The sequence below is a fragment of the Manis javanica genome, chromosome 11 (genome assembly GCF_040802235.1).
Source record: "Manis javanica isolate MJ-LG chromosome 11, MJ_LKY, whole genome shotgun sequence".
In the NCBI taxonomy this organism is placed as follows: Eukaryota; Metazoa; Chordata; class Mammalia; order Pholidota; family Manidae; genus Manis; species Manis javanica.
In genome coordinates, this window is record NC_133166.1 from 102,005,956 (window position 1) to 102,117,779 (window position 111,824).

The 111,824-nt window shown below is 49.5% G+C and overlaps 4 protein-coding genes and 1 long non-coding RNA gene across 9 annotated transcripts; 4 read left to right on the forward strand and 1 right to left on the reverse strand.

Moving 5' to 3' along the window:
• Positions 1-3,194: 3,194 nt before the first annotated feature.
• Positions 3,195-30,783, forward strand: SLC26A9 (solute carrier family 26 member 9). The gene is made up of 21 exons (XM_073217040.1): positions 3,195-3,301; positions 10,298-10,440; positions 13,113-13,252; positions 13,376-13,486; positions 14,132-14,307; positions 15,766-15,930; positions 16,496-16,648; positions 16,961-17,043; positions 17,745-17,892; positions 18,163-18,276; positions 18,476-18,553; positions 19,073-19,168; positions 20,921-21,027; positions 21,780-21,849; positions 21,974-22,066; positions 22,203-22,316; positions 22,951-23,232; positions 24,286-24,340; positions 25,530-25,675; positions 27,161-27,232; positions 28,513-30,783. The coding sequence occupies exons 2-21, from the start codon at positions 10,316-10,318 to the stop codon at positions 28,558-28,560; spliced, it is 2,376 nt and encodes a 791-aa protein (XP_073073141.1). The 5' UTR covers positions 3,195-3,301; positions 10,298-10,315; the 3' UTR covers positions 28,561-30,783.
• Positions 7,161-11,148, reverse strand: LOC140844495 (uncharacterized). The gene is made up of 3 exons (XR_012122918.1): positions 10,974-11,148; positions 10,369-10,553; positions 7,161-8,965 (listed from the first exon to the last, which is right to left on the reverse strand). It is a non-coding gene; the product is annotated as an uncharacterized lncRNA (long non-coding RNA).
• A 7,907-nt stretch (positions 30,784-38,690) lies between the features above and the next one.
• PM20D1 (peptidase M20 domain containing 1) lies at positions 38,691-59,481 on the forward strand. Its single transcript, XM_017643570.3, has 13 exons — positions 38,691-38,945; positions 42,758-42,844; positions 44,336-44,568; positions 45,003-45,089; positions 46,161-46,294; positions 46,589-46,708; positions 47,501-47,576; positions 47,909-47,970; positions 48,215-48,293; positions 49,797-49,868; positions 55,153-55,321; positions 57,458-57,557; positions 58,770-59,481. Exons 1-13 carry the CDS (start codon positions 38,777-38,779, stop codon positions 58,891-58,893), a joined length of 1,512 nt encoding a protein of 503 aa, XP_017499059.3. The 5' UTR covers positions 38,691-38,776; the 3' UTR covers positions 58,894-59,481.
• An 11,584-nt stretch (positions 59,482-71,065) lies between these two features.
• On the forward strand, positions 71,066-92,460 carry SLC41A1 (solute carrier family 41 member 1). Of its 4 annotated transcripts, XM_037015222.2 has the most exons (12): positions 71,746-72,138; positions 73,089-73,209; positions 73,841-74,854; positions 80,269-80,376; positions 81,483-81,554; positions 82,198-82,342; positions 82,475-82,621; positions 83,216-83,363; positions 84,208-84,287; positions 85,146-85,280; positions 85,586-85,734; positions 88,667-92,460. In XM_037015222.2, exons 3-12 carry the CDS (start codon positions 74,492-74,494, stop codon positions 88,850-88,852), a joined length of 1,533 nt encoding a protein of 510 aa, XP_036871117.1. In that variant the 5' UTR covers positions 71,746-72,138; positions 73,089-73,209; positions 73,841-74,491; the 3' UTR covers positions 88,853-92,460. The 4 variants fall into 4 exon arrangements, with proteins under 4 accessions (XP_036871119.1, XP_036871117.1, XP_036871116.1 ...); XM_037015224.2 differs by lacking the exons at positions 71,746-72,138; positions 73,089-73,209 and adding an exon at positions 71,066-71,281; XM_037015221.2 differs by lacking the exon at positions 73,089-73,209.
• An 8,099-nt stretch (positions 92,461-100,559) lies between these two features.
• RAB29 (RAB29, member RAS oncogene family) lies at positions 100,560-106,573 on the forward strand. 2 transcript variants are annotated; one of them, XM_073217046.1, is made up of 7 exons: positions 100,560-100,684; positions 100,972-101,219; positions 101,590-101,727; positions 103,123-103,194; positions 103,856-104,037; positions 104,326-104,447; positions 104,733-106,573. In XM_073217046.1, the coding sequence occupies exons 2-7, from the start codon at positions 101,096-101,098 to the stop codon at positions 104,842-104,844; spliced, it is 750 nt and encodes a 249-aa protein (XP_073073147.1). In that variant the 5' UTR covers positions 100,560-100,684; positions 100,972-101,095; the 3' UTR covers positions 104,845-106,573. The 2 variants fall into 2 exon arrangements, with proteins under 2 accessions (XP_073073147.1, XP_017532268.1); XM_017676779.3 differs by lacking the exon at positions 101,590-101,727 and having other exon boundaries at positions 100,977-101,219.
• Positions 106,574-111,824: the final 5,251 nt, after the last annotated feature.

Here is a 111,824-nt window from a genome sequence, read left to right on the forward strand (position 1 = left end):
CTAAGGTTTAGAGCTCTGGCCTCCAGGCCCTGGCCATGCGGGCCCTGGGTGTCCCCTCCTGGGGGAGGTCTTCCCTGACCTCCCCTCTCCTCCCCTCAAGGCCTGAGCTGGGTGCCTCTTCTCTGCCCTCCCCTAGAACTCTGTGTTTCCATGTAACAATGGTCTCTTCACCTGCCTGTCTTCTCCACCAGGGTGAGGTCTTTTCAGGGAAGAGATTGTGTCTTATGTATCTCAGTATCCCTAGGATAGGATCCTGGCATGCCATAAGGGTTTTTAAGTAAATGAATGAATGAATGAACGAATAGGGCTTTCAGCCCTAGGATGAGGATGAAGTAGGTTGCTGCCAAGGAGAATCTACATTGCTCCAGAGAGAGCTACAGGGTCGTTGCTGACCAGCTTTCATCATGGAGAACAGACAGTGATTTCACAAATCTCGAGACTGCACTGCTGTTCGTGTTAATGTGGCCTTTGCTCCTCTCTCTTGGTTTCTGGGTCTCTTTCTCTCTGTATTTCTATCTCTGCCTCTCCATGTCTCTGTCTCTCCCCCTAACAGCCCTAACTCTGTCCCACAGTTTAAATCTATCCACCATACCCCTAAGGTGCCCTTTTAAGCCATCAGAGCCTGTCTCCCTCTGGTCCTCTGTTTCTCTAACCTCTGGTCTGGCTTCCTCCTGCATGGGTCTCCCATCCATGACTTGTCTCCAAATTCTGAGGATCCTGTACATTTCTCAGTGATTTCAAAGAAATCTCTGAGCTTATCTATCTTCCTGTCTTTATCATACAAGATTTACTTACCCAGAATTTTGCTAACACAGTCGGAAAAAATGGTTAAGCCAACAAATTCCCAACCCTGGAATGTGTTCTGGAGACCCTAGCCATCTTCATCCAGGTTACTTTGGGAGATAAGCCTGAAAGTGTCTAAAAAGTGGGGACTTGTATAGGCTCTTAGCCTTAGCTTTGCAGGTTCAAAGATTAAAGTGATTTAAAGGACTAAGCATAGGATTTGAAGCCATAATATCCAAGCTAGATTCCTTCTCTTCAATCCAGATCTTTGTGACCCATGGCAAGTTATTTCACTTCAGTCAACCTCAGTTTTCTCATCTGAAAATGGAGAACAACAAGCCTATGTCACATGGCTGTAGGAGAATTAAGCCAGGTAATCTGTGCGAAAGCCAGGTGTTACTATGAAAAGCCAATCACACTCTGAGGAGAACAACTCACATTAACAAAACTCACACTAGACCCATTGATAGACCCATTGATAGCCCATGGGTCATTTAAAATTGAGAACGTTATCTGCAGGCAGCCCCAGATGCTCCAGTCAGTCGAGCAATGCATTCTCTTCTCTGAAGGCACCAAATTACAATCATAAGTGTCCCTGGCAGGCATGGTTTCCCAGCAGGGGGACTTAGTTGTTTGACCTTGATGACCACTGTCACCCAGACAATAAGGAGAACCTGATAACTTGTCTACTTTCTAGGCATTGCCTGCCCAAAGTTTAGAACAGGCCCAGCTATCCATGCCACTGGACAATGGTAAAGATGCATAGACAAATCCTTGCTCTCTGGCTCTGCTCTGTTTAAAGACTCCATCATATAGTCATTCACCCATTCCACAAATCTATATTGAGCTCCCAGTAGGTGCCAGGCACTGGGCTAAGTAGTAGGGATACAAAAGTGAACAAAATAGGCATTGGCCCACCCTCCTCACAGAGATCCAAGTCTTGGAGACACAGTGACAGCTGAACGCGTAATTAGCATCCGTGTGATCACTGTGTCATCACCATGGTGAAGCGGAATGAGCTGTGGGGGCATGGCCGCTGAGCCAGAGCGGGGGGCCTGCAGGAAGTGTCCGTGCACACATCCTTCCTGCAGCAGGTGGCAGGGCATGCTTGGCTGGCTTACATTCTAGCTTTCTTCAAGCCATTCAGGCCCCTGGCTACACCCTGACAACTCTGAGTGACCTCAGCCATATCCTGAGTCACCACAAGCAACACATCTCTAAACTCTCCCTTGGGTTGGGCTCACAGACAATTCATTCATTCATTCAAAAAATATTTCTTGAGTCCCTGTAATGTGCTGACATTAGCTCATTTCACCTTCCCAGGGGGCTTTTCACCTAACCTCCAAAGGCACCCTACTGACGCCCCCTGTACTGATGCCAGCCCACATCAGAGCGCCTGTTTTCTTCCGGAGAGATGGACAGTGTTGCCCCAGATGTCAAAGGAAAGGGCTCCTGGCATCAGGTGGGGACTCTTCCTCCCAGGAAATATGTCAAGAAACTCCCACAACCCACCCACCCACCGTTTCTGAGGTTCTCCCATAGTGCTCTGTGGGCACGGATGGCAGGCAGCTCTAACCCACGAGGCAGGAGGTGGCCTGAGCAGAGCCATGACCCACATGGACATGAATTCCTGAAAGTGACAGAGGCCTGTGAGTTAGCGTTACTGGCCTTCAGGTCACCTTACATGTAATAGCTTTAAATCTAGTTTCTTGAGTTGTTCACCATATCCCAAACCACCAGGCTCCCCCTGCACCCTATCTGGGCGTCAGGAGGGCCAGGCAAGTTTTCCCCCACACACGGGCGGCTAGACCAAGGCACAGGGCCTACAGATGATTTAGGATTGGGGGCGGAACTGGGATTAGGTAGCCACTCTAGCCCCAGATCTCCCAAAGGCCCTCAGGACCTCCCAGATGTGGCTCATCCCCTTCCCTAGGGGTGTTCAGAGGTCTACTGTCCCCCCACACACCTCCAGAGCTCCAGCCTTCAAAGCAAGCAGCCCCAGGACCCCACCCCTCTGGGGGGCCTCAATGGGTCCCATTGTCCAAGAGGCTATTTGGCTTGACCCCAGCCCCATAAGCAGCAGGACAGCGAGCTCAGAGAGGGGTCTGCCTTGACCCCTCCTCAGCCTCGGCTAGCCGCCCTGGGGGAGCCTGTGGGGCAGGGGCCCCGCTGAATGTGACCTATTGTCTTCCGAGTGGATTTAGGAAGTGCCAAGCTCCCATCAAGCAGCCCTGCTCCTCGGGTGAAACAAAAAAAGGGCTGTTCATTTGGGAACTTTTCCCCCTTATCTCCTTTTCCTATCTCTTCAGGCTTAGCTATGGTGTAGTGTTCAAAACCACTTCCCCTCGGAGCCAATCAGAAGCCGGGGCTCACCCCGTGGCCCTGAGGTAAAGTTATTTATAAACGCCTCCCTGGATTATTTGAGCAGAGCCCTTTAGCACACCTCTGGAACACCTTTCGGCTCCCCGCTCCCCAGACACACCTGCGGCCCTGCCCAGCTGGCTTTGCTCACCCACGGGTAAGCCCCACCCAGCCCACCCCACTGGGCCCGGGGTCATCCCTTGAAGAGGGCGGCACTGGGGGAGAGATGACAGGAACCGACTGGTCACTGGGGTGGGCTGTTTGCCAGCCCGAGCACAGGTGGGAAGGACACTCTGGCCCCTGGTCTGAGAGCAGCCCCCAGCCCTTGGTCTCTGAGGAGCCCGGGGGGTCCTCCCTGCCATGTAAGGATCTCGGCTACATGGCAGGAACCCGAAGAGAACTTGGAGGACAGGCGCTCTGGTGGAGGGGGTCTGCCAGACCCCACCACAGAGTGAAGCTCCTTTGCGAGGGCTTCTTTCCTTTGCAAAGGAAAGAACAAAAATACTGAACCTTCCTCGGGGTGCCAGCCTTTGAGGCCACTAGCTGTACCTCTCGCCTTTCTTTTCCAGTCTTGGAAGCAGAAAGCTCTTGACGCTTGGCTCACCAGCCTGCTCTACGTGGCTGCCTCCCCCTCCCCGTCTCCCCAGACGTCCTCTTTTCCCCATTCACTTCTTCACCAGCTTGGGGCACCCACATGAGCTGCATGGAATCCCATCTGTCCCCATTAATCCTGAGAGGTTGGAAGGAGCAGAAGGAGGGGAGACCAAGGATTCTGAGAGGGAGCAAGGGATCTGGAAGGAACAGGAGCCCGAGGACTCCATTCCCCCGTGAAGGCTTCAGCACAGGGAGGTTTGGGCAAAGACGGTGGCCTGGGCCAGCTGCCTTGTCTCTCGGCCTCCTAACTCTCACCCTGCATCTCTGCGGGGGTCCCAGGTCACCCTCAGGCAGTAGGCCCATTCCTCAGAATCAGTCCGCAGGGTTCCCAGCCCAGGTCAAGCAAATCTTCTATCTTTCTAGCATAAACTCCCCATTTCTACTTGGCCCCATTGGGTCCGAACACCAGGAGAAGCCCGGCTTTAAGGGTGTGCGCCTCAGAGTGGGAGGACAGCCCAAGAGAGGGCCACCCCCTGGGTGGCTTCCCTCACACAGACAGCCGCCTCCCACAGCCCCCAGGGCCTCCCCACCCACTCCCCCAGGACCTCAGAATCCAGAAGGACCCTCCCCGAGCGGCCTGGGGCGGCACACTTGCCTCCTCCACCTTCCCAGGCACTTCCCAGGGCCTGGCAGCCTGTTCTGAAGGCGCATCAGTATGAAACCCTGAGGCAGAGGCGGATTCTTTTTTATCTCTTAATGCCTAGAGTCTTCCTAGGGATTACTAGCACACAGTAGGTAGGCAGTGAGGGTGTGCTGAATGAACCAAGCCAGAGTCTGCTCCCTGAGGGAATGAGGCACAAGGCTCAGCTTGGACCAGGGCAGGGCCCCTTCCCTGGTCTGGAATGTTCCAAGGGAGCCTAACCCCAGTCTGCTTACAGACCTCCACAGTCTGACCTGGAGTGTCCATTTCAGGGATCCCATGACCTTGGTCAGGCCTCACTGTTGGAAAGTGCTTTTCAAAGTCTAGCCTCCACTCCTCTACCTGGAGCTTATCTCCTCCGCCCAGCACCCACCCCCAGCCCAGGGAGGGATGGGAGAACAGGCTTAGAGGTAAGAAGTGGGATTTGGGGGTGGGAGCAGGGAGTCCCTCCCCTACAGGGGGTTCTAGTCTCCAGGACAGCCAGAGAGTAGGAAGGTGCCTCGGGGACAGCTCGGCACCCCCCTACCCACCACAGTAATGATGAGGGATGGAGAGGGGTGTAGAGTGTGCCCATGAGGCCTGGGAAGGGTGGAAAGAAAAGGAGGATCGAGGAGATGCCCTGGAGACCCCCCAGGCCTCTGTACCGACTCCTGCCAGGGGCAGGCTCCCCAGTAGAGATCCCAGCCCTCCTATCCTGTCCCTGGCTCCCACCTCCACCCCCGGCCACTCAGAGGCCCTTTCCCTGCGGCTCCCACCTGGCATGAGGTGGGAGAAACGAGCAGTTAGGGCAAAGGGGGAACCTCAGAGTGACTTTCCTTTCCCCAGAGCACAGCGACCGCCGGGCTGAGCCGGTGATAACGCCAGGCTGAGCCGGCCAGGCTGGGGCTGCTCGCGTGCCTGGCACATGTGCACAGTAAAGAACCCCCACCACCACCACATGCACAGCCCAGCAGGGCTGGGGAGGAAGTCAGCCTGAGCCCCAGTGACAGGGTCACCCCCAGACCTGACAAACCTGCAGATTCCCCCCTTCCTTGCTGCTCCCCAGATGTCCTGCCCTCTTACAAAGAGTTCCTGCTTTTCTTCTCACCAGTCCTGGGAGATTTTGGTGGGACACGGAGGGGTAGGGTGGGGGGGTGTATGGGGGCAGATGGGAGAAGGAAGTCCCCGAAAGGTAGAGCAACCCGTGTGGGGTTGTAGAATAAAAAGGACTACCCCCGGGGGTAATCATAGTAATAACAGCAGTCAGAATTGCTTGCATGCTTACCACAGTTTGGCACCATTCCAAGCCTTTCCACGCAGTAACCGGGGTGCTGTGCCCAAGCCCATCTCTGCCCACAGTGTTCTGTGATGCAGACAGACCTAGTCAGAAGGACAGAGATACCTGCGGACTTTCTCCTGTGAGCTCGCCGCAGGGGGACAGGTGGGGACTAGGGTTCTGATGAGGAGACCACGGGAGGTCTGCTCTGGCCCCAGTGCCCTCCCCACAGACTCTATTCCCCCTTTGTTCCCCCTACTCTGCATCCCACTAGTTCCTTAGCTCAGAAAAACCCCTGCCTCCCCCTCGCCCCATATGTGACCCCATTCCCCTAAGCCTTGAGAACTGTCCCTACAACTGCCTCTCTTACCCTCTACTCCCCCGCTTGCCTTCTACTTCCCTCAGGCCCCAAAGCCCCCCACCTCGGTGTCTCCAGCAATTTGGGACCTGACCCTCCTTTCCTCCACAGTGGGGGAGGGGGCAGCGGCACCCTTTTGTTGTCACATGGCAGCTGCTATTTATGCCTGATCCGGTGGGGATGGGAGGCTGTAGAGGAGCTGACACTGTTGATGGGAGGCAGGGCGTGGGCAGGAGAGCCCTCGACCTTCTCCAGAGATGCTAACAACATTCGGTAGGGCTGCTGTTTGTTCAACTAGGAGTTAAGTCGCCAGGTCCCCTATACCTCCCTCCCCTCCTTGCTCTGCCTTTCACCATCCCAGCCTAGCCTGGCATTACAGGAGCCCGCTCTGAGGGTCCCTGGGTGCCCCTTAACTCCCCGAGAGCCCCAGCAGCCTGTCTGGCAGAGGCGGTGCCTCCCTGACAGGCTGGCTCACCCTGTAGGGCCTCTCCCATTCCCCTTTCCTCTGCGGCCTGCAGGACTGGCTGAGGATGAAGTAACCCCCTCCTAAGCCCCACCCCACTTCAACCCCTGTTCTGGGAATTAGGAAGTGTGACCCGGCTGCCTCCTCACCAGGAGCCCGGGAAGCTCCTGTGGCTGCAGATTTGCCACTATCTGTCATCGTTCTGGGAAAGCCGGGGATGGGACAGGAATCAGAATCCACAGCAGAAGGTTCTCGGAACAGAACTCAGAAGTTCTGATTCGCCAGCTGGAGTGAAAGGTCATCAGGACAGTCTTAAAGGGGGTCTCTGTGTTCCACACAGGAGAAAACCCCCAGTGAGAAGGGTCAGGGTCGTCCCTGGAAGGTCTGGGGCCCTTCCAACAGGAGCACTTGAATTAGATTCAAAGGCCTGAAATTCCCATACCTTGTCTCTTGAAGACTCCATTTCTTCATCCACAAAATGGGAGGACTGGGCCAGTCTGGTCCCCAAGTCCCTTTCTAGACTAATTGTCCTGATTCTGGCTAGCTGCTGGATTCCCCTTTTGTGTGTATGGTACAAACCTAGGATTGGGAGAACTCCCGGAGTCTTCTCACCTTCAACACTCCATGTCTGGAATGAAATGGGCAGAGCATACGGGAAAAGGGATAGATTTTGCATCAAGGTAAAGCAAGGGGCCTTTCCTCCTCTGTCAGCCTGTGTGAGCTGGAACTTCCCCAGCACCTGCTCCCGTCTGCAGGACACCTGCCCACAGGGGCAGAAACAGTCGTGAGTCATCCTCCCATGCTCTCAGAGGGCACCACCAGCACCAGCCTTCTTCCTGGGCATCCCTGGAAGTGACCTCCACGAGTGGCCAAAGCACCACTGTTGTACAGGGCGGAGGTCCAAGTACAGGAGATGTGAGGAGAAAGAGGAATCTCCGGCCAGGGTGGTCAGGAAAGGCTTCACGAAGAGGCGGAGGGCAGGGACGAGGAAGAAAGGGCGGGGCGGGGAAGTGGAGGAACCTGAGCAGGTCTTTAGGGTGGGCAGGTCTAGAAAGGCAGAATGAGTCAGGGCAACTCAGGTAAGCAGGGACGTGTGGACGCAGCCTGAGAGGGAAAACGGAGCCAAGTTCATCTGGCAGTGCTGGGGGCCCCAGCCAACAGTCTAGCCAGCCCACCAAAATGGAGCCAGACAGTGAAAGAAAAGTACATGCCGGAATAAGGAGCGTGGGGTTGAGCCTCCTGGCAATGAGGAGGCTGAGGGTTTCTGAGCAGGGGTGTAGGCTGGATCGGGGCAAGTCGGTTAGAGGCTAACGCAATAAATAGTCCAGGTGTGAGATGAGACCTGGAGGGTAGGAGACAGAGACATTGGAAGGGAATAGCAACGACGAGATTCGGCGGAGAATGGAAGGTAGAAGTCGGAGTGGGGAAAGGGTGACGAGGAGAAGGTACCACTGGGGTCTGGGGACGTGGGGAGCTGGTTCAGTAGGGCCAGATGTTAACAAACACCTTCCCACAAATGACTGCTAGAACTGAGAGCCTTTGAATGCAGCCTGGAAAGGGGTCTGGGGAATCACAGCCTACCAGGTGACACAGAAGCAGTACCTCCCGTGGGCCCTCTCCCAAGGGGCTCCTTCTTCTCCCAAGGGGGTCCCTGAACATTTTGGCTATTCCTTTGCAAATGGTCTGTTTGATGGCCTGGGAGAGACCCCCACCTCCACCCCCACCACAACTCCAAAACCATGAGCCTCTCTCAGAAGCCAGGCTGAAGCTCTGGGTTCCTCGGAAGGGCCACACATTCCCGAGATTGCTCCCAAAGTGCCCGGCGGGCAAACCCCTTGGAAAGCTAGACCCTTCCAGGCCCTGGAGGGCTGGGAAGGGAGAGGAGCAGTGAGGCCACCCTGCCTCTCCAGAGGGTGAAGGGCTGGAGGACTCTGAATAGTCTCTCCTAAGAGGAAGGAAGCTCCCTCCCCTTTAATAATAGTAATCACCGCCGTTACCATTTACTGGAGGCCCTGGGAAGGCCAGCCACCTCACACATATGATCTCATTCAATCCCCATGCGACTACCAGAGACTGTTATTATCCCCATTTACAAATGAAGAAACTGAATCTTTGAACCCAGGTCATTCTGGCCCTGAAACTTATGCTGTTTTCCTCCTGCCACTCTATCTCTCACTTCTCCCACTGAAATGTCTCACATACCATGGCTCTTACGCATTTCTACCCATGTCATCTCCAAAACATCATTTATTGATTCACTCAACAAGCATTTGTTGAGCACATACTAAGCGCCCGGCAAGGGGCTGGGCACAGGTGCGTGGGCAGGCTCTTTCCCCTACGTCCCTCCGGTTGGGTATCCGCCTCAGGCTTTGACAGGCCTCCGGCCCTTGCTTCTATGTCCTCATAGCACTCAGGGTCCCGCGACCAGATGCACAGGAGGCAGCAGCCCACCTGAATCAACGTGGGTACAATCTTAATAATAACAACTCCCATTTGGATTGTTTTTTACATTTTTACGTGACCTTTTCTTGTCCGTTAACTCATTGGATCTTCACAACAGCTCTGGGAGATGGATGTGTTTCCTCCACTTACTGATGGGGAATCTGGGGGTCACAGAGGAACAGCACGTGCTGGGCCTCAGCAGTAGAGCCAGGACCAGCACCCAGGTGTCTGGACGCATAGCTGATGTGCTTTCCATCTCTCCCCATATTCTCGTCCACAAGAGGCAGCAGCCAGCCTGCTCGGCTCCCCTTTGATACCCTCCCCTGCACCCAGGTTGTCCCCTAGGAAGTCAGGAGACATCTCCAGCCCCTTGAGTGGTTTCTCACTTTCAACCGCATCTCCAATCTTTTGCCAGACTGGCCAAAGCCAGCCCGTGCTCCCCACCTCCCAGACGTAAGTCTCCCTCTAAGCTGCTCCAGCTCTTTCCCCTCCCTCCTTTCTCCTCTAAGGGCCTCTGAGTAGGCATCTCCCAGCCCTGGGGGGGCAGGGGACAGGGACCAGTAGTTGCCGGAGGGAGGGAGAAAGGTTCTCACAGGGAGCTCCTCTGGGGCCTGGCACTTAGCTCTGGCCATCTCAAGCTCCTGGAACACCAGCAAGGTTGTGCAAAAAGCAAGGAGGAGAGAAACACCAGTACACAAGGGTGGGGGAAAGGATAGGCACAGGACCCGTAGCTGTCTAGCACAGACCATCCTGATTTCCCCCAAACACCCCGCCATTCCCTCCCTGACGCCAGGAACCTGTTGGTGAAGCCCTAGGCGTCTCCTTCAAGAAGGGTCCTCCTGAGGTCCCCTCGGCCGTCCACCTGCCCCCACGCAGGCTGTTTTCTCTATTTCTTCCAAGGTGACTACCTAAATGGTATAGGCTTTCTGCCAGGGAAACTAAGGGCTGGGGAGGGAGAAGGGCTGTCAGGGGCACCAGGGACAAGGGATGGGCCCATCGTGCTAAGTCCCAGCTGCAACTCCTACCCTTGTACTCCCACCTTCATTTTGCTTGGTGTTCGGTGGGGGTGATAGTGATGTCATGGGTGTGGAGTGCCAGCCACGTGCTAGGCACCAAGCAAAACAGCCAGGGCGAGTACCATCATCAGTGCCTGGAAAGGAAGGCCACCGAAAGGAGTGAGTCTGGTAGAAAGGCTGGGAAGAGGGAAGGGAGGCACCTTGCTGGATGAGGGCGGGGAAGCCCAGAATAAAACCGTGCTGCAGCGAGCGTTAGCGAGAGAAGCCCCAGGCCAGCCCCGGAGAGGGATGCCCCTCATCTGCCCCTACTCTGCTTTTCCCAAAGCTTGTAAATGCCCCAGACATGAGCCAGCCCAGGCCCCGCTACGTGGTAGACAGAGCCGCATACTCTCTCACCCTCTTTGATGATGAGTTTGAGAAGAAGGACCGGACGTTCCCACTGGGAGAGAAGCTTCGCCATACCTTCAGGTAACGTGGCTCAGAGCCCAAACATCTCCTTGCCTCTGCTCCCCACCAAGATCCTTCCTGTGCCAGGGCATGGCGCCTCCGCCAATGTGCCTAAGACAGCGCCTAGGGAAGCCCTGGGGAGGAGAGGTTCAGAACCTTGACTTTAAGATCCTATAACTTCATCCGAACCAAGACCGCCAGGGAGGATGGGGACTAGGAGCAAGGACCATCCACAGTTCAGGAGGGATGTAGAGCAGCCTCAATCCCTTGTATGAGGTCTTGCCATATTCTCAGTCCATTCAAGTCTCTCTTGGGTTCTTAAGGGAGCTGTAGGTGGGCATGTTATAGCATGAGGGGGGCATGCATATAGCATCAGAGCCCTTATTTCAATGTCCTGTCCCCTCCTTCTCAAGAAAAATCTGTAGCTACCACCCTATGCCCTGTGTTCTCTTTTCTGCCTAGAGGCTCCTTCCTTCTGGAACCAGAGAATGCCCAAAAGCAGCCCATAAATTCCTGGGCTCTCCTAAGGGGTACCCGCCAGGATGTGGTCCTACCAGTTCTGGGGCTCTTTCCGCTCTCGGGTCCCTGGAGCTGTTCGGGTGGGTAACGAGACCTCGCCCCCAAGGAGGGACTGCAGGAGGCGATCCGTACCCACGCTCCCGGAGCCTAAGGCCAGGCAGGAGCTTCACCTTCCCCCTTCCCAGACTCCTGGCAGACCTCACTCAGACCGTGCTCACTGTGGCTGGCTTGCTCTTCGTCACTCCCCTGGGGAAACAGCTGATTCAGTTACCAGGATTGAGGTCACTGGCAATGGCTGAAGTGGAGATGCAAGTGGAACTGGTTCAGGCCGGGGGAATCACCCACTTGAGTCTTTACTAAAAGCCCTGGCCCAGCCCTACTTCTGGGAGGTTCCATCTCTGCCCGGGTGCAGCCAAGGCCTTGGGTGCCAGGGTCTGGGCACTGCACCCACAGCTGTCCTCTCGGACAGGTGGGCTCAGCCAGCCTTGGTGCCCAAAGAGTATGAGTTTGGATTCTTTCTGTGCTGGAGGGATGAGGGTACCTCCTGTTGTCCTAAAAGATTAAACAACTATAAAGCAATGTAGGGAACTAACAAGTCCCAGGAGGCTGGCATGGGAGCCTTAAACAGTGCCTGGCACACAGAAGGTACTCTGATAAATATTTGTTTAAGGACTGAATGAATGTCTAGAAAGCTAATCCCTCTGTCCCCTTCCCATGTGGCCTCTGGAGCCTCTGCATAGGTGTTTGTATCTCTTTCCAGCTCTTCCCTCAGGCTCCTGACTGCTTTGCTCAACATACGGCAGGCTTGAAAGTCAGGCTGGGCATGTATGAGCCCTCGAGTGGGTTGTTTTTCTTCTCCTAGCTGACTCTCTATTCACGAGCCAGTTCTCCCTGCCACAGACAGACCTGGGAAGGTTCCTGCAGGGCTGGTTCTCTGTTAGGACAAGGCTTTGGAGATGCGTTAAGGTGTTCACCACCTGGCCCACCTCTTGTCTACCATCCAGAGGAGACCAGGCAGTCAGATACTGATGGTGATGCTGTTCCACAAAGTGTTGGTTGGGACAGAAAATCTGCCCCAACTTCACAGGGCACAAAGCATTGACTGTGTTGATTTCAGTCTTGGGTGACATCCAGCAGACCCAGTGTCAGAGAAACTATTGTTGAGCAACAGCAAACAGCAGGCATTGGTGCTGAGCAGGAAAGGAGACCGAATCAGAGCAGGCCAGTGAGTCACCAGATGGGCTGCGAGTATTTGAGTTCCCTCAGCTGGGAGAAGAAAAGCAAATGCCTCCCACCCGCTTCCAGTCATCAATCCACCAGCTGTCACCTTTGAGCTTGCGGGCCCTTGTTCCTACCGCCCCTGCGTTTCTATGAAAGGACTTCGAGGCGTTCAACAAACAGGGCAGGAATCAACTCTCCCCACCTTGCAGTGACCACTGCTCAGCTCCCCCACTCCTCCCACCCCTGATGAATCAGCAGTGGAAAGAACTCCAGGACTGGAGTCATCCCACAAAGGATGGTGGGGCAGCAGGGGCACACTGTGCGGGGACAGTGGAGCCTTCCCTTTGGAGGGAAGTTCTAAGAAAGATGGCAGCATCCCCCACTCAGACTGTTTCAATACTGGCCCATTCTTTCACTTATTCATTCATTCATTCATTCATTCAACAAATATTTACTAAGCAACTCAGTGTAATGCACGAGGTATATAAAGATAACAAGAGTGCCAGGCTTGTCTCCATGGTGGGACTTAGTGTCTGGTGGGAGTGAGATATGACAACACAGGTGCTCACAAAGCTGTAGGAGCCCAGGCTTATGTTCAGTTAAACTGGAGAAAGGCATCTAGGATGGGGGCTAGATGCACCTCGGAAGGCTAAGCCACTAGAAAATCCAGGCCTTTAAGCCAAGTCTCGTAGACTTCGCAGATGAGCTGCCGGCAGTCAGAAGAACTCCAGTTAATGCCCAGAGCATGTTGATGCTCCCAATAGAAAGCCCCCACCTTTTCTTCTCAGTCTCCCTGGCATTCTGCACAGTGCGGGCGCTCACTGAATTTTGAGTGAATTTTATAGACAAATGAATGGGTGGATGACCAGGAACAGAATATTATAACCCCTCCCCAGTTCGGTGTGTCCAAGCCATGCAGCGCTGACCGAACACCTGCTATTCCCCCTCCCCAGGTGTTCCTCAGCCAAGACCAAAGCCGTGGTGTTTGGGCTGCTCCCCGTGCTCTCCTGGCTCCCTAAGTACAAGATCAGAGACTACATCATCCCCGACCTGCTTGGCGGACTCAGCGGAGGGTCCATCCAGGTCCCACAAGGTGAGGGGTCGCCCCCCGCCAGGCCTGGCCTGCTGCTCCCCCCAGTTCTCTTGCTGCCCCTGCCCTCTGTGACCTCCGTGACCCGCCATGCCCCTGAGCCTCCCATCTCCCTGTCCTCTGCAGGCATGGCATTTGCTCTGCTGGCCAACCTCCCTGCAGTCAACGGTCTCTACTCCTCCTTCTTCCCCCTCCTGACCTACTTCTTCCTGGGCGGCATACACCAGATGGTGCCAGGTAAGGCCTCTCCCCTCCCAGCAGGCAGGGTGCCCCGGACCACACGGATGGGCAGTGAGGCGAAGGGGGTTCCGGCATTTTCCATCCGTATTCTCCCGGAGTCGGTGCTGGTCAGCCCTGGAGGGGCTGTCCCTAGGAGTGTCGGTCCCAGGCCCTCTGTGGCCTTGGAGAAACCACTTAGTTTCTTTGAGCTCATTTAGTTTTACCTATTCTGTCTCCCTCCCTGGAATATGGAGATTTGGTGGAGCAAGATACACCCTATGCCAAAAAGTGTTATACAGATGTGAGAAATTCCTGTCAGACTCCCAGTCTGGCCCAACAGGCCATGGCAGGGACATTGGGATCCTCTGGTGCTAACTGAGATGGAGACAAAGGGCCTGGTCACAAGATCTGCTTCTACGTCAGGCTCTGCCTGTTTCCCAGCTCATTTCCTCCTGTGTTTGATGAAATCATATTAAACTTTCAGGTGAAAGCACCTTGAACGGTCGTAGATCACAGTTAGATGTGAGTGGTCACCATGCTGGCCGGGCAGCCCAGGAGGTGTGGGAATCCAGCCCCCGGGGGTCGGGGAGCATTCCAGCCCCTTGCTGGTTTCCGTGGGTGTGGTCCAGTCCTCTGACTTTTGCCGGTTGGGTGGGCCCACAGGTACCTTTGCTGTTATCAGCATCCTGGTGGGTAACATCTGTCTGCAGCTAGCCCCAGAGTCCAAATTCCGGGTCTTCAACAATGCCACCAACGAGACCTACGTGGATACAGCAGCCATGGAGGCTGAAAGGCTGCATGTGTCAGCAACACTAGCCTGCTTGACTGCCGTCATCCAGGTGAGGGGGACAGCCACACACCTGCCAGGGCCAGCTTCTGTACAGCATCAGACCGCCCCAGCCCCACCTCAGAGCCCGGTTTTGACGCTAAAGCTGACATAGAGCCCTCCCTCCTCTCTCTTCCCCGTTCCTAGGGGCTCAAAAGAGCTTGAAAAGGCAGAATATCTCTTCATCTGCCTCCAGCAGATCCGTAGAACCAACTTCTGCACCTCATAAAACTGTCTTGAGTTAAAGACCGTCTAAAAGACTCACAGCCTCTCCCCACTAACCTTTGCAGGGCCCCACTCCCTGCCAGCACAGTCCTCCTGTTCCTCCGATGCCCATGACACCCCTCCAGGCTTCTCTGCTGCAAGCCAGACCACCACCTGCGTGGTAGAAATTGTGTGTCCCCAGTGGTGCAAAGGACTCGGATAGGTTTGTGAAAGGACTGCTGCATGACAGAATGTAGGGCAGGAAGCAACCTCAGAGGCACCTTTCATGCATTGATTCGTTCAGTTAATGTTTTGGGCTGTTGTGCTGTGCCAGGAATTGGGCTACGCCCCGGGGACAAACGATAAGGAAAAGAGGCCCAGTTCTCAAGGAGCTCCGAGCCCAGCAGAGGAAGTAGACATGTCAACAGATAAATTTGTAGGCAGAGAGATAAGCAGCATAATAGGGCTATGGACCAATAGCTGTGGGCACACTGAAGAGACCATCACGGAAGGCCTTGCCTCAAAGAAGGAAGGTGGCATCTGAGTCTTAAGGGATGAGTAGAAGTTGACCAATAACCCATGAACAAGGCACAGAAGGACGGTCCAGGCAGAGGGAATGCTCTCAAAGCATGGAGGCCTAGGAGAGTGTGAACTGACCCGGAGATGGCTCAGGAAGGAGTCTGGGGTGGCTGGAGGACAGGCTAGGGAAGAGGCTGAAGAGGTCAGCAGGGGCCAATGAAGTCTGCGGTCTGCCCCTAAGTAGCAGCTTTGGGTACAATGGGCAGTTTTTAAGGATCATTTGGGTCATGGAAAAGATGATGCGTGGGAGATGGATTCAAATCAAAGCAATGGACCTGTTGGGAGACTATGCAGAGGGAGAGATGGGGGTGGACTTAGGGAACATTTGCCAGGAGCATTAACAGGGCCTGGTGATAGACTGAATGTGGGAGGTGAGGGAGGATGACTCCCAAGTTTTTGGTTAGCCAACTGGGCAGAGAGTGGTATCATCTTTAGAGAAAGGAAACACCAGGGAGGACCAGGTTCCTTTTGCAGATAAGAAAACTGAAGCCAGAGAGGCGACGTGGCAAAGAAGCCCATGCCCTAAAGGGACTGAAGGTCTGCGGCACAGTAGAGAGGGCAAGACACCATCACAAAGGGTTCATTTCCCTAGAGGGCTGCCTGGAGGTCCAGCCCTGAGTTGGAGTCAGGCAGGTGTGGGAGCCACTGACCCTCCCTGGTCTTCCCCACCCCTACCCCCTCCTCTCAGATCAGCCTGGGCTTCGTGCAGTTCGGCTTCGTGGCCATCTACCTCTCTGAGTCCTTCATACGGGGCTTCATGACAGCCGCCGGCCTGCAGATCCTGATCTCGGTGCTCAAGTACATCTTCGGGCTGACCATCCCCTCCTATGCTGGCCCAGGGTCCATCGTCTTTGTGAGTCTAGGAACACACCCCTGCAAATGGGGAGGGGAACAAGCAGCCACCTAAGGAGACTTTACTCTTTTAACAAACTATAAGTTTGTCACTACACGGTGTTCCCAAGCAAGGGCTGGCCGGCCCATTGTTTAGAAGGGATTGTCAGGGGGTTACCACTTTGCGGGGGAGGGTTGAGCACATGACCTTGAGGGCTCGCCTAGGTTCTCCGTGGTTAATCCCTGCAGAAAAGATGAACGCTTCATAGCTTCATCGGTTACCCAATCCAGTTCCTCAACCCCTCCCTGCCTGGGAAGTCCTTCTTTGTGTCTAATATCCATCCCTCCTCCTTCAGCTTGAATTCTTTCTAAAGAAAAAGAGAATCAGCGTTCCCATCCCAAAATGAGCTCCCAACATGCCCTTTGGGAGAGGGTGGTGGAGGATGGGATGGTGCTCGTGACCAGGATTCTGCTTTGGTGTGCTCCATTAGCACTGGTGACATCCCTTCATAGGCTGGACACCCAGGGATGGGGATCCTATGGGAAGAGGAGGTGGGAGCCCATGAGCATGACGCTCTCTCCCCCAGACCTTCATTGACATTTGCAAAAACCTCCCCCACACCAACATCGCCTCGCTCATCTTCGCCCTCATCAGCGGTGCTTTCCTGGTGCTGGTGAAGGAGCTCAATGCCCGATACATGCACAGGATCCGCTTCCCCATTCCTACGGAGATGATTGTGGTAAGGGCCTTGCCCCGGGCAGGGGTGTGGGGGCAGGCCACGGGCATGAGAAAGGGAATCCAGCCCCAGTCAGGGCCAAGGGAGCCCCTCCCCCTCCCCCCTCCCCTGGCTGCCCGGAGAACAGGATGGCAGGGTTGAATCCATCCCATCCCCCTCTACATGGCTCCCATTCTGCCCGCTTCCCAAGTTGTTTCCCCCTCAAGGAGGCAGGGGAGTGGGTTTGGGGTCCCCAGAGAAAAGGGAGGTTGGGAGAGAACCCTGCTCGGGCCCCAATTTACAGCCAATCCCCATTCTCCACTTTGGGGTTTGCAGGTGGTGGTGGCGACAGCTATTTCCGGGGGCTGTAAGATGCCCAAAAAGTATCAGATGCAGATCGTGGGGGAGATCCAGCATGGGTGAGCCCGGGGGGCGGGAAGTCCAGCCCACCTCCACCACACTCCCCACATGGCTGGGCTCAGAGACCAAGCTGAGATGTTAGAAGGTCTATGACACTCACCAAATGTGATTTAGTCCTATTACTTGTTACGGAAGAGCCACTCGGCGAGCCAATGCCAGCAGCTTTATGAACAGTGAGTCCTAACCGCCGCCCCCTCCAGAAGCCTTATTCGGAGAGGCTGTTACACAGCGAGCCCTCCCTGGTCAGCCCTTTCCGGCTCCCCCCTTGCTCTTTTTCATCCATTGGAAAGGACTCTATTAGGACCAACTGGCCTCGGGGGCGGGGGCGGGGGCTGACGCTTTTGGTGCAGAGGGGGAGCAGGGGGGGGAGGGGGACCTCCCAGCGCTGGGGGCTGAGGCTCTGTAGCCCAGTGAGCATCAGGGCTCCAGGATCAAGGTGTGAACAGAGGAGCCCTAGCACTTACTAGCTCTGTGACCTCGGGACAGGTTAGGGTCTCTAAGCCTCGGCGTCCTACTTTGCCTAGGGAGTGACGGAAGGTGCCCTACAGCGTTGTCCTAAGGATTCAGACAGGAAGGCTAGTTTGTGCAAAGACCCTGGCACCCAGTGGCGCCCAGCTGGTGCCTGTGGGTTGATAAAGGACACGGTGCCCTCTCTCTCCTCACACACTTGGGCCCTGCCTCCTTTCTGGCTCCTTGGCAGGTTCCCCACTCCCGTGTTGCCTGTGGTTTCGCAGTGGAGGGACATGATTGGCACAGCCTTCTCCCTGGCCATCGTGGGCTACGTCATCAACCTGGCTATGGGCCGGACGCTGGCCAGCAAGCACGGCTATGACGTGGACTCTAACCAGGTAGGTCCGGCCACCCCCAGCAGGACTGAGCGAGACAGGCCCGGTCCCATAGAGGCCTGACAAGAGATATCTTAGGGCAGTGAGGTGAGGAAGGCTGCCTGCCAGTGGAGGCGGGGGGACCCTGATCCCTGACGCTGACTTCCGCTCAATTGGGCGTGTACAGCAGCAGGGCCACTCTGAAGGCCTAGGCCCAGGTGCAGCTCGCATGGAAGAGCATGTTTGGTCTGCACCCCACTGCCCCAGCTCTCAATCCCATCCCTGTCCCCACAGGAGATGCTCGCCCTGGGCTGCAGCAACTTCTTCGGCTCCTTCTTTAAAATCCATGTCATCTGCTGTGCGCTCTCCGTCACTCTGGCAGTGGACGGAGCTGGAGGAAAATCCCAGGTAAGCACTGTGCCAGTGGAGCAGGGCGGGGCTGGGAGGCTAACCAGACAGTTGCCCACGGAAGCCCAGGCGTATGCAAGCCCAGCCAGCTGCTTCTCCAGCCTTCCTCTCCCCTCCTTCGTCTCCACTCCAAAGGTAACCTTTGACAATAAATCAAGGGCAAGATTGTCACCTATCCCCCAACTCCTTCTCTGAATAGGTGGCAAGCCTGTGCGTGTCCCTAGTGGTGATGGTCACCATGCTGGTCCTGGGGTCCTACCTGTTCCCTCTCCCCAAGGTAAGAGTACAGCAGGAGCACAGAGGCCAGGAAGAACCCCCACTGAGAATGCGCACTGCTTTACAAAGTGCCGTCATTGTCACATTTGTCCTCGTCACAACTGCAAAGTAGACAACACAGGTTTTATGCCCCACTTTACAGGTGAGGGAAACTGAGGCTGAGAGCATCTCGGTGGTCTGTGTGAGAAAGCTCACAAGTACAGGGCTGGTCTCCCCCTAGGCCTCTGACCTCAGAATTGATTCCCCAGTGTTCACAAGGGCCTGTGAGTGCCTGGCCAGGAGGGCTCCAGGCATGGGCCAGCTGGGGGTGAGGGAGGGCAAAGACGGGGCCAGGACAGGCCCCCTTGCTCTAGCACTTCCCTCTAACCCAAAGATTGATTCCAGGGATTTGGGGGCTCCCCCTGCAGAGATGTCCCAGAACCTCAGCTCCACCCTGCCAGGTCCAGGGCCATGTGTCTGTAAGAACAGCAGAAGCAAGGGGACAGTCTGGGTGACAAGGAACAATGTTCTTCTCCCCCAGTCTGTGCTAGGAGCCCTGATCGCTGTCAACCTCAAGAACTCCCTCAAACAACTCGCTGACCCCTACTACCTGTGGAGGAGGAGCAAGCTGGACTGTGTAGGTACTGGGTGGCCTCCCGGCACCCATCCGTGCCCCTGCCTCTCTCCCAGTCCCACGGCCTGCCAGTTCTTCTTGGGGGGTGGGGGGGGGGCCTGCTGCTCAGCTGCTCCCTAGTAAGCACAGCTGAATGTGAAAAGCCCAAGTAGTGAAGTTAGACATCCTATGTTCAAATCTTACTAACTCAACCATTCACTGGCTCTGTAGCCAATAGCCAATCCCTTACCCTCTCTGAGTCTTGGCCTCCTCATCTGTGAAATGGGGATTTTATATTGACTACCTCACTCGGGCTGCTTATGAGATCGCACAAGTAGGGAGTGCATTGTCCGAATTGCATCTTGTGTTCAATAAAACCTAGCAATTATTATTGTAATGATTCATAGCTCCCTGAAAAGCAAAAAGAAACAGCTTTTAAAACAAATGAACCTAGAACATAAAACCAGCAGGCCAGAATCTGGAGCAAGTTACCAGACTTCCCTGGAGTTCTATTTCCTCATCTGTAATGAGGGTGCTAGTCATGGCTGCCCCGCACTTGGGTTTAGAGGGTTAAATGAGATCACAGTGAGAAAGTACCATATAACCATAGAACCCTCAGCAAACAGACTTATTGTTATGATTCATCACATTCCCAATGCATCTCTCACTGGACAACAGTAAGGAGGCTGCCTGGTATTCACAACACTGCATTATCCCCATTTGAGCCCCACAGTAACCTGTGAGAGGATTTACTAACCTCCTTTCAAGATTACAAACCAAGCTCAGAGAGGTTAAGTAACTCATCAAAGGCCACAAAGGTAGTACGTGGTACATTCAGGACTGGAACCCCAAGTCTTAGACTCCAGCCCTCTGGGTTGTCCTAACACCCAGGGGAGGAGGCTCACCTGCACCGTTCAAGAAGGAAATCCTTAAAACCTGAGAAGTGAGCAGCCCTCTGGGGTCTCCCAGGGAGTGAGTGGTGGGGATCAGTCCCAGAAAATGAGTGACAAGAATAGGGAGAAAAATGATGTCCCAATTCTTACCCTAAGGATCTGCTTTTAGCACATCCCAGTGGTCTTCTGCCATGACAGTCCCCAGTATTTGCATGCTCTGGACTCTCATCTGATCTTCACAATTCCCTAACGGAATGCAGGGAGATTTTTTTCCTTTGGAGGAATTTGGGGAATTCTAAAGGATCAGAGGAGGCAACTATTAAAACGGCACCCAATCCTGCTCCCCACCCATCCGTCCAGGAAGGTCACTGAGCCCGTGGCAGGCCCTCACAGCTCACTCTTAGAGAATGGGAACTCACGTTTGTTGATCGCCCATGGGGTGCCCATCGCTAGGACCTTCACATCCCATAACTCTTTAATCATTTCTTAAAGCAAGTGTATTATTTCCGCTTTGGGGATTAGGCAACTAGGCCCACAGAATTAGCAAGTAGGAGAACAAAACTCTGAACCCAGGCATATACGACTAAAGGGGGGCCCAGGCCAGGCAGGAAGGATGCTGCTCTTATCATCATTCCCTGCTGCCTCCCTGTGCATGCAGGGCTGTCTATTAACAACCAGAGGAGATCAGGGAGCCACCCTCAATCTAGGGGAAATCACAAGTGTAACCAAAACACAAGGACATAAAACAGTACAAAAATGCCATGAAAACAAAAGGGTGGGTCTGAAGTTGTGCGAGCAGAGAATGGCCTTGGCTAATCCAGGAAGACTTCTTGAAAGAAGCAGTTTTTCCCCCAGGCCTGCTTTGACATCTCTCTCCTCACAGTGCATCTGGGTGGTGAGCTTCCTCTCCTCCTTCTTCCTGAGCCTGCCGTATGGGGTGGCAGTGGGCGTCGCCTTCTCCGTCCTGGTAGTGGTCTTCCAGACCCAGTTGTAAGTAACAGGCCCTCCACCCCAGGCACAGCAGGGGAGCCCTTAGGCCAGCCTGCACAGGCCCCCATGCCAAGGCCCAGCCCGCCCTCCACACCTGCTGCCTTCGGGGCCTGGCACTGGGTGCTACCAGGCCCAAGAAGAACTCAGCCCAGCCAGGGCTGTGGGCACAGACTGGGCTGTCTGACTTTTCATACCCTGAAAACCCCAGAGGCAGCCATCGTGGTCTTGGAGGGATCAGAGAAAGTAGGGAAGGGTGGGAGGGTAAGCCTCAGAGTCTCCTTCCGCAGGCACTGCCAGACCCCAGATCAAATGGGACCCCACCACAGGGGAATGCCGGGCCAGAGAACAGTCGCTGTGTCCTTCCTAGAAAAAGATTAAGTAGCGCAGGCCAGGAGCACCAGAGGAAGGAGGTCCTGGCCAGGTCAAATGTTAGGGAAACCCTGTCTTCTTGAGAACTTAGAACTAGGAAGTGGTGACTTTGGGGCCACATAAGCTTGTCACCTTATATACCCCCACCACTTCTTCCCCAGAGCCCCAGTCTGGGAGCTATGTCAAGGGCCTGCCTGTCATCACCCTCGTTACAGCTCAGCCATAGGCCACCAGGCACATGCCCCCAGGACAGAAAGCCAAACACAAGCCCAGGCGTGAGGAAGGCCCCTCTCCTGCCATGCCTCTGCCCCAGCCCCAACCCAGCAACCCCCCAGGCCGTCCGCTATGAGTATCCTCTTATGCTGTTCTACTCCTTCATCCAGTCGGAATGGCTGCTCTTTGGCCCAGGTCATGGACACTGACATTTATGTGAATCCCAAGACCTACAATAGGGTAGGTAATCCAAGCTTATGACTTCCCTCTTGCCCTACCCCCACCCCAAGTAAAAAGAGGGGTTTTAAAAAAGAAAAGCCAACAAAGACATTTCTGCTGCCTGAACTCAGTCTCCCTGTCATAGGCCCAGGAAATCGAGGGGATTAAAATCATCACTTACTGCTCCCCTCTCTACTTTGCCAACTCAGAGATCTTCAGGCAAAAGGTCGTTGCCAAGGTGAGGCTCAGAAGTCTGTGCCCAGAGAGGCTGGACAGAGAGCGGCCAGAAGATGGACGGAAGGGGGCTGGGAGCCCAGAGCAGCCACCTCCAGAGAGGGCGGACATTCAGGCTGCTGTCGGCTCTCTCCCTGCAGACAGGTGTGGACCCCCAGAAGGTACTGCTAGCCAAGCAGAAATACCTCAAGAAACAGGAGAAGGGAAGAATGAGGCCCACACAACAGCGGAAGTCTCTATTTATGAAAACCAAGGTGAATTGAGACTAGGAACAGCCCGTGCCCTCTCCCCTGCCTTCTCTGATCTTGCCCCCTAGTGCCCCACCTGCTAGCACCCTTCACGGCAAAGGCATCAAGTCTCTCTGGCAATACCCTGGTGGCCACTGGGCATTCTTCTCTTTGGGTGAGGGGATGGTGGCTCCTGGAGCAATGAATGAACTCCCTTGGACCCCAGTATTTTCTGCCTTAGGCCCATGAGCCATGAACAACCTCAGATGGGGAGTGGTGGTGGATTTCCTGGGATACCCAGCCAACCTAGAGGCAGGAGGTGGATGTGGGTGTGGGGGTTCTGGGAGAAGCAGGCAGACACGGACAAATGCTAACAGAAGCTCAACTGTTTCCAAAGGGGTTTTCTCCCAAGCAGCGTGGGCCGAGGCTCCAGTGCCTCTTGGAAGTGTCCTCCAACTTTGACTTGTAGAAGACCAAACATGCAGGCCCTGCCTGAGAAAGGGGCGGGAGATGCCTCTCCCACGGGGCTGGGAGGCTTGTATTCACCATGGCCAAGTTCAGTTATTCACCACCACTGGCATGCTCCTTGCCCCGCTCCAGCTGCAGCCAAGTCTGATTCAGTCGATGATCCCTGACTCAGCCCCCCGCCCCCACCCTCCAGACTGTCTCCCTGCAGGAGCTCCAGCAGGACTTTGAGAACACCTCCCCCACTGACCCCAACAACAATCAGACTACTGCTAATGGCGCCAGCGTGTCCTACATCACCTTCAGCCAGGACAGCTCCCCAGCAGCCCCCTGTGAGCCACCAGGCCCTGCTGAGGTCCCCAGTGACCCTAGTGACATGCTGGCCAGCGTCCCACCCTTTGTCACCTTCCACACCCTCATCCTCGACATGAGTGGGGTCAGCTTTGTGGACCTGATGGGCATCAAAGCCCTGGCCAAGGTGAGGACCTCGGGCAGGGGGACCCCTGGCCCTCCCCCCCGACACCACCCCCATCCTTGCTCTCCCACAGTCCCTTTTCTTGAGGCCCTCACTTTGACCAGCTGCGGGAGGAAGCTTGCCAAGAAGGCTAGAGGCTTTGTCCCCGAAGTGACTGGGACAGGTTGCTCTCTGCAGAGCAGACAGTCCAAGACGAGGAATAGCTGGAGAGGAGCGCTGGAGCTCTAGACCCCACTGTCGCGGGCTGCCCTAGCACCCGTCTCTAGCAGAGGCCACCCCGAGTGCCCTCCTGGGCCACGAGGAACCCACCCCGGGTCCTCCGAGTAGAAGCCACGCTGGCCCTGGTTCATGGTCTGCTGCTCCTTCCCACACTCACCCAGACACTCTAGCATCAGCTGGTTCTGGCCAGCCGAGAAAAGGAGAAGTAACATGAGTGCCTGAGATCCTCAGGCCAAACACGCAGCCTATGGGATGCCTGGAATAGATGTGTCTGCCTGAGAGCTCTTCAGCAGCCACCTCCAAGGGCAGTAAACCTCAGAGCTGCCTCAGACAGGCAGCCCAGGGAGACTGACAGCATCCAGGCTGGTGCCCCCATCAGCCGGTTGTACAGAAGGCTCCATCCCCACCGTGGGCTCAGCCTGCTTCCTAGGCCTGGACCTACAGTCCAGGTGGGCCATGGCTGAAGCCCTGGCCTCTGCAGCCTCAATCCACCCCCTGCAGCATCTGCCTGAATGGGTGGGAAGGAGGTGGAGTCTAGGAATCTAAGCTGCTGAAAGGAAAAACCTGGCTCCATAAGCAGGGGCCATGGTGACTTTAAATGCCCGCCTCACTGGAAAGCCCCATTTCCGCCCCCCTTTCCAGCAAAGCCGTGAGCCAACACTCCAGAGAGAAGAGCTGTGCTCTGCTGCTATTTTTATCTTTGGCTACCAGGGCTCTCAGCGCTGCCTGTTTCTTTGGCTTGCCTCTGAAGTGCGTTTTGTGAATCACTTTTGAGACCCACTCAGAACATTCCTTTCCTTTTGTCTTCCTGCCCCACACCCTCCCCAACACTTCTAGCTGAGCTCCACCTACAGGAAGATTGGTGTGAAGGTCTTCTTGGTGAACATCCATGGTAAGACAGAGAAGGCATTTAGGGGGCTGAACGGCTGGCAACAGGGGTAGGGTGGGAACAGGTTAGTGGGATGCTGAATGGTGAGTGGGTGGAAATGAGAGCACCCCAATATTCCCCAAATTACTGCCTGCTCTTGAGAGCTTTAGAAACAAGTCAGGAGAGACCATGGTCAGATTGTGTAAATGTCCTGTGGGGCTCGGTAAAAGAGTAGGGGATCGCAGCATTAAGAAAGGGAACTAGGATTCTAGTTTGCCCCACTAATTTGCCATGTAGCCTTTGCCAGATGTCCAGGGATCAACTTCCACTTCTATAAAATGAGGGCACTGACTAGATGAATTTGGAGATCTTCTCCAAATCTGCAAGCGCATGAATAAACATAAAGCACAACTGTCCAGGAAACACACAGAAATGCAGTCTCCCAAGGGCACATACACACAGCTGCAAGGACACGTCCACAGAGCAGTGGGCTTCACGTCACTAGCACGTCGGCAGAGTGCAGGGACGAGAGACGTGGACACATGGCAAGTGCACACAAACAAGACAATGTGAAGGGGCATGTGACACCTCACTTCCTGCAGAGGGTCAGAGCCCTCCCAAGGGGCCTGCCCACCTTCAAATTGGCCTGGGCATGTCCCGGGCTCTGTGGAGGCCCTGCTCAGGGAGAATGTGGAGTGGCAATAACTGCCATGCATGTGGTCCAGAGCTCAAACCAGCTGTTCCTCCCGCCCTCTCTGGACACTCCTCAGGAAGTCATCTACAGGTTTGGTAGTAGTAAGAGCTCTGCTCCATATTGGAGATTGCAGGAAAGGTCTGGGTAAACCAGAGGAAGGACAGACCTCAGGGGAAGAACTGGCAGAGTTCCCAAAGCCTTCCCTAATGAGACAGCCTTTCCCACTCCATCGCCTCCAAGTACCAACTCCCTGAATCAAACTGCTTCCTTCTGCCTTGGGTTGAAGGTTCAGCATCCTCGGGTTCATGTTGCCCTCTGCTGCCCAGAGCCAATATTGCAAGGCCACGCCTGGCCTGGTCCTCCAACACTGAGCCCAACCCTCAGGCTTCTCTCCTTCCTTCCCTTCACTCTCACCGTCCACGGCCCCCCACAACCTCACCCCCGCAAATCCCCCAACCTTGGCCTCAGCTCCAAACCGCAATGGCTGTTGCCTTTCTGAAGGTCTTTTCCTCCTCTCAGCCCAGGTGTACAATGACATTAGCCACGGAGGTGTCTTTGAAGATGGGTGTCTGGAGCGTGACCACGTCTTTCTCAGCATACACGACGCGGTCCTCTTTGCCCAGGAAAATGCCAGAGAAGTGATCCCAGGACAGAACTTCCAAGGGGTAAGGTCTCTGCACCTTGGGAATCTTAGACCCCAGGGCACTGAAATGGAGAGCCAGGCGGCATTGGGAAGAACACGGAAGGTTTGGGTTCCCAAAACCCAACACCAATTCTGTCATTTAACGTCTCTGAAACTGTCATGTAATAGCTTCTTTATCTGTAGAATGGGCCCCCAAACCAACAGGACGTACCTCGCAGGGGGTTTCTTTACTTTCTGTTTTAGGATTCACTTATAATTGTCTCATATCTCACTCAGAAGTACTTTGTATATTCTAAAGTCATTCACTGATACTAACTTCCGGCTGCACAGACTCCCGGTGTCCTGGCATCGCGCACCACCCCCTCCCCCACCCTTCCTACAAGGCCTGTGCTCTGGCCTGAATCCATAGGGCCTGGCCTCCTTGCTTCCTAGAAGACGCTTTGGGGAAGGGAGCGGGCCTGACCATTTTAATTTAGCAGAGCTTGGAGATTTAAGGCGGATGATAGGTAAAGGGGCTGGATAGGAGTTTTGTCTCAGTTTCTTGACATTTAATTTACTAGCTCAGTGAGTGGTATGCAAATGAGCTACAAATAACACTGGCTAGGCCTCCAGAGAGCCAGGGAGAAAGAAAAAGCCCACCCCACTAGGGTCCCTGCCCAGCCCTCCCCAGCCGCACACCCCCCACCTCCCCGGGGCCTCTCCAAGCTCAGCCCCTGCCCTTGGCTTCCTAAGACTCTGTACTCCAAACCCCCATAACAACCTCCCCTGCTCTCGTGGGTCATAAGAAAGGCTTTTCTGGCCCTAGAGCGACCATTTGCTCTTTGCTGTAAGCGACTGGTGAGGGTGAAGCCGTCTGTTCTAAGTGCTGAGAGACCACCCAGGGGAACACGGGCCTGGGCGCCCGCCCACTCCACTTAGAGGGAGACTGCAGGGGCAATGGGCTTTCTGACTTCATGGACCTTGTCTGCAGAGCAAAGCCTGGGACATTCTGGAAGAACCCTCATCATTTGTGATTGCACAAAGAATGTCCAGTTACTGCCACATATACATTTAAAATAATTTATGTTATATATGTGCATATTACAGACTATATTCCTATTATTACACTCACACACACACATCCCTTTTCAATGGCGTGGTGAGGTAGAAAGCCAGCAAAGTGAGTTTCTTATTCTACTTTTACGGATGAGGAAACAGATTTCCAGAGAAGAGAAATGGATTCCCCAGGGTCAGGCAGCTCGCCAGTCATCCTTGCAAGCTAGGTAAACCTTCCCTGCCTCCAAAATGCCCCCCAAAGAGGGCTGACCCTGACCCACGCCTCTGCTCTAAGGGGGAAGAGCACCACTGAGCTGCATTCTGTGAGGCAGGTAAGGGGGCAAAGCGAAGGGAAGAGCCGAAAGCACAAGTCATGCGTCAGGAAGCACGGGGCCCACACGGGGCCCGCCATCTGCACGGGGCTTTGCCATTCGGCCAGGAGGCTCATTCTGCACTGCTTTGCCCCTTCCAGGTTTCAGCGGACCCTGAGCTCTCCTTGTACGACTCGGAGGAGGACGGCCCCAGCTACTGGGACTTGGAGCAGGTAAGCTTAGGGGCGGAGCGGGGAGAAGGGCAGGGGGACCCTCTCCGATCCAAGGTGTCTCCTCCCATCCAGAGCAGTCACCTTGAAAGCAGTGACATTTCTTTCTCATCTTTCTTTTAAGAGCAAATCTTCATTCTTGTCACTCCCTAAAGGCCTTGTGGGGGAAGGGAGACACTGGGCCAAGTCCTAGAGAGCTAATAATCTATTCTTAACTCTTGAACACATCCAACAGGTGACCCAGGGCAAGCCACACAACCCACCAGGCCCCAGTTTTTATCATTGTGAAACAAGGGAAGTATGGGTGATGCCCACCCCCTCTACCTCTCAAGATGAGCAGGGGGCCCTGTGTTCTCTCAGTAATTCACCAGGCATTTGAGAACAGCCTGCTGCTCACCTGACACAACGCCAGGGTGAGCATATCACAGGGAACCAAGCAAAGACCCCTGCCCTTAGGACATTTACATTCTGGTAGGGTCAGATGGACTCGAGGGCTACAAATTCGAGGGGTAGAACTATTACTGCATGTTGACAGTCCTTAAGAGCTAAGAGCCACACAGATGTGAAATATTGCTATCCGCATAGCGCCCTGTGGCCCCACAATGACTGCTCACACTACCCCAGTGCTCCGGATTCAAGGAGACCAGAGGACTCAGTTTAGAGAGATCTGGCTTTGGGTCGGTCGGATATAACGTCTCATTTTGTGCCACTTCCCATTCTCTTTGGCGTGAGCCCCATGGTCCTCTGGACACGCCTCCGAGAGTGCTGACAGCTGATGCGAGGCAAGAGGAAATAGAGGCAGCGCCAGCAAGGGCCAGCAGACTGGTGTCTGTGCCCCTGTAGAATCTACACCATATTCCACAAAAAAAACCCTGGATAGGGTCAGAATAGCTTATCAGAGCAAGAAAGGAGTTAGAGCTCGTCTAATCTCAACCCTCATTGTACCTAATGAAGAAAATGAAGCTAAGAAGGAGGGAGAAGCATGTGAAGGCCCCACAGCACCCCCGAGGCAATGCAGAGTCAGCTGCCGAGCATCTTCTCCTGCTGCTTCTGTACCGCCTCCTAGACTGACCTCTTAGTTCACCTTTTAGGCTGACTCTGCCTCTCCCGTTCATGCAGGTACGCACGCACGCACGCACACACACACACAGTCACACTCACACACACTCATGATGCCTCCTTCTGGCCAAAGGCTCACAGGATCACCTCGTGGTTGCCGCCACTCTGAACTCAGCGGGTCTGATGCTCTCCCTTCCCTCCCCTTCCCTCCTGTGGCCCTGCAGCAGATGTTTGGGAGCATGTTTCACACAGAGACCCTGACAGCCCTGTGAGGGCCCAGCCGTTCCCACGCTGCCTCCAGAGCACCTGGCACTTGAGACTTCCGTGGAGGATGAGGCTGGCTCCCAGGACTGGCGGCTGGAGGATGCAGCTCCACCAGGACTTCAGCTCCTCCCTGCCCTCCTCCTCCTCCTGCCCCCCTCTCGTCCCCCTGGCATCTCTAGAGTGACCCAACCTCAGCAGCAGAGAGCCACCTCCTCACCCTTCTGGGGACCCTCAGGGCCCCGGCCAGCAATGCGCGAGCCTCCTGCGCCTGTGCCCTGCCTGTGGCAGCTGACCAGGACCTCCTGACCACAGACTTCAAGCACAGAGGGGAAAGGTCAACCATGCTCACCTAGAGGGCAAGCTTCAAAAGTGTCCTTGGCCTGCACGGCCTGATGTCAGAGAGTGTCAAGCTGCCGCAGGACACAGGAACAAACATGCTTAGGCCTCCGCGGCTTGCCCCCTATGTCCCTGGCAGCTCTGCTCCCCTGGGGCTGGGTGCTCTCGACAACTCAGGAATCTCTGTCTGGGTGATCACGTGTCATTCTTCCACATCTCAAGGCTGCTGAGACCTCCACTGCTAGTTGGACTAGAGCCTGGGGAGTGGCCAGGACCCTCAAGGCCACCAGAGATACCCCCTACTCCCCAGGGGCAGCCCACTACAGGAGCTGCTCTGGTTTCCTGAAACCGTATCACTTTCCCCATGCCCTCAGGGGCCCCTCCCTTCCACTGGAGACTGGGTAGGGAACAAAAAGGAAAAGGGGGTGGCTGGCAGAATTCTCTGGCCACGTAGCAACAGAGACCAGTTATTCTGCATAAAAGCTTTTGGGAATCTGTCCTTGTCCTGGAGACCTAAAGGCAGAAGGCGTGCTAGTGCCAACCCAGAGCACACTGGGGGAACCTGAGCCCCGAGAGTCCTCGGGACCTCAGAAGTACGTCCCCCACTTGGGAAATTTGCCCCATCCTTCTTCATCTGGCAAAAAGCCAATGATTTTGACTCTCCGTTATCCGCATGGGGCTGAATCCTTCAGCCAGGCAGAGGGGGAAGCCTCCCCTAGGGCCAGCTGCATCCCGCCGCTGGGAGCAGAACGCGCCGGAGGGCCGGTCCACATGGATCTTCCTCCACAGGGATTCCTGAACGAACTCAGAGCCTAAGGCCATCTTCTTCCAGGAAACATGAGAAGAGGGGTTAAGCTTTCCATGTATATAAGGAGGTAACTCGAGGAAACCCACTATAGACTTGAAAATGAATAGGCTCCGTGTGCAAGTGTTTGGGAAATGGCCGTGGAAGTGCACAGAAAACCTTTTCCTCTCCCTCTGCTGCTTCTCCCAAGCTTCTTCAGCCTAATGACCCCTGCCCAACAGGTTGGGCTGGCCCAGCCTAGAAACACATCCCAATTTCCACCTTCAGCCTGACTTGCATTATGTGCGTGTTGAGTGAGCTGGTCAGCCAGCAAGTCTTGTTAGAGTTAAAGGAGTAGGTACTGGCAAAGAGCCAACAGATTCTTGGCCTACAAGCATTCCTTCTGTTAATTCGTTATGCCATCTGGCTGCCGATGGAACTCAAAACTTGGAAGGCAGAAGACAGTGTTGTATGGGATTCACTGTGTCCAGCACCCGAAGTGCCAAATACCAGAAGGACAAGAACCTTAGCCAATGACAGCTCCCCCTCCCCTACTCCACCTCCTTCAAAGTCCACCTCAGGTCCAGCAGGTGGGGGAGGGTCACAGAACCTCAGGACAGCCTGCAGCAGAGGTTCCCTTTGAACCAAGTATCTAAGCCCTTGAGGTCTTGACGAAGCAGCCATTAACTCCCAGGCCAGCTACAGCCTTAAAAGGGATTGCTCTCTTACAGTGCCTGGAGTTGGGGCTCAAGGAGGGATCCCAAAATGTGTCCAAGTGTATAAGTACTTGAACAGCCAACAGTGGAGGTAAAACTGGAAACACATGCGCAGGGAGGGAGCCATGGGAGAAAACTTCACATCTGGAATACTTTGGCAAGAGTACGAATTCATACAGACCACTCTCTGGACAGGACTTAGGCAGGAAAGGAAGACAACGTAATGGAATAATCCAGAATTTCAACACTTTTGAATGTTCTTAGAGATACTGACCTGTGATGAAGTGGTTCCTGGGAAGACCGGGACTTCGAGATATTTGTGTAATTTATTTAATTTAAATGCCATTCGCCTTTTGTTCATTTTGGTAATAAAGTGGTTTTGAAATATGAACAAATGCATGTGTTTGGAAGGTTTTACAGAGGGGCAACCCGAGCCACCTCCACGAAAAGCTGGCCTGCTTTGCGCTGTCCCGGGGGGATGCAACGAGGAGCTAAGACTTTTGTGAGTCTCCCGGCTCCTCCCCAGGTTCTGGTTTTCCACTCCTGGGAATGAATAAGCTTCCATGAGCCAGATGAAGAGCAGAGATCACGGAGAGAAGACTGGACTAAGGGATCTGCACACCTGGGACCAGCTCCCAGAGCCAACTCATAATTTCTGTGGCTGCTGGGGAGTCTGAGTCCCTTTATCTCCCGCACATCCTTCATGCTCTAATTCTTCAACATTTGCAAGCTGTCTGTTAAGGGCCAATCCCATCAATACTCAGCAAAGTTTTTCAGAATCCCCTTGGTTTGGGGGAGCTCACAGCCTAATCTCAGCTTTCCCTCCCCCTCATTCAGGAGACAAAGCCAGGAACAAAGACCACAGAACTCCAGTGTCCAACACGCTAGGCTGACACCCAGCATGTTTGCCAGCAGTAAGAAATGGAAAGAAATCAGAGGAGTCATAGCGAAACAGCAAAGGCGTGAAGGAGACAAATATGATGAAAGGGGAAAGGGAGGAAGGACTAGAGACAAGACAAAGCAAAGAGGGAAGGGAGATGAGTGATCAGTGGGGTAGATCCGTGGGCACAAACAGATCTGGAGCGCTGGGAAAGGAGAAATGGGTGGGAGAGGACGATCCACTGCAGAGGCAGGGAAGTGAGCCGCACAATGATGTTTATGGAAAATAAACTAATCTTGCTTTATTCTGCTATTCAGCTGCCCTGCAAGATTGGAGTACATTAGAATTAATATCCCTCCCATTTGAATTTTATGTTTTTTTAATGATGCTATTTAAGCCTCAATCTCCTGAAAGCAGACCCGGAGACAAAAGTTTGTGTACAAGCATTTAGGACATGATCCTTTGGTAGGGAACCAAAGTGAAAGGCAGGAGGCATGAACCAGGGAGGGAGGGGAAGCCAGCACAGGACTGAGTCACTGAGGCAGCCGCTGTGGAGGGCCGCTGGGTTCCACCCCACTGGCCTTCCCACAAGCCCTGAGCAGTGCGTCTCTGATTGTCCCGGAGAAACAGCTGACCATCTTCCATTGATCAAGGGCAACACCAAGGTATTTACTCTCCACCAAATTACAGGTTACATGCATATGAGGGCAGAACAGTTCCCAAGGTGTCCCCAGGCCATGGCATCAGAGAACCCCCCTCCCAACCCAGGGCAGAAAGAGGTGTGCATGGCTCCAGGGTGGCACCAGCAGGTAAGGCTGCTCAGAAATGTTACCCCAGCAGAGACTTAGTAGAAGAGCTGTGAGTGGCAAATAAGCAGCATCTAAGTCAGATGCATTTCCTTAACTTCTCATCTTAGAACCTATTTTTTACCTTTAGTCGTAAAACTACAATAGGGTTTTAGCAGTCTTTAGAAGTCAAAATATCTGTAAGATGTTAACTAGACTTATTCTGGTGATCATTTCACAATATATACTAGTATCAAATCCATATGTAGTACACCTGAAACTAATATAAGGTTGTATATCAATTATATCTTCATTTAAAAAATCTGTATGATAACCAGCCACCATTCTAAACGGGATAGGGTACTTTTAAAACTGTGAATTCCTAAGCATGGTCTCTAATATGATACGTTACTGAAAGGAATCAGGGCTCCCCAAAGAAATGACTGATTCCAACGCCAGGGGAGGGTAGGTACAAAATGAATCCCAAACAAATTTTCATGCCAGAAAGCAAGGAATTGCTCAAAAAAAAATGATGGAGGCATGTCACAAGGTCACATGAATGAGATTAAAGTAGCTTCTATTAGCCAAATGTGAGACAATTTGAGCACCAAAATAAATACAATGATGAATTTTAAGCCATTGAAATAAAGAATCAAGTGCATACCAATGATAGATAATTGTAGAGGTGTGGCAGTATTTATTTTTAATATCTAGTAGAGTAGGATTAGTCCCCATTGATAATACAGTTTCTTATTCAAGGATATGCTATTACTTTCCATTTGTTCACATCACCTTTTGATGATGGAAGCAGTGTGTCTTCATATAAATCTTACACATTTCTTAAGTTTATTCCTAATTATTTTTTTAACTTTTTAACTGCCTTTTCCATTATAAATGGAATCTTTTTTATTATATTTTCTTTTTTTCTGCTTCACTTTTTAAAAATTTAATTTAATTTATTTTTATTGGAATAAAGTTGACATACAGTATTATATTGGTTTCAGATATACAACCTAGTGACTTGATAATTATACACATAACTGAAATGCTCACCACAGTCAGTGTAGTTACCCCATTATCATACCAAGATCCTCTATTATAGAGAATTCTCTGGTTATATTCTCTGTGTCGCACTTCCATTCCTGTGTCTAACTTATTTTACACATTGCACCTTGTGCCTCTTTATCACCTTCACCTATCTTACCCATTCCTCCATCCCCTTCCCTGTGGTAACGAACAGTCTGTTGTCCATATGTGTGGGTCTGTTTCTTTTTGTTTGTTTGCTTTGTTTTTTAGATTCCACATATAAGTGAAATCATATGGTATTTGTCTTTCTCCACCTTGTTTACTTCACTTAGCATAATACCCTTTAGGTCCATCCATGCTGTCACAAATGGCAAGATTTCTTTCTTTTTTGTGGCTGAATACTACTCCATTGAGTATATGTACCACATCTTCTTTATCCAATCATCTATTGAGGGACACTTTGGTTGCTTCCATATCTTGGCTATTATAAATGATGCAGCAGTAAACATAGGGCTGCATACATCTTTTTGAATCAGGGACTTTGTTTTCTTCAGGTAAATTCCTGGAAGTAGAGTTATTGGGTTTTATGATATTTCTATTTTTAGTTCTTTGAGAAACCTCCATACTGCTTTCCACAGTAGCTGCACCAATGAACATTCTCACTAACAGTATAGGAAGGTTCCCTTTTCTCCACATCTTCACCCATACTGTTATTCCTCAACTTTTGGATAGTAGATATTCTGACTGGTACGGGGACATACCTCACTTAGCTTATTTACCTCATTGTAGTTTTGATTTGCATTTCCCTAATGATTAATGATGTGGAGCATCTTTTCATGTGTCTGTTGGCTATCTCTATGTCTTCTTTGGAAAAATATCTGTTCAGGTCCTTCTGCCCATTTTTTAATTGGATTATTTGTTTTTTGGTGTTGAGTTGTATGCATTACTTATATATGTTGAATGTTAACCCCTTATCAGATGTATCATTTGAAAATATATTCCCCCATATTGTAGGTTGCCTTTTTGTTTTGTTGAGGGTCTCCTTTGCTATGCAGAAGGTTTTTAATTTGATATAGTACTGCTTGTTTATATTTGCTTTTGTTTCCCTTGCCCAGGGAGATAGATCCAGAAAAAAAATTTATGCTGATGTTCATCAGTCTTGCTTATGTTTTCTTCTAATAGTTTTATGGTTTCATGTCTTACGTCTCACATTCAGGTCTTTAATCCATTTTAAGTTTACTTTTGTGTATGGCATAAGACAGTGATCTAGTTTCATTCTCTTATATGTGGCTGTCAAGTTTTCCCATCACCATTTATTGAAGAGAGTGTTTTTCCCCATTGCATATTCATGCTCTTTTGTCATATATTAATTAAGCGCATACGCATGGTTTTATTTCTGAGCTCTCTATCCTGTTCCATTGATCTATGGGCCTGTTCTTGTGCCAGTACCATACTGTTTTGAAAATTGTAACATTGTAGTGTAGTTTGAAATCAGAGAGTGTGATGCCCCCAGTTCTGTTCTTTTTTCTCAAGATTGCTTTGGCTATTCCAGGTCTTTTATGGTTCCAAATAATTTTAGGATTCTTTGCTCTAGTTCACTAAAAAATGCCATTAGTATTTTGAGAGGGATTGCATTGAATCTGTAAATTGCAAAATTTGGGCAGGATGGCCATTTTGACAATATAATTCTTCCTGTCCATGATCATGGGATAGCTTTCACCTTATTTGTGTCTTCTTCAGTTTCTCTCATCAGTGTCTTACAGTTTTCAGAGTACATGTCTTTTACCTCCTTGGTTAGGTTTATTCCTAGATACTTTATTCTTTTTGATGCAATTGTAAATGTAATTGTTTCCTTGACTTCTCTCTGCAAGATCATTGTTAGTATATAGGAATGCAAAAGATTTCTGTATACTGATTTTGTATCCTGCAAGTTTGCTGAATCCATTTATTAGTTCTAACAGTTTTTGATGGAGTCTTTTATTATATTTCTTAACTGGCTGTCATTTGCATATAATATTGATTCCTATATATTAATTTTGTACCCATATTACCTACTGAATTCCCTTACAGTTGTAATAGTTTTGTAACAGTTTGACAGTTGATTATTTCAGGTTTGACAGCTATATCTCCTATGTCTGCAAATAATTATAATTTTGCCTCCTTTTCAAATTTTATACCTCTAATCTCTTTCTTTTATCTAATTGCCTTGACTAATACCTGAAAAATAATATTAAATAATAATGGTGACAGTTGACATTCTTTTCTTGTCTCTGACTTTAATGCAAATGTTTCTGTTTTTTTCTCATTAAACATAATTCTGGCTTTAGCATTGGGAATACATACTTTATCATTTTAGACTTTTATCAAGAATGGATATAAAGAGATCAATGTCTGGCATGATAGTGTGTGGAGCTCCACTGACCAGCAACCTAGTGAAACTGGTGAAAATTAAGAAAAAAGAACAGAAAACACTTTAGTCTCTAGAAATAGTACTAAGAGCAAATGGTAAATGAATAAACATCTATTTAAGAAATAACTATCAGAATAAAATAGATATGAGAGAAGAAAACATAGAGGTAAATCTTTATGACCTTGGATTTGGCAAAGAATCTTAGACACCAAAAGCAGGAACAATAAAAGAAAAATAGGTAAATTGGACTCATCACAATTAAAAACTTTTGTACTTCAAAAGACACCATCAACAAAGTAAAAAGACAACTCACAGAATGGGATAAAATATTTGCAAATCATAGGTTTCACATACGATTGCATATGATTGATACAAGTCCCCATGGTAGCAGATTTGTATCTAGAATATATAAAGAACGCTTAGAACTCAATAATAAAAGACAACCCAACTTAAAAATGGGCAAAAGATCTAAATAGACATTTCTCCAGGGAAGATATACATATGGCCAATGGACACATGAAAATATCCTCAAACCATTTGTCACCAGAGAAATGTATATCAAAACCACAAGATATCACTTCTTACCCACTAAGATGTCTCAAGTCAAAAATTCAGATATTAAGTGTTGGCAAGGACATGGAAAAATCAGAATCCTCATACATTGCTGGTGAGGATGCAAAATGGTGCAGCCACTTTGGAGAACAATAAGGCAATACATTAAATGACTAAATGTAGGTACCATATGAGCCATCCACTCTACTCCTAGATATATATCCAAGAGAGAAATTAAAACACATGTTCACACAAAATCTTGTTCATGAATGTTTATACCAGCATTATTCAACGTATCCAAAAGGTAGAAATGTAAATGTCTATCCATGGATGAAAGGATGGATAAATGCATATGGTACATCCAAACAATAGAATATTATTCAGCCATAGAAAGGAATGAAGTACTGACATGCTACAACATGGACAAACCTTGAAAAACACAGTAAGTGAGAGTAGCCAGTCACAAAAGGCCACATACTTTATGATTCCATTTATATGAAATATCCAGAACAGGCAATTAGAAACAGAAAGTAGATTAGTGGGTGCTTAGGGCAAGAGAAAGGAAGATGGGGGGAAATAGGGGATGATAGCGAAAGGGTATGGGGTTTCTTTTTGAGGTGATAAAACATTCTGAAGTTGACTGTGGTGATGGTTGCACAACTCTGAGAAAATACTAAAACCATTGAATTATACATTTTTAATAAAGGAAAGAAAATTACATCTACACACCTTTCACAAAGTGCAGTATCATGCATAGAGAATGTAAATGGACTACAGCTAGATATAAGGTATGGACAAACCCCACCAACACAATGAAAAAAGCAAATTGCCTAAGACTACACACAGCATGCTGTCATTTTTAGAAAAGCAAGCAAAACAAACTCTCTTTCCTTATATGTATTTTAGGCATCATACATACGTGGTAGAATGAGTTAAAGCACCCTCATAGATACGTACCATTTCAGATGGTTGTTACCTGAGCAGGGAATTGAAGGACAGGCACTAGGACACACACACTCACACCCCTTCAATGTTATTGATTACTGTGGGATAGAAGGCGTGGGGAGGGGGGCTGTCACTGGTGTTCATGTTATTTGCCTTGCATATTGCATTGCATGTATCCTTTAAGTATCAAACATTACATGGCAAGAGAATTTAAAGAATATTTAAAGACAGGAAAATGTTTATGACATAATGTGAAAGGAAAGAAATAGAATATAGAACTTTGTATATAGTATGCATGTTTCATTTAAAAACACACTTTATAGGTATTTGTGGGCATAGAAAAAAGATTGAATACACATCAAAATATTATGAGTGACTATCACTGATATTGTTTTTTATTCTTAATATAAAAGGCACAAGTTTAGAACTTTTTAAAGGTGACATATCAAAATGTATTATGACCTTGAAATAGGGAAAGACTTACTGAGAAAACAAAAAGGACTAACCTTAAGAGAAACATGGTTTTTTTTCTTTATACTTTCCTGTTTCTCCAAATAATTCACAAGGGCATAAATGAATATTAATTTTACAATCATAAAAATGTTAAAGTTTGGTAGGAATTAAACTATTTTGTATTAAAAATTCTGCCAACATTCACTTTAAAAATTCATTTAAACTCTTTTTAATGTTCTAGATCTTAAGCTGGGTGGTGGAACACAGAAATGTTCATTAGATTATTCTTTACAGACTCTGTGTCAAGTGTTTTAAAATACTGTTTTTAGATTGCTACAGTAGCAATCTATCGCCTGTAGTTGTTGTTTGTTGTAAGTAGGATCGGTGAATGGGGTAGGCCAAGGCACCCTTCCTCTGCCCCGACCTTGGGCCAACATCACGAGTGTGAATTTGCAGCTTTGGTTATGAACAGTTACATGGCCCTACTGCCTGTATAGGCCTTATTGAATTTTTCTACAGATTTCTAAGGTATGAGAGTGGTGCCAAACTAAATTGCATCAAGGGATCTGGAAGGAATGGTTTCTTCTGGCTGCAAGAAATCTATAATTTTATACCAGTGTGTCCCAAGACTTTTCTTCTTTCATAATGATCCGCTACTCGGAATAGCTATGAAATTTCAGTTTGTTGAATACATCACAATTATTAACACATAATCTTCCTAAAAACCCTTCAGTCTTAATCTGCCCAGAGTTGCAAAAATCGCAGTGCTAACATTAGTATCAAAAACACTTTTGGCCAACTCTTAACCAGGGGCAAAGCATCTGAGCTTATTATTTCCAAGCAACATCTATAGATAGAGCAATACTGCTCCAACTTCAGATGAAATCAACCCAGGGACCCCGATAGCTCCACCGAAGAATCTGGGGGAATGGCAGTCAAGTCCTAAACTTCAGAAGAACTGAAAAGCAGATTAAGGTCTGATGCGCTGTTTCCCTTTTCCCCCTTAAATTTCGTTTGTTGTCATATAACAAGGAATTAGAGTATCTCAAAGCAGAAGATCAAGTGCAGTCTAGACCTGCCTCCGGCCTGGGACGCTCATCTGGGCTCTGCGTCCACCTGCTGCGAGGCGAGAAACCGCAAACCCCCAAAAGACCTTGCGGACCTGGGGCGGGGCCTTCCGCTCGATAGAGCGTCTCGCAGCTCCAGGCGAGCGACGATTGGTCAGGTCCGGGGATGGGGTGGGGCCAAGTCCGTTGCGGGGATTGAAGCAGAGGCCCGGTAGGAGGGCCGGCTGGTCCAGCCTGCAGCCGCCGACGGGCCGCGGGACGCGGAGAAGCATGGCCCGGCCAGCCGTTTGCGCGCTTGCCCTGGCGGCGGTGCTGCTGCTCGGTGTCGCCACCGTCTCCAGATCCAAGGGCCTGCGGGGCAAGGAGCATCAGGGGACGCCCCGGATCCCTTCTCAGTTCAGCCAGGAGGAGCGCGTCGCGATGAAGGAAGCTCTGAAAAGTGAGCCTGGGCCCCCTTCGGCCCGCTTGTGCTCAGATACGGGTTCTCTCCTCGGGCCACCCTGTGGCTCCCCTGTCCCGCCGAAGAGGGTTCGATACTCACACTCAAAAACTCCGGCGCACCTCCGCCCAGCCGCGTCCGCGCACCTCGTGCCCCGGCCTGGGGACGCCACCCTCCCCCCAGACTGGCTTCTGGGGACTCTGCTGTTCCCTGCGTAGCCTAGCTAGAAGCTAGCTTCACCTCCGCCCCCGCTGACCTGGCCGCCACGGGCCCTACCTCTTGATTGCCTTGAGGATTGCAACAGCCTTTAATTGTACTTTCAACCTTAGAACGTTTTCACTTCTGTTACATCTCTATGCCAAAAAATAAGACTAAATAATCTCAGTATTATCTCCCCAGGAGGGAAATTGAAGCTTAGGTCAGTTAAAAGATCTTTCCCAGGAGAGAGGGAGAGAGCCCTGGGTGACAGCATCTAGTACCAGTACTTGTTTATTTTTACTTTTGTTTTCCTTGCCTGAGGAGACATACCCAGAAAAAAATTACTAGGTTTGATGTTCAAGAGTTACTGCCTGTGTTTTATTCGGGGGGTTTTATGGTTTCAGGTCTTATATTTAGGTCTTTAATCCATTCCGAGTTTATTTTTGTGTATGGTGACAGTGATCCCGTTTCATTCTTTTGTATGTAGCAGTCCAGCTTTTGCTGAGCAGCACCATTTGTTGAAGAGACTGTCTTTTCCCCGTTGTATATTCTTTCTGCTTTGTCATATATAAATTGACCATATATGCGTTGTTTTATTTCCAGCTCTATATTCTGTTCCATTGGTCTATGTATCTGTTCTTGGGCCAGCACCACACTCTTTTGAATACCAAGACTTTGCAGTATAGTTTGAAATCAGGCAGTGTGGTAGCCCATCTTTGTTCTTCTTTCTCAAGATTCCTTTGGTTATTTGGTGTTTTGGGGGTTCCATATAAATTCTAGGATTCTTTGCTCTAGTTCATTAAAAACTGCCTTTGGTATTCTGATAGGGATTGCACTGAATCTGTAGATTGCTTTGGGCAGTGTGGCTATTTTAACAATATTAATCTTCCTATCCTGCCTTTGCTGTTTGCTTTTACCAATGAAATTTAAATTTTTTCCTTTCTCCTCGTTTATGGCCTTTTCTTCTAAAAGAAGTCCCTTTTACTAAGCCAGTTTAGTCCCTGAATAATAGCCTTGCTGGGTAGAGTATTTTTTGTTGTTGGTTTTTCTGTTTCAGCATGTTGCTATATCATGCCACTCCTTTCTGGCCTATAGAGTTTCTGCTGAAAAATCAGCGTGTTAACTAACCCTTATAGGTAACTCATTGTTTTTGTCTGACTGCTTTTAGAATTCTCTTTTGTCTTTGAACTTTGACATTTTAATTATGTGTTTGGGTGTAGACTTCCTTGGGTTCATGTTGTTTAAGGCTGTCTGTGATTCCTAGACCTGCACGTCTGTTCCTTCCCCAGGTTAGGAAAATTTTCAGCTATTATTTCTTCAAATAAGTTTTCCACCCCCTTCTCTCTCTCTCTCTCTTCTCCTTTTAGGACTGTTATTATTAAGATGTCTGGCGTTGTATTAGAGGACTCTTAACCTATCCTCATTTTTTTAATTCTTTTTCTTTCTGCTGTTCAGCCTGAGTTACTTTCCGTTACTCTGCCTTCCAAATCACTAATCCATTCTTCTGCATCCTCTAATCTGCTATTGATGCCCTGTAGTGTTTTAGTGTTTTTTTTTTCATTTCATTTATTGTATTCTTCATCTCTGATTCATTCTTTTTTATATTTCCTATCTCTTTGTAGACGGTCTCCCTGAGTTCCTCTCTTCTTCTCTCAAGTTTTGTCATCATATTTATAACCATTACTTTAAACTCTTTGTCAGGCAGATTGCTTAACTGTTTCCTTTAGTTCCTTTTCTGAAGTCTTGTCATGTTCTTTTGTTTCAGGTATAATCCCTCTGTGTCCTCAGTTTGTTTGACTCTATGTATTTGTTTCTACCAGTTAGGCAAAAAGGCTATTCCTCCAGTTCATGAAGGTGTGACCTTCTGTAGGAACATCCCCTGAGTAGATTGCAAATGCCTGGTGGTTTTTAGCTGGCTGGCTGGAGGCTATGTGGGAATGGGCCAGAGGTCTCCTGGATGGGTCCAGGGAACTCCTAGGTAGGCAACAGGCCAGGGCCTCACTCGCAGGCAGACAGGGCAGAGAGGCAGAGTCCAGGGGTCTCCTGGGTGGATGCCAGCCAAGGTCACATAAATGGGGTGGCTAGGGGTGTATGGGTACAGTCTGAGGATCCCCTGGGTTGGTGCCCAGTTGGGGCTATGCAGATGGAGTAGCTAGACATGGAAGGGTGCAGGCAGGATGAATCCGAGTGAGCACTGTGCATGAGTCCATGCCCTGTGCTGAATCTCTGACAGGCACGTTTGGCTGTGGGCAGGGAGGCTGCCTTCGTCACGTCAGGAGCTGGCATGTACACCCTCTCCTGCTCCCGCTCTTGCCCACCCTGTCAGTGTGCATGGGGACGTAAGGTTTCTCACCCGCCTCCAGTCCTCAATTCCAATCTGCACAAACAGTGTGTGGGGGTGGGGAGAGAAGTAAACAGTGGTGCTCACTGGCACCTCCAGTCCTAGAAAGAGTTCCAGCAGTGACCTTGACATTTGATGGGTGCTTCAGTTCTGAAAATCAGCTTCCTTCCATTATAGTCATGGTGGGCTTTTTGAAACCCTCCAGCTCACGGCGTTTTCCTCTGCCCCTGGGGAAGGGAAGCCTGTGCTGGGTAGCTCAGTGATACCCCTGCTGCAGGTCCGCACTGGCGGTGGGGTTTCCCCCGTTACCGTGTCTCCCTCCCTCCTGCCGCTTTTGATGCAGTCTCTGTATCCCTCATTGTGTACCAGGTGCTCACCCAGCCTCCGTTCTTCCCCAGGATGAACTGCTCCATGGGTGGGTGAGGGTTCGGTGTGTACGCGGGAGGAGGTGGGCTCAGGCTCTTTCTACACTGCTTGCTGCCTTGGACACTCTCCCCACCACTGTGCTTTTGGATATCTAATCAAATATTCTCATAATTCATTGTTTCCCACCCAGTGGTGTTTGCATTTGACAGTGGAACTCTTGAAGGATGTAGAGCTTTCACAGCTAAAGGAGGAGCCTAGTGGCGTTTCAGGAACTGAGAAAACTGGGTGGAGTGGATGAGATTGTCTAGGACTGAAGAGCTTGTTTGAGAGCTTCTAAGTCCGCCCCTTTGCAGGCATCATGTGCCCAAAAAGCTGGCTTTGGCTGAGAGATCAGTGAACCTCTGGCTGAGCCAGGCCGTGAGGATGAGGCTACTCACTGCACAGAAAAATACCCAGAGCCCCATTCGTGCTGGGAACCAGGGCCGTTCCTCCTGGGGTCCATCAAAGGGACAATGGTTTCAAGGCAGAGTGATACCGTAGAAGCAATTTGTAGCAGCTTCCCATTTAGGGCCAGGGTTCAAAATCTCCTGTACATCTTTCTGCATCCCCATCTTAGACTTTATTTTGCTTTAAGAACCGTACTGGCCTAAACAAACCCAAAAGACCTTGGTGTAAATCCCAGTTCTGTGACTTGTTGCAGGACGGTCTCGAGCAGCTCACTTGACCTGTCTGAGCGTATTTGGTCATCTTCAAATTAGGAAAAATTCAAAACCACTCCGTAGGGTAGCTTTGCCCTCCACAATAAGAAGCTGAATCCAAAAGAACATTTTGTGCGCAGAAGGTTGTGGGAAAACCAATGGTTGTTATCATCTGTGATCTTCCATCTCTGACTGTCTGACTCCGGTAGGTGCCATCCAGATTCCAACAGTGTCATTCAGCCCCAAGGAGTTGAACACAACAGCCCTGGCAGAGTTTGGACAATACATTCGTACAGGTCAGCTGCCAACTGTGGAAAGGGGTGGGAGAGGTAGCACTGGCGACATGATTCTCTTACAAGGGGATAAAGACGCTGACTGTGTGACTGGTCAGCAGACAGTCTAGTTCCCCTGGCCCTCTTTTGACTTTGTACACCGTGGGCAGGAAGAGAAGGGAGAATCTAGGAGCTAGAATGGAAACAAAGGAGGAACTATAGATTTTTCCCCTTAGAGAACTAAGAAGGCACACACCTGTTGGGTTGGAGTTTGACCTCTCCTGATCTTTGCCCTAAACATGTGTCAGTCAATAAATATGATATAATTCCTTCTTCCCAAGCAAGTGTCCAGTACTATGTCCCCTGATCCTCCCTCCCCTACTCCATACACACACCTACACACCTACACACACACATTCCACCTAGCCAGACCCCACTTCAGATACATTACTAACACATTTCTGAGTTTCCGTGCATCAACAGCTTTGTCCTCACCCTTGACCCCCATCACCCACGAGCTCAAGAACAATGAGTCCAGGGGAAAAAGGAGCCTTGGAACTTGGCTCCTCCCCATATGAAAAGCTCATGGAGAAGAGTGAGGCCATCATCCTAAACCAAATAAAAAACAGCCCCTCCAAAGCTGTCAGGGGATCGGGGGGCAGGGGAGAAGCTGGCATAGACACAGCAGGTGGCCCCACCTCCAACGTTCTGCGACAAGTTGGTCTGGGGTCATCCCCAGCAGCCACATGGAGGCCAGCCTGGAAGACTTACTAAATAGGAGATAAAAATAGGGAAACAAATGCTAGTGACAGGGAACTAGGTAAGTCTGGCTGACAAGATAAAAGCATATTCTCTGGTTTTTTGTTTTCAAGAATCCACAGAGGTATATGTGGATTCTCCCACCAAAGCCTCGAGGCCTCAAGGAGGATAAAAGCTGGCATATCCAAGGCCACCTGTTTAGACTCATCTATGACCTGAATAACCGACCCAGGGAACATCCAAACCTGCACACACAACTGTACAGCAAGCCCTTTTACTTGCTAGAACAATCTTTTATCTCCATATAACACTAACAGTGGGAGTATTGTTTTCCAAAAGAAAAGTGTCTTTTTCTTAATATAAAGATTGTGTTTGGTTGAAGTAATTTGGATCCTGAGGCCTACTAGACTCAAAATTTAACACACTACTAGTCTGCATAGCCCTGAAACATGTACTTGTAGTAATATGTTATAGGTCGGACCAAACCAGATTTTGAACTATTGACCATCATAATGGTGGAGTCTCGATATAAATGTTATGATGTAGTAATAGCACCTTAAAATATGGGGAAGAGGATTTTCAGAGATTGCCTGGGCAAAACAGGAATCAGACTGGCTTTGTCCCAGAAGGCTTCCTAAAGGAGGCCACATTTTTTTTAAAAAGCCAGGGGTGCATTTTCTACCAAATGGTAGGAGAAGTGAAAGGAAATTGTTAAATCTGGCTTTCTCTCTCTGCTTTTCATCTCTTTGCCTCTAGTCTTCCCTGCGGTCTTCAAAGCCAGCTTTATCCGACATGAAGTCGTGGGAGAGTACAGCCACCTGTTCACTGTCCAAGGCTCGGACCCCAGCTTGCAGCCATACATGCTGATGGCTCACATTGATGTGGTGCCTGCCCCCGCTGAAGGCTGGGAGGTGCCCCCGTTCTCTGGGTTGGAGCGTGATGGCTTCATCTATGGTCGAGGCACCATGGACAACAAGAACTCTGTGATGGTCTGAAATGCTACAGTCCTTCTGCCTTGGGGCCCTAACGATCCACCCAGGAAGCCGGTGCTCGGCTGATCCCTGGGAGGCAGGTGGTTATTGTAGAAAGAACCTTGGCTCCAGGACACCTGGGTTCCAGTCATCAGTTTGTCATTTCCCTATTCTGAGCCTTGATTTCTCCAGAAATAGGGATAGGAGTAGATAATCTCCACGGAGCCTTTCAGCTGGACATTGATAAAAGTTATGCTTTTCTCCAGGTGGTACAGATTCTGTGCAGAGCTAAGCTTCCCCAAATCCCATCACCCATTGTAATCTGTTCTCTTTAAAGAGTCTGTCCAAAGCCAGGCCACTAGCCCTGCTGCAGGCGCTGAATGTCTAGTGCCCTGGGACTCCCACTTCCATAGTAAGCCTTTTTTCTCTTATGTTGTGCTTCTGTCCCCCAGGCAATCCTGCAGGCCTTGGAGCTCCTGCTGATCAGAAACTACGTCCCCCGAAGGTCTTTCTTCATTGCCCTGGGCCATGATGAGGAGGTAGAGCCTCTTCATCCCATACTATCTCAGGGACCCCTGCCGTTTGGGGGGTGGGTGCTTCATCCTAGTCTGGTTCGCTCCTCAGCTACAGCATTTCCAGGATATGGTGTGGAGGTTTCCCAACTTCTCCGTGTACCTGTTGCCAGAACTATCTAAGGACCGTTACCAAATGCAGATTCCTGGGCCCTGTGCCATAGATCTGAATTTGTATTTTAAAGACTTTCTTTCTTTTTAGAACAGTTTCAGGTTCACAGCAAAATGAGAAGCAGGTACAGAGATTTTTTTTACCCCCTACCTGTACACATACACAGCCTCCCCCATTATCAACATCCCCCACCAGAGTAGAACATTTATTACAACTGATGAAGCTACCTGGGCGCACGATTGTCACCCAGAGCCCATAGTTTACATTAGGATTCACTCTTGGTGTTGCATAGCCTATGGATTTAGACAAATAAATAATGACATATATGCCTCACTATGGTATCCTATAGAGTAGTCTCACTGCCCCCAAAAATCCTCTGCTTTGCCTGCTCCTCCCTCCTTCCCGCAACCCCTTCCAACTTTCAGTCTTTTTACTGTGTCCATAGTTTTGCCTTGCAAGAATGTCATATAGTTGGGATCACAGGCTGTAGCCTTTCAGGTTGGCGTCTTTCATTCAGGGATATGCATAAATCTGAATTTTTAACAAGCCCCCTGCTTGTTAAAAATCTGAGGCAGGCAGGTGGTCTGTCAATTACACCTTGAGAAACATGAGTTCTTTTGATGGAGAACTAACAGGGAGCTCAATGGATGTGTTTTATTTCCAGTGATGCCATTTACTTTGGGCGAGTCACTTCATCCACTGGGTCCCCATTTCTTCATTTGGGAAATGAGGAGGTTTGTGCCCCTTCAACTCTGACATTCCAGGATTCTGTGAGGCTGGATTGTCTAGGGCCCTGCCTGCCCCAGGAAGGAGACTAAGGGGCAGGGGGGTGTTCTGGAGACCCTGGCTAAGCTGAGTGGGTCTCCACTAGCTCTCTCTGGAGGTCTGGCTGAAAAGGACTATGACTCTGTGCTCATTGTCTGCAGGTGTCGGGGACAAATGGAGCCCAGAAGATCTCAGCCCTGCTACAGGCACGGGGCGTCCAGCTGGCCTTCATTGTGGACGAGTGTGGCTTCATCTTGGACGATTTCATTCCCGGCCTCAAGAAGCCCTTTGCCATGTGAGTGAAGCACCCCGTCCCCCACGTTGGATGGTGTCCTCGCCTCGTTCAGGATGACACCCACCTGCTATCTCTCAGCCATGCTGACATGACTCTTTAGGTTTCTCCTCTTTCTTTCATCACCCTGAGCTTCAACCACCGGTTCTGGGCTCCACCTATCCTTCCTCCTCTAGTGTAGACCCTTGTAAGCAACAGGAAGCTGACCTGGCCCCCCAGGCCCCAGCACAGATGGGCCTGTGGGATAATTCAAGGTGGAAAGAAGCCATGAGGGCCCTCTCTGACCCTCTCCTGCAGGGTTTCAGTCTCAGAGAAGGGCGCGATTAACCTCATGCTGCAAGTAAACATGACGCCAGGCCACTCCTCAGCTCCTCCGAAGGAAACTAGTGTTGGCATCCTCGCCACCGCTGTCAGCCGGTAAGCGACACCCGGCCCTGCTCCCTCGCCAGACGTGGGGTGGAAGGCCTGACACTTTCCCATTTGAATTTGATGAGGCTAAGCTTCCTGCCCTGAAGCCGGGCTAAGAAGCCAGGTGGGAGCTGCAGGGAGGACAGAGCCATCAGTACCCAGGCAAGGGCCAGAACTCAGAAGAGGATCTATGCCTGACAAGCAGGGGCCAGCAGACAGCTAGGCCAGGCAGCTGGAGCAGTCCGAAGTCCAGAAGAGCAGCGAGGAAACACAAGCTGGCAATGACTGGTAGGGCTCTCTAACGTCTCCACCTGCCCTGGCAAGAGACAAAGATAAAGAAAAGTTGCTGGTTGTGGGTGAGGAGAGCTGGGTCTGTACCAGCAGAATTCACCTCTGACTGAGTTTTTATAGTAAAGGGGAAAGAATATTCATTCAGTTAAATATTTAACCATCTACTGTATTCAAGGCTTTGTGCCCAGGATGGGCGTGCGGCGGTGGGATAAAAAGCCCCTTTCCTCCAGGAGCTCTCAGTGAGCAGAGGAGACTGAATTCAGCTGCAGTGCACGGGTGATGAGAGACCGGCGCCCTGACTCCGCCTTGGCAGACGGGGACAGCTCCTGCTGGGGGGGTAGAGCCGGTCCTGCTCATGCTTTGAGATCTTCGAAGGGGCGGCTTGGTGGAGGTGAACAGGAGGCCTCTCAGCCAGGCTTGTTGAGCCATCCTGTCTTCCTCCTTCTCCTCTTCAGATTGTTGATCTTTGGCTGGGGTTGGGAAGTCCTGAGGACACCATTTCTCTTCCAGACTGGAGCAGACACCAATGCCAAACATGTTTGGAGATGGGCCATTGAAGATAGCACTGCAGCAACTGGCCAGTGAGGTGTGGGAAGGAGTCTCCCAGGCTCCTGGACAGCTTGGAAAGAGGAAGAAAGGGTGGCAGAGGAGTAGCCTTTAGAGTAACCAGAGGGCCCTTCTAACCAGACCTCTGGCCATTCTCACCTCTTTCCAGCCAGTGGCTGCACTGAGACCCACAGATCTGCCTGGTGGTGCTTATCTGACACCCTAAGACCTGATACACTGACACCCTTTTGGAGCTGGTTCCCCCTCCTCAAGGCTCCTGCTGAGGGCCCCAAGGCAGACCCAGGCCACAGGCACAGGGACCCCCACGCTGGCCTGTCTGAAATCCTGCTGACCTGGTTCCTTGCCTTTCAGTTTTCCTTCCCAACCAATATAATCCTGAGGAACCTGTGGCTATTCTGGCCTCTTGTAAGCAGGTAAAATTTTATCTTTTCTTCCCTCATATCCCCCCGCCCTGAACCTACCCACCCCCCAGTTCCCTCTCCTTGGCTTACTGGGGCCAACTAATTGTCCCTCAGCCACCAGACGCGACATTGAATTCACACACGGGATGTCCCTCCTGGTCTCAAAGATCTTCAAGGCTCAGGGTAACCCGCCAGCCCATTTTTCTCTACATTGGACAGTTCTTCCTAACATCTGACCTTCGTCCTTTTGCTTTAGATTAATGGAGAGGAATTACATAACCAACACACTGGTCAGAACCACCACGGCGCTTACCATGTTCAATGCCGGGCTCAAGGTAACATCTGGTCCTTCCTGTGCTATCCCTTCCTCGCTGCCTGCCCACCCCTCCATTCCTCGGCTTCAACTCTGGTTCCTCCTTCCTTCTCGGGTTATAGTTTGAATAATAGGAAGGCCCAGTGCTGAACTGACCTGGGCTGGGTAGGTTAGTAGCTCGTTAGCCGAGCCTCAAGAGCAAGAGTTCTAGCTAAGGTCGGCAAACTCTCTGAAACTGCTGGCCAAATTTTGTATATGTGTTTTCAGGGGTGTTTATGGCCCCCTTCAGGTTCTTTGAGTCTGGACCCCTTCAAAAAAAACAACCATGACACTAGTGTGAAAAGGAGTTACTTGGGAGTTAATTCTCGTGACCTATCCTCATTCAGCATGTTAATATTTACCTGGCATTCTGGTCATGTAGTCTAAAGGTTCCTGACCTTTCTACCACCAAGGATTGTTCTTGTTGTTCTAGATCACTCCAATTACCACTAGTACCAACAGCGCATCTTTGAGGAACACCATTCGCCTAGAGTAGAGTGTGGCCTTATGGTGCTGTAGTAATCTGCAGCCCGGGTTGAGTATGAGAATCAGTTCCTGGCATAACTGACTGGGGTGTCCGGTGTGTCAGCCGGACCTGAGCTGTCTTCACCAGCTGCCTAGAATGTTTACCAAAATAGTAGCACTATATCCTTGCATTTGAATGCTGTTTTTATCCACCCAGAATACTGGCACATTTGTTACCCCATTTGAGCCTCGTAGCAGCTCTGTGAGAATTATTACCCCAACTGCCAGTGGGGAAACAGAGGCACAAAGAGGTTGTTATTATTTACAATCACACAGCTAATTTGTAACAGCCCTGTTCTCCTGCCCCTAGTCTCGAGCATTTTTGCACCATATAGTTCAGAGAAAGATATGCACTTGGTGGTAAGTCTGTTCTCTTATGGCTTGCAAGGAGAAAGAATCCCTCCACAGCTTAACTGTCTTCTCCAGTTAGTCCTGGGTTCTTCCTGGTCAGGCAAAGAACAGAGTCAGATTTCACAATTGGATGTAGGAAAGCCCCCCACCCGAGATCCATCATAGTCACCCTCAGGGATCAGACACCCCGGATGGGGGCCTGCGGAGATGCCGAGTGCTCTGTCCTGAGTTAGTGCTAACAGTCAGTGCTGCAGACATGGCCTGGGCGCCCCGGAAGGAGTGCCCAGAAGACAGCAGAAGCCCTGCACAGGGCCAAAAGAGAGCGGTCAGGGCGCTCACAGCAAAAGCAGTCGTGCCCTGAGCAGCCTTCTGTGACACGCTTCAGAATCAAGACACATGAATGGCTGGCCCAGAGCAGAGACACACCACTCCCTCTGAACATCACAAGGCCCAGAGAAGACAAGGGGCTGACTTAAAAAAATGAAGCCCTGGTCCTTTAAGGCAAACCAGCTTCCTCTCCCCCTGCTGGTGCTAGTTGGCATTTCTCGGGCAGGGATCAGGTGTGGGGACTAGAGGTTGGCTGAGGACAAGTTTGCGGTTTTCTTTCTAGGTGAATGTCATCCCGCCGGTGGCCCAGGCCACAATCAACTTCCGGATTCACCCTGAACAAACAGTCCGGGAGGTACGTAGTCTACGTTCCTGACAACTGGTTCAGCAACAGGGAGGTGCAGCCTGTGGGAGTCTCAGTATCATATTTGTTCAATATTTTTCAAAGATGAATATCCTGTGCACCAGATACTTAGCTAGGATAGGAGAGCTCTGGTTTGGGGGAGCATGGGCTACTAAACATACTAGTAAGTGAGTAATAAAGGGCCTTTCTTCTAACCAGAGCTCTGGCCATTCTCACTTCTTTGAATACTAATAAATGATACTAATACTAATAACTGATATTGATAGCAGCAGAGAGTGGGCTTGCTTTGTGTTTGATGCTGTCCTAAGTTATACATATGCAATTTAATCCCCACAACCCTATGAGGCAGGAACTGTATTATCCTCATATAACAGGGAAAACAAAGGCACAGATCAACAGAGCAGGTGAGTGACATGCCCAGGATCACACACACAGCTGTCTAGTTCCGGACTCTGTGCTTTTAGCCACCACACTGCACTAGGATTGTAACAGGGCTGAGCACCTGGCTGTAGGACCACTACAAAAAGGGGACTGTCGTTTATCTCTGAGGGTCAAGGACATCCTTCCTGACCACTAGAAATTGGAGGTGGGATGTAAAGGACAGATAGGACTTGGCTAGAAGTAAGGCATTCAGAGTAAGGCTAAAGTGAAGTAAGGCTGATGAGTAGGATAAACTGGGGAGAGGTGATGGGGGTTGTAGTTTGGGATCAAGGCCTTGTATGCTGAGCTGAGAAGTTTGGGCTCGCGTCTGTGGACAGGAGGCCACCGCCAGAGGTCTTCAAACAGGGCTGTGATGATGCACTCAGACTTCCTTGTAGGAAGACGATGCTGGCAGTGCAGGGGAAGCTGGGAAGGAAGACAGGAGGCTGTTGCAACATCTCAGGCAGTGGGCAGGAAGGTCTGAACTGAAGCCATGGTTCAGGGCGAGGAGGGCACGTGCTGGAGTTGTGAGAGCCGTGGTGCATGGTGAATGTGGGGAGAAAGGTAGGACACCCCCAAGGACTTTACCCTGGGAAGTTAGCCAGGTGCTGATGTCTTTACCCAAGAATGGGAATTCTGGAAAGATGAGCAAGTTCGCAGAGAAATATAATGGTTTAGAGGTTCAAGAAGCTTATAATGTATTAGTAAGCAATTATAAATACCTCTGGTCTAGAGAGAGAATGAACTAGAGATACAGGCTGGGGCATTATTAACGTAATTGAAACCTCTAGAGTCAATAAAATCCCATGGGAAGGATATGTAAGATTAGGAGAGAAGAGGGTTGAGGACAGAACTCTGCAAAGGCCTGCCAAGAGCATCAATTAGAAATTATAAAAATAAATGTGTAATTACAAACTGTAGTGACAAAAAGGGGCTGTGAGAGAGTGTAACGAGGACGTAGGCCTTGTCTGGGGTGTCAGGCAAGGCTGAGCAGCTGCCATTGGAACTGAAAGCTACAAGGGTAAGAAGGAATTACACAAAATGTTTGGGTCATTAGGGAAGGCCAGCATATTTAAATATCAGGTTGAGTTAAAAAGAGTTCAAAACTTTAAATCTGATTTTTCAAATAATGATCAAAAGATGCAACCCAACCGTCAGGTGAATGGCGCATTCCAGAGGCGAGCAGGGTCCAGGCAGGTGGTGTTCCCTGGTCTCCGGAGCAGAGTGTTGAGGGTCAGCTGCAGGCCGACTTCCGTGGTCCTTTCTCCCTGACTTCTTCCCCATGGAGGATTTCCCTTGTCCCCACACAGGGTGGGAGGCAAGCCCCTCGTTGCAGAGGGCGGGAAGTGGGTTGACAGCCTGCCCAGAGTCACCCAGCACACAGGGGGAGCTGGGGCCAGTGCGAGCCCTGGGCTCTGCTGCTTTTCATCGAGTGCCAGCCTTTGTCCTCTCCCTGGGGGTTCACAGGGCCAGGAAGTCACTGAATTCCCCCCATTGAGCTTCTTTCCACCCGTTTTTTTTCCAGCCTCATTCCAGCTCCATGCCCTTTCCTAGGGCTGTTTCCCACCAGCGGGGGCTTTCATCTCCCAGGCCCTGGCCCTCTTCCCTCCTCACTGGTCCCCAGCCACAGTGGCCTTCCTTCCCGGTCTATCTGATGAAATCCCTGGAGGCTCAAGGCCCATCCTGCCCACCTGCCTCCAAGAGGAATGGAAAGCCTCCGCCATCCCAAAGCACACCCCTTTGTCCTGGCCATCTCTTCCCCTAGTGCCCCAGCTCCACGCCTGAGGCACCCTCCCTGCTGGCCTGAGGGTGGAGGGTGCAGAGCCTTGGGCTGGGTCTGGCGGGAACAGAAAGAGCTCCTGGGGTCGTCTTCTTCCAGCTGCAACTGGTTTCCCATGTTGTAGATGTAGGTAGGTCTCGAGCACCTATCTGTGAGGATCAGGGTCTCCAGAAATGTAATGGCTATCCTGGAAAAAGGAAGGTTTGTTCCAAATGGGCCTCAAGGAGGAGAAATACGGCCCCTGGGAGAAGTTTCAGGGAGCCCCCACCCAAAGGAAATTTTTGGAATATGGCATCTTGGCTGGTAATGAGCTCCTCAGAGGCTGGCGTCCGCCTGTCTAGAGTGTTACATACAGAAGGTTCCTTTCTTGCATCCTTCCTTCATCCGCCAAGTGCTTACTGAATGGCCACTGTGGGCTAGACTTGTTCTGAGCACTTGGGAAACCAGTGAACAAGACAGCCAAGATTTCCATTCTAATGGTGGAAGAGACAGCAGTGAGCAGGTAATCAAATCAAAGAACAAGGCGACTTTTTAAGAGTAAAGTACCACAAAGAAAATCATAGGATGCTGCGTCGCAAAGTGATTATAGGATGGGGGCCGGGCAGGGGTGGGGAGAGCTTCATTACTGTGGTCAGTGCCCTGAGGAGGCTTTTACACTGAGACCTGAGCAGGGGCAAAGATGTCGGGAACAGCATCCAGGCAGCAAGAGCACCAGCCTCTCTATTTTGGCAGAGGAGAGGTCCTGCTGAGGTGCCTCATACCGTAGTGTATCTGTAGAGCACGTGCACTGCCAGCGACACAACAAGGAGAGGGGTTAGAGGCTGCAGCTCACTATAAAGAAGACTTCATGACCAGGTTACTCACACAGGGAATGGATCATAACACGCGATCGCGAGCTTCCTGCCCCTGCAAGTGTTCAAGCACAGGCTGGGTGACAACCTGTCAGCCTTACACGGGACGGGAAGCTAGACTTGCTAAACTCTGTAGATGGTACCAAGTTTTAAGTGTCTGTCGTCCTTGCCTTCAACCAGTGTACCACTCCCTTGAGAGGAAAATACATACATAAAATAGAAAACAACGTAAGTTTGGGGAATGTGCTGTAAGGACTCAGAGAAATGGGAGTTCATTGTGCTCGGAAGGAACCTTTGAGGCCTCCCTTACCATGGACGAGACCCCCTCTCCTAGCCCCACCCTGGTGACTGATTACTGCCCAGGGTGGTTCCTCTATTCTAAGCAGGCAAAGAACAGCTAATATAAATTGAGTGTTTACTATGTGCCGGGAACCGGCCTAAGCACATCACACATACCAATTCCAGTAGTGGTCACAGCCACCTTACCAGGCAGGTGCCACTGTTAGCCTCGCGTGAACAGCGGAGCAGGCTGAGGCACAGAGGGCCAGGATCCTGCCCAAGGGCACGCGTCCACTCCATGCTCAAACTGTCTCTTCCCTCTTCTCCACCAGGTTTTTATCCTCCCTTCAAATTCTGGCTCAGCATCCAGATACTAAGGAGTCCGTCTTAAATGAACAGCACCCTGTCTCTGGCTGTATTCCGTGCCCCCCAGTTTGTGCAGACTTTGGAAGCAGTAAAGCTTCGATGTGGAGTCAAACAAGGTTTAGATACCCAACACAGCAATACTAACTGTATAACCCTGGGCAGGTCCCTAAAGGAGACAGCTCCCATTATTATTTTTTTTGGTTCACACCTTTTAAATCTCAGGTGTCCAACATTCATAGCATCCCTTTTGTGTTCTTGGTACTGGAAACAGAGGAATGAGATAGATGGAGCCCCTGAGCTGGAATCAGGGCCTGGCTCACCTGGGCTCGCTCTCACTGGGGGGGTACAGCCTGTGTGCCTCTCCAGTTTCTGGGACAGGAATCCAAGTAATTTCAGGCAGGGAGCAGCAGGCACAGTCCAACCCACCTTATGATTTGGGGAACCTCCCAGTGGGTCAAAGATATATATCAAGATTATATATTAACTCTTATATATGAGTATTCAGGACATAAATGCTAGAGTGAAAATAAGCTCTGGTAAGTGAATTCACACACACACACCCTATCTAATTAGCAGGGAATTTGGTTTGGCTTTAAATGGTAATTTCTAAGCCAGAGCAGGAACTTGCATTTCCTTTCTAGATTCAGCTCATAGCTTGCTTCTACAGGACACTGACCTAAAAGGGTTACTCTTGAAATAATGCCTCCCATTTATATGATCCCCAGCTACAGGACACCCCGCTTCCTAGGGCAGAGACCGTTCTATACCATCTGCTGATCATGTGGGTTGAGAAGACTGCGAGAGCTTTCCCTGGTGGCTTTTCCTGGGTGGGTTTGGGTGGGCCATCCTAAGCCAGCCTCCTGGTCATTCCCACCTGGCTGCATATGACCTGATGCTCAGGGTCTGGTCTGCATCCTGCCCGGGACCAGGACTTCTGCTGGGATTGAGCTCTAGTCATTTCAGACTGAAGTTTCCGGGAGCTTCCTCAGGTTCCTTCCTGAGGAAAGGAGGCAAAGAGAGAAAACCTGAATACCAGCTGCCTGACTCCTGACTTTGTGTCTGTGTGGAGCTCATCTTCCTGGCACCAGTGCAGTTGGTTACAAACAGGAAGTAGGGATGCCCAGAGAGGGGGAAAAAAAGTATGTGACCCTTCCACCACCGGGTGGTGTATGGGACTCTCCCAGATTGAAGGGAGGTCATCACATCTATTCCCCTGCCCCCAGATAGTTGAGATTCCCATTCTGCTGTCTCTTCTACAATTTGCTGTCATGACTCACAGCCCATGACTCAGAACCCAAGGGGAAGGACACGATTTCCTGACTTTCCAATTCTCCACCTGCATCATAGCTATAATGCAAGCCTGCCAAACACTTAACCTAAATCTACCATGCTGTAGGTTGCTTTCCAGGAAAACCTAACTCTTCTATATCCTGCAGCCAGTCCAGGAAAAATTGAGGTCCCACTGCTAGAGTCTCTTCTGTAAACTCCAGGGCACTGTCTCACTGGAGTGAAATCAGGACGATTTCAATTCATATGGTACTTCAGTGAGAAATCGGTCTCCCTTTGTTCACCCCCCAAGGTCCTAGAACTCGTCAAGAACATTGTGGCTGATGACCGGGTCCAGTTGCATGTGTTGGATGCCTTTGATCCCCTACCCATCAGCCCCTTTGATGATCAGGCCTTGGGCTACCAGCTGCTCCGGCAGACCATACAGTCTGTCTTCCCGGAAGTCAACATTGTTACCCCAGGTAATGACTTCATCAGCTGTGGCTGGAGAGAGGTGGGGGCTGAAACTGTTCCCTCCCGGGTGTCCACTGCCCCACCCCCACCCCAGCTGTTCAGCCTGGAAACATCTGGCTGCTTCCCCTCCTGATGGGACTGGAACTGTATTTTCCCCTTGGAGTGGAAGTGAGAAAGCAAACAGGAAAGAAGCAGAAACAATAAATTAGGTCAGTCAAGCCCAGGTCCTTGCCTAACCTAGGCCAGCCGCTCTGGCATGAAGGAGAGGATCAGCCCAGATCCCCGCTTCTCTGGAGGAGCCAGGGGGGTGGCCAGTGTCCCTCCAGTTTGGCTCTGATCTGTTCTAGGATAACAGCTCAGCAGCAGAGCTCAGAGCCCGCAGCCCAGAAATGCCTTCCAGCCTACCATTGCTTTTAACCCCCTCACCGCCGGCCCAGACCATCCCAGCAGCGGCGCCTCTCTGCCCCTCCCCCAGGCTCCCAGTGGACCTTCCAAAGCCATGCCACAGAGACAATGGTTCTCAAACTTAAGAGTGGAAAAGGATGACCTAACGAACTTACTAAAATACAGATTACCTGCACCCATTCCCAAAGATTCAGGTTAACCCAAACTGGACAGGACCCTGGAATCTGCCTTTTTAACACATAACCCTACAGATTCTGATACCAGAAGATGTGACAGTCTCTGGGGTGCCATGTGAGAGGGAGATGCTCTAATGCTAAGACATGTGTCCAGTTTCCTTTTATCTAGATTCAATCATGGAATCTCTCATTTTCTAAGCACATACTTAGGACCTGACCCTGTGCCAGGCTTGGGTCCTTAAACAGCATATATGAAATTCTGCATCCACAAACCCAGGTGTGAAAAGGCAGCTTGTTTTTTTAATCAACTTAAATCTGTCTGTAAGCCCCACTTCTCGGGAAATTCAACCTCAGACATTAGTGAGACCCTGAAGCACCAACCCCGCCTTGAATCAGGCCATCAGGGTCTTATATAGCAACATGGTATTGGAGTCCCTTGGCCAATGGTCATCCGTCCTTGTGGTCACCTCTGAGGCATCCATTGCCTAGCCCCATGGTCACTTTAGGCTGGAGACTTCCTCTGATTGCCTGGCTTGTTTAGGAAGTGGGATCTTTGACTCTAGACCTAAGACCCAACCTCCCTGAATATAGCAGGCAGCCATCCCCTCTGAAGTCTGCAACCTCGCTGGACTCTAGCCACAGACCAGGGCCTGGGTCCTCACAATCCAGGGACCCTGGCCTTCACAGTCCCCAGTTCTGTTCTCTTGCTCTTCAAATCTCCCTACCCTACTCTCTCACTTCCGGAGCACCTGCCATAATCCCATCAATGGGGTTAGGCTTTTACAGAAAAAAAAAGATAGAAGAAATCAACTGGTAGAAATCCCCAAAGTAAAGAATTGTGAAGGGCCTAGCTACCTACCCATTTGAAACCAGGAGCAACAGTGTTTGGGGAAACACAAAACCCCAAGTACCATCTCAGACCAACCCGCGCACTTTCCCCAGGGGGTCTGTCCCCAAAGAACACTCCTGCTGGGGACAAGTCACAGCCCCAGCGGGGCGCAGGCAAGCTGCTCCCTTCAGCAGAGTGGGAACCTGGAATGCCCCAGGGCTTTGCAAACATGAGGTCTGACTCTGGGGAGACAGAGCCATCCTTCAGAGGATGAGAATAACAGGAAACTATATTCTTCTTTAAGAGGATCACATTTTACAGCAGTAAAGTTCCCCAGAGGATGTTTATTTCTGACCTAGGCTGATACAAAGGAAAACTGAGGCGATAAAGAAGTGATATCTAGGTTCCTGAAATGGCCTGGTAGGGTATGAAGTGAAGATAATTGGCCTCCCTGGTCAGCAGGAGCGAGGAACTTAGCTTTGGGCCATTGGAGGGATGGCTCACAAATGCCCTTGGGAGGAGATTCCCATGCTTTTGGCTGAAGTGGGGTTTTAGTAAGGTTTTGAGAATGGGTAGCCTGAAAGAAAAATTCATAGCTGCAGGCTTCCAGGAGGGCCCAGGCATTGTGCTGTGGTGACCTAGGGGTCCTAATTTCCCAGGCAGCCCACCTCCCACCACCGCCTTGGCTTGGTCGCTCACATGAAGCCCCCTTCCTCTTGATCTGCCCTTTTTAGGTACTTGTATTGGCAACACAGACAGCAGACACTATACAAACCTCACCACTGGCATATATCGGTTCAACCCCATCTACCTGAACCCTCAGAACTTCCGTAGGTGAGTAAATTTAATGGGCTGAACAGCATGTGGGAGAGAGGAGATCTGTCTGACCTATCCCTTTCGTACCCCATTCTTCTGACAGTCCACAGATGGGGGAAAGCTGCGGTTTTCACAAACTAAGACAAAGACATTACAGAACCCAACTGGCCAGCTTTCCTCTTGCCTCTTCCCAGAATGTGTGGGAATCAGCTACTCTTTTTCACGGGTGGAGATGATAATCAGATGATTGGCAAGAACCTGGTGGAATTAAGACCCTATAATGCTAATCCCAGCTCTTTCTCCCTTTGGGGGAGTACTTGCCCTCTGGACCTCATTTCCTCCCACCCCCCCAAAAAAAGGAGAGACTCCAGAGCCCTCAAGAACCCTCAGGGAAATGCAGACACACTTGAGGTCAAAGGTAGGCACATGAACTGTCAGAAGAAAACATGCTACAGGCACCTGAGACACCATCCCTAATTGTAACTATGTGTGAATTACTACTTTATGGGTTCTTCAGCAAATGTTTAGTCCTGGGGTGGTGGAGGAGGATTTCCATTTATTTCTTTGTGCCCGGTCGCATCCAGCCCGGATTTCCCCATGGTCAGTCGGTGACCAGCAAAATGAAAATACCTGAATATGAGCTTAAGAAGGGCTTCCGAGGGTCTGTTCTTGTTGCTGAATGGGGCAGGGAGCAGGTGGCTTCCCTTTATCTCCTTTCGTGTTTGTGCTTATGCGTGTAGTTTCATTATTGTGCTGTGCTGTGCGGAGGCAGGTTGGGGGCATGACAGTGAATTCCTAGGTGAGGTTGAGAACCCCTGGGGTACCCCGGATGCTCTCCCTACCCTCTGTGCCCCTAAGTAATGTGGGAGCGAGTGGGAGGGTGGGTTAGAGATAAGGGAACTCTGACCTAAGAGAAAGAGAATTAGAGAGAGAATTTCCCCTCCGAGGAGAAGTTCCTGAATGGATTTCAGAGCAGGGAATGGTTTTGAACTTGCCGAGAGTCTATTACCGTCTGCCCCCACTGCTCTTTGCCGCGGGCACGGATCCTGGAGAGATGGCCGGCATGTCGGATGAGCTTGTGTCTTTCAGATGGCCTCTCCCACACTACCCACTTCCTATTGGAGGATCACAGGCCAGTGGCTTCGGGGGGATGTGAGGTGGGCGCTACTGTGTAATAACACCTGTGCTACAGCAGTTGACTCTGTCTTCTCCCAAATCTCTGTCCCTCAGCATCCATGGGATCAACGAGAAAATCCCAGTGCAAGCCTATGAGACCCACGTGAAATTCATCTTTGAGTTTATCCAGAACGCTGACAGAGATGAGGAGCCGGCTCCTCACCTGCATGAACTGTGAGGTCCAGGAGCAGCTGGATTAGGGGTGCCTGACCTCGGGTACAGGTCACCCAGGAGAGAAAGCCAGTACTGATGAAACTTTTGGTCAAAACCACGTTGTGAACATCTCTCCCAAGAATAAGTCCAGCGAGTAGGATAGCGCCAGCAGGACTCTGCCTTCACCGGTCCTCCTGGTAACCCCATCCCTCTGTGACCGCCATTTATCGCCTTTATTCCTATCTTAGTAGGTATCTGGCTTATCTGTCTTACACTGGTTATTTAACAACTCCTTCTTAAGGTTGGACTTAACAACAAATGCAGATTGGAAAAATCCCAGCCAGGTCTGACCTTCAGAAGTGTTTAATTTCAGGCACACTTGCCAGCTTGGCTTCTCCACGGCTTTTCTATTTCTTTTCGCTGTAATCTCCATTCCCTTTTCTCCCCCTCTTCCTGGATGTTAGGCCAGCCCTTCATCTGCCATCTCCTGCCGCTGCACCCTTCCTTTACCCTCTGATTCATTCTACTTCTGAAGCAGAACTTAACTCACACTGTGATGCCACCATAACTACCCCCAACAAAAAATTGGCCAAATAAAGTGATCTCAGCAGCATCAACTGGTTACTGGGGAGTGAAACCGAGGCAGGGAGCTTTGGATGAACCCCTGACCTCCTGGTTCTGGAGGCTGGAGCCTGGAGAAGAAAGGCTGTCCTTGGGTTCCTCTCAAGGGCTCCCAGGGCTTTGCTCCCTCCGCTGCCCCATTCCTGCCACCTGCTGCTACTGCCCCACCCTAGGAGGCCCTAATCTGTGGAAACATTTCCCTGGCACAGGCTCGCAGAGCTCCCAAGGGCAGGGCAGTCCTGCTCCCGCGTCTCAGTGGAGCCCAGGATCAGCAGGATCCTGGCCCAGCATCGTGCCCTGGCTCAGACCAAGCAACGGGAAGTGGAGGGCATGGGGCAGAGGAGGGCACAGGGCGGTGGGGACTGGCTTGGATTCCGCCCTAGCTGGCGGGGCGTGAGGAGGGGCAAGCTGCCCTCAGAGGATGACAGAGCTCCTGTCTTTTTTCTCTGCAGTCCAACCCTGAGCATATTTGAATCTGTTCAGTAGCTGCCAGGTAGGGGGGGGGCACTGGAACGGCAGCCCTTCTTCCTCAAGGCTGGGAGCTGTGCCTTGTGGATCACAAGGGACTTGGGTCACAGAGGGAGACACGGAGGGAGTTGAGACTTGAGAGACTCCCTCTTTTTTTCCTCACCAGGCAAGGACCCTCCCCACCTCCTGGGACCTGACAGCAGTGGCTCCTCCCCGCTCGCAGCCCCCCTGCCCACTCCTGCCCAGTTCCTCCCTCCCTCCCATGGATGTGAGCTGTTCCTTGGAGCTTAGGCTTAATGGGAAGCGTTAGAAACAGTGTGGGGATTATTGCAGCTCTTTTGCTTACTCCCTAAGATTCACATTCCTTCCCTCACCCTTGCTTCTTTGGCTAATTCAGTACTTATTCAGCCTTTGTTAGACGGGGAGCTGAAGGACAAAAACAATCCTTCACATTTGTACAGAGCTGTACAAAGTGCTTTCATACACCTTATCTCATTGGAGCCCCACGAGAAAGCCCCTCCTTACAAAGGAGGAATGGGCTCCCAGAGAGGTTACACATCTACCTGGGAGCAGATTCGGACGCATGTCACCTGGCCCCACACTCACCGTTATTCCGTGATCCTAAATTACTGATGGAATCTATTTCCCACCGATTATTTTATATAATCCTGACAACTGTAAGGTGTTATTGCCCCTGTTTTACAGACGAGGCAATGGAGACTCAGAGGTAAGTAATTTGTCCAAGGTCATGCAGGTGTTAAGGGCAGAGTGTGTCTGAATCAAAGCCTGTGGAAACACTATTGAAGAGGAAACTGCCCGCAAAAGTTATCTGCCCAGGAAAATACAGTTCTTAAGAGGCAGCTCCAAAATTCAAATGCTGGTAAGAATCCCCAAGTTCAATGCTTCTGCAGTTGCACCACACTGCCTGCCCCAGGAACCTGTGGAATGTAGTTCATTCATTCCAGTCCAAGGAGATCTCAAGGACAAAGGCTGTTCACTGTTGGATTTAGTTCTCAGCTCAAGCTGTCTGTGTTCCCCTGGCTGACCTCTGCCCAGTCACATCTCTGCCAGCACTCCTTTTCCCCTCAGTCCTCAGCTTCTGGGTTCAGCTCTTCTCCCTTTTTTAAGTTTAGGGATAATTGGGGCTCAATCCATGGGATAACTGGGAGAAGAATGAGCAGGGGACCCTGTCCCCCATCCAGTCTCACCACCGTCTTCTAGCTAAGAAAGGGTAGTTGTGTAAGTCCCCAGAGTGGGAAGGAAAGCCCTTGAGAGAGAACTGCACCAAATCCTGGCTCCCCGAATGCAGGTATTCCGGCCCTGTAGCCTCTGAAGGCTTTTGGAGAGAGCAGCTAAAAGTCCCAGCCAGGCCAGGACATAAGCCCCAGGAGTCTGGGCAGGACGGGGCAATGAATCTGGACTTTCCCCCACCCCTACCTCCAGCCATCTGCCACTCCGCAAATCCATCTGGAAAGAGCTTTAGCAGATAATCACATGTATACCCTACATCCCATCAAGGACTTAGTCAAGCTTCTTACCCACACCTCAATCCCTAAGGTGAGAAGGAAGACAAAATATCCTAAGCAAAGAGAAAGGGGAAGGAGGAGAGAAAAGTCTGGCTGAAATTTTGACTTTGAGCTCAGCTTGCTAAAAACTTGACACTGTAGATCCAGTATTCTATTTTTCCAGTGATGGTAATAGAAACAAAGTGTGTTTCTATTGAACTTTGATTCATTTTTTAAAATTTAAATCTAATTAAATATTTTTATAAAAATGAGACTACTTAACAATTTTAGTGTCCAGTGTCCATGTAACTTTCAATGAAAAGGATAAGTATTGTGTTTCATAAGTGTTACATCTCAGCCTACAAACATGAAAGTGTAATAATAATACAAATCGTTTAATTGTACAAAACATCCCTCAGCCACCAGGTGCAGTGTTGCAAATGCAACCTTAATCTACCAGGCGCAGTGTTGCAAATGCAACATTAATCCACCAGGTGCAGTGTAGCAAATGCAACATTAATCCACGAGTACCTCCAGGACCAGAAACTGGAACTCAAAGAGGAGCAAGAAAATGGGCACTCAGCACCACTGGGAAATAACATGTCAGGCCAAAGCCTATTGCAGTCACGCAATCTGAAAGCAAGGATTTGGCAAGTCAGTTTTCTTTTCTCTGAGCTAAGCACTTTGGCAGCTCAGTTCCTCCCTATACTCCAAAACCTGGTCTGCCTCTAAAGTTCACAGTGACACAACCCACAGACCTTCACGGCATTCAGACGTAATTTTTTTTTTTTCTGAAGGCATACGGCAACCTATGTAGGAAAGTGCTTCCGTAGAGCCTAAATTGTGTTAGCCTTAGGCATATGCGTTTAGGGTGACCATCTGCTCCGGACCAGCCCTGAATGCCGAGTCCCAAGTGACACAGGCAATGTAGTTCTTTGCTGGTTGTGGTAGACCATGTCTTCTAAAGCATGAAGCCCAGCATAGGGGGCCCTCTTGCCCAGGTCTAAGACAACAAGGTCTTATTTTACATACCCCATAGTGCATGGCCTGGGAAATCAGAAGGCCTCTGTGGTGAGGAGGTCATGCAGAGGCTGAGACTTCAAGATTGAATGGAAGTTAACAGGGCAAAAGAGTTGGGAGTGGGGCTGGGCGGTGCAGGGATGTTGTGCCAGAAGGAGAATAGTGTGCAGAGACTGTAGGATCTAAGCATTCAGTGAAGACATCAGGTTAGCCTAAGCACAGCCATCTTGAGAAGCTCAGAAGCCATTTTCTGAATATGCGACTCAGAAAGGTCTTGAAAACGAGGTGAAAAACAAGTTAGACAACCATAAGCACAGACAGCTGTGGCCTTTAGTCAGCTAACCTTGGTCAGTTAATCATACATACCAAGCTTGTCTTGCTGAAACCCACCCTAGCATTCTGAGAGTAATCTTATCTCACTGAACCCCCCAAGATGTGACGCCAGCTGATGAATCATGTGTACGTGCTTGTAGAACAATACTGTCCTCTTAGAAAATGCTATAAAAACCTCTGGCTTTAGCTGCTCAGAGCCCTTGTTGAAACCTGCTGCGTCGGGCTGACACTTGGACCCCAGCTAGCTGGTTCCTGAATAAATTCCTCTTGCTCGTTGCATCAAGAGATGCCTTTCGTGAGTGATTTGGGGCAGCGTCCTCCTCTGGGAGAATCCAACAAGACTAGAGACAAAGGACAGCATGATGATTCAAGAAACTCAAAGGAGGCCTATTTGGGCCTTGTAAGTCAGAATAGGGACTTTGTATTTTGACTTAAGGACAATGGGAAAGGGAAAAATAGTTAAGAGTTTGTTTTTCCTTCTTGCCTTCTATCTTTTTGTCCTTCTGTTCTTTTTATTCTAATACATACATATTCTAATACATACATATATATATGTATGTATATAGAAAGATAGAGACTTATTTAATTCTAATCATTACCCTATGAAAAAGGCTGTTGCAATATAACTGTTGAAAAATTGAGTCGGTAGATTAAAGTAGGTGGATTAAAAAGTTATTTAGGTTAGTCATTAAGGAAACACAAGTCAAAAGCACAGTGGGATACCAACTTCACATCCACATCCACTAGGTTGGCCATAATCAAAAAATGGAAAATAAAAAGTGTTGGTAAGAAGAAAAAAAAAGTGTTGGTGAGGATGTGGAGATACTGGAACCCTTGTACACTTGCTGGTGGGAATGTAATGATGCAGAGCTGCTGTGAAACAGTTCGTTGTTGCCTCAAAAAATTAAACACAGAATTATCGTATTGCCCAGCCATTCCACTCCTACGTATGTACTCAAAAGAATGGAAAGAGGTTTTCCAACAGAAGTTTGCACAGAAATGCTCCTAGCTGCACTAGTCACAATAGCCAGAAGGTGGAAACAACACAAATGTCCATCAACAGAAGAATGGATAAACAGAATACATGATAGCCATACTATTATTCAGCCATTAAAAGGAATGAGGCCCTGACACAGGCTCCAACATGGATGAACCTTGAAAACATGATGCTGAGTGAAAGAAGCCAGACACAAAAGGTCACATATTGCATGGTTCCTTTTGTATGAAATGGCCAGAATAGGGACACCCAGAGTGACAGAAAGCAGACTAGAGGTTTCCAGGAGCTGGGCGAGGAGGGAGTGGGGAGTGACTGCTTTATGGGTAAGAGGTTTCCTTTTGGAGATGATGAAAATATCTTAGAACTAAATAGAGGTGATGGTTGCACGTCAGTGTGAACATAATGCCAATGGATTGTATGCTTTAAATTGGTTAATTTTATCTTATGTGAATTTTACTTAAAAAAAATTCATTCCAAAAGAATAAAAAGGTTATTTAGGAGGTGGAAACGATTGGTGATTGATGGATGGGAGGGAAGAGGAAGGAGTCAAGAATGACCTCCAGGTGGCTGACTTGAATGAATGGAAGGGTGACTCCATTTACTGAGATGGGGAAACCTGAAGAAGGAGCAGGTACCTAAGAAATGACGTGCTCCGTTTTGGATATTATAAGTTGAAAGTGCTGAGACAGCCAAGTCTGGAGCTCAGAAGAAAAGTCTAAGAAAAAGATATTTGGGAGTCATCAATGTAGCATCGTAAACTGACACTCTGAGAGGGAGAGAGGCTCGGTCTGATCGCGGAAGAAGAACCAGATTTGTAAGTCTAATTAGAATGTTAAAAGACACATCTGATAAAGTACAGAATAAGAAAACAATGAAACAAACTACCTGATTAAAAAATAGAGCAAAAGACCTTAAGAGACTTCTCACCAAAGATATACAGATGGCAAATAAGTGTATGATGCTCCATATCATATGTCACCAGGGAAATGCAAATTAAAATGAGAAACCACAACACACATATTACAATGGCAAAAATCCAGAACATTGGACACCACCAAATGCCGGTGAGGATATGATGCAACAGGAACTCTCATTCATTACTGGTGGGAATGTAAGATGGTAGAGCCACTTCGGAAGACAGTTTTGTGGTTTCTTACAAAACCAAATATACGTTTACCATATGATCCATCAATCATGCTCCTTAGTATTCTCCTAAAGGAGTTGAAAACTTGCATCTGCACAGAAACCTGCACACATGTTTATAACAGCTTTATTCATAATTGCCAAAACTTGGGAGCAACCAAAATGAATGGATAAACTGTGGTACATCTAGATAATGGAATATTGTTCATCACTAGAAAGAAATGAACTATTAAGCCATGGAAAGACATGGATGAACCCTAAATGTATATTGCTAAGTGATTCCAACTATAGAACATTCTGGAAAAGGTAAAACTATGGAGACAGTAAAACCAGTGGTTGTGGGGCAGCAGGAGTTATGAGCACAGAGGATTTTTAGGGCCCTCAAAATACTCTGTACGATTATGATAGAGATACATCATTATACGTTTGTCTAAACCATAGAATGTACCCCAGTAGTGAACCCTAGGGTAAATTATGGACTTTGGGTGATTATGACGTGTCAGTGTTGGTTCATTCTTGGTGTAAAATGTCCCACTCTGGTGAATGATGTTGGTAATGGGGGAAGCTATGCATGTATGGAGGCAGGAGGCATACGGACAATCTCTGCACCTTTCTTTCAGTTTTACTGTAAACCTAAAACTTCTCTAAAAGAAGTAGTCTTTTTTTTTTAAATAAGGTATCATTGATATACAATCTTACGAACATTTCACATGAACAACATTGTGGTTTCAACATTCACCCATATTATCAAGCCCCCCCACCAACTGCAGTCGCTGTCTATCAGTGTAGTAAGATGCTATAGAGTCATTATTTGTCTTCTCCGTGCTGTACCATCTTCCCTGTGACCTACCTATATTGTGTGTGCTAATTATAATGCCCCTTTAATCCCCTTCTCCCTCCCCACCAACCCTCCCCAACTCCTTCCCTGGGGTAACTGCTAGTCCCTTCTTGGAGTCTGTGAGTCTGCTGCTGTTTTGTTCAAGAAGTACTCTTTTTTGAAAAATCAGAATGCACCAGCAAACATCGCAGAAATTTTAAAATAAAAGGCATTAAAACATGAATAAAATTTAAAAACATAAAGTCCGTGAGCTCAAGGCTCAAGTTGGGAGAGCAAAACTAACACATAAAGCAATAAGTCCAAATGCAATAAGTCTTAAGCTATATAACATATCATCAAAGATTTCCATTTCATCCTTCACCCACTACTTCTCTACATGCATTCAACCACATATTGCAAAACCTGCTGTTCCTTCCAAGTGCTACATTCTCCCTTGCCTGCCTGCCATTTCACTCTGTTTCCTCTAACTATAATGCTTTTTTCCTATGTTATCAATTCTTTGGCACATATGCTTAGGAGTGGACTGGCTGGGTGATATGGGAATGCTATGTTTAACTTTTTAAGGCAACAGTGAACTGTTTCCATAGCAGCTGCACCATTTACATTCCCACCAGCAAATATACAAGGGTTCCAATACCTCCACATCCTTACCAATACTTGTTATTTTTTGGTTTTGCTCTTTTATTTTTTCATGGCCAATCTAGTGGATGTGAACTGATACCATTATGGTTTTGATTTGCGTTTCCCCAATGACTAAACTAAGTCAATTTTTAAACTCACCTACAGTTCCTAATCCATTGACTCGAATTTTCAACTGTTGTATTGCAACAGCCTACTTCATAGCGTAATTTCTAGGATTAAATGAGTTAACCGTATAAATACACACCCAAAGATTAAATTGAGTCATCTCTGTACTTTTGAAGACTTCCAGAACCTGCCCAAAGTTCAGTATATATTTGTGTTAAAGCCTCCCAGGAGCCATGATTGAGAACCACCAGGTTGGGACACTGATCACGGGAGTCATCTGGGGCACTAATTAAAAGGGTGGGTTTCCTGGCCTGGCACCAGATCTTTGGAAAAAGAATTTCCAGGAGAGAGGCCTGGAAATCTATATTTTAAGAGAAGTTCCCACAGGTGATTCCTATAACCAGGTCAGTTTAGGAAGCCCTGGGCTAGTGGATAAATCAAAAGCAGTAAATGTGGCAGTTTGCACAATCAGATCTTCTTGCATCTGACACTGGAAACGTAGGACTAACTCATCTTTGGCTGATGACCCACTACAGGAATGCCGTCTTCAGACTAGCTCCCCACCTGCATCTGCGTGTCAGACACTGCCTTCTTTAACCCTTTGCAGCTTGCAGAGCCTTCATTGTATAAGAGAGTCCCAGGCAAAGCCTGAGCTGCCCCCTCCAGGTGCCTAATTCTTGCCTATGCCTCTTGCATTTTGCTGAAATCGTATTATTCCTACTCTGTGCAGGAAATCTTCCAAATGCTGTATTATCACTAATCCTCACAGCAGCTCTGAGAAAGACAGTAGTGTCTCCATTTATAGATATGGCTCAGAGACATAAAGAAGCTTTGCCCAAGGTCACATACCTAGCATGTGGCTGAGTGTGGATTCAGACCCACATGATTACAAAGCTGTGACACATCGCACTCCGCAGCACTGCCTCTCAGAGATTTCTTCTCTCTCCCCAGTTATAGTTCACCAGACCATGCTGCTTACTGCTAAGGCTTGCCAGTTATACCCAGTAATTTCAAAGCTGCAGCTCCAAAATACCTGGAGCCATCCTGCCTAGAGGAACCCAGGGAGGGTAGCCAGCGGGCTTTGGGAAAGGAGAGCTCAGTTAGAGAGCGGCCAAGAGGATGGTGACAGCAACTAGCTGTGCACGCAGATGGCCACACTTCCCTGTCCCACCCCCATCACTACATCCTCGGAGAACTGAATGAGGCCGGAAGGGGATATCACCTCAGCCCTAGGCGGCAGGAAAAAAGTTGACCTCTGGGGGGGGGAGATAGCAGGGGAGGGGTTAGAGCAAGGGGAAAAATGGGAGGGGGCACCCCTTCCCCAGCAGAAACAAAAGACAGAAAAGTTTCCAGCTATGTCAGGCTGGTCTTGTGACTATACCATGCTGGTTAGGGGATCCAGGATTTACAGGGCTCTGGAATTTTATGGCATTTATGAGTATCCAGGTAGTCCATGAAGAAGCATTGGCAGATAGCAGCTGTCCCTCAAGGAAGGCCCTGGGACCTGGAGCACCTCCAAACAGAGGCTAAATGAACCATATATTAGGAAAAGTGCCAGTAAGACAAAAGGCTTCTCTCACAGGCTTCTCCACAGGTCCCTGGAGAGATCAACACTTCCTTCTTCCCACAAACTCTCCACTTCCACCCCAAATCTCATCTTCTAAGTGAAAACACCACACTTGCTGTACAAATGCCACTTGAGGACCCATCATCCAGCCCCTCTCCAACTAGACTACTACCCCAGGCTCATCCTATAGAGAAAATTCTGGAGCTATTGCTAGCCTCGTTGTCTTCTGGAAGACCTCGGAAGGGCTGCTGTGAGTTTGTGAGGGGGCTGCATGGAAGAGCTCCCTCTCCTGTAGTCATGGGGGCTGGTCAGAGACTCCTGAGCTGAGCGGGATCAGCTGTAGCTGCAGGGGGAGGAGAGGACACTGGGAGCAAGTGCTGTAGAATGTACCAGGCCTGGGAAAAGACTTCCTGGAGAAGGGACCGGAGGTGACTTAGTGCTCTTTTACCTTCAGTGCAGATATTATAGGCCATGAGAAAATTAAAGCCAGACCTGAAAAAGAAAGATTTCCCCATGGGGAGGTAGGAATGAGACCCTGCAACCAAAATCTTGGGGCACCTCCTTCAGAGAAGGGCAAGTGTTTCTACGTGTAGAAGAGCTCTCTTGGCTAACAAGCTTAAGAGTGGGCGTGTCTTGAGGCAGGAGGAGGGCCTACGTGGTCTTTGGAGAATCTTGTCATATCAGACATGTACACAGACCCTCACTGTTTCCTTCACCCCCAAACTGAGTCTCTCCTTCTAAAGCATGTAACTGGCTTACTATCTGCTGCTAGTTCCTGCCTTTTCATCTGTGACCTCCGCTCCTCACATCGTGCTTCTCTCTTCACAGACTGTAGCTATTTCAGCAGGGATGGGCTGGGTGTCTTCCCCTTCCCAACGTCACAGCTGGCTGAGCTGGAAGGAAATCTACTCCCTCCAGCCCCTCATGGTGTTTCACCCTAGGGTTCAGCACAACACAGGGCAAAAACTACCTGGATGCTTTTCACCCATCTCATCCATCATTCACTCAACATATTTACTGAGTACCTACAAAGCGCCAAGAGCAGGGAATACAGTAGTGATCAAAACAGACATAAAGCTCATAGTCTTGTGGCAGTGGCCCTGAGGCTTCAGAAGGCCCCCAAACCTAGGTCTTTTGTATTTATACTCCACTCATATTTGAACTCATATTGAACAGAGGGAAGTATTGGTTTCTGCCCAGGACCTGGAGTTATACTAGACTCATGTTTTAAGTATTTAAAGAAATCCTACAATGCGATAGGACAGAAAGCCTAACAGAAAATGCACCAAAAAAAGAAAATGGACAAAATACTTGAACAGATATCCAAATGGCAAATAAATACATGAAAAGGTGCTTAACCTTATTGGTTATCTGGGAAATTCATATTTAATCCACAATGAGATACTACTACCCATCCACCAGAATGGCTAAAATTTTTAAATCTTTATTGACTGACAATACAAAGTGTTGATGAGTATGTGGACCAACTGGAACTCTTAAGACACTGATGGCAGGAATATAAATCAACACACCCACTTTGGGCAATTATTTAGCAGCATTTACTAACACTGACTCTATGATCCAGTAATTCTGTACCTAGGTACATATCCAACAGAAATATGAATGTAAATGTACCAGAGGACACAAAACAAAACTTTTATAGCAGCATTATCTGCAATAACCCCAAGCCAGAAACAACCCAAATGTCCATCAACAGAATAATGAATAAATCATGGTATATTCATTATTGGCATACTGTACAACAATGAAAATGTGTGTGCTACTGCCATTAATTTCACAGATATAATACTGAGTGAAAGAGGCCTGACACAAAATAATACCTACTGAATGGTTTCACTTATTCATAAAGTTCAAAACCAGGAAAATCGAAATCTATGGGGTTAGACAGAGGTTGCCTTTGGGAAGGAGGGTGGAATAATGACTGGGACGGTGGGGGGGATATGAGGAGGGATTCTGGGGTTGCTGGTAATGATCTACTTCTTGATCTGAGTGGCGGTTATGTTCAGTACGCTCACTGTGTCATAATTCGTTGAACTGTTTCCAGGTGGGTAAAAAATGGAAGGTGGAAAGGGGACAGGAGGGAGACTGAGATTTTCCACACAAGCGCTGAGCTGTGACGAGATTAAAAGGGGGGCAGGGCAGACAAATAGAGCAGGGCAGGAATTGTCTCCAGCCCAACTGAAAAGTCTCCAGATACATGAGCCTTGATCCCCTACCAACCCTACACCCCCCTGTTCAAAAACAGATCCTTTCAGACAGAGCCCCATATTTCTTAGTCTAGTAGCAACTCCTGTCTCCAGGCAGAGAAATCCAGTGTTTGAAGCCAAAACTGGGGTTCTGAGACCCTGACATTTCCTCTGTTAGGTCCTGTGAGACTGTGGGCCCTTGATGCGAAAGCCCCGGCCGCGACACTGGACTAATCCTGAGTACTGGGGTGGGAGCTGGGGGGCTGGCTTGTGTCATTCTTGTCCAAAGGAACTACCTGCACCGCCTGCTGTGTGTGTTCTTGTATGTGTGTGTGTGTGTCTTGGAAGGAGGAAGGGGCAGCCAAGAGCTTCATACCCAGCACGGTGCTCTCCTCTCCCCAGACACACCCACACCCGATCCAGGGGTCTGGAGCCATGCTTGAATGCCCACTAAGCCATTTTCCGGGAGGAAAGGGCAGGAAGGAACCACCAGTCACAGGTTCCACTGACAAGAGGGGAAAACGTGGGGGTGGCGGTTCCTTTACGAGGGTAGGCACACCCCCTGCACAAAAACATCCCAAAGAGGACTGGTACTGCGTTTGCATTGGAGAGGCGGATACCCCAGGGAGGAAGAGGCCAACAGCGAGCTGGGAACACCCCTCTCTGGTCCCACAGGGTGCGTCAGGGAAAGTTGGGCTCCGTTTAGCCGGGGCTGGAGACATCTCTCCCCAGGCTGCCACCAGGATCGGTGGGGCAGAGGCAGCCCGCTCCCCTCCGCCCCCACCTCAGGTGGTGCGCGGGGGACCGGGCGGTGAGTCCGACCTGTTTTCCCTCCAGCCCGCCCATCCCCACCCCTTTCAAGGCTGGGACTTCATATTAAGGCCGGTTCCGCCAGGGCTCAGCCATTTGCTTAAAAGGACGCAGAATCTGGCGGAAGCGCGAGGCGACGAGCCATTCCGAGAACAAGGTAGGGACGGTTCTGTCCCGGCTCCGAGCGCGGGAAGGAGCGCGGGAATGTCCGTTGGGGCCCCCGGGGTCTCCGCTGGCTGGCTGGCTCCACAAGGGGGCTTCCCGGTCGGCCGCAAGGAAACATCCCGAAGGCAGGAGCAGCTGCAGGCGCGCACGCCTTTGAGGCGCCGGGGAGGATGCGCGCGCGGCGGGGCGGCCCGGGGAGACGGCGCTGCGGCGGACGCCGGGCCGCGGGAACCTCGGGCGCCGGCGGAGGGGCGCTGGGCCCCGCGAGCGCGCAGCATCCGCGGCCGGCTCCCGTCACGCCTCGCACTGCGTTTCCCCGGCGCCCCGCCCCCGGGGCACAAAGCGAAGGAAAGGGGCCGGGCCGAGGCCGAGTCCGCCCCCAGCCCGAGTCTCGATTGGCCGCGGCGGCCGTCCATCCGGGATCTATTTTTGATGGAGGAGGGGGTTGCCTCCCAGTCTGCCCCAGATCACGTTTGCCGCTAGCAGCCAACCAGTCGAGCCCGAGTCCGCGAGCAAGACGCGATTGGGGGCGCGTGAGCTCGGCCCCGCGGTACCCCGTCCGGGTCCCCCCTGCCCGGGCCCGAGGCGGTGTATCCTGCCCTCCCCGGCCACCCACCCCTCGTGGAAGCGGAGCGGCGGCCTCGCTGCAACGCAGAGGCGAAATGTAGCCGGCCGGGTGTCGCGGCTGGACGCTTGCCTTGGTTTGGGGTGTGGGGGGGCACGCCGGGGGCCAAGAGGGACTGCCGAGGAAGAGGAGTGATGAGAAGAGGGGGAACCCTGCACCCCCCGAGACCACGGGTCCCCGCTGCCAATCGCCAGGTGCCCCCCTTCCTCCCGAGAGAAGGGCAGGTCAGTCCTGTTGGGTCTTGTGGGTGGTTGGCGGAGGGCTGGAGTCCTGGCGGGCAGCGCCTTTGCTGGGTCTGAATCGGGGAGACGCGGGGGAGGCCAGGCCAGTTACTTCTCCCCTTCCCTGGGTTTGGAGATCCTGAAACGGATCTTATTTGTACCCTCCTCGGGGCATCCTGGTTCACTTTTACTTCCACCCCAGGGCCTTAGGCCCGTCTGCGTCTCTCCACTGGAACGAGTGGGGGTAGGGACTGGCTTCTTGTCCTGCGAGCCCCCTTTCAGGTTAGGTGGCCTGCCAGGGAGACAGGAGGAGGAGGGAGGGCCATGTTTTAGACTCAGAAACTTCTGGCGCAGGGCAACTGACTTTCCTGTTAAGAGGTTTCCTACTGGATCTCTAGTGAGGGTCTTTGAAAGAACCGCAAGACTGTGTTCAAGGAGATTGGAAAAGGGAGTCCTGGTGAGTGACTTGAGTCATAGAAAGAGAAAACAATTCCCGTGGGCCAGTTACTGGAGTTTGATCCACCCTTTCCCAAACTGGAGTTGACTAATTGTGTGTTTGGCATACTTAAGGACCTGCTCATCGTACCTAGGAAAATTCTCTTTAAATTTATTTTTTACTTGTAAGAGCTTTTTCGGTTCAATGGAATAGGGGAGGATCGAGGCCTGGGATTCTTTTAGGCAAGAAAAGTGGGGCCAGGCCATTGCAGCTAAAGAAACAATCACTTGGGAGCAAGTGCATTTTGGCTTATGTGGCTGGGTTTTGCCTTGTTTTACTTTTTTATTTTTTAGTCGCCGCTTTTGTTTATTGTTTTTGTTTTTTCAGAATGCCAGTGTGTCCAACTCTCAGTAACCCTGGGGAACAGGGTGAACAAGGGGACTGAAATGTGTGCCTAATAACCAATAGTTTTACCCTCTTTTCCCCTCAAACTGAGATCACTCCCTTGTCCTGTCAGACAGACTCACGGGCCAAGAGCAGAGGGAGAGAAGGAGCGATGGAGGCCTGGGTCTGAGTCAGCCAGCCAGTCGGCGTCTGAGCTTTTTGTAACACTGTCGACTCTCAAGGGCAGGAGTGGAGTGAGTAGGCCTCTGGCTGTTAGCCTTGGTCTGGCAGGCTTGCCCCAGTGCCCAGGGAGTCTTCCTAGTTCTCTTTTTCGGGGGCTAGGGCCCTTAGGGGTCTGGGGACCTTCACTCAGTGATCAGATTCTCCCTGTTGATACACCTTGTGTAGCTGTCTTGTGACTGTAAACAATCACTTTCTGTAGCAGGGTGGCTGTGTGGCAAGGGACTTGTGATTGAATTTGTAACTGACCCCACTGGGAGACCACACCTAAATAATCCTGAGTTCTTAATGGGCATCTAAAGAAGGGATCTACTCAGTCCATCCCTGCCCCCAACCAGTTGCTGAGACCACAGTGCTGAGATCTCCTGTGCAGCATCTCCCCCATCCCATCCCATCCCAGGCCGGCCACATCTCATCACTGTTGATGACGGTGGGGAGCTCTGTGGGCTTGTGGGGCACCAGCTGGGAGAATGATGGGGACCTGCCCACCTCCGGCCATCACAATACAGGAGTGGGCCATGTTAGTGGAACAAAGGAAGCAAATAGCAGACTCTTTATGCCTGCCTTGTGGGAGAATTCTCCCAGTATGAGCTGTCCTTTGCCATGTCATAACTTTCTCTTTTTCTTGTCTTCTTCCCACATAAGGTGTTCCACACAGATTCTTGTGACTTTAAGGACCAGGGATTTGGGGAGGTACAAGGTCTTCCCAAGAAAGAAGGAAATCTCTCTTGCAAAGGTGAAAGACAGCAGACACTGCCTGTGAGCCAGCAGAGCCTGAGGGGCTATGGGAGGCTGAAGGAGCCTGGCCAGAAGCCGTGGAAAGAGCTGCAGGCCCAGGACAGGGCCGCCTTCTGAAAGACTTGAACTCCAGCTTACTTTTCATGAAAGACGGGCTATTTCAGAGGGCACCCCACACTTGGCTGGGCTCTTCTACTTTGGATGCCCCTCTGCTCTAAGGAGCCTGCTGTTGAGAACCAAAGAAGAGAAGAGGCGAGATAAAATTTCCCTAAGCACAGTGCTGGCCGGCTGGAATCAGGCATCTGTCCCGCTAGTGCTGGGTGCAGAGTCTGGGGAGGACATTCCTGTGTCCCTGTAGCTTGTGGCTTCGGTGCTTGATGGGGCTGCCTGTTGGTCGATCAGTTTTTGCAGCGCCTGGTAGGAGAGGAGAGCCGTGGGAAGAGGTCCTGTGGCATCCAAGCCTGGGTGCACCCCAAGACTAAGTTCTTTCCCAAGTTAGAGAGAAAGCAAAGAAAAGAAAAAGAGGAAAACTCCCCCATCAACTCCTCCCTTCCCGTCATGTCCTCTAAGCCAGAGCCGAAGGACGTCCACCAGCTAAATGGGACTGGCCCTGGCTCTTTGGATGGCCCTGGGCGAGAGCCTTTGGCTGGGACCTCGGAGTTCCTGGGGCCTGATGGAACTGGGGTGGAGGTGGTGGTGACTGAGTCTCGGGCTAATGCCAAGGGGGTTCGGGAGGAGGACGCCCTTCTGGAGAATGGGAGCCAGAGCAATGAAAGTGACGATGTCAGCACGGACCGGGGCCCCGCACCACCCTCTCCGCTCAAGGAGACCTCCTTTTCCATCGGGCTGCAAGTGCTGTTTCCCTTCCTCCTGGCAGGGTTTGGGACTGTGGCTGCCGGCATGGTGCTGGACATCGTGCAGGTAGGACCCGGGTAGGGCAGCTCTTGACCATGAGGCCAGGGTCAGTCGCCTTTTCCTCCTGGGAAACACTCTTGGAGCTTTCTCTCCACCCACCTGTCAGAAGCAGCTGCTGCTTCCTAGAATACTGGTTCCCTTTGGAACATGTGTTCAGTTTCTTCTTAGTCTAGTTACTTTCTACAGAAGCCTTGAGGAAGCCCAGTAGCCCCAGGGAGGTGGTCAGGACAGTATTGCTTAACAGAAGCAGAATTGGTTCCAGAGTGGAGGCTGGGAAGAAGAGAGATGAGACAGGGATGTTGCCTGCCATCCCTCCTGGACATTCCTGCTGAGCCCAGCTCAGTAGGAGACATTAGATGGGTTTCCTCTTTGTGCTTTCTTTTTCCTTCACTTGCAGTTTCAAGCTTTCTCCCCCAGTAGAAAGCTCAGTTTCAAGTCTCCCCTTCATCCCCCTGCTGGGCAGGAATTTGTCCTTCTGCCAGGAGGGTCTCAAATTAAGTGGGAAGGTTCTTAAAGGCATTTTGTGTTCCTTACCCGCCTGTAACCTTCACACAATCTCCTTGGGGAATAGAGGTGGCACATGCTAGCTGAGGCATGATTTGGGAGGCGGTTGGCATGATACAACCTTAAAGAACTAATTATGTGACCTAAATGGGGACAAAATGTAACCAGGACTGGGCAGAACTGTCTCTCCTCTTTGTTCTTCTCCTGTCTTTCATGAACCTGCCCTGGGCAAAGAGAACTCTGTGAGGCTACTGGGTAGAATTAAGGATAAGAATTGGCAGGCAGTGGAAGCTAAGAGCCAGGGACGTGCTGTTAGTGTATTCTGGGGTAGGACTCACCCGGAAACTCCCCATCGGAGAGAGAATTAAAATCTTGTTTCCAGGTAGTAGTTTCAGATGTGCAGTAAGGCGTGCGGAGCTTTCTGAAGGTGCTGGGTTTCTCTGAGTTAATCATTAGCACGTATCAAGTTGCTGCAGGCCCTCTCACTCCTCCTTTCTGGTCAGCCTTTTGAGGGATAGGAGTGGCAGGAGATGGCATACCACCCTTCAGTGGAGGTCCCAACTGTCAGGACCAGCAGGGCTCCTAGATCTTTATTTGAACTTACCACTCACTTGCTGAGGATCTCAAAGGAAAGGAGACACCTACCACCCCTCAAGCTCCTTCTCCTCTGAATTCTCTGCCCTGCTGTGTGTACAGAAGAGTCTACAGAGATAAAAGTAGATGGCAAGCATGGCTTGGGGAAGCGGAGTGGGAAAGAAGCATCTTCTCTTGGCTGGCCCGCTTCCCTGGCTGCTGGCATTCCTGGGTAGGACATGCAGATTCCATCTCCCTGGCCACCTCCGCCTCACCCTCTGTAGCCTTGCATATCCAGGTATTGCCCTGAGGCCCTCCCCCTCAGACACCTAGAAGATATCTGCAGTGGGGAAGACCTCTGACAGCTGAAGGCTGGGGTTCCCTGGTGTGACTCAGCCCTCACCCTGACATGTGACCTCCAGCCCAGCTTCCCAGGTTCCCCCGTGGCCTGGTGCCTTAGGGATTGTAATCTTCATGACTCGATTCCCACTCTTCCTGGCTGTGGCTTTCTCCCCTGCTGCTACCCTTCTGGAGGGGAAGAAGGCTCAGAGCGGAACATGCAAAGACAGGCAGGTCGGTATGTAAGGCCAGAGGACGTGTGGGATGGAAGTTCAGGGAAGAGGCACCGCAGGGCCCCTGAGGCACGTGACTTAGGAGACCGCTCTGAATCGGGTTGTTTCTGAGAGTGGAGGAGCAGTCTCTTCCCTGAGCCCCAGAGCATCACGGGCCCCGGAGCCCCTGCCGAAGACAGAGCAAGGAAAGAGGAGCCGCACTCCCGAAGGCAGTGGAATGGGGAGATGCCGTCCCTGGCCAAGAGGGGCAGTATGTCCTGGCGCACACCCTCTTCATCCCCGGCGGAGCAGGAAGGTGTGGGTGAAGATTTGGCTGACAGGTCCAACCTGAGGGGCAGGCACTCCCGCCAGGAAGAACAGGATGGGCCTGAATTAGGCCCAAGGAGGAAGGAGAGCCACTGTCTCTGTGTCTGCCTCAGCCACATTCTGCCCACTCCTAACCTCAGGGCCACCCTTCTTCCTGGGCTGCTTCCACATCACCAGCGTCTCTTCCCAGAGCCCTGTGTGTGTGCGTGTCAGCCACTCCACCCTTCCCCTGCCCCCGCCTGAGCTGCATCTCTGAGAGAGTTTTGTGGTTGAAGAAAGTATGTGTGTGTAGGCTTTAGCTGCTCAGACCCAAGTGCCGGCTCAGGGCTTTGCGGAGCTGGGGGTCAGGTAGTGGGAGAGCCCGGGCTGTATTCTGCGTGGGCTGGGAAGACTTTTACATAGGAGCTGTTGTGGCTGCTTGCCTAACATCTCTCATCTTATCACTACTAAAAACCCCATACCTTCTAGGTCTTCATGTAGTTAGAAAGAGGGGGGGTATGTGTGCTGGGAGGAGGAGGGATTTGGGAGCGCTTAGAGTGGCAGCTAGTGGGGCTTAGCTGAGCCACAATGTTCCTTACAAGCAATTCAGAAAATACCACTTAGACACAGTTGAAGTATTTCTTTCCAGGACCTTTCACTCTGCTAGTACAGATACTACACACACCTACCCAGGGAACACGGCATTGGCAGCTGGGGAGCCAGGAGGGGCAGATGCCTCACGACGGGGAAGGGAGGAGGCTGTGCTCAGAGGCACACGGAATGCCCACACCGGCCGCCCTCATAGAGGGAGCAGGGGTGAATTCCTCCACTCTGTGTAGCTGCCGGTCCAGTTTAGGCGAGGCGGGCCTGCGGGGAGCTGGAACCCCAGTGGTAAGATCAGGAGTATCCAAGAGTAACAGTCCCCACGTTCCTCCAGGGCAGATGGGGCTCCCTGGGGCCGCCTCCACTCGGTGGCCGTGGGGATAAGAAGGGACTCATATTGCTCCAGTGTTTGGAGGGGGCTGGCGGGTGCCTGAAAGCTCAGCCCCTGGGGCTGGGGAGACTCCAGGTTGTGGGGGGGGTTCTTTCCCATCCTCAGTCTTTAAAGAGGGACTTCTCTAAAGAGACACCGAGGCCTGCAGCCCATGAGGGGCCAGGCCAGGAGTCCAGATGAGGATACGCTCTGGCCCTGAGACGAGCCCTCCACTGGTGTCCCAGGAGGGACTCACACCCACAAAAAGAACTCCCAACAAGAAAAGAGAGGTCCTTGCCTCACAGGAGCCCCCAGTGTCCAGCCTCCCCTGGTCTCTAGCCCTGGTTCTAGCTCCTCAGATATCTTTGCTCACCTTTTTGTTTTCATTGTAGTAAAAAACACATAACATTAAGTTTATCGTCTTAACCACTTTTAAATGCACAGCCCAGTGGTGTCATGTATATTCACATTGCTGTGACACAGATATCCGGAGCTCTTTCATCTGGCAAAACAGAAACTCTGTCCCCATTAAGCACTAACTTCTCTTCCCTCCCCCACTACCCCCAGTCTAGTCCCTGGCAGCCACCATTCTTTCTATTTCTATGAATTTGACTACTTTAGATACCTCATATATGTGGAACCATACTTTGTTTGTCTTTTGTGGCTGGCTTATTTCCGTTAGTCGTGTCCTTAAGGTTCATCCATGTTATAGCATGCATCAGAATTTCCTTCCTTTTTAAGGCTGAGTAATACTCCTGTGTGTGTGTGTCCCATATTTTGTCTATCCATTCCCCCACTGATGGACACTTGTGTTCCTTCTATCTCTTGGCTATTGTGAATAATGCTGCTATGAACATGGGTACAAATACCATTTCCAGATGCTCCTGCTTTCCAACCTTTTGGATAAATACCCAGAAATAAGATTACTGGATCATATGGTAATTCTGGTTTTAATTTTTGAGGAAACACCATTACTGTTTTCCACAGCAAGTGCACCATTTTACCTTCTCACCAACAGTGCACAAGGGCCCCAGTTTCACCACATCCTCACCAGTACTTGTTATTTTCTGTTTTTTTGTTTTTGTTTTTGTTTTTTTAATAGTAGCCATCCCAGTGGGTATGAGATGATACCTCATTGTGGGTTTGAGTGACAACCTTGCTCATCCTGTACTATAGAATGTGGGTCCTGGAATTGCCTTTGGAGACCATCTGGTCTGGCCCCTAAATTGCACATTTTGTAATCAGGGGCTTGAGGCCCTTGTGACTCGTCTGAGGTCCCCCTCCACCCCTCCAGCCTACGTGGGAGGGTGTTGGAGAGCTAGCAGGAAGCCCACCCCTGGGGTCTCTTGGAGGAGACCCAAGGCTCTCAGTCCAGCGTCCCTGCACCTTACAGCCCTTTGCCTCTTTGACCAACCAGCATGCATCTCCCCTGACCGCCTGCCCCCTGCTCCCCCTTCAAACCTGAGGGCTGTCCGTTCCTAAAACATAGGAACAAATAAAGGAATCCACGTTGCTATCCAGGGAGGGAGAAGCCGTCGCACCCCTTTTTGCAAGTCTTCAGTTTCTGTTGGCACTAATGGATCCTTCCAGTAGCCCTGTTAAGGAGGGAAGTGCTCTCTGAACCTGTTTCCTCGTTTAGAAAATGGGGATAAAGACAGTCCCTACCTGAGTGGGTCATTGATAGGATGACATGGAAGAATGCACATAGGGCACTTAGCCTGGCACATAGTCTGTGCTCCTAGGTGTTGGCGGCAGGTATGGTGGGAAAGCCAGGCCCACTGTCTGGAGACAAGACCCCACGGCTCCTGGCTCCCGGTGCGCTGCTCTTCCTGCCGCGGTGCTCTTGCCCCTTGTAGCTGAGAGATTGGGGCAGGTATGTGGGGTGAGGGGGTGCAGAGAAAGAATGCAGAGCCTCTTGCAGACCAGCATTCAGAGGTTTGGGGGCCACGGTCTTCACTCCGAACCTGTTCAAAAGGAGAGCTGCTGTGGCTGAGGCCCAAAGCGCTTGGAGATAGAAACCAAACACTGTCATCTCCTCGGCCCAGCCCGTTGGAGGCCAGCTTTCAACAGCTGAGACAACACCACCCAAGGCTGAGGCCACAGACACTCAGCCAAGGCAGAGGGGTTGGGGATTGCTATTAGAGGGGGGATCACAAAGGAGTTCTGGGGGTTAGGCCAGCCTGGGGCAACTCAGCTGCGTGGGTCCTCGCCACGCCCCCCACCTCCCCACCCTGGCTTCACAGAGCAGCAGAGGAAGGGGGAGGTAGGCTAGGGTGGCTTGGCTGGAAGAGCCCCTCTCCATCTCCCCTGTCCCGGGTGGTGGGTGGGGGGCTGCACTGTTTACAGCACCACGGGCTTGGTTTGGTTCCGGGGCTTTTGGAGGAGAGGCGGCTGGTGTGCTCATACCTGCTGCTCCGATTTCCCCTCATATCCCTGGTCCCAGGCTCTCTGTTCAGCCTTGACACCAGCCCCTCAGGGCACTGAAATTCCTGGGTTCTGTTTTCACCTTGTAGCACTGGGAAGTATTCCAGAAGGTGACAGAAGTCTTCATCCTGGTGCCTGCTCTGCTGGGGCTTAAGGGGAACCTGGAAATGACCCTGGCTTCGAGGCTGTCCACTGCAGTGAGTGTCCTGGCAGGGAGGAGTGGGGCACACAGACGCCGGGCAGCGTGCGCCAGAGATTGGGAGATCAGCACGGGCCTTTCTTTCCTGCCCAGGCCTGGAGTGTGGGGCTGGGGTGGGAACGTGTAGGGAGACCCCAGGCTGGGCGTCCTGCTCCTGGGCAGGAGCTCCCTGCCCAGAGGGGTTCCCAGGCTCGGTTTCTGAATGTCCCAGCCATCCCTGGACTCTTGCCCCACCCCCTGCTGTGCACCCCACCTCGTGCCTGTTTGTGCAGCTTTGACAGGCGAGCACCATGCTGGTCCCTCCACCTGCACAAACGGGGGCCTCCTCTGATCTCCAGCCCTGCTCTGCAGCTGGGCAGGAGCAGAGCCAGGCCTTTCAGCCCTGCTCCCATCCCAGGCCCTTTTCCCCATGGCAGCCTGCTCTTTAAGGGAATAGGTGGGGAGGGGCTGCCCATCACTCCCCCTTCCCACCTGTTCCCTTGAAGAGCAACACCTTAGATCAGCCATGATGGTTCGGAGACTGAACCAGATACAGGGCCATGGGGTGGGAGGCAGGAGGCACTAAAACGCAGGAGGCCAGGAGAGCCCGGTGGCAGGGATGTCCCTGCATGGCCACAGTCTGGAGAAGGCAGCAGAGGGAGTGGCAGCCAGTCGAGCCCACCGCAACCTGCCCTGCTGCTCCCCAGCTCCTGTTGCCACCTCCCTCCTTCCCAAACGTTCCTACAGCTTCAGTCCTGCCCCAGCACCTGGGCTTTCCTTCCCCAGAATAGCAAGCTGGCTTCAGAGCCAGGGATTGGGCCATTCTGACCCAGGCAGGAACGGGCAGATGAGTGGAGCAGGGGATGAACTCCTCCTCTGTCCTGAGCAGAGGGGGGCTGCCTTAGGGGCCCCCTTCCTGCCTCCACCCAACTGCAGGAGCCCGGGCTCTTGGACTCATTCCCTCTCACCCTAGCACCCCCGCCTGCTTCGCTTTCCCAGAGGGTCATGTCCTGGTCCCAGAGTCCTACGCTACGTGCTCTGCCTCCTGACCCCAGCGGGGTGCCGACAGATGGAGCTGCAGGCCTTCCAGCCTGGAACCCCAGCTCCTTGCCCTCTCTCTCCCAGGCCAACATCGGGCACATGGACACGCCCAAGGAGCTCTGGCGGATGATCACTGGGAACATGGCCCTCATCCAGGTAAGAGAGCAGGGCCAGAGAGGGTGGGCTCGGCTTCCTCTTCAGCCAGGAATCTGAGAGGCTTGGGTCAGCCCCAGCCGACTTACGAGGGAAGCTCCAGCGTCCTGCTGAGCTGGCTTCTCCCCAAGCAGCTCGAGGAGGCAACCAGGTTTCCCTGAAAAACAGCCAAGATGGGGAAGGCCCAGCATCTCCCATGTCAGTCCTGGGCTCCCAGTGGTACAGGGGGCTTGAGTCCCCACAGATCAGACTCAGGAGCAGACTTGGGAGGGCTAGGGTACCCTCAGCCACTGTGGTCCCACCTCCCCACGAGGCCATGCTGATTCTGCACTGGGAGTCTTCTTGAATCCCGGGCCTGTTTCTGGACTGAAGTCTCAGGCTGTGTTGCCCCTCACCCGTCCCCAGAGGCACACTCATTTAGCCAGTAACATCCTGGGCTCCTGCAGGCTGCGCTGTCCCCAGGACAAGCATCTGGTGTGAAACTAAATAAATAAAGACATCACTCCAGCCTGGGAGGACTGGGCGGTCGAGCCCAGCCTGCCCCCTGGGGCTGCCGAGGGCCAGGAAGAGGTCTGGCTGCACGCTCAGTGACCACAGCTACAAAGCATGTATATCCCGGGGCTCCGCGTTACCACCCCTTCCTCAGGTGCAGGCCACAGTGGTGGGCTTCCTGGCATCCATCGCAGCCGTCATCTTTGGCTGGATCCCCGACGGCCACTTCAGTATCCCACATGCCTTCCTGCTCTGTGCCAGCAGCGTGGCCACAGCCTTCATCGCCTCCCTGGTCCTGGGTAAGGAAGGGAAGGGAGGGGGCAGGGGAATAAGGAGAGCTGTCCCAGGGGTGTCGCCTGGGCCTGGCCCCTCCATCTCCTCGTTTGTTGAGACCACTTTGTCTCCACTGTCCCTGCCTGGCCCCTCCCCAGGTATGATCATGATTGGAGTCATCATTGGCTCTCGCAAGATTGGCATCAACCCAGACAATGTGGCCACGCCCATTGCCGCCAGCCTGGGTGACCTCATCACCTTGGCACTGCTCTCAGGCATTAGCTGGGGACTCTACCTGGAGCAAGGTGAGGCTGAGGCCAGCAAGGGTGTGACTAGGGTGGACACCCAGATGAGATTGGGAAAGGTGGTAGTGAGTTTGCAGGTGTGTGGGCATTTCTTCTGTGTTCTTAACTATTTGGTTGGGACATAGTTTATAATAGCTCCTGACCTTAGAGAGATGAAGCTAAGTACTTACCTCAGCTTCATTTTGGCAGCTGGAGGAGGGGAGGAGGAATATATTCCTGCATGGTCCTGTGGATTCTCAATTCCCTAGGAGGGGTAAGGTGGAAAGGAACTGAAGGCTGGAATCAGCTTGCAAAATGAAGAAGGGAAGGGAAGATAGTGATTTCTGGGGGTCAAGGCAAGAAACTTATAATCTGATCTCTGCCCCAGAGTTCAATGCCTGGGGCTTCCAACCCTGGTCTCCTTATCTGCGCACTGGAAAGGGTTGGCCCCACCTACCTGCTGGGCTTACAGCGAGGATCAAATGATGTAATATATTTACAGGCATTTCGTGCGGTATTGCTGGTGATCCGTTGCAACATTTGCAGGCTGAAGAAAGGGAGGTTGAGAGCAGGGAGCCCCCGCACTCACCTCCCGCTGATCCCTGTCCCTCTCAGATAACTGGCAATACATCTACCCCCTGGTGTGTACCTTCTTCGTGGCCCTGCTGCCTGTCTGGGTGATACTGGCCCGACGGAGCCCAGCCACAAGGGAGGTGCTGTACTCGGGCTGGGAGCCTGTCATCATTGCCATGGCCATCAGCAGGTACACACCCCATCCTCCTCCCACCCTGCCACAGACTCCCTTTTAAGCCCCGAGAGAGAGAGTATAGTGCGGACCCTAAAATGTGTTCCGTAGTGTATTAGTCACATGTCTTTCTGTTGCAAGTGACAGAAGCCATCCGAAATGGGTTTCAGTGAAAAGCAGAATGCTAAAGGACACAGCTGTACTCAGGGGCATGAATGATACCCTTAGGACCCCAGGGTTCTCCATCTCTCAGCTCTGCTTTTCCTGGTGATGGCCTGCAGTTCTTTCTCTTCCTAATTCCAGCGAGAAGAGAGATTCTTCTCAGCAGGTCCACAAAGTCCAGTTATAGATCTCACTGGCTCTCACCCAGCCTCATGGCTATCTGTGAACCAGTCAGTGTGGCCGTGCGGATGTGATGAGTGTCTGATGGGATGGGCCTGGGCCGAGCCATCATTGTCTCCTGAACCACAGTGGCTGGATCTGAGCAAGGCGGTTCCCAGAGGAAGGGCTCACCAGGGCTGTTACCAGGAGCAGAAGTAAATACTGAGCAGGCAGAATAACAGATCCTCACAGACAGATTGCCCCGTGGGCAGCTCCTCTAGCCCACTTTGGGGGTGGGTACAGGAGGCAGCTGCCCGGCCAGGCCCCACCAGCTTGCTCTGGGGCTGCTATGCAAGTCAGGGTGTTATGAGCTGCGGCTGGTTCTGGCGGAGGCGGTGAGCACAGGAAGATGAGGGGCTCCTTGGAGCCACCCCGCCTTCTTGCCTCCCCAAGGCCAGAGGGACCTGTGCCTCTCACCCTGGGGACCGGGACAGAACCCTTGGTCGATGGTCTCTGTGTCACTGTCTTTGCATCCGTGTAGTGTGGGAGGCCTCATCTTGGACAAGACTGTCTCCGACCCCAACTTCGCAGGGATGGCTGTCTTCACACCTGTGATTAATGGTGAGACCTTGGCCCAACTACCGGGGGAAGGAGAGGACTCAGAGGGCTTGGCATCAGTCAGGCTTCCGGGAGGCAAGAGAAGCCAGCAGGCAGTTCAAGACTTTAGTCAAGGGGCTTTCACATGGTGGGGGCCAAGTAGAAGGAGCCAGAGATCAGCAGCAGCAGGCAGCCCTAGTCCTCCGGGGTCAAGGGGAGGAAATACTTAGAGGAGCCCAGGGGTAGCCTGTCTTTGCCCCATAGTGGCTCTGCTACTGCCAAAAAGCAGGGGGGGATCAGGAGAGGAATACCTGAATCTCTCTCCTTCCACCCTCTCTGGCTGCCTCCTGGGGCCTCCGTTGAATACACCCAATTAGAAGCAGCCTCGCAGGGCTCCGAGCACAGCTGAGAAGAGCAGTGACTAGGCCGGGGTGGGAGGGCAAACCCCAGCATGCACAGGTCCTGGGAGAGGAGCCCGAGTCCGGGGTTCAGAGCGCAGACCTGATGCTTGGAATTGGGGACTGGAACCAGTGCCTGAGCTTTGGGTACCTGGGTTTCTCAGAGCTTTGGAGAGGGCCTGAGGCAAGGTAAGTCCTCGTGCCCTAGGCGGCGTGGGACAGGAGGTGCTCGCCGAGCACGAGTGGAGAGGTCAGGGTCCCTGAGTGTGCAGATCCTCCTGGACCCCTTCCTGCACTCTCAGCCACACCCAGGCACACGGGACCGCCACATCTCCATAGAGGGGGGACGAGAGGACAGGAGGTAGGGGCGGTGGGGGTATTCGTTATATTCCTTCTTAGTGTCTCACTCTTCTGCGGACTGGTGACTGTGAATCACCCTCCTCACTTCCCCCCCCCATGTCTAAGCCCATATGTGTCTCTGCAGGTGTTGGGGGCAATCTGGTGGCAGTGCAGGCCAGCCGAATCTCCACCTTCCTCCACATGAATGGGATGCCAGGGGAGAACTCTGAGCAAGCCCCTCGCCGCTGCCCCAGTCCTTGTACCACCTTCTTCAGTCCTGGTAATGAGAGGGGTTCCAGCCTCCTAGGCACAGTTCGGCCCTGGAGGGAGGGGGCTGACAGTCAGTGAGCTTAGCTTGAGAACAGCGGGGGCCTGGATATGTAGGCTGTCTGGAGGGCAGAGCCCAGGCAGGAAAGCTGTCCTCTCCTGGGACCCCCTGGGGGCTGGGGACCATGGGGTGGAGAGGGAGAGACAGCGGTCCGCTGCACTGGAGTGTAGAGTGGTACCGTCTGACTTTGAAAGGCTTTGTGGCGCCAGGCCTCCTCCTCACACCCTCTCACCCCACCCTGCCCCGCCCCGTCCCAGATGTGAATTCTCGATCGGCCCGGGTCCTCTTCCTCCTCGTGGTTCCGGGACACCTGGTGTTCCTCTACACCATCAGCTGCATGCAGGGTGGGCACACCACTCTCACACTCATCTTCATCGTCTTCTACATGACAGCTGCACTGCTCCAGGTACAGGGGGCAGGGGCACGGGGAGGGCCAGGGCTGCCTGCAGCGATGGGAGGGGAGGCCCAGGTGTGGTTCATCAGACACTGTGCCACTTCTTTCTCTGTGGCTGAGTGGCAGGCAGACGCTGGGCAGGGGCTCTGGGGGGAGTTCCAGCAGAGTCACTCACATGCTGTGTGACTCTGGCCCAGTTGTTTTACCTCTCTGAGCCTCGGGGATATATGTGAGTTTGTGAGCAAGGAATGGGCCAGAGGTGGTAGCTTTCAGGTGGTTGTAGGGTACCGAGCAGGTGGGCCTTGGGTGCTCCCCAGCTGGCCTAGCCACAGAGCTCCACTTGGCTCTGTTTTACCTGCTCAGTTTCCTCAGGAAATTTCATTTGAATCAAGGGTTTCACAGTTTGAAACGTGTCAGAACACTGCACTAGATAATCTGTAGGATCCTGCTCAGCCTTGCTATCCTATAATACTATCAGGTTCACTCTCTTGTAGTGTTACTGCATTTTTTCAGCTTTTTATTTTAAAATAATTATATATTCACAAGGAGTTGCAAAACAAAACAAAAAAAAAGATCCCATGTGCTTCTCACCCAGTTTCTCCCAGTGGTACCATCTTGTGTCACTGTAGTACAAACCAGGAACTCAGCATTGGTACTTATTACAGGTTGCACCATTGCACATGCACTCGTGTGTGTGTGTGTATGTGCATGTGCGTGCACATGCATATATGTTTAATTCTGTGCAGTTTTGTCATGGAGAGATTCATGAACCATCAAAGTCATGGTAACAGAATGTTCCAACACCACAAGGCTCCCTTCATAGCCGTAGTCATCCTGGTAATTACATTTTCAATATCCTATATGTTTTTTGGCTTTTTTTGGAATAGGTATTTAACAGTCACATAGTTCAAGATTTTTTAAGGATTCCTAGTGAAACCTCAGTGAAAGCCTTTTCTGCCCTCTCCCCTGCCAGCCAGCTCTCCTCACAGGCTATCGTGTTTCCTATTTCTTATCTATCTTTCAAGCTTATTTTACGTGTATACAAGCATACATAGATACTTTCTTTTCTTTTTATAGTTCACACATGTAGCATACGATCCACATTATCCACACTCTGCCTTTTTCACATAATAGTTTATCTTAGAGATCATTCCACATCAAGACAGAAAGTTTTTGTGATTTTTTTTTTAATGGCTGCGTTCTATTATACAGATGTTCCGTACTGTCATTTAACCAGTCACTACTGTTAGACACATATCCCTCCAACCCCTGTCCCCATGCTGTTTCTCCACAACAGCTGCCCAAAGCCACATTCCCTTGCAAGTTGGGGTGAAGTGCACTTGGTGGGGAAGGGAAGGAGGTGGGTTTGCTGAGGCTCTGTGGCTGGAAGTTAGCTCCTGGCTTCTGTTGGGAAGCAGGAGCCTTGGCCCCGTTACCCATCACGGGCATGTGGGGGGACACGCTCGCCTCTGCTCTCTTCTCTTGGCCTGGGGAGAGCCAGAACCTAGCACTTGGTCCCCTGTAAAGGTTCTTCCTCTTCTCTGCCACGTGTCCAAGGCCTGCTTGGGAGGCTGAAATGTGGGGACAGCTGCTGCCATTCCCTTCCCAGGGCATGTCCTGAAGTCCTTTATTTGGGATTCCTCTGAAGCTGCTGGAAAGGGTGTGAAGTTATGGGGGCTGGCCCCCACCCAGGGCCAGGGCCAAGCCATGGGAGTACAAGGCAGCTGTGTGCGGGCGAGGGGGAATATGAAAGGGTATGAAAACCGTAACCTCTGGCTTCCTTGGAGAAAAAACCGGAAGACAATGACGTTTTCCCAAAAATAGGTACCAGTTCTGGCTTCTGGAACCCCGAGATATAGGCTCTGGTTCCTGTATCTGAGTCCCTTAGGGCAGTATTTACATACCACAGTATTTGTAAAGTACAGGCAAGATCAAAACCTCCCAAGTGACTGTGTGGGAGCTTTCTGGTTAGAGGCCGTTTCATTCTCATGCAGATACAGTCATTTAGGGAGCCCAAATGCCAGGAACTGTGCAAAGTACACAGGAGACGCAGGCCTGCCCACTCTCCCATAGTATTCTAGATTGAGCACATTTCCAACATGCAAGTGCATGGGAATCTTGTCAACATGCAGAGTCTGATTTAGGAGATTTAAGATTTAAGAGCGGGACCTGAGAGTCTGCATCCCTAACAGGCTCCCAGCTTATTGATGTACTGGTCCTGGGCCCACTATCAAGGTTCTAATTTGCATCGTTCTTAATGTGTAGTAACAGAAGACCATAGACAAATCAAAGCAGCAGATAATGCAAAATGCCTTTTGAATTGATAAGCATTATCTGCTTTATATTTAGCTGACTTATTCATAATTCTTTTTTGCTAGGACTAATGTCAAAATAAACTTGCATTCTTAGAGCCCAAACAGCAGAATGGAAAGGGTCAGGAGGAAGCCAGCTTGGGCTAATCAACTGTTACTCAGACAACGGTGCCAGCAGCGGCCTCAAACCCTGTCCTCATTCCAGGCTGCTCTGAGGAGAAATTCCTGTCTGAAAAACAAACTTAACCCCCAGCCCCCCGCCAGGCTCCAGGAGAGGCTGACATGGCAGGAACTGCAGTGACCCGAGAACAGGATACCCAGAATTAGAGGCAAGAGGGCTGAATTCCTGAAAAAGGTACAGTTTAGATTAGGAAGCCCCTTGATTGGTAAATTTGGGAGCAGAAAATAATGCTGATGTGAGAGACCCCAGGGAGTAGCAGCCTCTTCCTTCCCAAAGGGCTTGGGTCATGCCTGTTACACCACCAGACATGCTCAAGGTAGAAACTCGGGGGCGAGGAACACAGCAGGCCGCCGGGTTGCCAAGCCTTGTGATACAATGAATGAGTCTGATCACATGGCCTCTGGCTCCCCCTGGAGAGAGCAGGTGGCTGTAGGCCCTTCTGTCTCTCCAGGTGCTGATTCTCCTGTACATCGCGGACTGGATGGTGCACTGGATGTGGGGCCGAGGCCTGGACCCAGACAACTTCTCCATCCCGTACTTGACAGCTCTGGGGGACCTGCTTGGCACTGGGCTTCTAGCACTCAGCTTCCATATCCTCTGGCTCATTGGGGACCGAGACTCAGATGTCGGGGACTAGCCTGGTCACTCAACCTTCTCCCTATTCCTTTGCACTTTCTCTTTGAATTGTTTCTTTTGTTCCCCTTTCCTCCCCGCCACTCCATACTCCCTCTTCTTTCTAAGACTTCACTTTGATACCAAATTCTCATTATTTTCAATGGGAATTTTTATACATTGAGCCAAGTTTGTATAGCAAGAATTCAGGCCAGACAGATGAGATAAGCAGTACAAGTAGATTTCTGAGACAATCACCAAGTGCAATTCCATGGTGGGTGCCTCCAGGTGGGGTGGACTGGGGCAGACGTTTGCATCTGGATCTGGGGCTGTTTGGTTCAGCTGTAGCAAACTCAGTCTTGGCCCTAATGAGAAACACTTCGTGAGTGGGTTCTGGTTTTTTGGTTTTATTTTCTCTTTTTGGTTGAACAGAGAGATAAATATAAGTCCCCTGCCCCACCCTCATACACAGACTTTTTCTAGGAATGGACCAACCTCAGGGCACCTGGCAGGAGACAGCTGCTCCTGGCCCCATATAGCCCTAGCCCTAGTCCCTGCCCTCTGGACCTAGGCCCTTCTGCTGTCACAAAGAGTGAGAGGGACTGACTGTTCAAATTGTTCCTATGCCGCTTACCCAGTTCTCTGATAAACACCACCACCCCTCCCGTTGATTGTCTCCCAATGAATTGCCACATCCAGGAAGAAATGAGCAGTGGCCTGGCCTCTCTGTTGACCCATGTCTACCCATAGGTGTGCCAAGATCTGCCTCCTCCTTGGGCCCAGAGGACTTTATCTCTGTTCAGCCTTCATCTCAAATCATCTCTAAGCACTACCTTCCCCAGAGCTTGCCGGGTGGGTTCCGAGATCAGGGGTAGGAAATGGGCATGGAAGAATGTTTGGGAGGGTGAAGGCTCCCAAACCAAGGTGTTTTCACTGCTGCTCTTTCTCCTGAGGACATAATCACATGGTCACCTGAGACCCTGTCACGTCCTAAAATCACTCATTCTTATCATGCCACAGAAGTCGGTTTTCCTCTCTCTTGGCTCCTGCCCACATTCCTCACTCAGTCAGCCATTGGCAAAGACAGGGCCTTCCCGGGCGGGGCTCTTCTGCAAGCATAGTCTGAAACACACACTGAGCAATATTTATTGAGTGCCTACTACGTGTTAGGCACTGTGCCAGGCACTGACTGGCCAGTGGTAAGGGAAACAGCCCTACCCTCACCTCAGTCCCGGATACCAAGGTCACATGCCCCTTTCAATCTGGCAGAGCAAATTTCCTCACCAGAGTTGCATGTGTATCACCCAGCCAGGTTTGCCCTAGACCTCCCTCCTAGATCCCACCTCTGTGCATCTGCCTATAGCTAGAGCCCGCAGCCCTTGCTGAAGCAGTGTTCATATCCCCAACCACCCTCCTCACCTTGGCTTCCCCCACCTCCCCTCACCATCCCAAAGAGGATTTGGAACCGGGAGGCTGGACATGAACCAGCTGCTTCCACATTTTGCTGCCTGGCACAAGACTGGGAGAGTGTGAGAGCCTCCACCTCTTCCCCACACGTTACTCTAAGCACATGGGAAATCTGTCCACACTCATCTGTGTGCAAATCTGGGCATTTGGATGCAGGTTTTTCTCACCTGTCTATCTGCAGCCTCCTGCTTTTATCCTCCCCTCTGTAGACTAATGGGCCCGCCTCCGAGAGAAGGCAAGGCAGTGACCCTGTCTCTGACCAACACCTCACCTCATCCCAAGAACTTGCCCTGTACCTCCAGAGACGGTCTTTCCTCTCTGTCCATTTCCACCAGGCCACCTTCTGGAGTCTAGACCCTTAGAATCAGAAGGAATCGGAGGATCACCTAGTTGGAGTTGTGTCCAGCAGCTAATTAACACCAGCCTGGGCTTGTTTCTGCAGCTCCCTCAGGCCTTTCAGCTTGTCCTCCACCTCCAAACACATTTGCATACAGACTCTTCTTGTACAGGCACCAAAACTGACTCCTCTGCCCCCGAGACCACGCCCTATGATCTCCAATCATGCTGCCCGTCACTCACCTCTGGAGTTCGGCCAGGCTGCCCTGGAGGACTCTGGAGTGTCCTCCTTGGCTGAAAAAGCAGGAAGGTAGGCGTGCCCCAGGCTCTGAGCATGTGAGCAGAGGGAGGACTCAGGGTGAGAGGGAAAGAAAATGAAGGTGACTTTCATGGAGAATACATTTCTTTTCTGCCGATTGCACAAACTGCATGTACTTTGGGCCGGGCTGCAAGGAGTGACATTGGTTGACTCTTGTATCCTTAAAAAGTTACAGAACTGTGTCTTAAGAGAATTATTTATAGTTCCTATAACTGAATTGACAAATGTCAACATAACTGATAAATTATATTTGGTAAAATAAAAAGGATGTTTATTTAGGTGGTTGGTGGTTCCTGTGTGTCTCATCAAAAAGTAGCTTCAGCTGTTTTAGGCCCCCTGCCTGGCGTCCCACCCCTTCCTCACTCAGAAGTGAAAAGGGGCCAAATTGCAACAAGAAATGAAAAATCTCTTAACTATGGAGGTGTGTGATAGAAAACACACCTCAGTCATTTATTGGGAAACCCTCGATGGTGCTCTGGGACCTAGTCCAGAAGCCAGTTCGGTGTTCTTGCTCTCCATGCACAGACTCAGCCTCGGTTGCAGTATTTTGCTTAGGCTGCAAGCATCTACGGGTTAATATTCCCTCCCTGCAGAGGCTTGCAGTCTCGTTGGGTCAAAATAATAAAAGCTCGTATTTGTTGAGAATTTATTACGGGCTTTCACTGTGCTTAACCCTGTAACCTCCGAGAAATTTACAATTGCCCACAAAGGGTTTGGAGTCAGACAGTCCTGGATTCAAATCCCAGCTCTTCTGCTTGTCTTTGTATGACCTTGGACACATCATTTACCCTTTCTGAGCTTCAGTTTCTTCATATACCCTTTCAGTTTCTTCATATACTGACATATGTACTAATACATATCTCCTAGTGTTGGGAGACTTCAATGAGATAATGCATATAAAACACTAAGCACATACGGAACCCCAAAATGCTAGTCATTATTGAAGTAGGAGGGAGATAATGCTCAGCAGTATCAATGAGTAGGCCATGTCAGTGCACTGACCACGAGGGTAGATCCAGGATGGATATGGGAGCAGGCAGATGGAAAGGACACCTAACCAAGTCTTGAGGGTCAGGGAAGTCGGAGGAAGCCTAGAAGAACAGGAGTTAGCAGAAAGTGGGAGGGGAAAGCCATCCTGTAGAGGAAATAGTAAGATAAGGAGGGGTGTGAGTCTGGTGCTTTGGGGAACTGCAAATACTTCCATATGACTGGAATTTGGAGGGCAGAGGGTGACATAACCTTCTGAGACACACACACACGTGTTCATGACAAAGCACTTTTTCTGAGATGGCAGATATGGAACGGCAGAGTCACAGTGCAGCCCCACCTAGGTCTGTCTGACTTCAGAGCCTATGCTGGGAATTATTGCCCACCGAGGACACAGCCCCAACAGAATGGATGACAGTATTATGCAGCATATACTGAATGCTGAGCATTATCTCAATAATCACCTTTTTTTTTTCAGTTTTTATGAAGTATGACAAATAAAATTGTAAGATATTTAAAGTGTACCATGTGATGATTTGATATGTGTATACATTGTGAAAGGATTTCCCCATTGCATTATTAACACATCCGTCACCTCACCTATTTACCCTTCTTTGTTGAGAACATTTAAGAAATCAGCCTTTTATAACATGCCTGGGCTCCAGAACTAACTCTTCAAAGCATCAGTATGTTAATAATGCTATTAAGGATTAATGGAAAGAGTAATTGTTAATTATGATTTGTATAATGTTTCAGTGTACAGTATATTATACTATGTGGTATATTTTTAAATAATCACCTCATTTAAAACTTCAATATTATCTCTAATAACTGCAAAATAGATACCACCATTTTACAAGGGAGAAACTGAGGCTCAGAAGGGTTCAGTGCCCTGCCCGAGGTCATACATTCACACCCAGGTTTCTCTCAGCCTTCCCACCATGCTTAGAGCCAGATGAAACAGCTGTCCCAGGTGCCTCTGTATAAAATAGAACCCAAAAATACTGCTGAAATGATCAGAAATATGGTGCCTACTCTCTCAGTTTTGCTCCTGAGACAATTTACCATCATGCAAAATGTTCAATGTGTACTGAAATAGACAGTATCCTCCAGGGGACATTTAAAAACATGCATTCCAGGCGCCAGCCTAGCCCTGCTGATATTTTTACAACATAATTACAGGCAATACCAGCAACCCTGAAATCAACCAGCTGACATCTGAAATCTTCCTGTTCTCCTTCAGCTGAAATTCAGAAACTGCATAATGCACAGTATAGTGCTGTTTGCTGCACTGTATTTTATTACATTATCTAGATAAAATCTTTTAATCTGGCTCCCAAGAAATGTCTGGTTTGGGAAATTAAAAATAAAAAAACTAGAAAAAAAATTGCAGAAAAGTAAGGCCACTTTGGCTAGCCAGAAAATGATTTTTAAACATAATTTGAAAGACTTGATGTCTATATTCATGTTCAGTTAAACGAGGTGACTAATACTTTCTATTGGTGATTTTTTTTTAAATTATGAATAAGTTTAAATGTTATGTCACATTCAGTGCCCAACATAAATTCCTTATTTTGAACATTATAGCAATTATCTTCTCTTAGTTCCTATCAAAAAAATGATGAACAAATAGAGAGCAGTGCTTTAAAGGAGCTCCAAATTATGGGCTGCCATGGACACCTATGTCTTTGTCTGCCGTGACCCTGTAATGTGTGACTTTAATATACATCACCTAGGGCTGGTTACCCTACAGATTGCTCAGAAATGAAGTATTTGGCTTTTAGGGGTATAGAAGTCTGTGGAAAGCATTAAGAGAATAAGTGACCCATCCCAGGTGTCAAATATGGAATATTATGTAAGAGCTCATGATCGCCAGGCCAAAAACCAAACTGCCTTTGATAAGGGTTCAGGAAGGCGAGAGGGGAAGATGTCACCATTGCCCACAGTGATCTTGTGGGAGCCACTCCCAGGCCCGGAGCACAGCCACTGACCCATTTCCCTTCTAACTCCCAGGGCATGGAGGACGCAGTGATGCATCATTTGCCCCCCCATGTTCGACGTTCTGTATCTCTTGCTTTGCCTAGCATCTAGATTATCTTTTTCCTCTATCAGGATCAAAGCTGGCAGGCAGAATCCTCTGGGATGCCCACAGGTGTCACTAGAATTCTCCCACTCCTCCAACCCAGCACAGCTACCCGGCTGCCTTCTCCAATCATGGCAGATGCGTATTTTTTTACCTCAGTAAGTCCTGATGTCCAGTCAGAATGAGGGAACTCAGAAAAAGGAGGATGCTATACTCTTCTGAGAAGTCTCTCTAGTCTCTTCACATAGCTTAATTTTAAAAGTATTAACAATTAAGTACAAGCTTTCAAGGTAGACGGTCATACATTTGGATCCCAGCTCTCTCAGCTCATGGCCAGAATTGGTCTCTTTGGGTCCCCAGTTGTCCCCTTTGTAGAATGGGACAATAATGCTTTTCTGTGGTCCTGCTTGCTGGGTGTACAGAAGATTCCACAAATAGAAGCTTTAATATTACATAATGTCAACTGAATTGCTGGCAGTACCAAAGTTAGGAGAGAAATAACTCAAAAAATGAGAGTTTGGGATGATTTGAAGAAACCAGTGAATCAAGAAGTTAATGGACCCAGACCTACACTGGATCTTACTCATCAGTGACACAGGTGCAGCTAAAGTCGGACCAAACTGCAGTGAAGAGGACCAGCCGACTTCACAGAAAGGTCTCCATCAGGTGAACGCACATAGCCCTGAGCCTGGCTTCATCCTTTGAGGCTCAGAAACTCAGTCCCATCCGGAAATCCCCTCAGGGAGGCCGACTTGGACCCACAAACTCACAGAGGCCTATGCATAAGACCAGATCGTCTGTGGTCCCGACAGGCACGTTGGCCTGACCAGCACATTCACCCCTGGAAGCCAGCTGCACGGGAAGGCAGGTGATCTGAAGGTCCTTAGGCAGTTTGGAATCCTAAAGGAAAGTTAGTTTTGTAATTGAATATGTAATGACATCAAGTCTTCTTAGCTGCATGAGTCTCCACAGCAGGGAAACCTGGCAGCCAGCCAGATGGTCCCTTAAGACTGTGGTCTCCACCCAGCAGAGCCCAAAAGGCACGGCCAGTCTCTCTCCTTCTTTGCCCCTAAGGCTGACCAACTTCCTTCACATCAACACAGTCCTTCTCTAGATGTGTTTACACCTTCATCCAATCTGGTCTCCTGCCTGGGAACCTCTCAACACATTTTGATTTTAGAGTTTAACGCTGAGAGGCGGGAGCACAACGGCACTTGCACGTTCTCGGTGGAGGGGAGGGGGTGTCAGTAAGTAACAAAGGATGGCCCATAGGTGCAATAATCTCCGCCTTCCTCACCTTGTACAGAGTTAAAAGGACCTAGAAAAACACAACAGAATCTTCTGTGGGAAGAGAGTGTCCTCAGTCTACTGTTGTGACTTTCCTACTGCCCCTCTGACCGTAGGGAGCACACACTCAGTTCTGTATACACAGTTTCCCCTCTAGCGTGTACCCTTTGGCTATCTTCTTTCCCTGGTCCTCATTTGGAGTAGAAAGAGGCAAATATATCAATAGGAGCAGTAAAAACTATGAGTTCACTGTTTTTCCTAGATACTCCCGGCTGAAAGCTGGCCCCAGACTCTTGGGCACAAGTCCACAGAAGAGTGATTGGCAAGTTGCTCTCTGAGCCTGCCAGCCTCTCTCTCTAGAGGGTTTCCGAGGGCACCTTGCTGTGGAGCCTTTCGGCTGAATGCTTAGCTGGCTCAAAGCCATCTCACCAAGGCACTTCCTGTGCCCAAAGCAGTCACCAAAGAGTTTTGGGCTGAGGGACAGCAGGAGCCGCATGGCCTCCCACCTCTCTGGCCCTGTCCCTCTGCTCTATGCTGCTGAGCCACTTGCCACGGCGCTGGAGTCTCCATCTCATGTTACAAAGCATTTTTCTGCTCTGTTCCTAGCACAGTGGTAGACATTATATAAACTCTTCCTCTCCTATTTGAAGTCAATCTCCCAAGTCCTCAGGAGATTGCCTGGGGCCGAGTCACTTCTTTAACAAGGATTTATCGAATTCATACTGTAGGCTTCACCAACAGCCACCCTGAAATTAGTTACATAATAAGATACACACCATAACCTTTATGTAGGACTCTTGCCAAGAACGTTTTTCCAGAATTTAATCTTGAGAAAATAATCAGACAATCCAGAATGTCTACAAGACAACTGGCCTGGACTCTTGCAAAAGGAAGTCAACCTTACAGGAAGCAAAAAAGGCAGGGGATTGTCGTAGGCTGGCGCTGTCCAATAGAACGTGTGATAATGGTAATAGTCTGTGTCTGCGCTGTCCCATACAGCAGCCACTAGCCACGTGTTATAACAGCACTTGAAACGTGGCCACTGTGACTGGTGAGCTTTTAAATGTATTTAATTTTAATCAATTTAAGTGAAAATAATCATACATGGCTATTGGCTCCTGTATTGGACACAGCATAGTTCTGCATTTAAAAAGACTGAATAAATAAGACAACCAAATGCAATGCATGAATTTTGATTGTCTTCCAGATCTGGGTGAAGCTGAGATAAAATATTTCAAGGGCTCTAGGTAAATGCAAGTGTAAACTGTTTCTGTTACTGAGCTAAGGTTAATTTTCTTAGGTAGGAATAAAGGTATTTGGGGTTTGTAGGAGAATGTCATTATTAGGAGCCATGTGGTGAAGTATTTAGGGATGCAGTGTGTGCTCCTTGCTTTCAGCAGGCTCAGCCCACACACACGGAATAAAGCAGATGTGGCAGAATATTAGTAATTGAAAGTCAGCTGGAGGACACACTGGTATGCATTCTGCTCTTCCTGTAGCTTTCCTATGGGTTTGAACATTTCAAAGTAAAAAATGAGAAGTCAAAGTCAAACAGAGAAAGGCAGACACCCACAGAAAGTGTGATAGTGACAGAGCACACCTTTCCCCAGCTTCCCAAAACTATGTTCCAACCATGTGCGTGCAGATTAGTTGTGTGGCACTCTGAATGTGCTTTTCCTCTCTCACACTTACAGCCGCCTCCCTGGGAAACTGCAACTTGCTTTTGAAGAAATACACCCCCATCCCCACCAAAGGAATTGTCACTCCTTTCATAGAAACTCTGTGACTTGGAGGGACACCAGGAAAGTGCTAATCTTCCCCCTTTAATCTTCACTAATCACATTTCTGATTTGGAAAACTTAAGTGGTAATTCCTCTCACAGACAACCAAAGGCCAAAGCCAAAATTTTGTATGTGACGTTCTTGTTTATTTTGCAATGTGCTGGTTGCTTATAAGTTAAATAATTATAAATCAGTCACATACATAAGCAGCCACAGATCAAACAGATTGTAAAATGCTACAAGTGATGGATAAGGATCCCGGTAGTAAGGGATTATTCATAAATTTAAGGCAGGCCTTAAAGCAGCATTTCTCAAAATGGAATCTGGCCTAGGAATCCCATTAGTACTTGATAGAAAGGCGGATTCCCCTGGTCTTACCCCAATCCTGTAGAATAAGAGTGTCCATATTTAGCAGGTGCCCCAGATGTTTCTTGTGCACACTAAAGTTTGAGAACTTAAAATGTGGTAAGATTTAGATGCATGAAAAGAAGCCTGAAGGGCATTCTGATAGGGGAAGCACCCTGAGCAAAGCAGTCAGAAATGAAATCGGCCTTTTAATGAGTAGAAGGAACCTCACCTTGCAGGGGGAAAATTCCCATTTGAGATCAGGTGAGATAAAGTTGGTTTCCTAGGGTGGGGCTCAGTGCATAGACATTTTGGACACCAGTTCAAAGAGTATGGCCAGGTTTATGAATAGTTGGTAGACAATGAGGGAACAAAGAATGATGTTTTAGGGAAATCACCCTGGCCAGTTATGCAGGATGAACTGAAGATAAAACAAAACCAGAATCAGGGAAACCAATAAACAGGTTATTATAAATGGTTCTGGGGTGAGATACTGAAAGCCTGAACTGGGAAAGTGGCACTGATAGGAAGCAGCAAAGACAGGAGGGAGAAATGTTTTTCAAGGAACACTCAGTAGGATGTGGTGACTGACTTTTAGGGAGGGGGTGTAAAGGGATGTGTGTAAAAGGAAATGCGAATAATGCTCAAAGTCTGCAAGAGCAGAAACAAAAAACCAGTAACGTGATTTTTAAAATGGCTAAGGACTTGAATAGACATTTTTCTAAAGAAAATGTACAAATAGCCAACAGTTAGATGAAAAAATGCTGAGCATCACTAATCATCAGGGAAATATAAATCAAAACCACCATGAGCAATCACGGCCCACCTGTCAGGTTGGGTATTATTAAAAACATCAACACATGTTGGCGAGGATGTGGAGAAATTGGAATCTTTGCACACTGTCAGCGGACATGCTAAATTGTCAAGCCACTGTGGAAAACAGTAGGGAGGTGCCTCAAAAAATTAAAAATAGAGCTACCATCTGATCCAGCAATCCCATTTCTGGGTGTTTATCCAAAAGAATTGAGATCAGGATTTGAAGAAATATTAGCACTTCCATGTTCACTGCAGCCAAGATATGGGAACAACTTAAATGCCTGTGGACAGATATGAATAGATAAAGAAAAGTGGTATATGCATACAACGGAATATTGCTCAGCCTTCAAAAAGAAGGAAATTCTACAATAAGCAACAGATGAACCTTAAGGGCATTATGTTACGTGAAATAACCAAATCATGGAAAGACAAGTACTGTGTGGTTCCACCTACAGGAGGAACCTAAAATAGCCAAATTCATAGAATCAGAAAGTGAAACAGGGGTTGCCAAGAACTGGGGGAGTGGGAAATGGCAGTTATTAATCAAGGGGCGTAAGTTAAAGTTACACAAGATGAATAAGTTCTAGAGATCTGTGGTCCAAAACTATACCTATATATAGCACACTTAAAATTTTGTATTGTTTTGTATGGTATTATTGCACACTTAAAATTTGTTAAGAGGGTAGATCTCATGTTAAGTACTCCTGCCACAATAAAATAAAATTTTTAAAAGTGCTCCAGGTCTGAAGTCTGAATGGAGGGAAGAAACAATGAAGCCAGTAACAGAAATAGGGAAGCCCAGAAAAGGAGTTGTTTCTGTGGTGATGTGGTGAGAGCGAGGCTGTCACAGGACATCCAAGTGGAGGTACCTTTAGGGCAGCTGAACATAGTTGATTGGGGATAAAGATATAAAGTCAAGACTAAAAAGAGATAGCTGAAACAAAGGACAACACACTAAAGAGTTTAAGTAACGATCAACTCAGTCCTGAACCAAGAATGAAGCTTTAGGAAGTACCCGCTGAGGGATGGGAAGAAATTGTAAAGAAAAAGGCATCTCAGAGAAGTTAGAGGACACATCACAAGAACAGTCCCAGAAGCCGAACAAGAAACAAATGTCAAGGAGAGGTCAGCACTGTCTTTTGGGGGTTAGGAAGAGATGCATCATGATAACCCCCAGAAGGAGTTTGGAAACTTATGAAGGTGGTTTCTGTTTTTGTCACAACTTCTGAGATGTTACTGGCATTGTGTGGACGGGGCCTCCACTAGTTGTCATGTAGTACCAACTGTGTCAAAGCCAAAGGGAATTGAGAAAAAAAACATTGAAGAAACTTCCTGAAAGAGGTGTACCGCAGCCTGACCTCTCATACAAACATTTTGAGCTAAATAAGCTGTGAACCATATTGATGTTCTTTCCTCACCGAATGGTAAGTGGCAGACTCTCTATCAAAGAGAACTGGGCAGGGCTGTCTTCTTTCCTATGGGAAAGAAAGCCTGGAAACTGGAGCTTATGTTGCTTGCCATGAAGCACATGTGCCCTTAATTCTTACCTACAGGTCAGGCAAGTCAGAAAAGTTAATAGGTTGAAGAGTTCAAATTATTTGCAAAACTGTAGTTGAATCATTATTCATGAGCAACAGCAACAAGAAATAGAGGATTCCCAGTGTCCTCCAATTAGCTTCCAGCTCAAAGGATATATGAGTGGTGTCACCAGCCTAGGAATTGTGGAAGTGAGAATGGGCAACTCTCGTGTTCTGTCTATCTTTACTGAGGTGACTAAATATGACATGTTAAAAACTGATACTTAATGGCAGAGATTTTTTTCTAAGTGGCAGTCTCTTGATCAAGTGCCCCTGAACTTGACTGATATTGGGTCATCTGGGAAATCTAAGAGCTAGCCTTCATCATGTTCAAAAGATCCTATGTTTGTCTATGAAATTGAAGGAATAGTAAATGTACTTCACTTGGAGCATGAGGGATGGGACTTGAGCTTTTATTAGTCGAATAATTTATGGACTCCATAGAATAATTTTTAATTTTAGCTCCACAAAACCTTCAAAGATAATGAGAAAAAAATCTATCTGGGACGGATTTAGGCAGGTGAGGTCATGTAGAACAAATCGTCTCTGAAAGATATTTTCTACTCCAGAATTCTTTTAAAATAAGATTCGGAACAGTTGAAGTAGTTTAAAAACCTTCAAACTGTGCGGATTTTTTTTTTTTTAAATCATAAATAGGGCACAAACTGCATCTCCCAGGAGGCCTCGCGGGCGAGTCTCCGCACTCTGCGGGTTCTTTTCACCGCGAGGGACGCTGGGAAATGCAGTGCCCAAGCAACTGCACGTGACGCGTGCCGGGGAAGGCGACCGGGAACGCGCCGCCTGAGGCTGCACCCGGTCTAAGGCGTCAAAGTGCGAGCCGCCCCTTCTCCCGAATTTGGTTTGTGCAGTGGGGGGGTGGGTGCCCACTTGTTGGCGCCAAAGGGGAAATGAGCCGGCCGCGGGTCCGTCGCCGCCGGGGCCGCCCGGGGAGGTCCTAGTGGGGGAGGCACCACTAGGTGCCTCATCCCGTTTCTTGGCAGCCGGGCCGGGCGGGGTCGGGGAGAAGGTGCGAACAAGCCGGGGCCTCGGCACTCGCGCCCTGCGCCCCACCCAGCCTGCGGCCGCGCGCGGGGAGGAAGCGCGTCTAGGTCGCGTGCCAAGTTTCCTTTTTTGCTTTCTCGTCAGTGCAGCCCCAGCGGGCGGTGGTCTGGCATGCCCAGCATCAGTCTGAAGGGGGTCCGGAGCCAGAAGGGTTAAAATAAGCGACTCGCCCACTTCCCGCCTCCCTGCGACGTCCTTCCCGCCAGCGATGGGCAGCCGCGATCACCTGTTCAAAGTGCTGGTGGTGGGGGACGCCGCAGTGGGCAAGACGTCCCTGGTGCAGCGCTATTCCCAGGACAGCTTCAGCAGACACTACAAGTCCACGGTGGGAGGTGAGACGTCGCTGCGGGCGCGGTGGGCGAGAGGCCGCCACCGCGGTCTTGGGCCGTGGGCCCCACTGGGGCGGGGGAGCGGGGGATTTGGTGTCCGCGGGCCCTTCCTCGGGTCAGGAAGTAGGTGCCTGGGATCTTGGCGGGAGCAGTTTCTGGGTGTTTGATTTGCATGCCTCTGTTGGGTTTCCCCAGTTAGGTTTTCCCAGCCCGAGCTGATGCTGGAAAGAGATAGGGCGAAGGTGTGAAGATGAGATATGGGGCAAGGAGGATGAGAAAATGAGCGACTGCTGCGTTTTGCTGGGGAACTGTGAACCCAGATCTCCTCCTGCCTCCTTCCAAGAGTTCAGGGGCAGATCTCTGCGGTCGGCAGGGGCAGCCGAGACCCTCTGGAGAGCCTGGCGAGGTGTCAGCCTGGGCTGCTGTCCTGCCTCTCGTGGGAGTTCCAGGCAGCCGTTAAAGGAACAGAGTGGTGTTAGACCTGGTCTCAAGGATCCTAGCGTTGTAATGGGTATGTCTGCGTGGGAGAGCCCCTTGGCACACACCACACCGTGATGCCTATCAGGTCTGAAGCGCTGTGGTGTTTCTTTTGTCCACTGATTGCTTCGATAAAGGCAACCTAGAAATTCAAAGAATAGGAAATACACCACTTCTCTGACCTGTCTTCCCATCCCCTTTTCTCTCAAACTGAGAGGAACATGCCAAGAGTTAATTCACTTCTCTCTGGCCTTTAGATTCAACTGTTTTTTAGAAGTAGAAGTGCCTTTTTTGTTTATTAGGTGTTTAGATGGGATGAGCAGGTGAATGGGGAAAGTAACAAGCATTTATCTCTGTTAAAATAACCCTTTTCAGGAAAAACACTTTCTGTAGTGTAAACTTTGCAAATGGGTTCTGGCGTTCGCTATGGAATTTTTAAAACATTAGCAAGCATTTACACGGCGATTAAAACATCCTTCTTAAGAACATCCACAAAATAAAGGGTTTAAGGTTCAGAGATGGTTTCCTCACCACTCTGCCCTCCACTCCTAAATAATATGAGGGTCCCTATCTCATGGACTTGGCTTAAAAGTGTCCTGCTGGTGAGTTTTTAGCAATTGCCCTAGTTTGCCTTTCATAACGAATATAATTGACTCTGGTTAATTTTTTTTTCAGTGTTTATTCTAAATTAAATTCTAGCTTTCATCTCTGCCACAGAGGTGGAAATATATATGTCCAATCTCTGAAAATTATCTTATTTCTCTCCTTACGAAAAAGCTTTTCCCCTGGCAAAGCTTTCAGCCTTAACTCACTGAGTCTCCCTCAGCATCTGCCCGTGTGGTGGTAGATTCCAGCAGGGCTCCTAGGCATCATGGATGCGGTGTTTTCCTGGGAATCCTCTGCGACCTTTTCTCTTTGTCTCGTTGCTGCCCAAGATAATTCCTACAACCTTATAGAGGATGTAGACTACCTCCAGGGTGTGTTTTCTTATAATACAATTGGGTTTAGAAACTAACAGTGAAATTGAATGTGGAAGATGAAAAAGCCACCACACTTACATTTCTCCCTTCTACCCCACCCTCCTTCCCCAGAGAAAACCCCCTACACCTCCCAGAAACCATTCCATCTGAGATTAGTTGTTTTCATAATGACTTCCACTCTCCTAGCCTTGGAGACGTGTAGTATCAAATAAATTGGCTTGTCAAGAGACTAAAAGCTGGAGACCCCTTCAGAGAGTGAGTACCACTAATCTGCCCCATGCTTACTACATGAGTGCGGGCTATTCTCAGCCCATTGAGGGCTTACAAATAAATAAATACAACTGGAGTTGTGCGTCCCAAGGCTTGTAACTGCATATTTGATTTGAGTTTATCCATAGATTTTTTTTAAAGATAAATTTTATTCAAGAATATTATACATGTATTTCCAGTGGATTTTGCTCTGAAGGTGCTTCAGTGGTCTGACTCAGAGATGGTGCGGCTGCAGCTGTGGGACATTGCAGGTAGGCTGGGAAGGCTGGCTAGGAACAAGGGAAGAAATTGTGATCTAACCAGCAAGCTCTCAGAGAAAAAGTGGGGCAGCAAAACCCCAGATTGAGTTTCTCTGAGGTTATATATGTTGAATAAATATAGAGCTTTAATAGATGTTTTGCCTCAAATAAATGTGGAGCGACCTCTGGGTGGGTAGAGTGGCTGGCAGGGTGGTGGACTGTCCAGACAGTAGGTAGATGCTCCTGCAACCAGAGGGAAGGTGCTTTTTCCAGGTTTTCCACTGACCTTGGTGGGAAACAAGATCCCCAGAAAATAGAGACAATAATAATAAAATAACTAACCTGTATTATGTGCCAAGCTCCTTTCTAAGCACTTAGATTCACTGGTTCATTAATCCTCACAACAGCCCTGTGATGAAAGCTAGTGCTTTTATCCCCACTTCACAGCTGAAAAATCTGAGGCACTGGCAGTTGGACTTGCCTGAAGTCACATAGATAGTAAATGACAGAGCAGGGGTTTGGACCTGGGAAGTCTGGATGCAGAGTCTGGACTCAAGCACTCTGCATCCTGCCCTCTCTTCCACACTGAAGGCAGAAAAGACAGGGTGTCAAGGGGGATTCTGAGATTGATTCCTGGGGTTACCTTCTCAAGAGCCCTCTCCTTTCTTCCCAGGGCAGGAGCGCTTCACCTCTATGACACGATTGTACTATAGAGATGCGTCAGCCTGTGTTATTATGTTTGATGTTACCAATGCTACAACCTTCAGCAATAGCCAGAGATGGAAACAGGACCTGGACAGCAAGCTCACACTGCCTAATGGAGAGCCTGTACCCTGCCTGCTCTTGGCCAACAAGGTATGTGATCAGTTTAGGAAATTGGCCCCTGGCCTCTCTGTGGTCAGAGAGGAAACATGTAGAATGCTCTGTGATTCTGGGCATCCACTTCGGCTTCTCAAATTGGCAAAATCATCTCTGCCTCCTTTCAAGGGATGTTGAGACTTTCTCTGAGGACAGTGTCGACTAGATTTTAGATGCTGGTGTTCTTAGCCCTTAGTGGGAATGTTTTAAATCCACATTTATCTGGGCAGTGTTCCTATTCCCAGGAAGTTTATGGTGTTGCCTTTTATTTATTCTCTTTGCCAGTGTGATCTATCCCCTTGGGCAGTCAGCCGAGACCAAGTTGACCGGTTCAGTAAAGAGAATGGTTTCACAGGGTGGACAGAAACATCGGTCAAGGAGAACAAAAATATTAATGAAGCCATGAGGTGAGTAGCTGTTCTGGGGATGAGCACACAGATTTACCCGCTTCCACTGCGGCTCCTTGGATCTTCTTCTCCTGTTTCTGAGCAAACAAAGACAGACTGAGCCACTGGAATGCCAGCTTCTGAAGGTCGGAGATGTTGTCCTTTCTCCTGAGATAACTGGGGACGAAGGGGCATTTAACCTTGTGGCTGTACTGAGTGCCATCTGGTGATAAGATGGCCAGTGTCTGATATTTCTCCCTTTCCTCCATCCAGCCTCTGAGGCTAATTTTTGTGTTTGTTTTTTAGAGTCCTCATAGAAAAGATGATGAGCAATTCCAGAGAAGATATGTCTTTGTCCTCTCAAGGGGACTACATCAACTTACAAACTAAGTCCTCCTCCAGCTGGGCCTGCTGCTAGCTGTGTTTGGCTTGTTTACCCTCCCAGTTCTAGGAGGTCTTTCCATCTCTTCCCTTTGGTTGCCTACCCGGTAATTTTATAAAGTTCACTTGAATTGTCTCCTGCCGACTGTCCAGTAAGGAGGCCCACCACCAAGGAAAAACACCCAGGACCCGTGTGCGTTTCTGCATCACTTACAAGTTGGCTCTTAGTTGCTGCTGGCTCATGGGGCCCAGTGAGTGCCTTATATGTAAGAAAGATCACCTTATCCCTCAGTATACCATCTGGGATTTTGTGGGAAGAATTAGAAATCAGCATCTACATTTTGAATGATCATAATTCTCATCTACTTTTGAGTTTATTTTCCCAGGTGATGCGTGTTAACACGTCTGATACAACTTCAGATTTCGAGGAAAATGAGGCCAGAGGTCATTTCCCAAATTCCTTGTACATTATCAATGTCAGATTCTTTCTGTCTTGGACTCTGAATTTAAATATATGGTTCTGAGATACAGAAGGAGTGGGGATGGATACCTATAGGTTTAGGGCTACTGGAAGTAACCCAAAGTCAACCTATTTTTTGAAGTTTCTAGAGTCATAATTTAACTTTCTCTTGGCTTCAAGACTAGTCAAGCTTTGAAAGCACAGCCAAATGATGTCACTTGCAGCATTATGCATTAAGACATAAAGAAATTTATTCTCATATTAGGGCTTAGTGTCTCCCTGCCAGTGTGGTGGGGGCAGAATTTTCAGGTTTCTGGGTTAATGTCTAGATGCTGGAGTGACATCAGTTAGCCATTGGCCTGGAATGGGTCTGCCCCTCACAGCTCTGGGAATCTGGATGAAAGAGAGAGTGGGTCATAGAACAAATCCTTTGGGGCAACTTGCTTAGCAGCATCCTGTGTGGCTAGCACTTAACAGCCATAGGAAACAAATATTATGTAGAGACCTTTGCCAGGTGGTAGAAGAGTAGATAGATAGAAAATCATTAGGTAATTTAAGTGCTAAATTGGGTAGGGTTTTTAGTATCAAATCACTTCTAGACAGTTTACTTTGTTAAATGTTCATAGGAGGGTGATTTATAACCTACCCGATGTTATGAATATTCTTAGTGAACTCAGAGGCCTGGAGTTCTTTGAAAGACAACTTACCTAAAAAAGTGTCCTAAGTCAGTGGTTTCCAAATGTGATCAGAACCAACTGAGGAGTTTGTTAAAATTTTTAAAATAGAGGATTTTAAGGTTTCTAGATCCCAACCTCAAAGCTACTGAACCAAAATTTCCAGGGGTGAAGCCTGGGAATTTTTTGTTGTTATTTTTCAAAGCTTCCCAGATGATCCTGATCAGCCTGGTGTGGGAACTGTTGCTGGAGAAAACTTGGTAAAGTTGCAGAGGCCCAGGCCTCCCCTGTTGAATGATCCTGGGCTTCTGTATGCTCTGTGGGGTCTTCGGGTGATTCTGCACACCAGGCTTTGAAAAACACTGTCCTAACAGACCAAAGACCAAGTAGCAGAGAAAGGATGGGAGCCAAGTCTTCAGTGTTCGTTTGGTTTTAATGCCAATTATTATTATAATATTTACAGTCTTTTGAGACCTTGAGTCTCTTTTGTATTACCTTTTTCAGGTAGGGTTTTTATTACAATCATTTTGAAGATAGTGGAGTAAAAAATTACCTTTATGTGAAGAGAAATTTGATTTATTTGCTGGTTTGAACCCCTGAAAAACCACAATAAATGAAAAATAAGTCTTGTATTCATGGTAGTTTCATGTAAGTTTGTACTTTTATACTGATAGTTCAAGAGTATTGTGGAAATGAAGGCTTAATTTTTTAATACCTTTTTTTTTAATGAAGGTAAATGTTATTCTGTTTATCTGTTAACTTACTAGTATTGACTGCCTAGTACCAAATATTGTTTGGAAATGTGACCAAGATTTTTTTTTTAATTTAAAAAGTGGAATATATTTTCTTTTCCCATTTGCTAACTCAGGATTTACCTACGTTTTCAAGCCTTGCTAAATAGAGGCTGGCCTTCCAGCCCTTCTGATTTTCCTTCTCAATTGGTGAACATTATAGGCCTGAAACTAACTAAAGAAATTAAAATATAACTTCTTTCCATGTTCCTATCCATAAAGAAGAGGGAACATGATTAAGATAAGAAAGAAGAACTTACATGATTAGAAATGTGATTACTAAAAATAATTACATCCTCTCATTTGGATGCTACCTGTTGGGTGAAATTGTTTGGAGCGTGGTTATTGTTGTAGCCTTTCCCTAAAGAAGTCCCTGTGTTTGCGACAAGATGCCCTTCCAACATCAGGATTTTTCTGTCTGTTGTCCTTTTATAGGGAGTAGACTGCTTTTAACATAATCTAAGGCCATGGTTGGGAGATAAAAAATCTCCATGGTCGTCTATAAAGTCCAGTGATCAGATCACCCCAGAAACAAACCTCAGTGCCTGTTTCCTCTCGACCCGTCATGGTTCACTATGTTTAGGAAGACTCTTCAACTGTGTGACTCATTTATTAAAGTCAGATAATCCCCAAAGCTGCAAAATGAAATAGGTAGGAAGCCACTAGCAAATAATGTGTTGGGAAGAACTCTACATGTTTTTTTGGTTCAGCCATAAATACCAGACATTTGAAAATATATCTGCATATGGCCTCCATTGTTGTTAGAATTTATTATAAGGAATTGGCTTATGTGATTATGGACATTGGCAAGTCCAAAATTCAAAGAAAGAACTGACATCCTAGTTCAAGTCCCAAGACTGGCAGGCTAGAAAAGCTGATGCAGTTCAAAAGCCATCAGTCAGGAGAATTGTCTCTTACTAAGGAGAGAGTCAACTTTTGGTTTTATTTAGGCCTTCGACTGATTGGATGAGTCCTACCTACCATAGGAAGGGCCATCTGCTTTACTCAGTCTACCAATCTATGTGTTAATCTCACACAAAACACTCTTACAGAACCACCCAGAATAATGTTTGGCCAAAACTCTGGCTACCCCATGGCACAGTTCAATTGCACATAAAATTAACTATGGCATGCCCTTCATTGCTTCATGTGATGTTACTGTTTTGGTGCCTATTCTTTACACTCTAATTTGATTCACACTCAAAAGTCCATTAGAATAGGAGCTAAGTGAATGGTAATGGTAATAAAGAGGAGAAAGCAGATAGGAAAAAGAAGGAGATAAGGTCATTTTATGATTTACCATGATAAGAGAAGGGCAGCCCAGTACTACAGGACACCCACAGAGACCTGTATCTAATTTGGCATAGATCTTCCCTCATCTGCGAGCTGTGTATGCTTCTGACACTATCTTGGAAATAAGAAAGCAAACCGTTCTTCCCATTTTATGTTTGAGGGAACAAATGTCTTAAAATCTGATTGGCTGAGAAAGGCAGCCAGTGGAATTTGCAATAATGCCAAGGCCTAACTGCAGGTCTTCTAACTCCCTGTCTCCACTCTGTCTTCTAGGTTTCTGGGGAACATTTGACCTGAAAACCCTATTTTAGAACATAAGCCCAGACATTTAGAGAAACAGAACTGGCCCCTTTTGGGTTTGAAACTCCTGTTTTGTGCTAGCTTTTGAGATCATATTCATATGTGGGATAGCGATGTGTATAATTAAAGTTGGGGACAAATTAAGTGCAGTTGGAGTAGCATGCAGTACATATATATGCTAAGATGTTTGACAAGTTTAACTTACTAAGATACATTGCCCATTAAATGCAGTGACTGTCATTTAATTTTGAGCATTAGCTTTCTTGTTTGCAAGTACAGGGATTTTAAGAACCATTGTACTTTCAACTGTTGCTGCCAGTAGCTAACATCTGAGTGTTGCACAAGCCAAGTATTCTCCTAAGCATTTCACGTGGATTCTTTTTTATTTTCACAATAACCCTATGATATATAGATGAGAAAACTGAGGCACAAAAAATTAAGACTTTGCCCAAGGTCAGATAGCTATCAAGGGGCAAGCTGATTTTTAGCCTTAAGCAGTGTGACTCCAGAAACTGGGCCCTTTACTATAACATACTGACTCTCACTGCATGCATGTGTATGTGTGTTGATGGTAGTAGCATCCTTGAAGTTTTTCCATATAAGAAATGCTGCAGTATGATGGAAACAGAGTAATTTATTACATGAGTATATGGTTTTTCTAATACTTCTATACTTTCTATAATGAAAAATTATAAATCTACTCAGTAAGGAAAATGGAGAAAAGAAGAAAAATCCAAACCATCCCTAGCCCCAGAACCCAAATAAAACCTTTATTTACCTTTGGATAAATCTGTTTTCAATCCATTTTTGTAATGCAAAGATTTTTTCTCTTAATTGTATTTATACTTAAATCATTTCAATTACAAACTTCCATGTATCTAGTATTTCAGTAAGAGTTGTGGGGGATGTTAAGATCTGTGCCATAAAAATTTAAAGGAGAAGGAGATCAAGACAGTTCTTAAAAGGAAGTTGGCCTTGAGGTGGATACAAATTGAGAAAGGGGTGTGACAGGATTTCAGGTTGGGAAGAAAGGAAGTTTGGAATTCTTAACTCAGGCTTGGGAAGTGGCCAGTAAACCAAAGCGCTCATGTTGTAGTGAGGTTTGAAATAAGGTTATAAAGATTCACAGACTGTACAGGCCGTTAGTTAATTTAACCAATAGCAGCCTACCTCCCAAGTGCCAGGTATTTTAGTAGATGTGTGGGACAAAGGCCTGGGGAAGAGAGCGGGGCCTGTCCAGGAAGGGTCATCCAGACGGGAGCCAAACATGTGGAGTGCCAAATCTACCTCCTGCAGTGATGGAAGACAAGATGGGAGGTCAGGAAAAGCCTTAGGGAAGAGAAGGCCCTCGCACTTGGGTAAGACTTGCCAACTGGAGGACTACAGGAGGATGGCATTTCAGGCAGAATAAAGTGAGGGCATGGGGGCATGCAATAAACAGCTTGCTTAGAACAGTCGATGTTCATTATAGCTGGAGCTGGCAGCGGGTGGAGGAGGGGACTGAAGAAGCAGGGCCAAATCAAGGGCGCTACATATACTATGCTAAGACATTTGAACTTCATCTTTTAGTGCGGAACTATTAGAGAGTTTTATTTTTTCTTACTGAAAAATACATTGTGGATAAGGTGAAGGTTCCCATGGCCAGGATCCTCACCTGGCCCTGATCAGCTTGCTCACTACACACATGTAGGCAATAGATTGTTACTGACTCTATATCGAGCTCTGCCCAGTGCTCTGAGCAACTCTGTGGCATGGCTGCACAGCTGCAACGCTGCAGGAGAGCAGAGACTGGAGTGGTGGCAGCGCCAAGGACAGAGACTGTGGCATGGCTGCACAGCTGCAACGCTGCAGGAGAGCAGAGACTGGAGTGGTGGCAGCGCCAAGGACAGAGACTGAGACAGCTGCAGGGGTAGAGAGGCCCAGAGGCAGAGACCAGCTTGCTGTGTGCAGACTTGCTCTGAGTGGACGGGATTCTAGTGATTGATCTGCCACCATGGGAATAAAGCTGGGTATAAACCAAGAGCGTTCCATTGTCATTCTTTGGTCTCATTGAATCCATAGTGAACTTGCCCAGGGCTGAAACCCATTGGTAAGACATACATAGACATTACTAATTTTATAAGTAGTTAAAAACATAAATTCATTATTTTATAGTTCTGGAGGTCAGAGGTTCAAAATGGGTCTCACTGGACTGAAATCAAGATGTTGGCAGGGTTGCATTCCTTTCTAGAGGCTATAGGCAAGAATTATTTTCTTACCCTTTCTAGCTTATAGAGGTCGCTCACCTTCTTGGCTCAGGCCCCCTTCCTCCATCTTTAAGCCAGTCAAGTATTTCTCACATTTTATCACTCTAACCTTTTCTGTCTCCCTCTTCCACTTTTAAGGATCCTTGTGATAATACTGGGCCCACCCAGATAATGCAGGTTAATTTCCCCAAATCAAGATCAGCTGATTGGCAACCTTAATCTCCCGTATTTACAGGTTCCCAAGATTGAGTCATGGACATTTTTCGGGGGTCATTATGCCCAATACAGATAGGAAAACAGGAGTAGTGGGGTTAGGGAACTTGCCCAGGATCACACAACTAGCTGGTAGTAGAACCAAGAATAACATTGTTTAATTCAAACAGTAATTCATTTTTTTAAAAGGCAATAGAATGTTTCTGTAATCTCATTTCTAAAAGATTAAGAGTTTGAATATTCTTCCAAGTTTTTCTCTATATGGATAGTTCAGCTGTACACTCCCCTTCACCCATTAATATGGCAACTAAAAGCAAAATAACAACTGTTGGCAAGGATGTGGGGAAACAGGTTGGTGAGGATGTAAAAGGTGCAGCTGCTACAGAAATCAGTTTGGAGCATCCTCAAAAAATTGAAAATAGCAATTGATCCAGCAATTCCACTTCTGGGTATATACCCCAAAGAATTGAAAGTCTCAAAAAGATACTTGGACACCCATGTTCATAGCAGCATTGTTCACAATAGTCAAAATCTGGAAGCAATCCAAATGTCCATTGACAGTTGAATGGGTAAACAAGACGTGGTAGAGATATACAAAGAAATATTATTCAGCCTTTAAAGGTAGAACATTTTGATACATGTTACAAACATGAATGAACCTGGGAGACATTATGCTAAGTGAAATAAGCCAATCACAAAAGGATAAATATGATTCCACTTACATGAAGTTCCTAGAATAGCCAAATTCATAAAAGCACAAAGTAAATTGGTAGATGGCAGTGGCTGGGGAGTGAGGGACTAGGAAATTAGTGTTTAATGGGTACAGAGTTTCAGTTGGGGAAGATGAAAAGCTCTGGAGATGCATGGTGCTGTTGCACAACAATATGAATATACTTAATGACATTGAACTATACATTTAAAAATGGTTAAGATGGTGAATTTTATGTAATTTTTTACCTCAAAAAAGAAAAAACACGTTAAGGGAAGAAAGGATGGAATGACATGCAAAAGGCAGGAGGTTACGTGCTTATTGCTTCACT

What these genes read in the sequence shown, in the direction of transcription:
- SLC26A9 (XM_073217040.1), top strand. Translation starts at nt 10,316, where the DNA reads ATGAGCCAGCCCAGGCCCCGCTACGTGGTAGACAGAGCCGCATACTCT. An exon ending in GTCCATCCAGGTCCCACAAG is followed by an intron (nt 13,253 to 13,375) that starts GTGAGGGGTCGC and finishes TGTCCTCTGCAG; the next exon opens with GCATGGCATTTGCTCTGCTG. An exon ending in CATACACCAGATGGTGCCAG is followed by an intron (nt 13,487 to 14,131) that starts GTAAGGCCTCTC and finishes GTGGGCCCACAG; the next exon opens with GTACCTTTGCTGTTATCAGC.
- PM20D1 (XM_017643570.3), top strand. Translation starts at nt 38,777, where the DNA reads ATGGCCCGGCCAGCCGTTTGCGCGCTTGCCCTGGCGGCGGTGCTGCTG. An exon ending in CTCAAGAAGCCCTTTGCCAT is followed by an intron (nt 46,295 to 46,588) that starts GTGAGTGAAGCA and finishes CCTCTCCTGCAG; the next exon opens with GGTTTCAGTCTCAGAGAAGG. An exon ending in TGTTCAATGCCGGGCTCAAG is followed by an intron (nt 48,294 to 49,796) that starts GTAACATCTGGT and finishes TTTTCTTTCTAG; the next exon opens with GTGAATGTCATCCCGCCGGT.
- SLC41A1 (XM_037015224.2), top strand. Translation starts at nt 74,492, where the DNA reads ATGTCCTCTAAGCCAGAGCCGAAGGACGTCCACCAGCTAAATGGGACT. An exon ending in TGGTGCTGGACATCGTGCAG is followed by an intron (nt 74,855 to 80,268) that starts GTAGGACCCGGG and finishes TTCACCTTGTAG; the next exon opens with CACTGGGAAGTATTCCAGAA. An exon ending in GGAACATGGCCCTCATCCAG is followed by an intron (nt 81,555 to 82,197) that starts GTAAGAGAGCAG and finishes CCCCTTCCTCAG; the next exon opens with GTGCAGGCCACAGTGGTGGG.
- RAB29 (XM_073217046.1), top strand. Translation starts at nt 101,096, where the DNA reads ATGGGCAGCCGCGATCACCTGTTCAAAGTGCTGGTGGTGGGGGACGCC. An exon ending in GGATCCTAGCGTTGTAATGG is followed by an intron (nt 101,728 to 103,122) that starts GTATGTCTGCGT and finishes ATGTATTTCCAG; the next exon opens with TGGATTTTGCTCTGAAGGTG. An exon ending in GCAGCTGTGGGACATTGCAG is followed by an intron (nt 103,195 to 103,855) that starts GTAGGCTGGGAA and finishes CTTTCTTCCCAG; the next exon opens with GGCAGGAGCGCTTCACCTCT.